Source organism: Phocoena sinus, chromosome 11, assembly GCF_008692025.1.
Source record: "Phocoena sinus isolate mPhoSin1 chromosome 11, mPhoSin1.pri, whole genome shotgun sequence".
Lineage (NCBI taxonomy): Eukaryota > Metazoa > Chordata > Mammalia > Artiodactyla > Phocoenidae > Phocoena > Phocoena sinus.
In genome coordinates this window covers 70281093-70420136 of record NC_045773.1, presented here as the reverse complement: position 1 = coordinate 70420136, position 139044 = coordinate 70281093, and the positions used below count along the sequence as shown (strand labels likewise).

Here is a 139044-nt window from a genome sequence, read left to right as displayed (position 1 = left end):
GATAATCACCTTAAATGTGAATGGATTAAATGCTCCAACCAAAAGACACAGGCTCTCTGAATGGATACAAAAACAAGACCCATATATATGCTGTCTACAAGAGACCCACTTCAGACCTAGGGACACATACAGACTGAAAGTGAGGGGATGGAAAAAGATATTCCATGCCAATGGAAATTTTCAAAAGAAAGCTGGAGTAGCAATATTCATATCAGATAAAATAGGCTTTAAAATAAAGAGTGTTACAAGAGACAAGAAAGGACACTACATAATGATCAAGGGATCAATCCAAGAAGAAGATATAAAAATTATAAATATATATGCACCCAACATAGGAGCACCTCAATACATAAGGCAACTGCTAATAGCTATAAAAGAGGAAATCAACAGTAACACAATAATAGTGGGGGACTTTAATATCTCACACCAATGGACAGATCATCCAGACAGAAAATTAATAAGGAAACACAAGCTTTAAATGACACAACAGACCAGATAGATTTAATTGATATTTATAGGACATTCCATCCAAAACCAGCAGATTACACTTTCTTCTCAAGTGCACATCGAATATTCTCCAGGATAGATCACATCTTGGGTCACAAATCAAGCCTCGGTAACTTTAAGAAAACTGAAAGCATATCAAGCATCTTTTCTGACCACAACGCTATGAAATTAGAAATCAATTACAGGGAAAAAAAGGTAAAAAACACAAACACATGGAGGCTAAACAATATGTTACTAAATAACCAAGAGATCACTGAAGAAATCAAAGAGGAAATCAAAAAAATACTTAGAGACAAATGACAATGAAAACACAACGATCCAAAACCTATGGGATGCAGCAAGAGCTGTTCTAAGAGGGAAGTTTATAGGAATATAAGCCTACCTAAGAAATAAGAAAAATCTCAAATAAACAATCTAAACTTACACCTAAAGGAACTAGACAAAGAAGAACAAACAAACCCAAAGTTAGTAAAAGGAAAGAAATCATAAAGATCAGAGCAGAAATAAATCAAATAGAAACAAAGAAAACAATAGCAAAGATCAATAAAACTAAAAGCTGGTTCTTTGAGAAGATAAACAAAATTGATAAACTTTTAGCCAGATGCATCAAGAAAAAGAGGGAGAGGACTCAAATCAATAAAATTAGAAATGAAAAAGGAGAAATTACAACAGACACGGCAGAAATACAAAGCATCCTAAGAGACTACTACAAGGAACTCTATGCCCATAAAATGGACAACGTGGATGAAATGGACAAATTCTTAGAAAGGTATAACCCTCCAAGACTGAACAAGGAAGAAACAGAAAATATGAACAGACCAATCACAAATAATGAAATTGAAACTGTGATTAAAAATCTTCCAACAAACAAAAGTCCAGGACCAGATGGCTTCACAGGTTAATTCTATCAAACATTTAGAGAAGAGCTAACACCCATCCTTCTCAAACTCTTCCAAAAAATTGCAGAGGAAGGAACACTCCCAAACTCATTCTATGAGGCCACCATCACCCTGATACCAAAACCAGACAAAGATACTACAAAAAAAGAAAATTACAGGCCAATATCACTGATGAATATAGATGCAAAACTCCTCAACAAAATACTAGCAAACAGAAATCCAACAACACATTAAAAGGATCATACACCATGATCAAATGGGATTTATCCCAGGGATGCAAGGATTCTTTAATATACGCAAATCAATCAATGTGATACACCATACTAACAAATTGAAGAAGAAAAACCATATGATTATCTCAATAGATACAGAAAAAGCTTTTGACAAAATTCAACACCCATTTTTGATGAAAAACTCTCCAGAAAGTTGGCATAGAGGGAACCTACCTCAACATAATAAAGGCCATATACGACAAACCCACAGCAAACATCATTCTCAATGGTGAAAAACTGAAAGCATTTCCTCTAAGATCAGGAACAAGACAAGGGTGTCCACTCTTGCCACTATTATTCAACATAGTTCTGGAATTTTTAGCCACAGCAATCAGAGAAGAAAAAGAAATAAAAGGAATACAAATTGGAAAAGAAGAAATAAAACTGTCACTGTTTGCAGATGACATGATCCTATACATAGAGAAACCTAAAGATGCCACCAGAAAACTACTAGAGCTAATCAATGAATCTGGTAAAGTTGCAGGATACAAAATTAATGCACAGATATTTCTTGCATGCCTATACACTAATGATGAAAAATCTGAAAGAGAAATTAAGGAAACACTCCCATTTACCATGGCAACAAAAAGAATAAAATACCTAGGAATAAACCTACCTAGGGAGACAAAAGACCTGTATGCAGAAAATTATAAGACACTGATGAAAGAAATTAAAGATGATACCAACAGATGGAGAGATATACCATGTTCTTGGATTGAGAGAATCAATATTGTGAAAATGACTATACTACCCAAAGCAATCTATAGATTCATTGCAATCCCTATCAAACTACCAATGGCATTTTTTACAGAACTCGAACAAAAAGTCTTAAAATTTGTATGGAGACACAAAAGATCCCGAATAGCCAAAGCAGTCTTGAGGGAAAAAAACGGAGCTGTAGGAATCAGACTATACTGATTCAGACTATACTACAGAACTACAGTAAGAACTACAGTAAGAACTACAGTAATCAGACTATACCCTGACTTCAGACTATACTACAGAACTACAGTAATAAGACAGCATGGTACTGGCACAAAAACAGAAACATAGATCAATGGAACAGGATGGAAAATCCAGAGATAAACCCATGCACCTATGGTCAACTAATCTATGACAAAGGAGGCAAGGATATACAATGGAGAAAAGACAGTCTCTTCAATAAGTGGTGCTGGGAAAACTGGACAGCTTCATGTAAAAGAATGAAATCAGAACACGCCCTAATATCATACACAAAAATAAACTCCAAGTGGATTAGAGAACTAAATGTAAGACCGGACACTATAAAACTCTTAGAGGAAAACATAGGAAGAACATTCTTTGACATAAATCACAGCAAGATCTTTTTTGATCCACTTCCTAGAGTAATGGAAATAAAAACAAAAATAAACGAATGGGACCTAATAAAACTTAAAAGCTTTTGCACAGCAAAGGAAACCATAAACAAGACAAAAAGACAACCCTCAGAACGGGAGAAAATATTTGCAAATGAAGCAATGGACCAAGGATTAATCTCCAAAATATACAAGCAGTTCATGGAGCTCAATATCAAAAAACAAACAACCCAGTCAAAAAATGGGCAGAAGACCTAAATAGACATTTCTCCAAAGAAGACATACAGGTGGCCAAAAAGCACATGAAAAGCTGCTCAACATCACTAATTATTAGAGAAATGCAAATCAAAACTACAATGAGGTGTCACCTCACAGCAGTTAGAATGGGCATCATCAGAAAATCTACAAACAGTAAATGCTGGAGAGAGTGTGGAGAAAAGGGAATTCTCTTGCACTGTAGGTAGGAATGTAAATTGATACAGCCACTATGGAGAACAGTATGGAGGTTCCTTAAAAAACTAAAAATAGAATTACCATATGACTCAGCAATCCCACTACTGGGCATATACCCAGAGAAAACCATAATTCAAAAAGACACATGCACCTCAGTGTTCATTGCAGCACTATTTACAATAGCCAGGTCATGGAAGCCACCTAAATGCCCATCGACAGACGAATGGATAAAGAAGATGTGGTACATATATACAATGGAATATTACTCAGCCATAAGAAGGAACGAAACTGGGTCATTTGTGGAGACATGGATGGATCCAGAGACTGTCATACAGAGTGAAGTAAGTCAGAAAGAGAAAAACAAATTCCCTATATGCGGAAACTAGAAAAATGGTACGGATGAACTGGTTTGCAGGGCAGAAACAGAGACATAGATGTAGAGAACAATCGTATGGACACTAATGGGGGGAAGCGGCGGGGCGTGGTGGTGGGATGAACTGGGAGATTGGGATTGACATGTATACACTGATGTGTATAAAGTGGATGACTAATAAGAACCTACTGTATAAAAATAAATAAAATTAAATTTTAAAAAATGAAATACAAGATAATAAAAGAACACCAATTGAAGGGGCAGCAGAGACAAACGAGGGGTTTTCAGGACAGGTGAGACTGTGCCCATGTGAACATGGAGGAAAAAATGGCTCTGGGGGTGGGAGGGCGGTAGAACTTAAAGATACTGGAAGAGAGAGGACATAGGTGAGAAAGCAAGTTCCTGGGGATTGTCAAAGGCAGGGAGGGGGGGAGAGAGAGACAGAAAGAGAGAGAGAGAGAGAGAGAGAGAGAGAGAGAGAGAGCAGTCATCTTGGAAAAGGAAAATGGAAATCTGGGATGGACATAGACAGGAGGAAGAAAGAAAGAATTTAGAGAAAAATATATTGAAGAGGGAGAAAAATAATGCCAGCTACTTTTTTTGAGCACTTGACAATGTGCCATACACACTTACATACCCAGATAGTGAAGCCAACTGGAGAGTTAGGAAACCTGCCCAATAGCTGGTAAATAACAGAGCTGGGCTTACTCACCATAAGAAGCAGAGCCTGTGTGCTTAACCCCTACTCTGTAATTTCAATTTCTGTCCCACTCAGCCTACCAATCCTACACTCTGCCCCATGCTCAGGCTAGACATCTTCCCCTGCCCCTGCCAGATCTGGATCACTCCTGATCCAATCAAGTGGCAGGTGAGATTCCCTACACCTATGATGCCTTTCACCAGGTTCAGTGCCTGGGTCCCTTCTTCTAAGCTCTGGTGTTCTCAACCAGATCTTCCCTTTGGCTGGACATCCTGCCTCACTATGGCCCCTGGACAGGGGTTGAGATCTTTAGCTTAGAAAATATATCTTAATAATGGGAGAATGGCCTCAGCTGGAAGTGGCGGAGAGTGACAATGCAAATACAAAGAGACAGGTGGGAGCACGTCAAGTCTGTGAGGGATCAGAAGTGAGAGAGAGTTTGGGGGTGGAAGGCAGGGGTTTGGATCCAGGAAGATGAGATAGAGCAAAAGCAGGACGGGACCAAAGAGGGAAGTGGGAAAAGGAAATCTTAAGTGGCTGCTTAGCAGCAGATGATGTTTGTAGGCTCTAATGTCTGTGGTTGGTGGTGCCAGCTAGGGGTGGAGTGGGTACCAAAAGTCACTCTCTCAAGCCCACTTCTCAGGCAGGGCTGGGCAAGGGATTTCCCAGGTTGGGCTGATGGTGTGCCTGGATAGAGTTTGAGTTGTTTCAGTTTCAAGAAGCTTATCTCCCTGCCAGTTGTTGGCAGCCACACCCTTTCCCATCCCAGGGCCTGTCTGGGTGCTGGCCATGGTCCTGACCGGACTCTTGTACTTCTCTGGCCGCCCAGGTGGGCGAGAGTGGGGATAGGAGGATAACAGAATCTGAAAGAGGGTGAGGATGATCACATATGTTGATTTATTTCTAGGGAAGGAGGGGGAGTAGAGCTGTGTATTTGAGGATAGTGACGATTTGGAAGAGCTGCTATAGGCAGTTTACTAGGAAACTTCCAGACATTCTGAAAGGGATTACGCAGCAGCTGTGAAGTCTTAGCCAAAGTTAGACATCAGGAGTATGTCATGTTTCCAGTCATGCCTCTGGTTCTAGGGCTCCCCTCAGCAATGGTCACCACCGTATCCAGGAACACTGAGGCTCCAAGAGACCTGAGTTCTCCAGCACATACATGGTAGTTGAATAAATGCATGCATACGTGAATGATGGCATTCAGCTGGAATGATGTAATAGAGGGGAAAAGATCTTTGTGCCCAAGTGTGAAGTGGCAGGTATCTTTGGACTCACATTTAGCAAAAGGAAAGGAAGGACCCTGTGCTTCGGAGTGGGGTGGTGCAGAAATGTTCCTATGCTCAGACATGAGAATTAGGGGATTGAACTATAGATTAGCACAAGCTAAGGGAAGAGAGAGTTTGATGTGCACATGCTGTGAATTCATACGCGTGAATTGGCAAAGATTTCTTGGTGCCTACCCTTTGCTATGAGGCTTAGAGGAATAAAAAATATGCTTTTCTCAGGTAGGAAGGATGTGAGAAGAAGAGGTCAGAATGGAGCATAAGTGGGACAGAAAGTAAGATAAAGATTCATGGGATTTCTGAGTTCTGCTTCTGCCTAAGATACAGAAAGCTAGAAACATTTAAAATAGCACCAAAATCATGAACTACTTAGATAGAAATTTAACAAAATATGTGCAAGATTTGTATGCCGAAAACTATAAAACATTGGTGAGAGAAACCATAGAAGAAATATGTCCACAGATTGGAAGACTCAATAGTGTTAAGATGTCTAGTTCCCTCCAAATCGAGCTACAGATTCAGTGTAATCCCATCAAAAGCCTAGCAGGCTTTGGGGAGAGTGTAGGGGGGAGAAATTGACATACAGTGTCTAAAATTTACATAACAAAATTACTAGAACAGCTAAAACCATTTTGGAAAGGAACAATGTAGTTGGATTACTCACATCACCTGATTTCAAGACTTGTTATAAAGCTACAGAGAGTAGTCAAGATGGGGTGATATTGGTAAAAGGATAGACACATAGATCAATGGAACAGAGTAGACAGTCAAGAAGTAGACCTACATGTCAAGGGATTTTCAATAAAGATACTAAGGCAATTGAATGGAGAAAGGGTAGTCTTCTAAACCATGAGAAGGCTGGTACAGGCAGGACAGTGGGCTGTCCTCTTGGAGGTCTGGGATCCTCAGCACCGCGCTGCTGGGCTGCAGTGGTGGCTCCTCCTCTCCTCCCCTCCCCCACCCCACTCCCCCTCCTTGAATCATAAAGCCAGATCCCAGTTCTGATGATTACTCAACCTCCAGGAGCTGGTTCCTGTGGGCAGCGCCTGACGAGCCTGACCCTCTCCTTTCTGCAGTTCAAGGGAAAGACGAGATCTTGCACAAGGCACCCTACGTCTGTCCTCCACAAGGGAAGGGTGACATGGAGCCTCTTGGGCTGCTCATCTTGCTCTTTGTCACAGGTAGGATTCCCTCCCTCCGCTGCCTTCTTTCCCTCTCCTTCCTTGAGTATATGGCAAGTGGGTGGGTGGGTAGGGAGCACTGAGCCAAAGTGTGAAGATGGCTGAAATTCTCGGCATGTCCTGCACCCCCTCTTCTCACTGTGCCCCATATTCTTCATCATCTCCCTCTCTCCCCAGCATCAGATTCTTCATGTACGTGGAAGTGTCAGAGGCTGGTGGATTCGGACATCTAGAAAGGGAAGGAGTTCTGATGGTGGCATCTCAGGCACTAGCTAGTAGTTGGGGGAAGTTTTGGGGGGCACTGGTAAGAGCCCCTAAAATGATGAACCACTTAACTAGCCCCAGAAGAGTAGCAGCGTGGGAGGGAGAAAAGAACCTGGTACTGGCAATATGCATCTTTGGGGTGCCCCTCCTGTGCTCTGAAGGTCCTCTTGTCCTCAGCCCTGGATGGGAGGTGAAGGGGCTGAAGATTTTGTGATTGAGCTGGGGAGACTGGCATCCCAGATTCTTGCACATGACGGCCTTTTCTCGTTGGGGAAGGGTGCCTCTTGCTCCCCCAGAGCAATAGGCATACCTGGGTGAGAGGAGAGACTGTTCCAATGGAGCTGGAGCTTCTTGGCTGGAGGTGGAGTAAGGGAAGGGGGATGCATTGGCCTGCCCAAAGGCAGAGGGATGGACTGGGTAGTATGGAGGGGGCACTGCTCACCAGGTCTTTCTGGTTCCAAAAGACAGGCCACCAGCTCCCCAATCCTTTTTACAAGTTTCTGTCACCATGTGGTTGAAGATGTGGTTGAAGAGAGGGGAGGCTGAGGCAGAGGGCGCTGGGTGGTTCTCTTATAGCCCCTGCCCTGGCAATAGACTGGCACTCTAAGCCCACCCCAAGGAGGGTCCCTAAAATAGCAGCCTCATGTCTCTCCCAAAATAGTTCTGAGACGCATCCCTCCTGAAAGGGGAACAAAGGCACAGAAATAGGGAAGCTGGAAGCTAAAGGTCAGAAAGAGGAGAATGCAGTGCTGGTATGAGCGTGGGCAGCTGCAAAGGAAGCAAGGATGGAGGGCGTGGGGAGGGGGTGCCCAGCCCCACGTGGGACCAGCCCAAGGCCTGAGAGGGCCACTGGCCCTGCTCTCTTGAGATGGAGTGGGAGAGGGGAGGGCTTGATTTCATGTGACAGGAAGAACATGAGTGTACTAGGACTGGAGGGAACTTCAAGACCAAATGTCTCTGGAAATAGGCCCAGAGAGGGTCAGTTATTTCTCTAAAGATGTCCAGCAAGTCCAATGGTGATAAAGCCAGATCCAGGACCCGGGTTTCCTGGTTTCCAGCTTCCTATAAACACATACCTGGGTTATACCACCTTCTCCCAACCTGTGTAAAGGCCTGAGTTCCTTAAGTGTGGGATTGCTGTCTCTTCTGTTCATTGAACATAGTAGGTGTTCAATAAACACTCGGTAAGTGAATGAATGTCTCCTCCCCAGAGCTATCCCGAGCCCACAACACCACGGTGTTCCAGGGCATGGCAGGCCGGTCCCTGAGGGTCTCCTGCCCCTACAACTCCTTGAAGCACTGGGGGAGACGCAAAGCCTGGTGCCGCCAGCTGGGTGAAGAGGGCCTGTGCCAGCAGGTGGTCAGCACTCACCCCTCGTGGCTGCTGTCCTTCCTGAAGAGGCACAATGGGAGCACGGCCATCATGGATGATGCCCTGGGTGGCACACTCACCATTACTCTGCGGAATCTTCAAGCCCACGACGCTGGCCTCTATCAGTGCCAGAGTCTCCATGGTAGCGAGGCCGACACCCTCAGGAAGGTCCTGGTGGAGGTGCTGGCTGGTGAGTGGGCAGCTGACTGCACCCTGGCCTGCCCTTGGGCCTGGGGTCGTCTTTAGTATCTGAGCACAAGACCACCCTCAGGGCTTTTGGGGACCCTGGGAGATCCCACAGTGTGGATCTTGTCCCTCCCCACCCCACAACTCAGGGTCAACTCAGGGTCACTGTGGATAGTTGTGCAGGTTGCTAACTGCACAAGGGGGTCACAATCCAGCCCTGCTGTCTCTCTCCAGGCTGTGCTCCCTGGTGGAGGACTGCATCACTTGCAGGAAGGGTACAGTTCTCTAATTTGCCCAAGGCACCTTATGAGCTAGCTGTGGTCCTGCTTCCCCCAAACAGCTTTATCCATTTGGCATCTGGTTAGGATGTGAGCACTGAGGTGGTCTTTAAGGAGTAGGAGGACATTCATCTATTCCTTCACCCAACCACCCAACGGACCTACCAACATAGATTAAGCACCAACCTGGTACAGAGAAACAACCCTAGAAAGGAACACTGCTGTGACCCTGGGCAACGTGCTTCTCCTCTCTGGGCCTCCATTTCCCCATCTTGAAATGGAGGTCGTGGTGCCTGTGCTGCTGACCCCACAGGGCTCCCATGAGACACAAATGACATGACAGAGTTAAAATTGCTTGGGGCTCAGTGACAGTCGTTGCCCCAGCCTCCTGCTACTAACTGCTCAGGATCCTCATTTCAGGCTTGACTAGGTGAGATGCGCCATGGTGGGGTCCTTCTCATCCCTGAGCTTGCACAGGGGATGCCCTTCGGGAAAGCTTTCTGTCTGTGTCTCCGGAACGTGATTGTGTCCCAAAGGAGAATAAATCTGAGGTTACGTATCCCTTTTCTGACTCTCCCCTTGTCCAACTCCTCTCTCCAACATGGCCCCTTATCATGGAAATGAAGGTTGAAAGTAACATTTGTCTAAGGTGGGGAGGGTAGGGGACACCGCCTGCCTTAGACCCCAAACCCTACCCCCATGAGAGTAGGGGGCGAGGACACACAGATTTTCAGCCCTATCAGGGTCTAAGGCTCAGCTGACTCCCAAGAGAACAGCAGGAAAAGAATAACAACAACAACAGTAACAGTAAGCCATAGCTGGTACAGGCAGCTTGACTGTTCACACAGGACTTTCAAAAACACCCATGATTTCGTCTGATCTTCCTAAAGACCCTGTGTGATGGGAGGGTGGGAGTTGCAGTTACTGAGCTCCTGTGAGGGGATGGGCACTACACAGGATGCTTTCCCTGTATCCTGCAACACTATTATTAAGAAGGTGTTCCTAATTGCCCCACTTTACAGGTGAGGAAACTGAGGCTCAGAGAGGTTAACAACTTGATCCACCCAGGGCCATGTCCCAGAGAGCCTCACCCCACCCAGAGAGGTTCTCCCCACTGTGGCATCAAGGAGGGGGGCTAGAAGCTCACAGGCTCTGTCTCCCACAGACCCCCTTGATTACCAGGACCCTGGAGATCTCTGGATCCCTGAGGAGTCCGAGCGCTTTGAGGATGCCCAGGTGGAGCACAGCATCTCCAGGTATAGTGACAAGTCTTTCCTAAAATCCCTGGGCAGACCTCCACCCTGCAGAGCCAAGGCATGGGATGGCAGCTGGGGGGTGGCACGTGCCAGAAGTACAAATTCCAAGGCAATGAGACACTAAAGTGTCTGCATGTGATCTTGTCTAAACACCCCTGCAACCAGCCAGTGTGTGTTGGTATGACTGTGCCAGTTGTTAAAATATTGCAAAACTTCCCTAACAGTTTGTAAGTAGCTGCTGCTCCAAGACTGCTGAGTGGTCGGCCTCCCACCCCCTCCCCTGGCAGCCCTCAGACATCTCCACAATTCAGCAACAATGAAACTTTGAGTATTTTAGTACAAAACTGGTACCCTCAGACCCCTGCTTCCCTGATGGGACCAGAATCAGTTCCGACTGGTTCTTGATTGGTGTTTAAACACTGTGAGTATAACCATGAAGTGCACATGTACATGCAGACACACACACACCATACCACACCATCATGCAGAAAACTGCTCAGCAAGGGAGGTAATTGTTTAAAAGCAGTCAGCAGGCAGATCCATGCCTGGAACTCAGGTCTCCTGACTACAGGTTCCCCCAAGCCCCGCAAAGCCTCATCCAGGGATGGTGCTGGATGGGGAGATATCCTCAGCCCCCGGAGCTCCTCGTGTCTCCCCATTCCTTCTTTGAGGGCAGATTCCAGTCTGTGGGTCCCCTCATGGCCTCCCACATGTCCTCTTTTTTTCTCCAAGGAACCTTTCTGAAGAGGAGAGCCCCTTCCCACCCATTTCCATCCTTTTCCTCCTGGCCTGCATCTTTCTCAGCAAGCTTCTGGCAGCCAGCGCTCTCTGGGCTGCAGCCTGGCATGGGCAGAAACGGAGGACACCCCATGCCAGTGGGCTGGACTGTGGCCATGACCCAGGTTACCAGCTCCAAACCTTGACAGGTGAGCTTGGAGAGCACGGTGGCCGCTGGGGGCTGGTGAGGTGGTGCTGAGAGGGGCCAAGTGAGTACTCTGGCTGTTGCAGAGCTGAGAGACACGTGAGAGGAGGACCCACGGTGGAGGAGAGGCCCAGGAGAGGTCTGCACGGACCACCCCAGCCTGCTGCACACCTGCCCCTTGGCCACCAAGTCTCTTGGTTCTGCTTTCGCAAAAGGCCACTCTGCCTGTACCCTGCTTCTCTTGGCCCCTGGAAGCAGGGATTTGTGCGTGTGTGCATGTGTGTGCGTGTGCACGTGTGTGTGTGTGCATGTGTGTGTGTGTGTGTGTACATGGGAGGTGGGAAGGACATCTACCAACTTCTGGACATTGGACATTAAACACTCTCACAAATAAATCCAAGACTTCATGCTTAACTGATGGTTTAGGGCGTCATGAAGGTCTCTTTTGCTACAGGGCTAGGAGAGTGAATTCAGATGAGGAAAAGATAAAAGGTCTGACTCCTTGGGGCCTAGGGTTTTAGGATATCATGTCCCTCCATTCCCACAGGCTCCAAACTGGCCAATCTTTTTATTCTTCTCTCTCCCTCCCAGAGATCTGATTACCAAGCCCTGCCTCCTCCTGTGGAATTTCTCTAGCATCCTCTCCTCTCTTCCTCCTGCCTCCTGTCCATCAGTTTCCTAGGATTACTGCTGGGCCCCCTGCCCCAGGCCCCCTTCCTCCCTCCACCCTCCTTAAGTCCATCCAATTCCCAGCTGACTCAAACCTCTAGCAAACCTAGAGGTTTGCTTTTATCATGTTACTCCGCCTCCGGAGAAATGGCAAGGGATTGGGTTGCAGAGTGCAGTGAACCAGAGCTGGGGACTACTGGTGCAAGCCCCTTATCCTGTGGAAGGGAAACTGCGGCTCAAAAGGGAAAGGATTTACCCAAAGTCCCTCGTAGAGCCTGGAAATCCTACTTTCACTTGGCGTTCAAGGTGTCCTTCGCTCTAGCTCAATCCTGCTCATTTATTTGTATATTTATTCAATAAATATTTTCTGGGCCAGGTACTAGTCTAGGCATTGGGGACATATCAGTGAACAAAACAAGCAAAGATTTCTGCCCACACAGAGCCATGTTCTAGTGGGAAGAGAGCAGACAAACAGAGTAAGTCAGTCAGTCAGATGGTTAGGAGTACGGGGAGTGCAGAAGGCGTGGGGGATGATGCAATTCTGAAGAGCAGTCAGAAGGAACCGTTTGAGAAACGCTTTGAGGAAGCAAGTGGGGAAGAGTGCCAGGCAGCTCAGGGAACCTTCTCTCTCTCTTCAACACACACACGCCAGGTGGAGTGAGGAGAATGGGATGGACACTACCCTGAGGGTGGGTTGCCCCGAAGAGGAGGAAGCAAGTTGGCCACATCCTCAGGTTCTCTGTCCTGGGCCTCAGGGAGGTGGAAGCCCAGGAGCCCCTCTGGCCATGGCCACACGGGGCTGCATTGCCTCCTAAGCTGGGTGTGGGTACCTGGGGTTTTGAATCACTGGGAAGGAGCCCCTGATGCAGTCCTGTGTTCCAGCCTCATGTCAACACATCACTCCCCTAATTGCAGTCCTGCCCCAGCCCTGCCTCACCCACTCCCTGCTTAGGCTGCTCCGCTGTCTCTGTCCCCAGCTCCAGGACTCTGGTCCAGTCTGTGTTTCCCTGGTGTCTCTGACTCAGCGGCACATGAAACTTCCCCATCGGGTCCTGGGGCAGTCGTCTCCTTCCTGCAGACACAGGCACAGTCTAGGAGCCAAGGCTGACCAGAGCCCAAACTGAGCCCCCTGCACCTCCCTCGCTCCCGCCCCGTCTGGGCACCAAGAGTGATGAGATGGAAGGGGAGGCTCCAGGATGTGCCTGGTGATGGAGTGCCGCTGGAACTTTCCTCCCCTTGGGAACTCAGCCTTTTCTCCTGCCTGCTCCGCCATGTCAGAGACATCTACCCTGGGATTCAGATTGCCATCGGGGTCCCCTGCCTTGGACTCTCTGGAGTGCACACTGAACAGAAGGGGTTTTCCAATTTCAAGTTTGCCTCCTACTAAGAAAACTTAAGCAAATTCCTTAACTCCTCTGAGCCTCAGGGTCCTCGCATGTAAAAACAAACAAAAAACCCAACAGCAAACCAAAACAAAACAACTCTACTTTGGTGGGTTTTTATGCAATTGAAAGGAATAACATTAAAGTCCTGGCCAGATGTCTGGCACATAGTAGGTCCTGGATAAGCGCTGGCTTCCTTCCTCTTCTCTAATGCCAAGTGATAGGACACCTCCCTGGATCCTGGCCACCTCTGTCCTAGACACCCAGCACCTACCATATCTGTTTTAGGCACTCAGTAAATATTGAAGAGAGGTCTCCTCCTCACACAACGCTCCCACATGGCTTGTTAGTGTGAAAATAATTTTCTTGTAAGGAAATCAAAGAAAGCCTGATACATGCTGGCAGGACAGATATACGTACTTCCATATCACTCACTGGGGAGACCCATCTGTCCAGTTAGCCGGAGACTCTGCCAGTGTTAGCACTGAAGGTCCTGTCTCCTGGAAAGACCCCCAGTGTCAGGTAAACAGGGACAGCTGGTCACCCCATCACTATGTCCATGAGGCTCAGCTTAACGCAGAAGCCGGCTTTCTCGGGCTCCTGCTCCCAGTTTCCCATTCTCAACTCCCTTGCTCCTGGAGAAAGGAGAGAGGAAGAGAGAGGGGAGGAGGAGAGAAAAGAGGACAGAGGAGGGAGGGAGCGTGGCTTTTTCATGCCCCTTTCCAGGTGTGACCATCTAGGTCAGAGCAGTGTGTCGTCCCAGCCATCCCCACCTTGACTGCTCCTGTCTCTCTGAGCACTGGTGCTCCCCCGGTGTCAGCAGGTTTATTACTCACATTCCATGCAGGATCCCCAAACCCCAGTTCTGCACAAGGTGACGTGAATGAGGGCCAGATGTTCCCTGTGCAGGGAGTGGGTTTGTGTCATAGGACAGGAACCCCAAATTATGAGACTTGGAACTTATATAGAACATCTGGCACGTTGGCCCTTCTTCCTCTCTGGAGAGAGAGAGAGAGAGACAGAGACAGAGAGAGAGACAGAGAGGTCTTCACTCTGGAACTTGAAATAACCTTCTCCAGGGAGGGAGGGGAAGGATGGAAGCAAATCTCTCTGGAGCTGACACACTGTCTCTAACTCCCAAGGCATGTTTGCTCTTCAATCGCCCTGGAACAAAGCTTGGTGAGTGCCCTTTCCTGGGAAGGCCCGAAAATGTCCATAGAGAACTGTCTCCTAACAAAGAGGATAATGCATTCATGAAACAAAAATAATATGCTGTAAATAAGAAATGCTTGGAGAATAAAAAGTCTTGCAAATTAAAAGCACTAAGGGATAAAAATCTGAAGGACAAGGAGAGAAGGGATGGAAGAAAAAGATGAGGATATCTTCTAGGAATCAGAACAAAAAGATGGAAACTGAGAGAGAAAAGCTATGAAGATGAGATGAATACATGAGGTTCAATATCCAACTAATTATCAAAGCAATAACGCAAATCCTAGAACTGAAGCACGTGGTCCACACTCAAAGTGTCTAGGGAGCGTGCATCTGAGGGAATGAAGACAGGCCAGCCCAGGGCGCACCATCAAGGTGGGGCTCCCTGGACGATCTCCTGAGAGCTTGGGTGGGGCACTCACACAGAATTTAAAATCAAGATGGCCTCGGGCCATGAGAAGGACACTATACTTCCCTCCTTCACAGCTCTGCCTCATCCGATTCTATATTTGGAATACCCTGAGGACCATCTTCCCCCTTTCTCTAACGCTCTCTGGTTGTCACAATCCTCCTCCCCCTCTTCATTCCTTAGGGGTGGGCAGGCTCCCAGCCTTCTGTTTTTCCTTGGGCCTTCTCACCCTACCTTGCCCATTCTTACCCTCAGGGATTGTTCCTGAGCACTGAACCAACCAGGGCTTGGAAGAGCTCCTTCTCCCCACCCATGGAGGGGCCCACCAGTGCCTGCTTCCCAGCCCATGGTCACTGAGAACCCCACGTGACTGTCTGAGGCAAAAGTTTCCTGCCCCCGGGGGAATGCTGTGTCAGTGCCCAGGCAAGCCCCAGAGCTGACATCTCCCTGCCCAGCCATGGGCCCCAACCTGCTCCTGCTGCTGTTCCTGGGACTAGCAGGTAAGGTTCAGAAGGAGCTGCACTCTGGGTCCCCACATACCCCGCTCCACGCCCAAGAATAACTGGCATTACCATGGCAACAATAACATGGAGGCCCACAAGGTGGACCTCTAGATCCCTGTGCCCCTATGCAGTGGGTGGGCCAGGAGGTGCCCTGTCCAACATCCCTGCAACGTTCCTTCCCTAGGCCAGGGCTCGGCTGGCAGCCTCCCTGAGGTGCTGCAGGCGCCTGTGGGGAGCTCCATCCTGGTGCAGTGCCACTACCGACTCCAGGATGTCAAGGCTCGAAAGGTGTGGTGCCGGTTCCTGCCAGAGGGATGCCAGCCCTTGGTGTCGTCAGCTGTGGATCGCAGGGCCCCAGCCAGCAGCCGTATATTTCTCACTGACCTGGGGGGCGGCCTGCTCCAGGTGGAGATGGTTACCCTGCAGGAGGAGGATGCCGGAGAGTACGGCTGCGTGGTAGAGGGAATCTCAGGGCCCCAGACTGTGCACAGAATCAGTCTGGATGTGCTCCCTGCAGGTGAGTTATCCCAGCCTGGCCACCACCGCTCTAACCTGCCTTCCTGCCCCACCAGCTGCTCTTGGGTCCTTGGTGGGTAGGGGCCCTTGTGGGGGAGGAATTGGGAGCAGATATCCTTTTGACAGCTCTGCAGGGAACGGAAACCAAACTGGGTGAGAAGTCTGAGATAAACCAGCCACATAGCAGTCCCCTTTCCCCTCCCGCACAAGTGGGTCTCCCCACAGGAAGGCAAATTCTCTTTCCCCACTCAGGGCCTTGGCCTCCTTGTCCAGCATTTTCAACATACTTGATGCTATTATTTTGCTTAGAAATGTTTTAAACAAAGTTTTAATTCAGACCTATCAACTGGAATTAAGTTTTTTACATCTTCCAGGTTTTTATTGCTGTAATAACAAGTCTGATAGCTTAAAAACTATTGAATTTATATCTTATTTAATTTTATAGGTCTTCACTGAGCATCTAGTATGTGCCTCACCTACAGGCAGGGTACATTCAATGCCTGAATTCCTTCAACTCATTCAGTTTTACAAACAGAAAATAGTGTCAGCAATAGTTAATATTATAGGGTTGAGAACAGTTAATATTCTCAACCCTATTTTCAGTATAGAAACTACGTTCACAGGTTTCATTTTCACAGCCTATAACTTTCTCATGTCTAAATATTTATTGAAAGTACATTTTAAAGTATTAAATATTTTCCATAAAAATAGGATATTGTAAAAAAAAAGTGCTCTGTCGGGAACACGGTCAGCTACCTGAGGAAGCAGAAACTGTCCTACCTTGCACTTTTGGATGCTGACATTGTTTTCATTTTCAGGTCTTCCTTTTTCAAGTAATTTGTGCCAAATGCCCAAAATAATGAAATTAAGAAAGGCATTTTTCCTTCTCTCAGTTTTTTCTCCATCTTTTAATTATGAGGATGGACTAAGCTCTCATTAGAATCCCTTGAGTCCACAATTATTATTTATATTATAAATATACTTCTGTTAACTCTAGTCATCCTTTGTTCTCCTTCTTCCTTGACACTAAGGTTTAGTAACTCAAGATTACAACTCCCTAAATGGCAAGCTGTGACAAGACAATGCACTGGGAACAGGTGGCAGGGAGACAGGTGCCTGCAGTGGGGCAGGTGCTGAGGACCCCAACAGCTGTAGAGAATGGATGTTCAGGCAGGCAGGTAGAGCACAGTATCCAGGGAGGATGTGGGTGATTTAAAAAACTCCAGGAGATCAGGACATATGCAGCAAGACTGGGGCCATAGCGTCTCCAGTTCCTGGATTGGAATGGGTTGGGTAGTGGGAATGGTGAATCTCTGAGAACATGGCAAGACTCTCCTCTCAGAGGGTCTAGAAGGACTGCCCGGGTTCCCAAGGCAGATCCTCAGGCCCAGAGAAACCAACCCTGGGTCCCACAGACAGAAGTTAAGCATGTCGCTGGGATGACAGAAATCTTGTCACAAAACTCAGTCTCAGGGTCCAAGCAAGGCTCTCAGCAAGGATCAGCTGGCATTGTGTCACAACAGGGCTGACCCTAAGTTCCTTAGCTCCTGAGCACAGAGCTTGGGGTGGGGCTCAGCCAGCCTGCAGGGGCGGTCACAGGGTTGCAGGTATGTGGAGAGGTCTAGCAGGCTGGGCTGAGGCCCCTTTGGAGAACAAGTGATGAGAGCCAGGAGCAAGGTCTCCAATGAGATGAGTGAGGTTGGGTAGGGAGGTGGGCACAGATTACCCATTAGGGTTTCTGTATAGTCTGAGCAGCCTGGGTACAGGGGGAGCAGGTGGAGAAGAAATGCAGGGGGGGAGGGTTGGGAGCTGGTGGTAAAGGGGAAAGTGAGCATATTCACAACCAGATAAAGACATAAAGAGGCCATTCCCTGACCTCCAGAATGAGAGGCCCCTAAGGAATATCCCAAGCACCGCTTCTTTGTGTTCCTTACTTGGGACTTCTCCTTCCTCAGCTCTACTCCCCCAGTCCCTCAGATCTCAATAGGCCCTTGAACCCTGCCCACAATGGGTATGTTTTCATTAAGTATTTCCTTCTGACTCAGCTCCCGGCCTGAAAGAGGAGGACGAGGAGACCCATCAGGTCAGGAGTCTGGCTGACATCTCCTCTTCAGATCCTGTAGGCAGTGCCAGCCCTTTGGATCCCAGCCGAGATAAGAAGAGGTACTGACAAAAACTGTTATTTGGGTAGCTGGGAAAGGGGTGGTGGTGAAGATACGGCTTGTTTAGAGCCCCAGACTAAACTGAAAAGAAACTTTATGATTCTTCCCACTCCTGGGGAATTTCTGACCAGGCAGACAGACAGACATACTTCCCTATCCCAGTTCAGCACTGACCCCTTCATCCCAGATCTCCAGCCAGGATACCCTGATAGTGTCTCTCTCTGCCCTGCCTAAGTCTGTCCTCCTCATTCCATTCCAAAAATCTTTCTCCAACCATGGCTCACCAAGAACTGCACCTCTGTGCCACTTCTCTAGGATTCCTGGCAAGCAGCTCCGTGCCAGGTTCAGGGCTAAGCTCACCTACTCCTTTGTGTCTCTCAGCGGACCCTTGATTTGGGGTGCTGTGCTCCTGCTGGGCCTGCTGGTGCTGGCGGTGGTGCTGTTTGCTGTGATGGCCAAAAGGAAAGGTAGGTAACTGTCTACCTGCCTATCTCAGAATGGCCCCCTGGTCCTGTATCAGCCAGTCTTGAATTCAAGGCTGAGAATCTAGGTCTGCTCCCCCTACAGATGGGCTTCAGTAAGGGTCCCCAGACCCTAGAATTCCCATGGCTGAGGGGTAGAGGAGAGCAAAGAGATTCAGTGGGAGGCGGCCTGGGGAGAAACAGGAATTGGAGAGGGTGAGACAGTGGGATTGGGGACAGGTGACTGGAGGAGGTGGGGGATTTCAGGAGATGGATTGAGTGTTGAGGCAGGTTGAGGGGAGCTGTGGAAGCAGTAAGTGGGTGGGGGGAGAGTTAGGGCTGGCTGAGGGTGGGGGCTGGGGAGATGGAAGGGGAAAACTTTGCTGGTGGGAGTGGGGAAGGTGGAGGCTAGGACAGAGGTTTCCAAAGTTTCTGAAGGGCGTGAGGCGGGCACTGAGTCAGCACAAGAAGCAGACTGTGCTTCTGTCCTCTGTCCTGCCAGGGAACAGGCTTTCTGCCTGTGGACGATTTCAGAGCAGTGGAGTCTCAGGCTCGGTAAGAGATCTCCGCAGGCCCTCAGCCAAATTCCCCAGACCCTCCCTCTGCCACAATGACTGAGAAGTCCCAGGATGATGAGGTGGAGAAAAGACTGGGACCCAGTAGAGGTCCAAACCCTCTTCCTAAATGCTGTAAACTTGGCAACAATGGTCTCCTACCTTCCCACCTTGCTATCCACCTTCCCAGATTTGTAGAGAAACTCGGGGCTTGAAAATCTTCAAAGTGAAGCCTTCTTGCCCACTGACATACTCAGGATTGAAGAGACAGATCCAGTCTGGTCCTAGGCTTCCCATCTAAGGGAACTGGGGCAGAGGGAGGCATTTTATCTTTGCCTGATTTGCCTGCTTTTGTTACAGGCCCCCTCCTCAGTGGTCCACCACATCAGTGACTCTGGACTGGCTGCTGACTTGCCATCGGATGTACCATATGTTAGGCTCGACTCGCCACCTTCCTTTGACAATAACACCTACACCAACCTTCCTCTTGATTCCCTGTCAGGGAAATACCCACCCCCAGCCCCATCCTGTTTGCCCCCTCTGCCTCCTAAGGCTGAGATCTGCTCCAAGCCTGTGACATACGCCACAGTCATCTTCCCTGGAGGGGACAAGAGTGGAGGAGCCTCCTTTGAGCCAGCCCAGGATCCACCTAATAGTGAGATTCCACCCAGCTAAGCTGTTCACCATCCTGTAAACTCACAGAGATCATCCCCAGGGTTCTGTGTAGCCATCCACGCAGTCTGTGCCCTAGATCCTTAGGATATCAGAGCAACTAGGGTCTTTAGGACCTGATCTAATATCTTGACTTTTCTCACCTGGTAAGTGATACTTGGAACGATTGAGGTGTCTGGGGAAGCCCCCCCCATGCTAGTTCCTCTGCCATTACATCACAGGGCTAAATAAACTCTAAATGATAATATATGAGCTCTTGATGCTTGAGGGGGAAGGAAAGGGCCCAAGTTTGACTTCACATGGCCCAAGAACTGAAAACACTGGTCCAGAGTTTGTGTTGTATGATCTCCTGCCTGTTTTGCTAGCGGGGAAGTGGTTTCCCTCCCTGGTCAGAATACTGCACACAGTTTGAATTAAGGGGCATCAAGAAGACTTCTTCAAAAGTATTTCCTGCCTTTATCAGGATACCTGAAAGTACAGTCATTTGCTCGAGTCTAGAAATCTCTTCTGCTTTCTGCTCTATACCTTGTAAACAAGTGACATCTTATGATGTAACAACATATGGTGGGAGAAGGGGGATAATAATTAGTTAAAGGAGATTCAGGAAAGATGGGGTATGAGAGATGGAGTTGAAAAGAAACAGGAGTAAGATCAGAAACTGAAATAGATACCAAGCTTAATCCTTGGCAGGACAAAGGATTTTCAAGCACCAGGAAATGAAAGAACTTTGCAGACATCAGTTTTACCAGAGCTGGCTCTTTCTCAACTGGGTGATCATCTGGTAGTTCTGTTCCCTTTGGCCTGAACTCTGAGCCTGGGATGAGTCCAGTGGAAAAAGGGCATGGGGGTGAGGGGAGGAGGAATAAATGGTAAGGGTATGGCCATGGTTAAGTGTAAATGAAAGCTAGTCCAGCCTGGGGATAGGAGGCCCTTTAAGGTTTCTGCCATGATTTCTTCTCAACTGTTCAGTTTGAAAATATTTGCCCATACTGAGATGAGAGACTTAAATGGAGAAGATGAGGTGCTCAGGAACCCAGTCTTTTATAATCACGGAGAACTAAGCAAAAAGAGATTTTGGCCATCTGGACCATCTGGAAGGGTCCTAAGCTTGGTCTAGATATCTGCGGAGAAGGAACAGGCAGGGACTGTGTAAGTCTAGTGATGCTGTTTTCAGGAAGCTCTGGCAGGATGTTTTGAGCTTCCTCTGATAGTCTCAGCCTGTGACAGAACCTAAATTTACTCTGTCCCTTAGGGAGGCAGGAGCTGCCCACCAATCAACCAAGCCCTCATTTCCCCTGGCTAAGATGACTGGGGACTTGCCTGGTGGGAAGGCAAGGTTGCGGGTGGGGGGGGGGGGGAAGGGCAGGAGAATGTGGGGGAAGGGCAGACTAGGTCTAAAAAGCACCCCTCTGGGAGAAACTTAACCTGGTCTGAATGTAGTTTGAACTTTTTAGAACGTGACAGAAGTAAAGGTATATTTAACAATACAAAAGAAAATACTAAGATAATCAATTGGCTAGAAGAGAAGAGGGAAGGAGAAATATATTAATTCTATCATTGCTTTGGTTGGTATTCATAGACTTCCAACCAGAGTCATAGGTATAAAAGTAACTGCTAAGATGAAAATACTAAACTAAATTTCATTGTAAGAAACACAAAAACAAAGCAAAGAAAATGCAGGTGACATGGTGAGGTGACTGCTTCATATCAGAACCTTTGGAATTCAGTTAAAGAAGTTGTCAGAGGAAAATTCACACCCTTAACAAGAATTAAGCATCTAACTCAAATAGCTAGTTAATTTTAAAGGAGAAAAATGACATAACTAATACATAAATAAAAGAGCTTATTCTTTGAAGTAAAATGAAATAAAGTGTTAGCTAACTTTACTCAAGAAGATGGATGAAATAAATGACAAGGGGGAAATCATCACAGATATAAACACAAGGAAAAAAAATAACAAGAGTATTTTGCGCTGCTGGTGGTGGTAGAGTGGGAATGACTCTAAAGGGGCCTGAAAGAACTTTTGGGTGTGATTAAATGTTCTCTATCATGTTTGTGGTAGTGGTTACATGGGAGTATACATTTGTCAAAACTCATCATTTAAATAGGTGTACTTTACTGCATGTAAATTATATTTTGATAAAATTTATTTTAAAAAATACTTGAAAGGTCATTGGGGAATAGTTAAAATAATCTTAGAGGAAAAAAATCTTTAAAGTATTACACAAAACCTAGCAGCCATAAAAGAATTCATAGATACATTAAAACTGACACATTAGGATAAATTAAGACAAGACTGATACTTTTCCCTTTATGACCAAAACACCATAAACAAAAGTCAAAACACAAAATGAAGAAAAATTTTGCAGCTCATACAAAGGCAGATGGCTCATTTCCCTAACCCCTACAAATCAACTAGAAAACAAATACTTAATAGAATACAGTCACAGAATACATACCTATAGCCCACACAAAAAGAAATATAAACATAGTAAAGATGTTTAACTTCATCTAAGGGAAATACAAGTTAAAAGTACATTGAGAGTGATTTTAAAAGAAAGTGGTTAGAGAACTCTGAAAATTCTCTCCTCCATAAAAGAAACAAGAAAACTGGCAAAAATAGAATCAACTTTTTCAGAACTCTGAAAATTAACCAATGGCTTGATTCAATCCAAGGAGTATTTACTCAAGAAAAATGGCTTTCCCCTCCCCTATTTGATTTAGAAGACAACTTCATTAAGCAATAATTATATGCCTGTGTTGACGGGTACACCATTTATTAAGATGTAACTTTTATGACAATAACAATATGAAGAAGGCGGGAGGGAATGGGGCTATATAGAATCAGTTTTTGTATATTATTGAAATTAAGTTGGTATTAATCTGAACTATATTGTTTTAAACTAAAATGCTAACTGTAATCCCTACAGCAAGAAAATAACACAAATTATATAGTAAAAGAGATGACAAGGGAATTAAACTTAACTCGTTTAATATAACAAAAGACAGTGAAGGAATAGAGGAGAAAAAAAGACATAAGACAAGTAGAAGACAAATAACAAGATGGAAGACATAAATCTTACCTTACCAGTAATTATACTGAATGTAAACAGATTAAACATTCCAATTAAAAGGCAGAGATTGGCAGAATGATTAAAAAACACATGATCCAACTATATGCTGTCTCTAGGAGACAAACTTTGGATTGAAAAACACAAGTTGGCTGAAAGTAAAAGAATGGGAAAACATAAATCATGCAAACTGGCTATAAAGCACTGGAGTAGCTACACTAATATCAGACAAAATAGACTTTAGGACAAAAATTGTTACTAGTGATAAAGAAAGGACATTCTATAATGATAAAAGACTCAACCCATTAAGAAGATATAACGATGATAAACATATGGGTATCTAACAACGGAGTTTCAAAACACAGCAAAAACTGATAGAACTGAAGGGGAAATAAACAAAGAGTAATGGTTGTAGACTTCAATATTCCACTTTCAAAAATGATAGGACAAGTAGGTGGAAGATTAGCAAGGAAAGAGTAGACAGGAACAACACTATAAACCAACTAGACCTCACAGATACCTATAGAACACTCCACCCAACAACAGCAGAATACACATTCTTCTCAAGTATACATGTAACAGTCTCCAGGACAGACCATATATTTGACCATAATCAAGTCTAAATAAATTTAAAAGGATTGAAATCATACAAAGTATGTTTTCTGACCATAATAGTATGAAATTAGAAGTCAATAACAGAAGTAAACTTTGGAAACTCACAAATATGTGGAAATTAAACAACTCACTCCTAAATAACAAACAGGAAAAAGAAATCTCAAGAGAAATTAGAAATACTTTGAAATGAATGAATATAATTACACAACATACCAAAACTTAGGTGATTCAGCAAAGTCAGTGCTTAGAGGGAAATTTATAGCAGTAAATACCTATATTTTAAAAAAAAAAGAAGAAAGATCGATCTCAAATTAACAACCTAACTTTCCACCTGAAGAAACTGGAAACAGAAGAGCAAACTAAACTCAAAGCAAGTAGAAGGAAGGAAATAATAAAAATTAGAGCAGAAATAAATGAAATAGAGAAAAGAAAAACAATAGAAAAAAAATCAGCAAAACCAAGAGTTGTTCTTTGACCAGATCAACAAAATTTACAAACCTTAGCTAGACTGGACAAGAAACGAAGAGAAGACGACTCAAGTTACTAAATCAGGAATAATGAAAGTGGAAGGAGAACTACTGACCTTATGAAATAAAAAGGATTATAAGAAATATTATGAACAACTGTACACCAACAAATTAGATAACTCAGATGAAATGGACAAATTCCTAGAAAGACACAAACTACTGACACTGACTTAGGAAGAAATAGAAAATCTGAACAGACGTATACCAAGTAAAGAGGTTTAATTCGTAATCAAAAAACTTCCCAAAAGAGAAGCCCATGCCCAGATGGCTTCACTGGTGAGTTCTACCAAATGCTGAAAAAATTTTAAAACCAATCCTTCACAAACTCTTCCAAAAAACAGAAGAGGAAGGAATACTTCCCAACTCATTCTATGAGGCCAGTTTTACTTTGATACAAAAACCAGACAAAGAGATCACAAGAAAACTACAGATCAACATTCCTTATGAATGTAGATGCAAAAATCTTCAACAAAACACTAGCAAATAGAACCTAGGAACAAACAGAAAGGATTATACACCATGACAAAGCGCGATTTATTCTAGGAATGCAAGGTTGGTTCTACATTTGAAAATCAATATGATACACCATATTAATAGAAAAAACCCCCCAAACCACATGATCACTTCAACAGGTGACAGAAAAAGCATTTGACAAAACCCAACACTCTATCATGATAAAAACACTCAACAAACTAGGAATAGTACGGGATTTCGTCAACCTGATAAAGAGCATCTATAAAAAATTCACAGCTAACATCATACTTAAAGGTAAAAAACTAAAAACTTTTCCCCTACAGTTGAGAACAAGACAAGCATGTCCACTCTTGTCACTTTTATTCAACATTGTACTGTAGGATCTAGCAAGAGCAATTAGGCAAGAAAAAGAAATAAAAGGCATCCAGATTGGAAAGGAAGAAGTAAAATTACCTCTATTCGCAGATAACATGATCTTGTATATAGAAAATACTAAGGAGTGCACCCAAACCAAAAAAACTTAGAGCTAACAAATGAATTCAGCAAAGTTTCAGGATACAAAACCAATATGCAAAAATCAGTTTTATTTCTATACCCTAGCAATGAACAACCCAAAATGAAATTAAGAAAACAATTCCATTTATAATAGTACCAAGAATAATAAAATTATTTAGGTATAAACTTAACAAAAGAGGTGTAGGACTTGTGCATTAAAAACTACAAACATCACTGAAAGAAATTAAAGAAGACCTACATATACGGAAAAGATATGCCACTTTCATGGATCAGAAAACTTAATATTGCTAAGACAGCAATTCTCTGCAAATTGATTTATAGATTCAACATAATCTCTCTCAAAATTACAGCTCTCCTTTTTGTGGAAACTGTGGAAACTGACAAGCTGATCTAAAAGTCATATGGAAATGCAAGGGACCCAGAATAGCCAAAACAATCTTGAAAATGAATAATAAAGTTGGAAGACTCACACCTCCTCATTTTAAAACTTACTACAAAGCTGCAATAATCAGGACTGTGTGTATTGGCATAAGGATAGATATATAGGCCAACGGAATAAAACTGAGAGTTCAGAAATAAACCCATACATCTCATTAAACCATAAATCAACAAGAGTGTTCAGTCATTTAAATGGGGGAAAGAATAGTCTTTTCAATAAGTGGTGCTGAGAAAGTGTATATCCACATGCAAAAGAATGAATTTGGAAACTTACCATTCACTATATGCAAAAATTAACTCAAAATAATCCAAGACCTAAATAAAAGCTAAAACTATAAAATGCTTAGAAGAGAACAGAGAAAAAACATCTTTGTGGCCTAAGATTGGCAATGGTTTCTAAGATATGATACCAAAGCACAAGCCACCAAAAAACAAAAACAAAACAGATAAACTGGACTTCATCAAAACAAAACACTTTTGTGCTGCAAAACAGTACCATCATGAATGTGAAAAGACAATTTATAGAATGAGAGAAAATATTTGTAAATCAAATCTGATAAGGGTCTAGTATCCAGAATATATAAGAAACGCTTCAAGCTCAACAAAAATGCAAATATTCCAACAACAAATGGACAGAGGATTTGAATAGACATTTCTCCAAGAAGATATACAAGTGGCCAATAAGCTCATAAAAAAATGATCAACATCATTAGTCATTAAGGAAATGCAAATCAACACCACAATGAGATACCACTTCACAATCACTAGAATGGCTATAATCAAAAAAACCAAATAATAACAATTGTTTGTGAAGATGTGAAAAACTGGAATGCTTACACATTGCTGGTGGGAATGTAAATGGTACAGCAACTTTGGAGAACAATTTGACAGTTCCTTAAAGAGCTAAACAGAGAGTTTCTGTATAACCCATTGTCATACAGAAATGGATATACCATTCCTAGGTATATACTGAAGAGAACTGAAAACATATGTTCATACAAAAACCTGTACACAAATGTTTATCATAGCATTATTCATAATAACCAAAAAGTGGAAACAACCCAAATATCCATTAGCTCATAAATGGATAAAGAAACTGTGGCATATACATAAAAAGGAGTGTTATTCAGCCACAAAAAGGAATTCTACAACATGGAAGAACCTTGAAAAGATTATGTTAATGGATCTTACCTTATTATATAAGATGGAATCAGTTCATCTCAAAGCCTCCCTGGCCTCCGGTCTAGCTCTGATTCTAATTTCTGCCATAGTTGCATTAACGACTGTTAAGAGTTAAGAAAGATCTAAATTTCATGCTTTAGAAACACAGGCTTTTATTTTGACAAAGATATAGATAAAGGCTAGCATATTTAATATGTATACTATGCAGTATCTTAAAAAGGAGACTTGGGGGCATATCTTTGTATTACATGTAATGAAAGAATCATGGTCCCTTCAGATGATTTTTGTTTGTTTGTTTTAACATATACATTCTTGAATTTCTTCATCTTTATTCTCCTTGACATCAGCCACTCTGACAAATCCTGAAAATAGGAACATAAAGAGTAATACAAACACAAAGAATTTCCTCAGCAATTACAAATTTAACTCATGGCCTGGAGGAGGAGATTTGCTGGGCCCTAAAGCAAGAAACTATATTCTTTCCTCTCTTTTACTTGCCCATATCTTATCATTTACCTTCACAGACATTACATTGTGGTTTCTAAGGCCTTCTTTCTCCCTTAGTGACTATGCAGCTACTTCAAGGGAACAATCTATTTGTTTAAGCTGGGACCAAGGAGGAACTTCCTATGCCTAAGGGTTATAGATGCTGAAACAAAGGGCCAAGAGTGGCTCTTACCCTGTTGAACAATATAAGGGGTCTCTGTCTAGGGAGAGAAGGACAATTACCTCTGGAGCAAGGACTAACCCTAATTATCTGCATGTCCCTTCTTACTTGGAGGTACAGTCTTTGACTGCTTGTGAGTAAGAATCTGAGACTGTTCTTTATGTCTCTGACAAGTGTTCCAGGAAGGAATGCTTACTCTGCAAATTTCCTTCAAAGGAGTTATTTTCCTCCAGGAATTCTCCCTCTATCCAAATCCTGGTCAAGCAGGTGTCAAAAGGTCTGATGACGTTAGTCAAGGACATGGACTCTCTCTTTCCATATCTCATTACAGAGGCTTTAAGCTCAGAGACCCACTGGTGATAGACAGGGCAGGTCACACATCGAGAGAAGAACTCCTTAAAGTACTGAAAGGAAGCGAAGGTCCGTTAGCTCAGGGATTAGTACCTTCTTTCCTCCACTCCACTCCATCAGAACTTACAGCAGTCCCCACTCAGCATACTCACTCAGGGCTGGGGTAACAGAAAGGAGTAAAGTAGGCCCAGATGGTAGAGTAGGCCCAGAAAGTCTGTTTTGAGATACAGAGGGACTGGAACGTTTTAGACTCAGAAGGCAGGGATGCAGGGAGATGTGTCAGACTCAGAAGGCAGGGATGCAGGGAGATGTGTCAAACTCAGAAGGCAGGGATGCAGGGAGGACAGTATAGACTGATCCAGAGTGGTCCACTGAGAAGGGCTAAGTGTTAACATTTTAATGGTATTGGGTAGTAGCTGTGCAAATCCAGAAGGTTAAGGAATCCAGTCCTGACCATGCAAGAATATCTGGGAGGATACATGAGGTAGGTGGAAAGACTTTCTAGGTGGAGTAAAAAAAGGGTTCAAGGGGGAAAAAGAGACAGAGGCGGCAAGGAGAAGAGTAAGGGAGAGATGCAGGTGGCAGAAAGAGTACCATAACTTAGGTGTTAGTTGAGGGGTAATGGAGACAGGTACCTTGAGGGTTTGGCGGGGAGTCTCTGAGGCAGTATGTGCGAAGACACCCTCTGGCATCTTCTGTAACATTAGCACATGGCACTCTAGGAATCGGACAAAGCCATGTGAACCAAACAGTGAGGCATTGGTTCTTTTCACCAACTGGTGAGCCTTGGAGTAGTGGTGCTCAAATAGCTTCCACTGTGAGTCCTGGGCAAACCTGAAAGGGAAGAATCACAGCTCTCAGCTCTCTCCCCTGCTTACCAACCATGGCTCTTCAATAGAACTGTCACTTTTTTAAGGCTCTAAGATCTCCTGGACAGTCAGAATTGCGATTCTGGTAAGTGGCCAAGGCTACTAACTCACATGTAAGGAGACTTAAAAGGAAACCAATGATATTCAGCCTTGCAATGGGTTATCTTGCACTTAAATGTAACTCTAAACCAAACCCTTAATCTATAAGCCCAAACCTGTTAAGGGACAAGAAGAACCCTACAAATAAGATGGGGGGTAAATGGGAGGTGGTCTTTAGAAGTGGGTTGGATGAGAGAAGCCGCCGCAATGAGAAGCCCACACACTGCAATGAAGAGTAGCCCTGCTCGCTGCAACTAGAGAAAGCCCGTGCGCAGCAACGAAGACCCAACACAGCCAAAAACAAATAAATAAAATAAATAAATTTATTAAAAAAAAACAAAAACAAAGAAGTGGGTTGGAGATGTGGAACAGTCCTGCCTGGAAGGGCAAAGGCAATAGTTTCAATGAGCTCATGGTGTCTTCAAGTTTCTACCCTTTCCCACAGCCCTGAGTAACATGCTGGTACCCCACATTACCACATGGCCAGAGAGGAGTGGACCCCCAGCATGACATTGCTCTGAGAATTTAGAATGCAGCTGTGCTCATAATGTTGAATGAAATGCAGACATTCCCCAAAGGGCCGACACAGCCATCCTGTGGACAGAGAAAGTAACCAGGTTAGTATAAGCTGTCCATGTAGGAAGTGGTATAGAAGGTGTGTGGTACAGGGGAGGAGACAGCACCTGAAAGGCAGACATCCCTGAATCACAACGTGGTTCCTAGACCTTAAGGAACCAGAGGCCAGGAGCAGAGGCCATGCCTAAGGGACAGGCTCATGACTGCCTATGCTCCAAACCCAGGGCCCCACCTGAGGTCTGAATCCCTCAGGAGTACAGCAGAGCCCGGCACAAGTTTACCTTTTCCATAGAGCAGCAGATCTAAGCAAGCAGAATAGAAGCAGGCCAGGCCAAGGACATCATGACCCTCGGAAATGAGCGCCCACTGACTCTCCAGCACATGGACACACAGATCAAATCTGCCGAGAGACAGAGCCACTGGGACCAGCTAGAGAATGGGGAGGACGGTATAGGAGAGGAGGGGATCTTACACCTTCAAAGCAGCCTAATATCCCCTAAATCTCCTCTCCATAACTCTATTTATATAGAGAGCATCTGTGCCTGGGATCAGACCTGTCTCTAAGGCAAAGAAAGTGGGAAAATGACTCTGAGACAATTTCCAGGGTCTTGATCAATTACCTACCTCCCTGCAGAAAAATGGGGGAAAAAAGGAATATTTGGTAGCTCAGACTCTGCATTTCTACTCCTGACCCCTCAAACTTAAGACAACGCTTCCTGGAGTCACTAGAGAAGAGACAGTCCTGGCTGTGGAGAGGGAACAGTTTCTCCCTGTCCACTCTAAGCTTCTCTGGAAGATCATACCCTCCCTTCTAAGGCAACAAATACAAAGGACAGAAAATGATCTTAATACTTTTTCTTCAGAAATGCAGATCTGAAGAGAACTGAGAGAACCAAATTCTCCAGAGCTGGTTTCTTGAGGTGTCTGCATATCTCACGAGCTTGAAAACCTAAGGAGGTTAAAGAGCATCATGTGAGGTCTAGAGGTGAACCTGGCCTCTCTAAAAGCCCCAGGCCCACCAGCGTCAGGCCCCATTACCCAGCCTGATGGAGGAGTCAAGATGGCCGAGGCAGAGCTTGGTGTAGGCCAAGGCCTGCATGAGCTGGGCTGTGGCCAACAATCCCTCCCTGGAGAACCAACATAGGCTGTTTTTCTGAATGGCCATCTGCTCACAGTGCAGCCACTTCTCCTTGTCACCCATGTTCTGGGAGAACTGGGAGAGGGCCACGTAGGTAGAGACAACCTGCAGGGCAACAAACATGGGGTAAATATTCTGACTGTGCTGTCAGGCTGCATCTCCATCTCGTCCTTTTCCTGCATAAGAGCCCCCTGCACGCTTTGCTGCTCACTGAGTCAGCACTCCCGAGGGCCCCACCACTCACCTCAACTCCAGCTATGAAAACACACTCCTTCTCACCCCTACACTTCTAATTTGGTCATTCTCACTGCCTGTTCTTGAAACAAACCACTTTCTCCATCTGCGCCTCTTGTTTCTCCCCAATCCGAGACTTTCCCCTTCAAAACGCTGGCCAAACTGCACCTCTTCTATGTTTTCTCTGATTCTTGCCCCTTAGAACTCTTCAGAACTGCTGCCTAGATCTCTGTTATCAGTTGCGTGCACATCTGACATCATTGATGACACTCTTGAAACACCGTGTTCATTAGGTTTCCAATAGAATAATCTTATTAAAATATAAGCAGACTCGGTTACTCCACTTCTAAGAAGCCACTAACAGCTTCCCACCTTCTTTAGGGTAAAAGTCAAAACCACTACAGTGGCCTACAAGGCCGGCACCATCTCCCATCCCCCTCCCTAGATTCTCTGACTCATCTCCTGGCTCTTCCACCTCTCCTCCCTCCCCTCTAGTCACAGTGTTCCTCAAACACAGAGGGCATGCATTGTGCATTCGCTATGCCCTCTTCCTCTCCACTCTTCTCCCAGATAGCCATGTGGCTTACTTTCTCATCTCCTTCAGATAGTTGCCCACAAGCCAACTGCTCAGTAAGGCTTTCCCTACCATCTTATTAAAATTGCATCCCCCCCCGCCCCGCCCCGCCCCCAGTTCCCAGAACTCCATGTCCTCTGGTCTTCATGTAATTTTTCTTCATTGTATTTATTATCACCTAACATACGACATATTTCACTTATCTGTTTCCCTGGAACCAAGATCAGTGCCTGGCACAGAATAGGTGTTCGTCGAATATTTGTTGAACAGATGGATAAAAGAGAGATATAGACAGATGGACACTAAAATTAGGAAGCCTTTCTTCTTTTTTCCTAAGTCAGCAATTCTGATCCTTTTTTTAGACCACTGGCTTTGAGAATCTGATGAAAGCTATGATCCCTTCCCTACTTCCTATCACTCCCCAAATGCTCCTTTGAACATACACACAAAAGTCAACATTCAGTTCAGAGAGTTCACAGATAGCTTCGTACCTGGAAGCCCATCTATAAACTGCAAATTGAGAACCCTGCTCAAACACAAGATCAGTGGTGTCCCGTTAAGACTGGGTTACCGTGGAACCACACTTAACCAGGGACTTGGCAGGGTCTCTCCCCCTAGCATTTTAAGTTTCTGAGTGAGGACAGAAGTAAACCAAGGGCTGACTTACCTGGGCTTCACTGGCAGACTCCTTGGCTGAATTCTCCTGCATAAGAGTGGCCAGGCGGGCAAACCTGCGGCTGCTGGCTGTGGCCTCCAGGTTGTAGAGCTGCCAGAGCAGGGAGAGGCATTGCACCTGCTGCTGCAGGACTGCCAGCTTCTTCTTACTGGTGTGAAGCAAAGGGTGGTTAGCATGCCCTTATTCTTCACCAGTGTCCGCTATCCTTCCCCACAAGAAATCTGAGTCTACTCACCCAGACTTTCAGACTCGGAAAGGTTCCTGGGATCCCACTACTTCTAACCCAATATGCCTTTTAAATTCATCCCTCTCGGGCTTCCCTGGTGGCGCAGTGGTTGAGAGTCTGCCTGCCGATGCAGGGGACGCGGGTTCGTGCCCCGGTCCGGGAGGATCCCACATGCCGCGGAGCGGCTGGGCACGTGAGCCATGGCCGCTGGGCCTGCGCGTCCGGAGCCTGTACTCCGCGACGGGAGAGGCCACAACAGTGAGAGGCCCGTGTACCGCAAAAAAAAAAAAAAAAATTCATCCCTCTCAACCAGAAAAAAAAGTTTTCAGAGACGTTTTTTAAAAAAGGTTTCATTCTTTGAATTGCTCTTTTGGTTGAATACATTTCTTATAAATTATTATAGCTCAATAACCAGGTAGCAACTTAGTATTATGTGTATATATATCAGAGAAATAATATTGATATTAAATTGCCACATATGTGTATGTGTACACACAATACACATATATGTATCTTTATTTGAAAGAGACAGGATAATACCATACTCCAAAAACTAAAGAAGTCCTCATTCAGCTACACTGAATTGGCTGTAAAAAGAGCAGTCTTTATAGTCAAATAGGCAAAACTCCAGGCGGGGTCCTAGTTTACTTCTCTGTGGCCCTAAATTGAAACAGGACAAGTTGGCTAGGCTTCTCACTTCTCACTAGGATTGTCTGGGGGTTGGCTCAGGGAACAGGAACGCCAGCATTTCTCTAGGAATGTTTGGAAAATGACACCAAACCAGGTCCAAGGGAAATTCCTTTTCAGCAGACGAAGGGCTTGCCTAGCCAATTTTTTGGCCAAGGTGATCTGTCCCATGTTGAAACAGACCTGGAGACGGTAAAATGAGAAACAGTAATGTAAATGTGGGAAGATTATTAAGGATAAGGTTCTGGATATAACACACTGGCTTTTATTTTGGAATGTGTACTTGGGGCCCTTGAGGTACCAGAGCGAGCTGAGTTGGAGCAGAGCCTGGCCATGCTACCAGGCACCAGTAGGGCCACGAGCCAAGTAAAGGAGTGAGAAAACAGAATTACGGAGAAAGCACTCTCCTTTCTCATCTCCCACACATTTGCCAGTGAGTAGTAGAGGAAGGCTGTGATTTAGAAAGTGATGCTGCTAGACTCAGATGGGATTATCATTTGGGCAGAAACCGAGATGCTTCAGATGCCACGGAAAGCATCTGAGATATCACCAAATCCCGTATCCCTCTTCATAAACAAGTTGTACCACCATAGTGCATTTGAGGGTAGGATCTGAGGAACTACCTTGAGGTTATCATATACCTGCATGTTCTATGGCTAAATCCTCCAAGAAAATGATCAAGTCTATGGTAATTTCTGAACAAGGTTAGGAAGACTGCACAGTAATTCTTTCTTTTAAAGGGGAAGAAATAATTATTTAACTTTGCTCCAAAGACCTTTTGGTTGAAACACAAATAATGCAATACCTTGGACAACTCTAATATTCCCTTTGGTGTTCAAAGGCATTTATACACATTAGGTTTACTCTCCTAACCAAGGTATCTTAAGGTTCACACTGAAACTAGTTTTTATTTATGTATTTTATTTGAAAGCTCGGCTCTCTAACAAAACATCCCCCATGGTTTTATGAAGTCATCATTTATAACTTGATAAATAATCATCCCAACATATTTTGTTCTGTTGGATTTAACAGTAATGAGGCTGGGAGAAGTTGCTGTTATGAGTTATTCATCCAGAATAAGTAAGTTTACCCCTATTTGTCCTTTGAAAATGGAATGTCTCAAGGCATGCTTTCCCCAGAGTTTCTATTTGATATACAGATCTCATTCCCTGGGGAAATTTGTTATAAATGATATAGAATGATCTACAAGGTATATTTATTTATTTTACAACAAGATGTGGAATGGAGTATAGAGAGCTCCTATTTGTATATAACAAAGGAAGGGGAAAGATTATATACATTTATGTATGCTGAGCCCCTCTGGTAGAATACATAAAGAGAGGACACAGTGGCTCAGTGGTGGGATTGCGGGGACAGACTTTGAAATGTATGTTCTTTTCTTCCTTCTAGCTTTATTGAGATATATTTGACATATAACATTGTGTAACTTTAAGGTGTACAATGGGATGATTTTTTTAATTGAGGGATAACTGACATACAACATTGTATTAGTTTTAGGTGTATAACATAATGATTCAATATATGTATATACTGGAAAATGATCACTACAGTAAGTCGGATTAACATCCGTCACCACATATAGTTACAATTTTTTTTCTTGTGACGAGAACTTTTAAGGTCTACTCTCTTAGTAAATTTCAAATATACAATACAGTATTGTTAACTACCGTCCCATGCTGTGCATCACATCCTCAGAACTTATACTTTTTTTACTACCTTCACCCATTTTGTTCACCCCTGCATCCCCCTGAATTAGTTTATATACACTCTAGTAGGCAAAGGACATGAGAGGCAATTCACAGAAATAAATGACCAATAAACATTTAAAGAAGACTTATAATATCTGATGTTGGTAAGGATGTGAAGAAGTGAGAAAAACTCAAATTCATATAATACCGTAGTGGACAATTTGGCATTATATTTATGAATTGTAAAATCATTCATATTGTCTGCCTTAGCATTTCCACCTCTGAAAATTTCTCTTACAGTATCACTCTCACAAGGGAGTAAAGAGATATTTACAAAAATATTCACTGTAGAAATGTTTATAATAACCCCAAATTAGAGACAACCTAAATGTACATGAAGAAGGAAATGGCTAAGTAAATTTGATATATGGATATAACGTAGTACTTGGCACCTGTAACTATGGATGTATGCCAATATGCAAATATGTTCAATCTGTATTTTTAAGAATAAAAACCAGATGCAGAAAAAAGACAATGTAGAATTATGATTCTATTTAAAAAATAATGGAAAACAATAATGATATGACTATGTGTGTATAGCTGGTGGAATTCACACCAATTGTTAACTATGCTGGGGGTGACATGGGATTAGTAAGCGCTCTTTCACCTTCTACATGTATTTCTGTTTTGAATTTGAATCACATTTATAATTGCACACAAAAAAAGAGATTTTAAAGGAAATAACAGGATATTCCTCAAGGAGAAACAACCCAAACTTCAAGGTTACCCCCTGCCCTCACCTCTGACCGAAGACAGCAGAAAGTGGCCTCCTCAAACTGACAGATCTTCACCTTGTGCTTTTTATAAAACGAGAATGCTGAGGGTTGGCCCAGAAGGCTGCTTGCCTTCCTCAAATAAAGGAAGGCCTCCAAACAAGACAAGGGATGGAGAAACTGGATTAGGATTTGGATGTTGCTAAGCGTGTGACTGGGGCGAGGGCTAGATCAAGGTTATGATGAATTTGAACTGGGGCAGGATTTAGTTAGAAATGGGGAGCTGGACTGTGTGTGCAGGAGTTGGGGCAGGGCTGGCAGCACGTGGTGCCCCTTCACTCTCACTTCATATTTTCTCCTAGACCCCTTACAGCTCCTCTCTCTCTCCCACTTTCCTCCACTTTTCATCGCAAGTTACCTGATGGTAAGAAATCCCTATAAAATTCCCCTAGTCATAGGGCTCAGCTCAGGGGCAGAGAGCAGAGCTTGCTCACCATGTAATTATCTGACAGGTCCAAGGAGGCAGCGGCAGCCTCCAGCAGGTAATAAAACGCACAAGTGGTTTCTCCAATGACCAGGCAGTGCTGGGTGAGAGGTGACAGCACTAACTTCAGGACTTCCTTACAGTGGCAGGGCTTCGTGGTTAACATGTCTTTCTCAGGGCTGGTCTGAGCCAGTTTCCTGTTCACTTGATCCAGGAACTCTTCCTCTGTTCTTTGTGGAGAGAAGATGAAGAGCTGAGAGTGGCCACCCAGTAGCCACTCTTGATGAGGCATTACCAGGTCTCAAAGCCACTTTGTCCAGGAAGCTTTCCTTTATAATTCATTAATTCTATGTCTATCTTTCTCCTCCATTGCTCCATAGGTTTTGAAAGTCAGGGACCTGGTCTATAATGGCAAAGCCCTATTAGGGAGTTTTAAAAACCTAAAGCCAAAGTACCTCACAAACTAAAGGAAACGACCACACCTGAAGAGTAAACTAACACTGTTACATGAAAACATAAAAATGATACCAAGCAGTAAGTAATAATACCTTTATCTATTAGCACATTTGAACTCCATCATGGCATATTTGAATATTATTTTATACAATACCACCACCTTATCCTACAATAACCCTGCCATTCAGGTAGGCAAAAATTACCTCCCTCTTACAGATGAGGAAACTGAAGCTCAGAGAGGTTAAGTGACTTATGTATGACCTCACAGCTACTGAGTAGAACCAGAACTAGAGTTCACCTTTCTGACTACTAGTCCAATGCACTTTCTACAGGCACCACGAGTTCAAAAGAGGTCTGATCTCTCTGAGATAGAATGATTGAAAAAAGTGGGAACTGAGGAGGGCTTTGAACGATGGTGACCATTCTGTTAACTGGAAGGATGTGGATGCCACTGAGTATGTTTAAAAGGGAGAAATGTGTGAGCAGAGACACAATAAGTATGGGGGTGATTCATGTAGAATATAGATTTTTGTTTGAAAACTGAAGGAAATCAGGTTGGATAAGTATAATAGGAAACTCGAGAGTGGCTGATGAATTCAAGGTATGAACATGTAAAATTGTTAAGACAGGCATTAGAAAGCCAGGAGGTACATAGTTATGAAATGTAAAATCATTTTAGTATCATCTGGGCTCAAAAGTAATTGAGAAGGCAAATTTATAGCTGAAAACAATCTGCTACATGTACAATACATTTGAGAGCTATTAAATAAAGTTTTTCTTAATCACTAAAAAATAATTTCCCTACAAACAATCAAAAATTGCCTTTCTGGGGCTTCCCTGGTGGCGCAGTGGTTGGGAGTCCGCCTGCCGATGCAGGGGACAGGGGTTCGTGTCCCGATTCGGGAGGATCCCACATGCCGCGGAGCGGCTGCGCCCGTGAGCCATGGCCGCTGAGCCTGCTGCTCCGCAGCGGGAGAGGCCACAGCAGCGGGAGGCCCGCGTACCGCAAAAAAAAAAAAAAAAAAAAAAAAATTGCCTTTCTGATTCTCTGTTAACTTGAATTTTGGGCTGAGTACAAGAGTCACTGCTCCTGGGTGGTCAGATGCCTTCCTTGTCTGCAGGTAAGGTGACTGCCCTAGTTTAATGGTTATCTGTGTCTCACTTCCTGGCCTCCTCCATTTCCACTCTCAGCATCTCCACCTACCTGCAGTGTTCCCTTGTGAAGGCCTCCTGACTTCTGGGTGATTCTGTCTGGAACTGAGAACTGTCTGTAGGGAGAAAGAGATGATTATCTTCAATTGCCCGTATTTGTATTAACTGAGAATACTGAAAATTCCTGACTCCTTTCCACTGCAGCTTAGTTCATGACCTAATTGCCTCCCCCATTATAAAAATGATAGGTTTAGGTTTAAAATTAGCCTTACACACAAGATTAGGGTGCTAATTTTTTCCTTAAATGCAACTATTTGTGATTCAAATAGTAACTCCTTTCATTCTCAAACTTCCCAAACCAATTCCTAATTCTGTTTGCAAAAGAAATGAATAAAGAATGTGTCCATCTGGTTTGATGACTAATTCTAATAGTAGCAATCCAAGAATATATCTAGATCAGATTTATGACTAGATGGGAGCGAACCACAGATCCTAAGACCTAGTGAAGAAAATCACGAGGGCACAAGATGCCACATCCCACCAGAGTCACAACGACCAGCAGAGATTTTCAGCTTTACCTAGCTGGCCTTAAATAACCTTTATCCTCTAGATTTGCCTTTTTCTCTGCAGCTGTCTTCTGACCAAAAAGAAAAGACTGGGAAGGATGTGGGGATGTTACCTATTTGGGCTCAGGAGCACAGGTGGTGGGATTGAAAAGAAGTCTAAGAGAATATTTATAGGGAGGACTTGTGTTAAGTAAAACACAAGTTTATTATTGTGTTTGTTAAGTAAACACAAGTTTATTATTGATTATTTAATTATGTCACCTAAGGTAAGGTAAAGCAAGGCTAAGGTAACTAAGGAAACTGGAATTTGGCAGCACTACTGCAACGCACAATTCTCAGGGCATCATCATATCACAGCCCGTGTGAATAACACCTTCTGTTCTACACGGTCACGCACAACGGCCCTGGGTCTGAGAAGCCTACTCAGGGTTTGGATGTGCTGGAAAGGTCTTGGGCTTCTCTCACAGCTAGACTGACCAGGCTGTCGAATCTACAGCTGACAGTGACCTCTCAAAAACAAAAGGCCATATAGGAAATATGAATGATAGTGTGATTTCTTCATAATACCAACCAGGACATTCACTACTACTTTCCTCTTTCCCCTCAGAAAGTACAAAAGTGCAAATGACTGTAGAGCTCATCAGCCAGTGACCAATTTCTCCAAGTCACTGGTCCACCTTCATAGAGTCATAAGAATGTTCTGGCCAGAAGAGGTAGGATCATAGATCAACATCTTCACTTTAGTCTTTTACCACCACCGATTCACCATCTCTCCCATATCCCTCTCCCCTGCCTACACCAACACCAACTTCTCTTTTATCAAAGTAGAAAAAGAGAAGATCTGCCTGGGTCTTGACAGCTGTCTTCAAATATGAAAGAAGGCACAACTCTGAAAAATGAGTGAAAAAGTTGCAGGAAGGTAGAGTTCACCTTGATGGAAGAAGCTTTCTAAGAGCTACTGAGAATGAAATGGGATGTCCTACAAGGTAAGCTAACTGAAAATCTTAAAACAAAGAGGGTGAACTCTTGGCCCTCAGCAGTGAAATCATGGAGTCCTAACCACTGGACCACAGGGAATTCCCGAGGGTGAACTCTTTACCTGGGATGTGGTAGAGGGCTATAGGCTTTGGGGAACATCTATCCACTAATCCGAACTTCTTTAAGTAGCTAGCTCCTACTTATCCCTCAAATCTCACTCAAGGGAGAGTCTTATCTTACTCCTTTCTCAGGCTGGGCTAATGGCCCCTTCTCTAGGTACCCCAACTCCTATGTAGTCCGTTTTCATCACCTTTATCATGCCATATTGGAATTCTCTATTTATATGTCTGTATCACCCCCCCAAAACGGATAATTTCATTTTGTATTATTAACACCTAACTGCAGCATCTGATACACATAAGGGCTCCATATATGTGTACTGAGCTGAATAATTATAATAATAAAAACAATAACTAAAACGTATTGAGCACTAACCACGGGCCTGGCACTATTCAAAGCACATTATATATTTTAACTCATTTAATCCTCACAACAACCTATGAAGTGTGTATTGTTATTTTCCTCAATTAACTGAGGTTATGTAACTTGCCCAAGATTGCCAACCAAACCAAGAATAATCTCTAAAGTTCCTTTTAACTCTGAGATCACACTTTTCTTATTTCTGGTACTTCAGTGAGAAATGGCTCTCTCCACCTATTTTTCTCTTTTAATCTGATTTCACCTTTTGAATAAAGAGCTCCAAGTACACGAATAAAAAGAAGTGCTGCCCACGTGTCTTCTTTCTGCCCCCTGGATCTACCTTGGGGAGAAGGCAGCTGCAATTTGTCTGGGATCACTTGTGTTAGTATCGAGCCAGTATCTTTGTAGCTACAGAATCGGGAGGTCCCACTGGAGCTCTTAGTAGAACAGATGGCAAAACGGTGGAAGGGGACAAAGTCCCCCCCATGACAGCTCCCACAGCGGCAGGCCAAATCTCGAAGAAACCGGGCACATTCAAGGTGTAGGGCTGTCTGTTGTGCCTTGGGCCACAGCTCCCAAGCCGCTTCCTGCAATAGAGGCACTCCAAATTCTAGCACCTCGGTTTGAGGTAGGGATAGTTTCTCTTGTAGCCTGAGAGGAGAGCCAGCATCTGAAATATAGGAAAATCTAAATGGGAGTCTCCCTTAAAGTCCTTTTACGCTACCAGGTAGCAAACTCCCAAGCACATGCTGCTGGTGTATAAGAAAATTTTATTTGTAATTCCTATTTGGTATTATGGCTTCCTTTGTATAAAGAATTTGATACCAATCTGAGAGTGATATTGACTGTATCTAGTATAAAGTACAACAGGGAAGAAATGACTAGTGGTAGAGAACTACACTGGATAGATTTCTTAGTTTTTCCTCCTAAATTGAGCTTTTTTACTGCAAATTATTATAAACATCAAATAACAGAAAGGCTCTGCTCAAATATAAGGTCCAAACATATTTCAAAGTCAAATTATTTGTGGATTATATATGCTTTGGGTAGCCTATGTCACAATTTTATTCTTTTTTGTGGAGAATATGAGATTGCAGCTATTTAATTTATATCTTGCTTTGTTCATATGTTTCAATATCATGTGTGTTTAACGTCCTTGTGAATTTCTAAAATTAGAAACAGTTTATCCTATTTTCTTATTATTTATCCTAGGAAGCCAGTAAAAGACTATGGTAATATTTTCTGAACCAAAAATCAAAATACAAATACTCAACACATGGGGTTAACGTGGAGCTAGAATTCTTGAAATTCAGACAATTCTGAAAAATACAGGCTATTCATTCACTATAACCATGGGTCTTCCATGGTTACGATAATTAATTTCCCCCATCTCTTAGACATAAGCTTTAAGAGACTGAGGCCCATGATATATGATATTGATACTCTTTCTGAACACAGATACCCTCACCCAAAGCTCTCTATTCCGTCCTGAGAACAAGGGAGCAGCTCTGCCTCACCTGACTTTCTCTCCTCTTTGGTTTGTTCAATAATCTCGATAGAGGAAGGCATTAATACTGGCTCAGCAGGAAGCTCTTGGCTCTTGTTGCACCAGCGGAGCACATGTACATCCACAAGAGCCCTCAGTACCTGAAGTAGCTTATTTTGACCCCAGCCAGGCAGGAGGTGCTGCAGCAGATCTACGTGGAAGGAGTGACCAATGACTGCAGCACACTTAACCAGCAACTGTTCCTCTGGGCTCAGTTGATCCAGTTGGTTCACTGCTATTTCTGAAGAAAAAAAAAATCTGCAATGAACAGGCTTTCTACTAACATAGAATACACTGTGTTAACAATCCGTTCATTCAAAAAAAAAAAAGGGTTTGCTTTTTTGTCCATCTGCTCTCCACTCAGCCAAATGTCTTGAAAGAGCCTTATCTCCATGTCCTCTTTTGTCCCCATTCCCCATTCATTACTCAGCCAACAATCAGGTTTTCAGCACAACACTGAAACTGTTCCTCATGGTCACCAAAACCTTTTGCTGGTAGATCCATTTTCTTCTTACTTTCAACTAAACATGGAGGCTGGGCTTCCTGGTCCCAGAACTCTAATTAGTATAAAGATCTTAACTCCAAGCATTTTAGTAAATCTCTCCATATTCTGACCCATATATTAAAGCAGTTGGTATTGAACCAGTAAGTCACCAAGCCCAAAATCTAGGAATAATTCTAAACTTTTCCCTCTCCCTCACAACCAACTTGTCACCCACTCATTCTCTTTCTAAATGTTCTTGAATATATTTCCTCCTAAACAATTTTAGTATAAGTAGTCATTTTCACCTGGATCACTATGCTACCCTGTTCTGAACATCTCCCATTTCCTCTCACTCTTATCTCAGTAACACGGTAACTAGTGGTAGAAGTGTACACCTAAAGTACAAATACAGTCATGTCAGCGCCCTTCTTAAATACTTGTATAACTTACATGACCTTTTACCATGTAGCTTTGGCCTTTCATTTAGACCAGGGCCTTGCTGACTGGACTGTTCATTTTAGCTTATGAGTTAAATCCTTTTTCCTTCCCTGTGGACAATACTGATCTTGGGTTAACTTTCTAGCTGTTTCCTAGGATCCTTATAAAATTAGAATGTCAGCTGAGTTACCAGGCAACACTGCTTATGCAAAGAGTGATCCCTGATTGGAAACTGAATTTGGACTAGGAAAACTGTGAATAAGCTACAAATACCTGGTGGTAAGCCACAGCTTTGGGGTTCCTTGAGTGTAGTAATTCTTGTAACAGGTCACAGTGCCTAGAAACTATGCCTTCAGGACTATTATAAGAGATACCAGTTCCTTGTTGGGAAATGGGGCATCTAAGCACCCATCCATCATGGTCTCACCCCATCACATGTAAGCTATTCCTCGAGGCTCCAGAGAACAGCAGTGGGAACTGCCGTGAGGACCCCCACTGAAGAAAACCACTTGCTCCTGTCCTGCTACAGTGCTGTGTTTCCTGACCTGTATGCTTCTAAGTTAGTAAAGCCAATGCCAAGTGTGGCCTATCACAGTTGTAGGAATATGAACTGTCCAGGTGGATCTAAAACCACCAGAGTGAACAGCTTATAATAGCTAACAGTCATTGACTATTAATTATATACCATGATTTATTTCATTTAATCTTCAACTACCCCCATGAGGTAGGGGCTATCATTATCCTCATCTGAGTATGAGAAGACTAAGGCTTAGATAAGTTTATCTAACGTTTCACAGCTACTAAGTGGAGGAAGCAATGGTACCCAGATTCTTCTGATGCCAGAGCCCTGGCTCTTAATTACCAATGTGTTCTGTACTGCTGTTTCACATGCGTGTCTTATATTCTCAGTAAGACCATGCTTGACTTGAAGGCATGCTTATCCATCGTAACATTCCTCAAGATAATAAAGTACCCTGGCCACCAAACATTTGAACAGAACATTAAAAAAACCATCCTCATCTCTAAAAAGAACACCGCCTGTCTAATTATGCCTACCCAATTCTGATGACTTTATTCTCTATCTCATCAGTCATTATAAGCTGACTTTGCACTCTTTTTATTAAACCCCTGGTATGTCCCTAATACTGTCTCTTCACCAGCACCATGGATTTTCCTAAATCTCAGCAGCATTATCTCCCTTGCTTCCTGTCTCCTCCAGCACAGGGATATGCACAAAGGGAAACTCAGGTCACAGTTTTTATTAAACAACTAGAAAACTTTCCCAGGTTATCAGTCAGCCTCAAAGAGAACAGTGGGCTCACTTACATAAAACATTACTCAAGTAGCATTACAAGTCTTTAAGAACTCTTCGGGCAGTGCCAGAATTTATTTCTGGAAGGCAGATTTCTTTTTTGAAGAAATGAAGCTAGCATGATAATGAGGGGTCTATACTCAGTCATCCACCAAATTACTAAGTGCGATGACACCTGTAATTGATTCACTTGAGGTCTTCAAGGAACCTGCCTTTTAGTAACGGTGGAAGAAGCAGTGTATCCAGGTTCACGTCATCTCTGACTGTGCAGACATAAAACTCCTGGACTTCAGAGCTGGCAGGAGAGATACTATATGTTGTGGATTTCACGGCATTGGCTGTAGAGAAAGAAGACTATGACTGAGGAAAACACCATGCTCAGTGACTGTAGTTTTAAAGGCACAAAAACACACTTAGTCAAGAAACTGAAAGGATTAAGATAAATGGAGCATACACATTTAAAGTGGTTTACCCCACCCATCCTGCCTGTCCTCTCATTTTCTCTTAGGAACGAACATTTCCTGTACCACACGGTACCTAACATTCTCACTCTTCCTGTTTACCTTTCAATAGCCCTCTCTTCTATTACATCACAGCTCTAGGATGCCTTTCTGGATTTACACATACTTCTATCTCTTTCTTCCTCCCTTCTCCCCTCCCCCATTCAAACCCTCAAGTCATCTCTCTCATCAGTAGTGTGCAATTCTCTAGACTGTCATGTTTATCAATCCCCTCTGATGTTTATAAATCCTATTTTCCTATCCCCGCCTCCTAGGCTGCTCAAAAAGGAACTAAAGTAGATTGACTCAATTACTTTATCTGAGGCAGGTATTTAGTGTTTTCAACACAGTTGCATATTATTTGTACAGTACACTTAGCCAGGAAGGCCGAGTCTTGCTTATGATGGCAGCAGGGAAGAGGCACATGCCTAATTAGGACCAGGTGATGCCATGTTCAAGAATGAACTCCAGCAGTGGGATCAGGGTAGAACCCTGAGAAGCTCAGCTTACCTGACAGGGTCTCCCACTTGCTGTTCTCCTCCTCCTCCTTTTGGAGGTCATGAAAGAGCAATATGTTCTTAGAGAGAAGGTCCTGGCATAAGACCTCACAGTAAAGGGGGTTTCCAAAGCACCTGCGGAGAAGGTAGCTGTAGAGAGGTAAGCAGGGGATTGCTGACTAAAGATGCCCACTTGAAGAGAGCCAAGCATAAAGGTATTTCATACTGAGGAATATTTCTTCTTTTGTTAAAGTCAGTTCTTGATGATATACACTAACAGAGGGAAGCAGCAGCACAGAAATGTAAAAAAAAGTTTCTGATTGGTTTTGGCAGTAACTTTTCTCTCAACTATTTTGCTTCTGTTGATGTTAAAAGGAACTAGCATCCCCTTGCTAAAGGGTCCGGCAGAAGTTGGCCTGACCGCACATAATGGACCTATTAAGAAAGCCATCCAAGTCCTAACTGTCCTGTGAAAACCTGGGTGAAGAGCCCAGGGGAGACAGCCCTTTACTGGGTTACTAGGAGACTGTCTACTCTTAAATCCTAGTTTTGGGCCTCATCATGGTTTCTAATGCCATACTCTCCCCCAACTCCGGTGTGAGACCTGAGCCTTCTCTTATACTATGGCACTGGCTCCTCCCTTAATGAGGTGCCCAGCTAGTCCTCGCCACTCACATCTGCAGCTCCTGGGGGATGCTCACCACCCCCAGTTCCCAACATGCCATTCTCAACAGTGAGGTCACTGCCAACTTCGAAATGGGCACAAAGGTAGCCTGAGGGCTCTGCAGGAAGTGCTGGGCCCAGCCACAAAGGGTGAAGGTAGGGGTCAATGTCATCACCATGATGATGGGCACACTGGAGAGCAAAGTTCCCAAAAACTCCCAGGAGTCTGCATCCATATACTGGGCCTCATCAATGAGGAAAACCAGTGGTGTTTCCCTCATTGCCTGGAAATAACAGTAAAGAAACAATGACAAGCTCTGATTAGAAATGAAGTCATCTGATTTTCAAATCTACCATGAATTTCCCATCAACAATTTAAATAAAATGTCAACAAAGGCTGGGATTTTCAGAGTAAAATGTATTCTTAGTCCAGGTAATATTTTACTTTATAAATATAAAACACAGCTTATATATCTAATTCCTAAAGAAATGTACTGAGTTTCTTTGAACAAGAAAATACTCTAACTGAAATATGAAATAAGCATCAAAATATTCTCCAAATCAAACTTGAAGCTTGCACATATTTCACTTTAGCAAAAGATTCAAACTGTGTGGGAATTCACAGTATTTTTAAACCAGTAATTTCCAAACCAGGCTGTACATCAGAAATACCTGGGAGTGCTATAGCTAAAGCTACCAGTTATAATGCCTGCTCATGTAGACTTGAAAAAAAATGTATTCTCTTTTATCCACATTCCCTACTCCCATTCCATTCCTCACTGCCACAGGTAACCATGCCAATGTGTTTATCATATTACCTTCTGCCTGTATTATGTTCTTGTAAAATGTGCATTGTTGTTTTGTCATGTAAATTGTTTTATGTAAATGGTACTGTATAACAGGTCTCATTATTTCTCTTTTTACTCAGGATTTAAAAAATTGGTTTATAACATTATATACTTTTTATGTGTACAACATTATATTTCAACTTCTGTATACATTACATTATACCACAAAAGGTATAGTTTCTATCCATCACCATACAGTTGACCCCCTTTACCCATTTTGCCCTCCCCCCACCCCCCCATCCCCTCTGGTAACCAATACTTAGTTCTCTGTAACTATGTGTTTGTTTTTGTTTGGTTTGTTTGAAATTTTTTTTTTTGATGTGGACTATTTTTTTCTTTAAGTCTTTATTGAATTTGTTACAATAATACTTGTTTTATGCTTTTGTTTTTTGGCCATGAGGCATGTGGGATCTTAGCTCCCTGACCAGGGAAACCTGCACCCCCTGCATTGGAAGGCGAAGTCTTAACTACTGGACCACCAGGGAAGTCCCTGTTTGATTATTTATTTACTAATATTCCACATATGAGTGAAATTATATGGTATTTGTCTTTCTCCATCTGATTTATTTCACTTAGCATGGTACCCTCAAGGTCCATCCATGTTGTCACAAATGGCAAGATTTCATCTTTTTTTTATCCAGCTATTCCACTACTGGATATTCATTGGAAGAATATAAAAACCCTAATTCAGAAAGATATATGCACCCTTGTGTTCATTGCAGCGTTACTTAGGAGAGCCAAGATACGGAAACAACCTAAGTGCCAGTTGATGGATGAATGGATAAAGAAGATGTGGTGTATATATATACACAACGGAATATTACTGAGCCATAAGAAAAGATAAAATATTCAGGATTGTTTTTAGATTACTCCATGTTGCTATGTTTTCATCTACTGCCTTACTTCTAACTTCTGCACTATAAACACTCCATAGTGTTCATCTATGAATTCATGCCAACACCTCCCTAACCTCCAAAAACAAACGCTGCAATGAACAGACTCCCTGGAATATATATCTAGGAGTGGAAGTACTAGGTATAGAGGATGAATGTTATTAAAATTTGACTAGTTACTTCAAGATAGCTTTCCCGAATGGCTACATCAGCATCTCCTCGTACAGATTATTGACTCTGTAATCCTAGGGTGGGGCCTGAGTATCTGTATTTTTAATAAATAGGAGGTAAAGTAGCTATCAACCTGCATCCAGAAGCTACTGTTCTAAGTTACTAAAATTTCATTAAGAAACAGGATCAGGAAAGAGCAAAGACCTTTCCTTGTACGCTGTGCTGTAGGATGGATTCAAGGTTAAAGGTAGATAGAAACAATGAAGATATCAATAAATAGGCAGGCCGAGAAATGCCCAAGTGAAGGTAAGATGTGGATAGATTGAAACGAGCATAAACCATCTCCACATATTAAGAGTTAATGGTATGTAGCAAAAGTACCCACCTTCTGCAGCACTTGAAAAAAACATGCTTTAACCTTCTTTTGTCTGGTCAGGTCATCCATGTGCGAAACTTTGAAGGATGAGGGAAACTGACCGGGAAAATTATTCATATATTATCATTCAAAATGACAATCTAATAAAAATATACAGGTTCTCAAAAGGGAACAGAAAATTATTCTATTTTGAGTGAGAATGGATTTCTACAGGATTAGGCATAGGGTTACAAATACCAATCCAACGTCAATATACAGTTCAGAGGGTGAGACTGAAAGTCCACTGGTGGTTAGAGAGATAGCTCCTTTCCATACTGGACTCTGGCAAACTCTTAAAGGATCATGACTAAGGAATAAAGTGACAGGTCAGAGTTAGCAATGTCACTTTGGACAACTCCAGTACCCCAGTTATTCCAAGTATACCAGAATGAATGTGTGCATGAGACTTGTGAGAAAGAACTGCAATGGACATCTGCAACACTGTGCTAGGCTAAGGCACGTGAGCTACGATGGACCTGAGAGCCAAAGTGAGGCTACTCCCTGACCACTTTGTCCAGGGCCCCAGGTAAGGCCTGTCTTAAGACAGGGCTATGCTGAGGGACTGGACAGATTTTTGTTTTCTCTATTTTTCATTAGATACAATGCCCTGCATGCTGGGTAGATTAGGAGAAGTGATGGAGGATGGACAAATGGAGCTGTGGGCCAGGGAATTCTTAGCCTACTCGCTGTTGGGTACCACATAAATCCTAGACCACTGGAAGCGTCTGAGATTCAGATGCTGGTTCAAGTGACATACTCCATGACACAGGAATGGAAAGGTAAGGTTAAAGAACAAAATGCTGCAACCAACTCAAGAACACATGCATATAATTGCTGGATATGCACATCCGGTCAATATCACAGTGACAGATTTTTAGTACTTTCACATTTACGATGCAGTCTCTTATATACTACATCCTCTAAAATCCATGCAAAACCCATATAAAGTACTACTACTGTCATTTCACAGGTGAAAAAAATTGAGGCTCAGAGAGGCCAAGTGATTTGTACCAAGATATACAACTAGCAAGTTTCAGAGTCAGTCCTAGAATCCACTCTCCTCAAAAAGGAGAAAGCCTGGGGTCTGGTGTCAAAGACTTTTCAAATCTCAATCCTGCCACTGCTGACCGTGTGTTCTTAGGCCATATATGTAAACGTATATGTATATGTATATGTATATGTGTGTGTGTGTTTTAGATTCGAAGACAATCCTGGGTCCAACTAGCCACCAAAAATATCAGTAATCCAGTTCAGAAAGCCACTGCCTTTGTTACCTTCACAAAGAAGAGGTCATTAAACAGGCAGTGAAGCGATTCCTCCACCATCCCATGGAGCTGTTTGTGGAGGTGCTCTTGACGGTAATAGGCTGGGCACATATCAATCTCAAAGAAGATGGCCATGAGGGTCTGGATGGCATAGAAGCACTGCTTGGAATCTGCTTCCTTCAGCTTCAATGGCAACACCCTGGTAAATGTTACTATGGTCACTGGGAGTCCCCTGATCCAGAGAGGTTACTCAGTCCGCCAGCCCAAGGATGCTGAATCTAACGATACAAGAGTCTCACCAACAAGGAAAAGGAGCCCCAAGAGAAAGAGACGCTAAGTCAGAAAGCAGGAGTCTTTACCTGTACCCTTCTTTCTGGGCCAGGAAGTTTATTTCAGCCAACAGCTGGCTTTTTCCACAGCCTTTTCCACCTTCATACAGAACTGCCTGGCCCTTCTTTTGTTGCAAACTTCCCTGCTGTGCCATTCGGAAGGCTTCCAGTTCTTTCTCCCGGTCTGTAAAGAGACAAGGAGAACCTAACACTCCTGTGCTTTTTAGCAGACACTTATTTATTTGAATTAATTTGTAAAGGTAATTCTCAGAACGGCTTTTTCCCCAGAATCCTTGACAGAATTCCATTATTTGATAAGCCTTCACATCTTTTTCCAGAAAATCAACTCCGGACTATAAAGAAATGTATGCTGGGCTTGGGGGCTTGCTCCAGAGCCTACGTAATAACATTTAGAACAACTAGGCACCACATGGACATGGGGGCTACGACATCTTCTTAGCTTTTTGTAAAAATCTCCATTATAACAATTTAGTGTTCAAAGTCTGTCACTGCTATGTGAAAATAATGGACTAATGGATCTAGATAAAACAAATATAAAGATAGGGAATATACAGTGTGGGTGGAACAGTCTCGGTGCTACTGTCACTATCTCAGGATGAGGAATTTCCCTCTAAAGATTTCTCTCTAAAGATGAGAATCCTTACAAAGCTTCTTACTAAATGCTGGAACCTGAAATTTAAACATTCAACATGGAAAAGAAATGGCAAGTCCTCTTCAAAATTAACACACATTCACTAAGAAGGTTGCTCTCTGTTTTTTAATACAAGCTTAGAAGCATTTAGTCTCAAATTTTGCTTTTTTTTTTTTTTTTTTTTTTTTTATGCGTTACGCGGGCCTCTCACTGCTGTGGCCTCTCCCGCTGCGGAGGACAGGCTCCGGACGCGCAGGCTCAGCGGCCATGGCTCACGGGCCCAGCCGCTCCGCGGCACGCGGGATCCTCCCAGACCGGGGCACGAACCCGCGTCCCCTGCATCGGCAGGCGGACTCCCAACCACTGCGCCACCAGGGAAGCCCTCAAATTTTGCTTTTTAAATCACATTTAACCATCTACAGCTGAAAACAATATGATTTAAGGTAAAAAAGAAAACTTACCTAGCAAAGAGTGATTTTTATTTCTCTCTCTGGCCAGATGTCTCTTCCCAAACATTCTGGGAAAAAGGACAAAGGGAAATGTGTTAATTCAAAATAGATTGGGATAGACAGATAATATGTTTTTAAATAGATAGAGGATTTGTCCTTATAAATAAGTACTTTCAGACAACTAAAGAGGTCCAGAGTTCTGTATCAAAGAGTTTTAAAAAAACTAAAAAATTTTGGAAGGGGAGACAAACTATTTATTGTTCCAGGCTCAGGGAAGTAAATAAATTGTGAAGTACACATAGAAAAAATAACATCTAGACTAGTGACCTATTGCTATCCTCTTCCTGTAGGACAGAAGTTGTTCCCTGAGGAACTAGCTAAGAGCTAAACATAAAAGCTAAAGATCTCAGATATGAAACCCTCCTCTTATGTCTCTTATTCCATCAGGCCAGTACTAGAAGCATCTTTCTTTCTAATTTCATATAATCAAGCATTGATTATTCCTATGCCCTGATTCTATAAAAGAGATGGGACTGAACTATCACATAATGACACTCACATACATCTTCTATGGCCAAGGTATTCATACATCTTCCCTGGGTTGGAGATGTTTTTCATCATTTTCTCTGGGAGTTTCTTAAAGTTGTAAGCAGGTAGCATAGATCTTAGATATGTTACCTCATCACAGGACACCAAACCTGGATAAGCAGTTATCATTCTTGCCACAAGGCTTACTTTTGGGCCAATAACTGTATCAGGGAGACAGAAAAGAAAAGGATGGAGAATTTTTAGATCACCTCCTTTACCTTCACCCCCTAAGTCACAGAGCGAACAGTCCAATGTCCTATTCTACCTGTATATTCGTGTCTTGCTACTGCCCCAACCATGCCACAGAATACTGGTCCACTGGTGATACTGATGGAAACAAGCCTGGGGATCAGAAAAGCAACAGTGGGTAAATACGCACTCAGAAGCCACCAAGTCCAGCACTAGATCTGCCACTCCCTAGATCCAGAAGTCTAGTTTTAGAGCTCAGAATGCAAAAGGCCAGAGGCTGCTGTCAGTTTGCATCACATGGTGGGTACAAAGTACTGAATATTAGGGAAATAGTCAAAAGGAACAAAATGGTCCCCCTACTCTAGGAATTTTAGTTGAGGAGTTATTATTAGTAAAAACACTAAAAACACCTTATATCTGTCAGATACTCTTTATGTGCTTTTTGAAGTATTTTCAAATTCATTACCTCATCTGATTCTTTGAGGGATAATTAACAACAAACATGTGAGGTATGTAGGGCAAATATTTAAAACCCGTTTGACAAAAGAAAAAAAAAACTGAAGGAGTTAATTAACTTTCCCAGAGTTATACAAGAGTTAATATTAGTGCCAGAATGAGAATCCAGGCCTCCTGACTCCCAGACCAATGTTATTTCCACCACACCATGCTGCTTCACATGAAACCCCAAAATGAAAAGTAGATCAACAGATCTATACAGGGTTAATGGATCAAATAATGCCAGAGTGTGAGAGTAAAGGAATACTCAGAATGTCAGGCTGCTGATAGAAGGCTTGCTGAAGCAAATTAGTCTTTGAAATAAAGTTTTTTAAAGCAGTAATATTTTTTCATTCATCCATTCACACATGCATACATTCACTCACTTAATAAGCTCTGAGAAGCATGTACAGTACCAAGTACTGGGCTAGATGTTTATAATACCCTGTCCTGGAGAAGTTCAGTCTGGGCTGGTGGTGGAGATTGAGGGAGGAGAAGAGATATATTCATAAGTTAGCAAGAAAATACTACATATTAGAGATCAATACAGCAATCAACAGAGCAAACAAAGAGATGCATTAACTGATACTGGAGATTAGAAATAAAGTATTCATAAAGGAGAGGACATATGATCAGACCTTGAAACCTGGAGTACTGCCAAACTGAGGCAACAGCATTTTGTCCAGTGGGAAAAGGCACAGGCTTCAGCAATCCTGGTGTATTTGTGCAAAACTAAGTAGTCCAAGATGGCTAGAACACAGAAGGTGTCTGAAATAGGAAGAGGTGGAAGGAAAAGTGGTCCTACCTAGGCCATGGATGGAAAAGCACTAGGAATATAAATTATTTTTAAAAAGGGCATATACTATTCCAGGTGAGGCAAAGGCTCAAAGGTGGCAAGGAACAATTCATGCATAACAGAATAAGCAGATTTACTTGACTGACGTGAAAATTTCATGTGACAGGTAACAAGATATACATCTGGAGAAGGAAGGTGCAATGAAGCATAATTAAGTTCAAGTTAAATTTACAAAGAACAACTTTCGGTTGTTCACGGAGAGCACAAAAAGTGGCAACAATCCTAACACTGATGTCTCCCAGACCATCCAAATTTTCCTGTCTTCCTCTAAGGACAGGATTGAGGACTCTTATATTCACTCACTGGGCCCACTGCCCAGGGTGAATCAGAGACACTCAAGACAAGAACTAGGCAGTTGGTCCTGCTACCACCCCAAGAATGACTGAAAATCTGCTAATGTTTCACAATGCTTCCTTGTCTAAAATACTCTTCCCCGCTTTCTCCACCTGCTGAATGCCTTTCCTTCACAACTGGCTCAAAAATCATCTCTATAGTCAAGACTTCTCTAGTACCTCTGGGGAGAACTATTTCTTCCCATAGCACTTTTTTTTTTTTTTTTTTTTTTGCGGTACGCGGGCCTCTCACTGTTGCGGAGCACAGACTCCGGACGCGCAGGATCAGCCACTCCGCGGCATGTGGGATCTTCCCAGACCGGGGCACGAACCCGTGTCCCCTGCATCGGCAGGCGGACTCTCAACCACTGCGCCACCAGTGAAGCCCCCATAGCACTTTTTTGTAGCTCCTATGGCGTTTTATTCCTACATTTAAGTTTCACTGTATTAAAATTAGTTGTTTACAGAGCTGAGGAGGTAGTGTCTTATTTCTCTTTATGTCCACCACACCTAGCACAGTGCCTGGCTTGAGGCTTATTCAATGAATGCTTGTTGAATGAATGCATTTATGCATGCCAGAAACTCAGCTGTTAGCAAGACTATGATAATGAAACAAGTAATACTTTTTTCCACTTGGTTATTTCTTATTTCTTTCTGTTGTACTTTATAATTCCCCCTTGCTCTTCCTGGTGGTCCACGTTCTATCCTTTCCAAAAACTATTTTAAAAAGTGTTCTTCATTGAAGAATTCTATATTATTTACTCATATATGTAAAGTATTTCTGGTGCTGCAAAACTGTTATGATGAGATATGGAGACTGCACTCCCTGGGTCTCAAAAATATCCTGGAGAAACAGTCACAAACCAGAAAAGCCTGATCAATCACTGGACACAGGGAATCATCTTTCTTCTGTAAATGAACTGAAAACTGAAGGTTATTTCCTAGACTAGAAAGAGGAACTTAGAAGATGACCCAAGGTGAACAGGGTCATTGAGAAGGGAGACACGGATGCGGTTTTGGGTCTGGGTGAGGCTGATGCAACAGTACCTGCTGCCGACGCCACACAGGCCCCTCTGAGATTCTGTCTCTAAACTTGAATTACAGGTGAAGAAGGCAAGCTTCAGCATCTGGTTAGTGCAGCATTTCCCAAAATGTGCTCCTTAGAACATTCATTCTTCTGGGTGTTTACAGGTCTTGGTGTTTGGTGATCAAGTAAATTTGGGAAATGTTGAATAAAACAAAATATAACAAATTTCTTTACTGTAAGACTGCTCAGAAACTTTGATGTTAATGTATATTGTGAATCTTTAAGAAGGAAATATAGTTGCATCAATTCCCAAACATATTTGGCCATGAAAATATTTTTTTCAGGATTTTTTAAGGGACTAATGTTCTACCAAACACACTTCGGGAAATTACTAAATTAGTCATTATCTTCAAGGAAAAAAACACTGACCTGGAAACTAGCTTTTAGGATCTAACACTGTCAAACTATCTGGCTTTCCAACGTAACCTCTGGATCTTACTTCCTTAAGTTAAGGAGGCCAAATGAGATGAACTCTTAAGATCCTATCTAGCGCCTAACATCTACTATACTCTCAACTAAAAAAGACCAAGTTATGGTCTAAGAGTCATAGAAGGCATCCTTAAAGGCACTGTAAGATAGCCTCTAATGACCAAGAAATGACTATCTTACTCAGGAGTAAGGGCTAACAGCAGGACTCTTGAAGACCAGAGGTCAAGGCAAAATTTGAAAACAGAATAGACCAGCACTGAAAGGAATGGCTTAGCCACACTCACACTGGAGATACGACTGGAAAGTAGGCTGTAGGAGTATCTGCAGTTCTCACCGAGCCTGAAAGAAGTGCCACCACGTATCTGCTTTGGACTAAGAGTTTGAGTATCTATGAAACAACTGTAGCATCTTTATTATCTATAAAATAAGGAGTTGGATCAGATAATCTCTAAGTTCCTTTTCAGTACTAATGTCCTATGAGTATGCCTCTACAATGGTATCACAACAGTAATATATGCTATCCCTTTTGGGGAATATTTGTATTTTAAAAGAAGCAGCTGTGAGGTAATGAAAATAACACAAGATTTGAGGACAGAAGTTCTGGGTTTCATTACCAGCTTTGCTACATGCTACTAACTACTCTTCTGTGGTCTTGGTTTCCTCATGTGTAACAGATACAAATAACTGTTCCCACTGGTAGCATATACTAGAGTATTCTAAAAGTGTTAAAGCATTATGTAAATATGTGATATAATTTGTATTCATCTTGAATAAGTATGGCAAGCAAACAAATCTTTGACTCTGTTGACGTGAGGAATAAGCATTTTTCAAATCTAGTCATGTACATGCTTTCCTCATAGCTTTCTAGTGAAAAAAGAAAAAAGGTCATTTGAAAAACTCCAACCAAATCATGTCATAGTTGCACTACAGAAAATGGAATTTTCTATAACTTCATTAGGGCTAGGCTTTTGTAGGTGGGAGGGTGGGGTGAATATGAAGGCAGGAGATCAGTTCAGTGTGAATTCCAAAAAAATCAACCGGACTGGGAAAGACCAAGAGTGAAAGCCAAGGAGAGCATTAACCAGCTGTGGTCCCTTCCTATCTAGGCAACTGTGCCATAACATCTCTTCCCACGCCTCCCCTCCCCATAGACAGGCAGCCTTCTCTTCACATACAGATGTATTATGTGCATATTAATTTATATGTTTGCTTGTTGCTTGAATCTTGCTATGTGTATTCTATACTTCCCCCTCTCCCACCCCACTGGACAGAAACTTATATCCATTTCCCCTGGGTATCTAGTACATAGTTCTGTACCTAGTAATTTCTTAATATATCTTGTTTTCTGACTTCCCTCAGCATGTTCCCACCCCTATAGGCAGACTCTGGATGCCCTCAACCCCTGCTACTTGTTACTGCCTCCTACCCTGCCTGAAGAGCCCCCTGGGCCTGAGAAGCTCCTCTCTGCCCCACCTTCCTCCTCACTTGGTCTCAGCAAGATTCTCCCAGCAGAAGCCGAATATGCTGAAGGAGCTCTCCAGGGCATGTGCGCACTCATCTGGCTTCTTATCCCCAGGAAGGCCGAAAACACAGAAGAACATGCAGCCCTGAGATAGGTGACAAAGAAAGAAAAGGGAAATTGACCTGGGGAAGAAATATGGCTCGCCTCAACGGAACCAACTTCCCTAAATGAAGCCAGACCCCTTCCTGGCTGGTTTTCTGTTAGGAATGTAGGATTCTATAAGATTCATGAAATGGACGTTCTAGGCCACATCAACATGGACATTTTAAAAAAAAAGAAAAAAAATCTTGATTTAACTATTTAAAGAACTGAAATCTAAAACATAAGAAAAATCGATGTTAAGAACTTTTCAAAAATTCAATTTCTAGTGTCTACCTTCAGCTAAGTCCATCTGCCTATATTTTGTTTACCTATAATGTCAAGTATGATACTGTTCTTTTTCAAGCTCCTAAATTACCTCAGAAGGATCTGATTATACTTACTTTACTAATAGAGCCAGAAAAACATTCTTCATGCTTTCATAAGGATTTTTCAACAAGAAGAGAATAAAAAAGATATGGAGGATAACACTCAGTTACCCTGAAAATTAAACTACCTAGAACATCTCGTTCCTTAAATATTATTACTTGAAGTTTTAATGTAACATAGCTTATTACAAAATAAGAACCGCGGAGAGTCTGACTTATGCCTGTGTTATGTGAGAGATAACATAAGATGTTATAATAATAACATAAGACTAGTATAATTGTCTTAAGACTATTATTCCTCACTCACCTTTAATGTTGATATGTCAAGTTCCCTTGTACTTACTGTCTCAGACATAAAGATCCGGCTCAGCTGGCCACCCCCTTTCTCTATCACTGTGGAGATGTATAAGGCAGCCTCCTGGATAAGATGACACAAATGCAACATCCATGCTGTCTTGTGGAATTCTAGGCTGACCAAAACCATAGTCACAGTACGGAATTCGGATATATACTCCATAGGTTGGCCTTCATCAATCTACAAAGACACAGTGAGTTACCTTGACTGTAACTTCAACTTTTAGTATCATGTTTAGGCATTTAAATTCTATATTGCATGGTAAACATGAGAAAATGACTTATAGATGCCAGACAAAAAACTTAAAATTCAGCTTCAAGAGGTATAGAAGATATACAACCAGTGCACTTGGAGTTAAAATCGTTTGACTTTAAACCTAATTCACTGATGAAATTTGCCAAGCTTTTATATTTCCTCTCTAAGACACAGTTTGATATGTCCAGTTCTATTAGTCATTATATCACTTACTAAGGGATTCACATATAAACAATCAATCAACACTTAATTACCAAGCACATACTCTATACCCTGTTTACAGTGTACTAGTTTCTAGAGGGACAAACAAACAAAAACCAAATATGGTTTCTATTTTCTAGGACTGAGAAATCTAAACTTATAGGATGCAGATGGGAAAGTCTGCTGGTATTACAATGGGAAGCGGGAGATGAACTGGATCAATCAAATGGTTGTCACATTTGTACATGTACACTTGTTTACACAAACACACACACAGTCTTCACACAATGACTCAAGAGCTAGGAAATAACCTTCTTCAAAAGGTTTTTCATTATGTGCTTCCGCAGGGTTTGCTCAAGTGCAGAGTCTGGATCCAACTCCAGGGCAGTTCTTAGAATGTCTGAGAGAAGGAAAGCAAACAAAATGTCTCCAGCCATGTGGAAAATTAATCTTTGAAATTTTGGGCATGGGTATAATAAAGGACAAAATAACTTACCAGCACTTGTCCGGTAATGTGGCAGGTAATCGAGGCACTTGTAAAAATGCTCATCAAAATCAAATGGGTCAATGATCCGCATATCTCTTAACTATAGAAAGGAAACTGCTCAATTCTGTGCCCACCCACCAACTGGATTACCTTTGGTTCCTTAATAGAGGGGCTAAGGATGCCATCTCCCTTGTTTATCACTTATCTTTTCAGCCTTACTATTCTGCCTCGTCTGTCCTCCTGGGAGAATACCCTTCACCTCCCTCCAAAATAAAGTTCCAGTGGTTGGTCTGGTCTGGTGTTGAGCACCACCAGAGCACTGCCCTATGCAGTAGGAAGGCCTTTTCAGGACGTTCAATGGATGTGACCAACCTCCTACCTTTACAGCTTCGTCCTCCCTCATGATTTCCACTTCAAACATGTACTGCTCACAGAGCTTCCAGCAGTTCCAGGACAAGACAATCTCATTTGCCTGAGCCAACCGCTGAGCTAACTGGACACCATCTACATCACGCCCAATCACCAAGAGGTACTGTCGCTGCTCGTCTCCAACAATAACCTGGGAAATCCGACCTGCAGACAGACCTATCCAGAGAAAAGGAGACAAGTGGCGAATAGACAAACTCAGCTGGAAAACTACTCAAAGGTTGGGGTCTGGAATCCTCACATTGCTTTATGCATCACACTGTATCTTGTTATTACCCACAGTTGCAGAAATATTAGGTGAGCTCCCCCTCAAAAAGAATACCTTGCCCCAGATTTCCTTCTGTCTTAAACACACCTAGAGACAGACATTCAGACACGCCTGCGTTGTATGAGGGAAGAAACTCCTGGATCCTAGACATCCAAGAGTCTTGTCTCTAAATTGCTCTTCTAATGGACAGCTAGGTCCTGATGGCAGAGACCAAATGATTATGCTCAGAAGCTGCTGCCACCATGACCACACCAGCTCTCCTCATATGTAACCAGGGCTCAGTGAGTAGACAATCAGTACTTTACCACACATGGGCTTCACCATACTCTTTATTTCTGCCTCCTGTTTTTCTTGTCCTGGGGGATTTCTTACTGCTAATAACAGCTGAAAAATGGGTTTGCTTGCCAGGGAAGAAATTACTATAACCAGGAGAAGTATGCCCTTAGGTAAGTCACCCAATCCACACTAAAAACAAGGGAAAAAGCAGTTTTAAAAGAATGGCAGAGACATATACTTTTGGCCAATGTGCAGCAACAGGCAGTGAATTTACTCTAATGCCTGGAACAACCAAGGAACTGGAAAAATACACAAAACAACAGAAACAATAGTTTTCAAGATACTGGACATTAAGGACAGTATGCTTGAGAGATGAGAAACAAGGCAAACCCTCTGATACCCCAGCTCACTGCCTAGAGAGAGTTTCCAGTACACATCTCAGGGAGGGTGGGCCCAGGTGCAGCCCGGAGGACTCCCTGAGTTGAGGGACAGAGGTAGGAGTCTGAGGGCCAAGCTAGCTAGAGCTCACAGGGCACTGTGAGTGCTGGAGAGGAGAGTGTGTAGAGAGAAAACACCACAGAACTCCAGAGAACTGAGTCCCCCTCAGGTCTTGTAAGTGCATCAGTGTGAGGAAACAACCTGAGGCTAGGGAAAGAGCCCCCGGAAAAGATTAGCGGGAACAATCTTAGTATCACACAGGGCTGGGAATAGTTCCCATTTCCACTAGCCAGAGTATTAACCTTCATACTTCACAGGACATTAGGTACAGTACTCGGAAGTGGTCTGCCTCAACAGTGGGGCAAAACTAGCTCTGGACTAAACACTGCTCTGGTCCTATCCAACAAAATTTGAAAGCAAAACTAACTCTGGACTAAACACTGCTCTGGTCCTATCCAACAAAATTTGAAAGCAAAACCTATTAAGCTAACCACATCTCAGAACTAAGTTCAAGAATATTTACAGAAATATTTAAAAATCCAGCACTCAACAAGGTTAAATTCACACCTGGCACCTGCCAGAAATTACCAGGTATGCCAAGAAAAAGGAAAATATGACCCACAATGAGAAGAAAAATCAATCAATCAAGCCCAATGTAGAATAACATAGATGAAAGAATTAGCAGACAGGACATTGAAAGTTATAACTATATTCCATATATTCAAGAACTAGAGAGATACTAAACAAGTAGGGACATGGAGGATATGGTATCTTCATATGGATGAAAACCACAAGGCCTGAGATGAAAAATACACTAAAAAATACACAAGAAAATATATTAGATCAAAGGCAAATTAGACTTTTCAAAATAAAAGATCTGTAATCTTTAAAACATAGCAATAGAAACCATCCAAAATGAAACACAGGGAGAAAAAAGATAGAAAAACAATGAACACAGCATCAGTGAGTCGTGGGACAATTTCAAGCAGCTTAATATGTGTGTAACTACACAGAGGAGGAGGAAGAGAGAAAAAATTATTTGAAGAAATAATGGCAGAACATTTTCTAAATTTTATAAAAACTAGAAACCTAGAGATCCAAGAATCTCAATGAGTCCCAAGTATAAGAAAAATGAAGATAACTGTACCAAGGTACATCACAATCCGATTACCTAAAACCAGTGATAAAGAAAAAATCAAAAAGCAGCTGGGGTGGAAGGGGAGGGACATTATATACAAAGAAACAAAAATATAGATGAAAGCAGATTTCCTGTTGGACATCCTGCAGGCTAGAAGACAGCAGAACAACAGCTTTCATGTAAGAGGAAAAAATTCCTGTCAATCTAGAATTCTATACCCAGGGAAAATACCTTCCAAAAACAGAGGTGAAATAAAGGTTTTTTTCAGACACACAAAAGCTAAACTAACCCATCTCCTGCAAACCCACACTATGAGAAACGTCAAAGGAAGTTCTACAAACAGACAATAATAAATGTTGACTAGGACGTGGAGAAAGTGGGACCTTTACACACTGCTGGTGGAAATGTAAAATGGTACAAACACTTTGGAAAAAAGATAAGCAATTTCTCAAAAAGTTAAACATGCATCTACCGTTATGACTCAGCCCTTTCACTCCTAGGTATTTAACCAAGAGAAATAAATGCATAAGTCTACACAAAGACTTGTATACAGATGTTCATAGCAGCCTTATTTGTAATAGCCAAAAACTGACAATAATCCTATTGTAGGTCAAAAAGTGTATAAATAACCCTAGGCAGAGAACTAAGATCCCACAAGCTGGCCAAAAAAAAAAAAAAGCAATGATAGAAAGATCTGTGGTTGCTTGGGGATGGGGAGGGGAGTAGTGGGATGGAGAGTTTATAAAGAGGCACAGGAAACTTCAGTGAGTGTTGAATATGTTCATTATCTTGATTGTGGTGATGGTTTCAAAAGTATATAAATATGTCTATGTACAGTATCAATTATGAATTGCCTATCAATAAAACAAAAACCAGAAGAACAAAAAAAAGATGGTAGGATAGGAGAGATGCCATACAACTCACAATATGATTCTTCACTTCTGTTCCTCAAAATACAAATGAGTAGCTAGAGCCAACTTTTGCCCTAACTTCAGAAACCCCTTGAGGTTTCTGGACTCCTGTGAAGCAGTTTTTCGTATAGAGCTTCGCCTTCAATCCTGACTCTGTTGAAACTATGGCCTCTGTGTACAGCTTTTAAATTTCTATGGCATTATATTTTTGATAATGTAATACAGTAACATAATTAAAAAACCAAACTATATAAAGGATATACATTGAAAAGTCTTGATTCCACCTATATACCCATCTACACTATTTTCCCCCAATAGGTAACTTTTATTAGTTTCTTACATATCTTTCCAGTGTTTCTTTATACAAATATAAACAAATAAGAAAAATTCTTATTTTTCCTCCTTACTCAAAAGGTAGCATACTAAACACAGTGCTCTGCATCTTGCTTTTTCTCATCTATATTTTGGAGATATTGCTATATCAAAACAACTTTTTGTAAAGTGGCAGAGAATCTCATTGGGTAGACCTATTATTGTTTATTTAACCAGTCTCCTACAGATAATTTTCAACCTTTTATCACAATCTATATTGCAATCAATAATCTTACACATATGATATTTTATAAATACTCAGGTACACCCACAGGATAAACGTTGGGGTTGAAGGATAAATGTTAGGATTGCTGGGTTGAAGAATAAATGCATTTGTAATCTTGGTAGAGATTACTGAATCACCCTCCAGGGAAGCTGTACCACTGTTGACTCCCACCAGCACTGTGTGAGAAGGCTTATTCCTCACAACCTTATCAACAGTGTGTTCAGCATCTGAATTTTTCCATATCTATAGGTAAGAAATGATCTCAATTGGTACTTTCAATTGGCATTTTTCTTATTATGAAGTTGACCAGTTTTTCCCAAGTTACAAGGGATGATTTCTTTGTTTATGTGCTATTTATTCATGTTCTTTGCTCACTTTTCTGTTAGAATGTTAGTCTTTTCTTGATTTCTAGGTGTTTTTTCTATGTTAGGAAAATTCACCTGTTGTCTACGTGATATAAGTTGCAAATATTTTTTTCCAGGTTGTCATTTATCTTTTGAATTGTTTATACTGTTTTTTTTTTTTTTTCCCCAACTGATCACTCTTTTAGTAGCTAATACCTATCTTTAGCTGCAGGTCCTGGCCTTCTCTGGTATGGTAGATCCCAAATTTCTCCTGTATCTCCAGACTGCATTTTGCTACCAGGGTAATGATGTCACTCAGTTGATCCTGTTCCACTGTCCAGAGTGCCAGGAGCACATTCCCTGTAGAGACACAAAGATAGGCTGACAGAGATCAAACATCTGGATTCACTTGCCAGAGCAAAGCCCCCAATAATGCAGAAGATATCATGCAAGGTGTCAGACAAGGTTTCTTGGCCCTATACATCATACTAGGTTAAAATACGGCCTTAGATCCTTAAAACTATCCAGCATATAAAAACATGACTAAGTAGAAGCTGAAATGTTCCTAAAACCTAGGGCTATTTTTGGTACTCTTCTCTCCATCAGTATACTAACAGATCTAAGAGGTTCACAAAGTGTAGGTTTACATTCAAGTTGAATTTTAAGATTTTAAGTGGTTTGTTTAAGTTTAAATGAAAAGATAGGCCAACTCTATGGCATATAGCTGTTAATAATCCTAAGAGTTTTCCAGATAGGAGACAAGCTAGACTTCTTCCCTACTTAGCTTCTGCTATTAATGACCAAGTTTCTCATTAGTTTTCTCATGAATGCTTTATAGGCACTTATTTTCCTGTCATTCAATGTGAACAAAATGTAAAGTACTTGGGAGCTTAATATGGACAAGGCTTTTCCATTAGATTGGGAGATCACGTGAGACAGAGACTGTGTCTTCCTCATCTTTGTTTCCCCAGGGCCCAGCACATACTAAATAATCAAACAATGCTGAATAAACAAACATGCCAAATTCTACCTACAGTCTTCCTTGCTTACAGTGCTTTAAATATTCAGGAAAAAAAGAAAAATACCTGTGATATTTAGGATATCCCCTCCAAAACAGAGCACATCTGAAATCAAGTAAGGGAGAGAGAGGAAAATGAGTCGAAATCAGAGACGTGCCAGATCATGGCAGAATAATATAGGATGAAAAGAATGGCCTACAGAGTTTTTCCTCATATCTTTTCTGGTCAATTTATTCACTCCAAGGCTTAGACTCCTTCTTCCTTTCCCCTAGCTTCTCCTCAAATCTGTCTGTTCCCATATCCATCTTCTCTAAAATGGAAGAAAAGTCCTCCTGTTATCTTCAAAGCCATCCCCCTATTCGTGCTCTGCATCTTAGTCCCTCTCACCCTCCCAAGAACTCCTTTCCTTATCTTCTCTCTACTCCATCATTCCCATTAATATCTTTTTTTTTTTAAAAGAAAACAAAACACATCAAAATTAACCCACCTAGTCTTGACTCTGCCTTCTTCTCTAGTTACTAGCTCAATTTTTGTTACATTCCCAGCAAAACAATTCTCAAAAGAGCTGGCGATATACAAGTTTCTCCTCCTATCAAATTCATGCTTAATTTTTTTCCTCTACCATTCTCTTCTTAGTTTATTCCAATCTGACTTCCATTTCCACCACTTCAGTAAAATGATCAAAATCATCACAGCATTCATTTTGCTAAATTCAGTATTTTTTCAGACATCACTATATTTGACACTTTTCATTTTCAACCCAGCTGGAATGGCCCTCTTCTTCTAGAGACACTATCTCCCCTTTGGCTTCAGGAATACCACAGAATCCTGACTGGCTGCTTTATAGTCTCTTTTGTAGGTTCTTTCTTCCTAATCATAATCCCCCCCTGGAGTTCCTCAGTCTTAGGTTCTTTTTCTTCATTTACACTCTCTCCACGTGGACTCAATCAGTTCTTTAAGTAACCTCTTTATGCCATCAATTCACTTTTCATCTCTAACAGATCCATTCTCTGAACTCCAGGCTCAATCATACCTACTAATTTCATTTCTCCAGTTGACTGACTTATTAACATCTTAAACTCAATATACTTAAAACAGAACCCTTGATTTTCTCTCAAAGGCATCTTTCCCATCTTGATAAGTGACATCACCATAAATTCAGTTATGAAAGGCAAAAAACTTGAGGGTCCCTTTCCTCACCACTTCCCACTGAAATCCAACACATTAGAAAATCCTGTCTGCTGAACTGCAAAATATATTTCAAATCAATTCATCTCTATACAGCTCCCTTCATTGCATGTATCTAGACCAATGGTTTCAACTTTTACTGCACACTGAAATCACCTATGAAGCTTTAAACATCCTTATTCCTGGGGCAAACCCAAGACATTCTGATTTAACTGGGGTGAAGCCTAGACCTCAGGATTTTTAAAAGCTTCCTAAGTGGTTATCTAATGTGCTGCCAAGGTTGAGAATCACTAACCTAGATGAAATTTCCATCATCTCTCCACAGCTGCTCCAAATGCCTCTTCCAGCTTTCATTCTTACCACCTACCCTCCATCAGATCACAATAATACAATCTCCATGAGGGCAGACACTGTGTCTTTCTTATTTTTCCATGTATTTCTAGTACCCAGCAACTCCTGGTGTTATCATACACATGATTATGTATCATACACACATGATACATAATTTCTATTTCTTTCATCTAAACTTGATGAGATCAATTGAAAGACTTTTTATTTTTAAATTAAACAAAAAGTTTTGGCAGTGCCATTTGGCTTACAGGATCTTAGTTTGAACCCTGGCCCAGGGATTAAACCCCGGCCCCGGCATTGGAAGCGCAGAGTCCTAACCACAGGAACGTCAGGGAATTCCCAAAGTATTTTTTATACTTGTTCCTCAGGGGTAAGGGGTGAGTCACATAGCCACTTTATGTGGCTAAAGAAGATGCCACAAAGTAATCATTCTGGTGAATCTCAGAATGATGGACATAACAGGATACTGTCAGTACATGAAGGGAATGTTATATTAGTACTAAAGGGTATAGGGCCAGAGTAATTTCTGTTCGGTAGACCTAACTAGACTGAAAACTCCTCGAAGAATAGGTTTTTGCACTCCCTGCACCTATTACACTGTTATGTCACAGAGTAGGTACTCAAAACATGTTTACTGTACAAATGAAAAGTTTTTTTTTTTTTCCCCCTCAGATTAGGCAAATATCCACAAGCTTAGTATTGATACATGGCAGAAAATAAAACACTCAGTCCTACTTCACAGGATCAAAATGCAGTAATACAATGGGAAGGTGTTCTGTAAATTATATCTGATATACACACAAGGCACATTATATTACTGTTAGAAGACACAACCTGAGGAATACTTTATTTTGAAATAAAACACAAACATACAAAGTAAAAATCAGCATTTTTCCCCCCTTTCTGAACACCGAGTCAACAGGATGTGCGACTGCGTAGAATGGCAGATACAGGCAAAGATCTAGCTCGTCAGAGGCAACCTGAAGAAATAAAGGATGAGTGACACTAAAGGGATGTCACTTTAGTATGTTTTGAAGTGCCCCCGAGCCCCCTTCTTTTACAAACCCTCAAGAGCCCATCACCACACCTCCTTGCTCCCCTACAACGGTCACTCACGCTCCACGATGTCACTAATGTAATAACTGAAGATGTGGGCCAGTGTGTCCATGTCATGTTCCGGCTTGCAGCTCAGGCTGAACCTGTCCATTAATGCTGTAAACCCTGACCAACAAAGAAAAAATTACTATGTTAGCTGCAAATCCTAAACTTTTAGGCTCTATTCCCTCCACACATCAGGCCAGTGGAACAGAAGCAGATCTTTTCAAGATGAGTAATTTCATTATCCTTTAACATGGTGTTACTTAGCAAGTACTCAGGGCCAGGCTGGCTGCTGCTGCCTCTGGGAGTCCAGAGGGCTACCCTCCCCATGTTTCTAGAAGCGGCAGATTCACCCACAAGTGCCCTTTTCATTGGAATCCAGCTACTACTGCTTTCCCATCATACTCTCTTAAGGCTCCCTGGCCAAGGGAACCTGTAGGATTCCCCTCTCCCCACCCACGTGAGGGATAGAGAAACCACTGACAAGGAGAATGGATGAAAGCTTTGTAGAGAACTCATATGGTGAGCTCCTCCGAGGACAGGCACCCGAATCACTCATCTTCATATCCGTGACACATAAACTCCACAAATACCTGTTAAAGGAACGGCTCTCATAGTAGCTGCTAGGTCTCAACTCCTAGAACAATGGCGGGCACGTACTTATGGGCCCAAAGAAGGAAATAACTAAACAAAGTCATTGGATGAAGCAGAATGCTTATTGGAAAATGCTCGGGACTGGGGAAAAACTTGGGTCCAAAGCCTGCCATATGGCCCCGAAAAAGCCCTTTCCCCTTTCTGAGTCTCAATTTCATCATCGCTGAAGTGAACTCCAGGGCTACGACAGGTCGTCCGAAGAGGCGTCCTCCTGCTCGGAAAATGACCCTCAGGTTCCGGCGGCGGCGGCGAAAGCGCAATGAAACCGTGCCTTTAGCTAGCCCCGGGGCCAGGCCCATAACCGCCGCGGCCTCTACCAGCTGTGGCTCAACGGCCGCCCCTCTGGCGGGTCGGGAGAGCGACGCACCTGCCCTCGCCCTCACCCGTCACGTGGACGCCAAGGAGGACGCCCTGGGCCGTGGCAAGCTCGTGTTCCGATTCCCGGGGCTTTCTGAAGACCAGCAGGTCTGGAAGCAGCGCCGCCAGCCGGGCCTCTACTGGCCACAGAGGCGGCGTCGCCACCCCCTTGCCCGTCGCCATAGCGGCCACGGCAGCGGCGAAATTTTTCGCCGAACGACCTGTAACAGCGTTTCCCCGCGTAGTAGCCAATCCGCAACGACGGCCCTGACGGGTCCCTCCCGCCAACCAATCAGTGCGGGCTTCCTTGGGGCCCCGCCCACCTGTTTTCAAAGCTTTTGCGCTCGCTCTGGATTCCGGGGGTGGCGGGGCGGAAGGAGGGCAGGGCGGCGCGTTCGAAGGAGCGAAGCCTGACGTTTTAAAATCTCTTTCAAACGTGAAGCTGCTTTTACGATGAAACTGATTACCTGGGATAAGTATCAATAGGGTGGTCTTTTCCTCGTATTAGTTTCTAAGGACAAGTTCCATTGGCATCTGACTAAAGCAAACTCAGGATGGTTTTTAAATTTAACACCGTTAGACTAAGGCCGTTTAACACAGGAAGTCTTTTTCCTTGTTAGGCAACTTATTCCACTTCTGTTGTCTGCCAGGACAGGTCATTTGGTCTCATGGGAGTACTCCCCCTGAGCCCTTTTTCTCACACTTCCGTGTGGTAATGGCCCATTTGAGGCTGCCGGTCTGTGGCTCAGGTTGGTGAACACAAAGCAATAAAAGGACGAGCGTGTTGTGGATTTTTAACAATCAGAAATGCATCTATGTTTTTCTGCATAAATAAATCTAAAAATTACATCTTTACTGTTCTTAGTTCTACAATATATCATATAACAATGCTGTTTTGTTGGTAACTGAAGGGCTAATTTTACTCATGGAATTAATTCATCGTGTTTTCATGAACACTTACAGTGGGAAGACCAAATGTATGATCAGTCCACAGGCGACAGAAAATATTTCCTCAGTAGGGTGGGAGGGCCAAAAGGGAAGGAAAAGAGATCAAGGGGAGACACAGCTGAAAGGCTGGACACTCTCAAGTTTGACACACTGTCCACAGAGCTTACATGTGTGTTTACAGAGTTCACAATATCAGCATTATAAACACAACCCAGAACCCAGGGGATGTAGACTCCTCAAAATTCAAGACACTTTTAAAGCATTTTATAAATTTATTTTAAAAAATAACAATTGAAATGACATCAATGATCAATCACCTGTGCTCCCCCTACAGCTGAGGGAAAACACCTTCTGTATAGTTGAGTCCCAAAGGAAAATCAAGACATTATTATCAGGCACCCATTAGCCAGAAAAATGCTGTTGGTCCAGTGGTATAGACACGGACATGTTCAACGTACCAGTGCAACTAAAATATATATTTACAATTATCCTGCGAAAAAAAGCACTCAAGAAGTGAACTATGCATTAAACCAGTTATTCACTCATCCATTCACTCTTCTTGCATCTATGAAGCCATCACTAGTCACAAGGACAAATGAATAAAAGAGCTTCTAGTAACAAAAAAATCCAAACCTCACCCCCACTTTGTGGGTTATTATGTGCTAAAATGACCACAATAAAAGGGCCATGAGCTACCTGAAATGGCAATGACAAAATGACAACTGAAGCATTTCAAATAAAACCAAACTCAAACTCGTGAAAAAAAAAATCCGCAACAATATGAGTTTGGTATTACTATGTACAAACTTATAGACACAAATAAATAGCATCTTAGAACTGTTGTTGGCTTAAGTACTAGAAATTAGGTCTGAGGAATTTCTGAACTCTGCATCTTGAAGGTTCCTAAACAAACCAAAGGATATAAACTCTTCATTGTTTTTAGTAATCTATCATCTGAAGAACTTGGGGCTTACTGAATAAAGTTAACACCTGAAACTCACATAAAGAGCCAGAAGTTTCTAGTGAGCCCACAGGTCAACCCTGCCTAACATCTGCAAGCCAGGACAGATGACTAGATTCAAGGGACTAGGGAGATACTTCACTTCCTGCTTTCTTTGCATAGCTCTGTACCTCTATTTTGTACCACTACAGTGATTTCCCTTTGTGATGTTTTCTTTAGAGGGTTTAATTTCTTTTCCTTCTTAATACAGCTAGAGTGAAATCAAAGAAAGAGCCAATCTCTACTCTTGGTATTTAAATCAAACCCAAATGTTCTTCAAAAGGATTGTTTTCCTTCTTTGTTTCCAAGAAAACAGCAACTCTTCTGAAATATCATCTTAGTTCTCCCAGGGTTCCACGTTTAGAAAAGAAACAGATTACTGAGGCACAACCCACTCTGGGAGTTGTGGTCCTGTTCCTGACCCTGCAGGAATCTCTATTTCCAGTCCGCAGTTTATCCCCAGAACATGGATGCACTGTGAAAACCTTTCCGCACAATGCCTACGGAGAAAAGGGGAAACAAACGGAAACTGGCACCAAAGAATCAGCTGCCATGGGAAGAATGAGAATATTCGCTCTCCAGGGCCAGCACAAAGCGCAGGAGTGAAGCCAACATACATCTCAAGCTCTAGTAGGCAAACCTGGACTATGTCCAGGATAGCTTGATTGAACAGTGCTTTCCAGAAATTGTCAAGGACCAAATCTCAGACTTTTCCCTTTCCGTGCTTGTTAAAAGGTTATAGTATAAATGTAAATTATTCTCTTCATCTTAATGATCCATCCCAGGCATCCATCCACTGGTGAATCGTGCTATGACAACATGAGAGTATACATACTACCCTTTGTCCTTCTAGACTGAAACAAACATGAACCTTTCTATTCCCCAAATGTTGTCACAAAGCCTGTGATTGAAAATCTCTAGTTCTGCTCTGTTTAGGAGTTACTACAAATGTCCTCAGCACTTCGGCACAGAAGTTCTATAATTTTGTTCTCTACTTAGGAAAGGCAGTGTCAAGGCCCAGCACACTCTAAATTGTCTTAAAAGTAACCACAGCAAGAACTACAGTCCATATGACCTGTCGACAGACAAGCAGACCACAACTTGTCAAAGCTAAGAGATTCAGCTATATTTTTAGTGCTTGAGTCTTTTATCAGTCTATCCCCAGAGTTAGCTTCTTCTTGGCTGGAGTCCAAAAATACCAACCTATCATCTGGGTAGAAGGGATTCTTATTATTACCACAGATTAGATGAATGTATCTCAGAGAATTTATTGTTTCCATATCATGAGATGAAGCTTCCTTGCCTGGAAACCATCTCTGAATACAAAGTGTCCATTAGTCAGCCTGAGATCCCCCATCAGAGGGATGGGTGCTGTTTGGAATCCATGGGAAGGAGTGGGCTGCAGCTTCCCTGACTGCAGTTTAGGTTGAGAAGGTCGTTCTCCTCTGCTGAGATGGCTGGCTGACATTACCAGTCAACATTAAGTGCTAGGTGTGGTACTGCTGGGCTGGTATGGGTCCCCTGCATCACCCCAATCCATGAAATGTCAATGTCACCAACAGTCTGAAATAAGTCCTGACTGAAAGGGTGAGTCAAAGGCTTGCAACTTCAATTTGCCAGACATCCTTGCAATTATAATACTAAGCCACTTATTAAAAACTAAGTGGTTTCTGTCCTGTAGAAAAGGGCAGAATGTAATCGTCAGTGTCCCATTGGAAGAGGTGATCAGTTTCCTTGGAACAGTGGGAAACAGTGCAGGAACATGACCTTGATCAGTTCCATCGCATGGCCTGGGGTTAGGACACTCGGATGATCTGTGTCATAGCCTCTTCATCTGCTTGATTTGGATCCTACAAAGAAAGCATAACAATTAAAGTCCTTTGCAAAAGAACTGGGAACTCATGGCTCTCACTACTTATCACCAAGGGAAATACACAAACTAAGTAAACCAAAGGCTTGTGATGTATCTAAGTCTGCACACACGGATTGAAACGCAGCTCCATTAGCAAAGAAGAGACAATACACCTTATTCTTAAAAAGATTCCAAGTCTGGCCTGGCATTCCATTAATAAACACTCCAGAGTTGAGAGTATCTCTCTTTTCTAAGCACCTGTACTGTGCTCTATGCTTAAGGAGTAAGGGTCCTTAGGCGGCTAAGAAAAAGACCCAGAGAAACCAAGTCATGTTGTATATTTTCTGATCATCATATTTAAATACTGAGCACTTAGCAGGGCTGGAAAGGACGCTGGAATTTATTTACTTTAATGCACTCATTTTGTAGATAAACCTGAAGCCTGGCTGGGTGAAGTGATTTGTCTGGACTAGAGTCAAAAAGTTAGTGAGGAGCCCAGCAAGAACTAACTCCCAAATCTCTTGGCTCCGATTTAATCTTCTTTCCATTAAACTCTGCCTACTGCCTGCCTTTTACAAAAAACCTGCAGTGTTCAGACAAGGAACAGTTCTTGGGAGTTCCCTGGTGGTCCAGTGGCTAGGATCTGGCGCTTTCACTGCCATGGCCTGGGTTCAATCCCTGGTCGGGGAACTAAGATCCTGTAAGCCGTGCAGTGTGGCAAAAAAAGTGGGGAGGGGATCAGTCCTTGGAAGCTTTTTGCAACACTCCACAATAACCACCTTCAGTTCCTCCATACCAACACTCTGAAGCCTCAACTGGTGTGATCCAAGGAAAAGCTGAAACATTTCTGGAGGTGGTAGGACCAGAGGCTGGGTCTTGATCAGTGAGCATGAACAATACCCAGCCTCTACTGAGCTCTCACCACGCGCTAAGCACTGTGCTAAACAGGTGCCTAATGCGACTTACTGCATGAAACCCCAACATTCCTATAAAGTATCAACAGCATCCCACTTTGCTGGTGAAGAAAGTGAGGCTGAGTAACTTACAGAAATAGTTTGAGATCTGCTGCAGAAAGCAGTGAGCAACTAGCACGCATCCTTAAGCACGGGACTGACATGATTAAGAAAGCACCATCTTATAAAGCCAGATTTGACAGTAGTGCAGGTGGGATGTGATGGGTATACAGAATAAAGCATCAGTAAACGGGAGGAACCCATTAATTCGACAAACATTTACTGAGTGGTTGCTCTTAAATGGGCATCATGCTAAGTACAATCGAGAACAACAATCCTTGACTTTCCACACAGCTTACAGTCTAGTGAAGGAGACAACTACTGCACGATCACACAAATAAAACAATATGATTATTATCAATATTGCACTCAAAAGAAAAGGAAGATGTGAGAAAATAATGGGGTAGAAGAGACCTCTGGATATGGCCTCTCAGATTTAAACCAAGACCTAAAAGAAGGAGATAGCCAAGCAAAAGGATGGCGTGAAAAGCTTTTACAGACCAGCTACTATTTTGAAGACAAAGGTTCCTGAACACTATAGCAAGAGCATAAAGACCAAGCAGCAGGAGGAAACAAAGCCAGAAGTGGGCAGGAGCGAGATCATGCAGGGCCTTGCTGGCCATGGTGAGAACTCTGTATTTTAGTCTAAGTGCAAATGGAAAAGGGTGGGAGTAGAAGGGATTTGAGCAGGATGGTGATGTGATATGATACACGTTTAGAAAGATCACACTAAGATGTGGAGAGTGAACTAGAGGGGCACAAGAGGGGAAGAAGGGAGACTAGGCAGCTGCTGTAACTGAAGCAAAGAAGAGCAGGTTAGACCAGGCTGACAGCAGTTACGAGGGAAAAAAGTAAGCTGATTCAGAGTATATTTTAGAGTTAAAACCAAGAGGACTTCAAGAATTGGACAATTGTAGCTTTAATAACTGGGTGAATGGACGTGTCACTTGTTGAGATGAGTGTTTGGTTTAGTCATAAAAAAATAAAATAAAAACCAACAGTTCTATTTTGGACACATTGACTAGAAATGCCAATAAGATACAATCAGTGAAATTAGATGTAAGAACCAGTATGGTTACGGACTAAGTTCTGGAATTACACTGCCTAGGTATGAATTTCACTTGCACCACTTTATTAAATATTTTACCTTAGGCAAATGACTTAACCCTTCTAAACCTCAGATTCAAATGTAAAATGGAAACTATAATTCTTACCTCATGGGGCTTGAGCTTGTTGTAAAGATTCAATGCTTACAAAAGAAAAGCGCTTAACGTAATGGCTGGCACATAGCAGTTAAGTGTTAGCTGCTACTGCTACACTAAGAAACAAACCTGTTCTTTGAAAATCAAGAAAAGTGAGAATTTCAGGAAGGAATTAATAGTAATAACTGGCAAAGACTGGAAGGAAAAAAGGCCACTGATTAAAGACCTTAGTTCTTTTAAGGTGAGAAGGGCTCCAAGACACACAATGTCGCATCTAGTTTAGAGACTGATGAGCCCCTAGTTTGAAAATATCAGGAGGACAATGTGAAGGCTTCCACCCAAGAAAATACAAGGCAGTAAAGAGAAGAATAAAAGGTATAGATCTTCTTACCTGCATATGGGGGCTATCTTTTTCCTTTGGAGAGAAAAATCGTCCACCTTCACCACGCTTCCGTGCCATGGCATGACGGTGCCGAGACTCATGCAGGTATTTCTAAAATAAGAAAAATAAAACTACTAGCTGAAACTAGCATAGCTGTCTAATGCTCAAAAGTTTAGGACAGCTGTGATCAAAGCCACCGGGGGCAATTATGACCCTGTATTATGGAGAAATCTTTGGAGAAAACATAAACAGCAGCTAACCATATCTAACTATCATAAGAATGTAAATGCCTAATGAGTAATAACTAAATAAAGATTCCCCAAAGATATAAGAGAGATCACTACCTACCTCCCAATATATATCCTCTCTTTCACTTTAATAACAAACCAAATTTTAGTTGGCTGCTCAGTAAAAAGACTGCATTTCCTATACTTATTTGCAGTTAAGTGTGGCCATGTAATTAAATTTTGGCTAGTGAGATGTATGGAACTTCTTGAATGTTTCCTTGAAAGAATGCCTTTCTTACTCCCTTTGCTCCGAGGCTAGAGCCCAGACAGTCATCTTGGACTATGGACAGCAAACTAAGAATATCAGGACAGTAAGAAAGGAGGAGAATGGGTCTTGAGGACTGGAAATGTGCTACCACAGCCCAAGACAATTTATCTCTGGACTTCTTTTATGTAAGATAAAAAAAACACCCTATTTATGTCATATTTTTTAAATATTGCAGTTGCAGCTCCATATAGCAATAATAAATGCTTTTACAAAAGGTTAACAGCTATCTAACTTCAATGTTTGGAAGGTATTCAAGGAAACAAACTACATAAAAGGTAATTTCAAAAGTAGAACCCTGCCGTTCTCATCCTGTATCCTTCCCAGTGCTATACATACCCTTCTTTCCTTTGGAATTTTCCCTTCTGCCTCTAATTTAGCCCGGGCTTGCCTCCTCTTAAGTATACGGTGGTACTGTTTGGCATTCACATAGAGAGGCTCTTCTTCAAGCATCTCTGCCCCAGGGAGAGGGATTCTCTGGATAGCAGGCACAGAGCCAGCACCAGGTACCATCTGTGTGAAAAGAAAATCAGAGCTTATTAAATAGTGACATGAAGTATGGACATGGGAGACAGTTTATTGGCCCCTGTTAGTTTTCTTCTGAATGCTACAAAAAGCAGCTTTTATAGGACACTTAGTTAAATGCAGATTCTTGGAGAACATTTTCACCAAAGGCCTGCATTTTATTTTTTTTTAACATCTTTATTGGAGTAAAATTGCTTTATAATGGTGTTAGTTTCTGCTTTATAACAAAGTGAATCAGCTATACATATACATATATCCCCATCTCTCTTCCCTTTTGCGTCTCCCTCCCACCCTCCCTATCCCACCCCTCTAGGTGGTCACAAAGCACCGGGCTGATCTCCCTGTGCTATGCAGCTGCTTCCCACTGGCTATCGGTTTACATTTGGTAGTGTATGTATGTACATGCCACTCTCTCACTTCGTCTCAGCTTACCCTTCCCCCTCCCCACGTCTGCAAGTCCATTCTCTAGTAGGTCTGCATCTTTATTCCCGTCCTTCCCCTAGGTTCATGACCTTTTTTTTTTAGATTCCATATATATGTGTTAACATATGGTATTGTTTTTTAACATCTTTATTGGAGTATAATTGCTTTACAATGGTGTGTTAGTTTCTGCTTTATAATAAAGTGAATCAGTTATACATATACATGTTCCCCTATCTCTTCCCTCTTGCGTCTCCCTCCCTCCCACCCGTCTAGGTGGTCACAAACCACCTAGCTGATCTCCCTGTGCTATGCGGCTACTTCCCACTAGCTATCTATTTTACGTTTGGTAGTGTATATATGTCCGTGCCACTCTCTCACTTTGTCACAGCTTACCCTTCCCCCTCCCCACATCCTCAAGTCCGTGCTCTAGTAGGTCTGTGTCTTTATTCCCGTCTTACCCCTAGGTTCTTCATGACCTTTTTTTTCTCTCTTAGATTCCATATATATATGTGTTAGCATACGGTATTTGTTTTTCTCTTTCTGACTTACTTCGCTCTGTATGACAGACTCCAGGTCCGTCCACCTCACTACAAATACTCAATTTCGTTTCCTTTTATGGCTGAGTAATATTCCATTGTATATATGTGCCACATCTTCTTTATCCATTCATCTGTTGATGGACAGTTAGGTTGCTTCCATGTCCTAGCTATTATAAATAGAGCTGCAATCAACATTGTGGTACATGACTCTTTTTTGAATTATGGTTTTCTCAGGGTATATGCCCAGTAGTGGGACTGCTGGGTGGTATGGTAGTTCTATTTTTCGTTTTTTGAGGAACCTCCACACTATTCTCCATAGTGGCTGTACCAATTTACATTCCCACCAATAGTGCAAGAGGGTTCCCTTTTCTCCACACCCCATCCAGCATTTATTGTTTGTAGATTTTTTGATGATGAAGGCCTACATTTTCAACAAACATTCCAGATGATTCTGTAATAGGGGCCAAGGAGCCATACTGAGAAATGACACAACCATGTCCAAATTTTTGTCCACACAACTGCTCCATTTTCTAGGAATGTCTGCTGCCATCTAATGGTCATGAACGGTAATCGTAAGGCAATAAAAGAGCACAAGGAAAACACAAAGAAACATAGGTTCAGATTGACCAAGTGCTACTAAATGCTTTTAGTTATATAAATAATTTAATTAAATTGTCAACTTACTATATAATTCAACCCATATTTTCCTAAACAAACAAAAACAGAACACTGTACTAAATGTGTGAGGAAACAAGTAATGGGCTCCCGTGCCCCACTACCTTCCCAACTATAACAACCTTGAATGGTTGTATTGTTTTCTCGGGAAGTTCCTCTACTTCTGTGCAGGTTTCTACTCTCATTCTTAATTTGTCCATTTTAGGTACTGTATACTGACACCCTATTTTGACATATATGAGGATTTAGCTTTCACTCACACCACCCAACTCTCCTTCCCTATCTTCCCAATATATTTACATCACAGTTTTTGGTCTCTCTATTGATTACAATCTTTCTAATTTTGAACTTACTTCTTGTTTTACCCACTCTGGGCAATATACTTTCCACTTCCCGAAGATCAGTAGTTTGTATCTCCCTTCATTATTTGAATTATGAATACGATTAGAGAAAAGCAAATACATCTGTTTATCTTCTGCTATATCTCTAGCACCTAGAATAGTCTCTGGCACATAGTAGGTGCCCAGAATGAATTATGGTTTGTTGTAATGTTTATTGTAAAAGTAGATCTCTGTAAGTATCTTAAGGGATTAATTGCAATCCCAAGAGGTCAGTCAGCATTATAAGCAAGCTTTATGAGAGATATCAAATTGCAAGTTGAAGAAATTTTCAAAGACAAAGATACATGGAAAAACAAATTACAGGTGAGAACAGTGAAATGAAAAATCAATTTTCTTACCATGACCATCCCTCCTGAATTGACCACATTGCCTGCCACTGGTAGTGTCACAGTGACAGTCCCTTGCCCACTGCTGGTTGTGTTGGTATTGGCTCCGGTCTGAACAATCTGTGCTCCTGCCAAACTGGCTGCAGGGATGGTGATCATGCCTGAAACAGGGACTGTAACTTTAAGAAAAGAAAACATAAAACAAACAAAAAACAGGTACACAGAAAGGAGGGAACACAGTTAGTCCCTCTTCTATGTGGCACACACTTATTCACCCTGGAAAAACATACTCCATAGCACAAGGGGAAAAAAAGCTCTCCTCCAGTCTCTCCCTGGTTTGCTGTATATAATCCAAGTAATCACAATCTTAGAAATTCTATTAACTATCTGGGTTCCAGTTGTGAATAAAACTACCCTTGAAATGGGTAATTCACTGGGTATTCCAATAATAGTTTTCAATGGGTGACCAAAAAGTTTGGAGGCTTCCCTTTCTATGGGTCAGTATGACCAGCTATATCAACTGTTCTTATATATATGAAGAACCTGCTTCAGGATGAAGATTTTTATCAACTTTTAATTTGTCTACCCTAAATTGACAATGAGTCAAACAGCTGCAGGACTAAAACTTCCAATTAAACCAGGTACTCCAAGCCCCCAAGCTATCAACAGCAGCACTTGAGAATTTGTTCATCATTCTCTGAGCTCCTGCCAGTTTAGGCCCGAGTCATGGGAGAGCACGCTTACTGCACTCACTGGATCTTGTATACTGCCAAATTTTAATCACAGGTCAAACCTTTAGTCATAGAATACATACCTCTAATAAGGGCTATGCACTGTGTTTATTTGGTCACATGCATGTCTCACTTACTAGACTAGAGGGTCTTTGAGAAGAAAACTACTTTAGTAATGTGCTACATATACACAGTGGGCATATAAGTCTTCTTGGAATAAATTAATAATGAAGAGTGGCCCAGAAAAAAAAGGAAACAGCAAGAGCAATAAATGCCAACTTGACTTATGATGTATGTCTCTACCACTAAAGAAACTCCGTATTTCTAATCTTCTATTTAGAAAACATTTCTCCCCAGAAAGAATAAAAAGCTTATATAATCCGTAGGGTCCTAGTGGTTGTCTTTAACAACCACTGTAGTTCTACAAATGGAATCAACATTGGTCGCATATTGATGACAAGGAACTAACAATCAATGGAGACTTAGAGGAAATTTTGTTGTTTTTCAAAAATAGGTCGTATAGAGGTCACCACAAAATGTCAAAAGCAGTCATTTGCTCAGGATAAACAGGATGCCCCCAAAGTGCCGCAGAAATGACGGGCACACGTACCTTGCTGGAGAATGGTGCCATCTGCGTTAACTGGCTGATAGACGATGGTCTGCCCCTCGGCAGTCTGTGCCACTTGCTGCCCCTGGACAGCAATCTGCTGTTGCGTCTGTAGGAAATAAATAATGCCACAATTGAACGGATTCCAAAGACACCACAAAGAAAAGGACTATGTAGTCCTTTTTAAGAAAAAGAAATTTTTTGGATGGTTTTCTTCCCCATTTCTACTACATGTGAAATATCTGACTCAGCTGTCTAACCCTCCCAAAGCAGCTGTGCTCCTGTGTTGACACAGTGGACAGTGGAATTACCTGCGTCTGGCCAGCAGTGACGGCTGTCTGGGGCTGCTGGATGATGATCTGCTGGGTCTGGCCCTGCTGGCCCTGTACCTGCACAGCCTGCCCACCCTGGATCTGGATCTGTCCAGGTGGGACCAACTGTATCTGCGGAACAGAACATAAAAGATTAGTATCCTGCTGACACTGGCCTCCTATGGTTCTGGAGTGTTAGTTACCCAAATTCCTTTAGAAGGCAGGGAATGCCCTAAAGAGGAAAAAAAAGAAGTCCTGTTTTGCTCTATTATGAATTAGAGATAACTTGTTTTCCATTTATGAAACAATGGGGGAATTTTGAACACTGTCTAGATATTGGATGATATTAAGGAATCAATGTCAGTTTTTAAAACGATGATAGGCTGGCATGTGTATATATTTTTAAAGGCATGTTCATTTAAAAATATAACCTAAATATACCTAATATACCATATTTTTAATAGATGAAATGGTACTACATATATTCAAAATAACCCTTGAGTAGGGGAATACAGATGAAAATGGATTTACTTAAACATAATACTAGTTTGTGTGTTAAAATGGGTGATGAGGATTCACCATACCATTCTCTTTGTTTTTGTCTGTTTGAAGTTTTTTATAATAACATATTGAAAAAAAATTAAATAATTCCTAATTTTTCCAACTGGGATTCTATAAATATGCATATACAAAATCCTTAAAAGATTTTGTACAGAAAGGTTGAGACTATCATATCAGACATCCCTGCAGTCAAAACTGAGATTTAACAAATTAAATTAGAAAGTGTTGGTAAATAAACAAAGAAATGTATCTGGTTATCTGGATCTTTTTCTACCTGTTTTGGATAGCAAGGAATATGTGCTACTGGTCAATAGGGTTTCCTCTTCTATCTATTCATATTCTTTGCCCAATTTTCTACTGGATTGTTATTTTCATATTAATACATAAAATTTTTTTTTAATGTATTCTGGATACGAACCCAGTTAAGTGTTAAAAATACCTTCTCCAAATTTTGTCTTCCACCTTTGTTTTATGATATATTTTGATGTATACAAGTTTTTATTTTAAAGTAGTCAAATCAATTTTTTTTTGTCTTGAAGAAATCCTTCTCTACCCCACAGCATAAAGAAAATATTCCTGTAAAGAGAATATAAATGTTTCCAAGTATGCTTTTTTCCATTTAGATTTGTAATCTATCTAGCAAGTAGTTTTGATATAGCGTGAGGTAGAGAATAATTTTCTTTTTTGATATCATTCTTAAACCATTTCTTCACTGATACTTTATACTATTTTTGTTATATACCAATTTCCAATATTCTTGCATCTATTTTTTGGCTCTCTACTTTAGTTCCATTGTCTATATCAAGCCAGGGATATTAATCTGAGAGCACAGATTTCACTGGAATCCTAAAACAGAAGATGCAATCCAAAAAAAAGGTTAAGTACACTTCTAAAAAACACGGTTATTCAAAAAACACTTAAAGCAACCTCTAATAAAAATGGATCGAAATTTTAAGCATTCTAAGGGAGGCTATGGGATCTTACCTAGAGCCATATTATATAACATTAACAGAAAATAAATTTTCCAAGATGGTTTGATTAGTTACAGTCCTGCTTGGAGGGAGGGGAATAAAATAACCATTTCAATGTCTCTTAAAGGCCAAAAAAAAAATCCCAAAATTTAGAGCTGAAAAATCACAGAATTTAGAGCTGAAATGAACCCTAGTAATCACCTGATATAAACTGCATTTTCAAATGAGAAAACTGACACTCAAATGACTTGGCCAAGATCAGAAAGTTTGTTTAATGGCAGACCTGTGAATGAAGTCAGGTCATCGCACTCGTGGTACAACGTTCCTAGCACTGAATCACACCATTTCTATTCAACAGAGAAGAGGGAGTGGCAAGGGGGGGCGTTGGAGACGAGACAATGACAGCAAGGACAGAAATGAAACAGCAGTGTGAAACTGAGGCAAGTACACACACTAAAATATATTTAAAGGCTCACACATTTATGCATGGAGAAACATGGAAACTATTTTTAATCCTAACTAAAACTCTATCTTGGCAAACATATGCCAATAGCCTTAAAAATGATCTTACCCTTTGCCCAACCAATTCTTCCAATCCAAAGAAATTACCATAAGATTAAATTCAACTGAAAAAATAAAGCTATAAAATTCAAATACATTTATAGTAATCTTACCTATAAAAGCAAAAAAAGAAAAATAAAACAAAAATCCCTAAATACACTTTGTAAATTAGAAATTCTGATTCATCAAATTGACCATTATGAAGGAATTAAAAATGATAAGAAAATCATGTGGGGGATAAAAAAAAGCAAAGTAAAACAAACAAAAACACCAAACACACAACAATGAAAACTATATGCATGTGTATAACTGTGTCTGAAAGGTGTATGCAAGACTACAAGGGAATATGCAAAACTTAAAAGTTTGATTTATCAAGCATAGCCAAATTTTTTCAACTTATATTACATTCCTCCAGAAAAATGAAGACATTAATGAAATAATTGTAACTGTTAAAACAAATTAAAGATATAAACAGCTTTAGAAAATTTTAGTAAAAAGTTCATAAACATATATACTCATTGGGATTTAGCTATTAATTACAAAGGTGAGATGACTTAAGTATATACTTCTCTGAAAATTATTTCTCACTAACAATACTTCAATATTAACCCCTCACCCAAAGTCAACAGTTCATCCTTTTTAACAAGGACATAACACTCCATATGAATATAGTATGATGTATTCAACCGTTTCTTTATCCTTATTAACAGACACTCAGGCTACAATTTTTAATTTATTTTTTTGCTAGTAGAATGCTGCATGTACAAATGTCTTTGTACATTTTTCCCTACATATTGATGATTTTGTTCCTATAGAATAGATTCTCAGAAGCAGGACAGGTAGATCAAAAGGCTTATGTATTTAAGAGCGAGATACCTTTCCAAAATGACTTTAGAATTTGAAAATTACCAAAAATAATGAGTGTTTCATTTTCTTCACACCCATTCTAGCACTGGATATAATTACTGTTTAAAATTTTTGCCAACAAGATAAAAATCCCTCTAAAAATTTTATGCCACAGAGTTGTGTGTCCTGTTTACTTTTGTTTTCTGTTTCCGAATCAGTCTTTCCAGTGGATTTACCTAACTATATGTCTGTTTATGGAATCAGCTTTTATTTACTTTTCTACATTTGCTGGTTTTCTACTTCATTAATTTTAACCAATCTTTTGCTCATTTTGTTCTTTTCCTAACTTTCTAAGAGAAATACCATTGTTTATTTGCAGTTCTTTTAAAATATTTAAGTTTATAAATTTTGCTCTAAGTACAGCTTGAGGTGTGTGCGACAGGTCTGAACTGAAATATTTCCATCACTTCCTAGATAACTCAAGTTATAAATTACATGGAAGGAAATGAAGACTATAAAATTCCCTCCCCCAGTGCCCAGAAGTGCCAACTGAGATCACACCAATGAATTATTTTATTAAACTAGATTCTTTTTATATTCTTTACATTGATTTGAGATCACGTCCAATATCTTAGTCCTTACCAGAGCTGTCCAATTTCTGTATAGCCCTGCTTTATATCACTGACACTACAAAGGTGGGAAATCGACTAAATGCGAACAGAAGGTAAGAAACAATTAAGTGCAATATCAATTTTCAGTTTGCAACAACCTATTTCTTAAAACCTGTATCCTATTATTCTGTCTAAACATTTTTAAAAATACCACTCACCTGCTGCAAACCCTGTGTCCCAGATACAGGTACTTGCATGATGGTTTGACCTTGTCCACCAGGAACAGCCTGGACCATGATGGGTTGGCCAGTTGATGTGATTAACTGGCCTCCACTGACTTGTACCATTAATGGCTGCCCCTGGACCTAAAATAAAGTAAAATAAGAACAATGAAATAACATAAGACACAAAATGTTTTTTACCAAAAGACAATCACTGCATCTACTCTGCTGCCTTGCTAGAGGAGGAGAAGGTAGGAGAGACACTAAGAAAATAAGTCTCAAGTCCTCATCCTCAAGTAGTCTTCTTTGAAAATACAGTATCTGACTAAATGCCAAGCTGAATACTTTAGGGTCAGATATAATGGAGAATAAGCAGAGTCTTTGGGAAGTCTCAATAGATACAAGGCATTTATCATCAAATACAGGCTAAACCCATGAGAAGTATTTAATCAAATCATCAAGGCTATTATTTTTGTTTTTAGACCAATATCCAGGAATACTCTCTAGTGAAGGCTGGAGAGGAGGCAATGAGAGGGAGGGCTGATGGTGGGGATGGTGGTTGACTGCAAATAAATTCTAAGTAACTTGTAAGGAGTAAATCAAACTGAACCTAGCAACCACTGCAGGTTAGGTAGTGAGCAGCTCTGGGAGCTTTTATAGAATGCCTTTCCTCCCTACAGTTTCTCAAGCATAAATGAAACATGTATCTTTTACCCTCTCCACCGCACTGAGAATTCTAATCCTGTGGTTGTTCAAGGAGCCCACTAGCAAAAATGCCTAGAAATATATTGCTGGTCAGTTTGCAATCTCTGTGGTGGAACTTCTCACACTGGACCCTGCAATACCTGCATAGCTATTTTAGCTTTAACAAATATGAAAATTATACAAAGCACTCAAGTGCACCAAAAACTCCCAACTTTCAAGCTCCAATGAGTAAATGGATTACTCTAGAAGCCGGGGCATTGTAAGTGCTCTGTGACATCTTGAGTCTCAATATAAAAATATCTAGCCAACTGCATTCTGAAAGCCAAAAAATAAGCCACTTTAGTTCAATAGAATAGCTAAAAGTCCAAACTTTCTATCTTTGTTTCGAGGAATTATTTGTAACAGATCAAATGAAAATCCGTATATCTGAAATAATCATTCTTAATGCTAGTGAAAGTATGTTCAAATAAGAGGAATTAGTTAAAAGACCATTCTGTCCTAGATTAGTAGATTAGATATTAAGCCTCCCCCGACCCCCAAGCATATCATAATCTTCAGGAACATTTAAATCCTGTATTTTGTCAAACTGTGCATTGAGAAATTCCACTTTACTTTTTAAAGACTTGCATATGCTCTATGAGGAAAGACTTTCCAGAATATTTATTGCATGACTAACTGAAAGAAGTATTTAAAATTCTCCAAAATAGTGAGAGCGCGAGAGGAAAGGTTTCCATTATTTTCATAAAGTACCTCCCTTTCTTCAAATAAAATCTGCCTAAGTAGGAAACACAAGTTTTAAGGCACAGCTATTAGTAATTTTCTGGCTATCCATCATCTTAACTTTTCCCTTCGTTGACACACTTTTCCCTATATATGCACATGATGAACTATTTGAGACTCCAAGGAACCCACTGTTTTTACAACATGTGAATGAATACAAGCATGCATGCATCAGACAAGAAGCCATACAGTTAAGAGCATGTTACATTCCCATTCCACAAGTGGTTAATGACAGTACTGTTTTATATTTCAATAAGATGAAGCAAGCATGAGAAACATGAATAACAAACTGCTGAACTGAGATTTGAATATAGTTTGGGAGTACCTATGAGCTCAGCTTATTTCAGCTTAATTTATGTGCGGAATTGGCTGTACATCATCATCAAACACTATGAGTGGCAGGTTTGGGAGTGGGGCTGAAAGGGTAAAGTGAAATGATTACAATAAGGGGTAGTTCACTGCAGGATACTTGCTAAGCAGCACTAATAATAAAGCGAGATGCCAGTTTTACATTCTAGGTCCTACTCTGAATCATTTCCATTCAAAGGAGGGAAAAAGGCAGGGTACTCCAATCTTGTCAATTTCTCAAAAATATGGTCATCTTAGTTAAAGTAACCTATAAACTCAGAAAAGACTTATGCTTCTTCACTTATCTTTATATAGGAACCGGCCAAAATATAACCCCAATTTACATATTTAACTTGGTCATACATAATGTTAGGAACCTGCATCATTTAAGTAGGAATTCTTATGGTGGCTATAATACTTCAAGACTTACAGAAAGCATATCCCACCTCTGTCCAAGAGCTATGGGGCAATCTCTGCAGATCTAACAATAAGACAAGTCATTATTTCCCCAAGAAAGGTAATGAAAAGATAGCAGTTAAGAGATTAACAAGATTCAGAGATTAGATCAATCTTGTCAAGTGCAATCATTATTGCAGGACAGGACAGCCAAGTTGTCCTTTTAATAAAAATAAAGCACAATCTACCCTAGTAAAATGTATATATTTTCTTCTCCACTATCATAATACAAACTCAAGAAAAGTTACCATGCAATCTTATTACAGTTTGATCTCTAAATAGGTTCTAAAGCCACTTGTAAGAATTTCTTCCTGTCCCTTATACTGATTCTTTCCCAGACATTCCCAAAGAAACATTAGCCAAACGGCACTTTTCAGAAAATTGATACTGGGGTCACTACATGATTTAGCATGAAACATTAGGAAACTGGCATCTTCTAAGCCTCAAAGACAAGTTAGCAGCATCAAAGACATGCAACTGACTTTGCCATTTCTCCATGAGATCCTACCACAAACAGCACCAAACATGAGGAGAGGAGAAGTTCATGCAGTGCTTACAGAGAATCAGAGAGGGCACCACTACCTGGAGGGTCTGGACTTGCTGGCCTGAGGCGGATGCCACCTGGGCCTCAGTCTGCAACTGGACAGCAGTAACACCACCCTGCTGCTGAGAACAGGAACAGGAAGAGCTTGAAATGTGTCAGGAAGGAAATGTATAGTTCAAGACATGAGGTCACCTTACCTCTTATGGGAGAGGGAGGGTCTTCTTTCAATAGCCCCACCCTACACAGGACTTTCAAACTGTAGACTCCCTATACTGAAGCTGTTTTGTTGAAGTAACAGATTACAGATATTAGCCCTTTGTCCCCAGAGTGGAACTCAAAACACACTTCCATGACTCAAAAAACCCAATATAGCTGACATCATTAACAAAAACATTTTTAACACAGTCTTTCCCTCCAAAAATGGGTATTTGATCCTTCTTCGTGAAGTTATTTTAAAGCTCTTTTTATTTCCTCAAGTGAATTCCCAAGAACAAAAAAGTTAATCAGGTTTTAGCAGCTTTGAAGCTACAATGAAGAATTTCTGGAACTGAAATGCAATTCCCAGAAAGGAAGAATGAAGGTAATCACTAGAGCCAAAATCATCTTCAAGAGGTTACTGCTCGTGTCCCCAAACTAGGATTACTCCTACTCAGCTGGACTACCTTAGAAGCAATGTTTTCACAGATTCAACCTAATTTTTATTACTCCTAATAGTAAGTTCTGACAGAACAAGAATTCACCCACCAGGGCATTGGTATGAATGGAGGGTCCTCTGTGGAATCCCCTTTTCTACCAAGGCAGTTGAAGGAAGCTGCAGTTACGTGGAAGCCAAAGCCAGCAAAGGAATTTCGATAATTAATCTCTTTTAATCAAGAGCAGCTCCTTTCTTTGATCATTAGATGGAACAACTCACCATCAAAACATCCTCTGCCCTCCCTACTAACTACTTTTCTATATTATCTAAGTTCCATTTTGGAAATAAAACATTCCCAATCTTGGCCTAAGGTTAAATCAATGCATAATAAATTTCTTTTCTTCCAGGGAGAAAAAACCAGTGAAGTTTTCCTAAAATAAAGCCAGGTATAAATCATCAGAAAATGTAATCTGTCTATAAATTCAAGAAGGCAACCTATATTAATTAGGATAAACCAGCAGCAGGGAATTCCTTTCTAATATGTGCTTATCCGTAAGTGTGGCTATCTAAATATTATCCTCATGTTAAACTAGAGCTTTTCAAAATAAGCACTGTGATGGATCAAATCAAAGGACAGTAGATTTCTTAGAAGCTATCTTGGTTTGTTTATTGTGGCCAAAGCCTTACTAGACCACAAGGTAGCTTAATCAATAAGAGAAACAACCAAATTGAATCCAGGAAGAACAAAAAAAACCCCTCCATAATTCCATCTGAAAACAGACTAGGTGTTTGATTTCTAATACGAGAAAAGGGGGCAATTTACTATTAAACCAGGCTCCCATGAAATCAAATTCTAAGTGGTTATGGACTGGATATAGACTTCTGAACAGAGAAAATGAGAGAAACTGAAAAAAATCCAATCTTTGAAAAGCACTTCAGCACAAGTCACCAGACCCACTCTTGTAAGATCTGAGACCTCTCCTACTGAGCAGTGCTATTATCAGCTCTTTTGCTGTGATGTTTAAAGCAGTTTTACTTCCATACCTGCTGCTGAATCTGTCCAGCCTGTACAACAATCTGTTCTGTTGAACTATTGCTGTTTGCTGTATACTGTTCCATGGTCCCTCCAAGTTAGAGTCTTGACCACAGTGATTTTCACTCTGGAGATCCTAGAAGACTTCAGGATGCACTCCTATTAGAAAGGTAGGAAAAGTAAAGTGAGATTGTTAATAAAGGCTTCACCAGATGCTTAACCTTGATAACGCTATTTAACATATGTAAAAAATGCTTTGTCATTTCTCATCAGCAAACTTTCCTTTCAATACTACTAGAGCAACACTTAAGAAATTCTCATTAAGCTACAACATCACTTTGTTACAAGGCCTATTTAACACTGATTTTCAGGTCTGCACATGTACTTTAGAGAACAGTTTCTTTAATTTGTAACACGTTTGCACTACATATGGCAAGCAATTTAAAATTTCAGGGTTTATTATTTAGTAAGTAATTACCCAGACCTGAAGTCAAACACGTTGCTTATCAAAATCTCCATTAAGTAGTGTTAAGTAAGAAAGACCGAGCAAAGGTTTAGGAGTTTGTGTTTTAATCTAGAGCAAGGAATAAAAAGGAATTACAGAAACAGCAGGCTATGATTTTCTCTGAAAAGAGTTTAAGTTTTCCTCAGTCATGAATCTGAATGCCTAGTAATATCCCACCCTTTATTGTATAATTTTAACTTTTACTATGATAATTTTCAAAAATGTATCAAAATAGTGAGAACATTATAATGAACCCCTACGGCCATTACCCAACTTCAACAATTTTCAACCCATGGTCAATCTTATTCCACATATATCTTATCCACTTTCCACCCATCCCTGCATTATTCTGAAGCAAATCCCAGAGACTTTATTATTCCAAACTCCAAAAATATGTCAGCATCTATCTCCAAAGAGTAGATTCTTTTCTTTATCGTTTTATCACAATGACATTGTGCCTCTACAATTACTTCAAAACATTAAAAAATTTGTAAGCTCTTAATATCAAATATGCAGTCAATGCCCAAATTTACTATTCTCATACACTTTAACAGCTGAAAGCTCCTTTTTGAAATAAGCACACAATTAGATAAACTGAAGTGATATTTGAGAACCTTGAATAAAGACCTGATTCAAAAATTTTAAATTATATAAATTATCAAAGGGTAATTCACCTTGGAAACATGGGGGAGGTACGCTGTATATAAGGAAAATGTAGATAAATCTTTCCCCAAACTTTTCTCCAGGGCTTCATGAATTCTAAAATTTGAATGACAAAGTTATGTGAGTTACATGATCTGCACATCACAGCAGCAAAGCAGTGCACCACTCTCCACAAATCCACACTTGGTGGATGATATGAATCACCCACCATGATTGTAAGGTGTCTCAATGTGATGTGAAGAAATCAAAATATATTCAAGTGCGTGCCCAAATATTAGGAAGAAGTATATTGATGGATGAATAGATGGAGAGATAGATATATATAGGTATCTCTCTGAAAAGGCAAGTATAGTACATTAACAGTAGACTCTAGACGAAGGGTATACAGGTGTTTATTGTAAAACACTTTCAACTTTACTGTATGTCTGAAAATTTTTATACTAAAATGTTGGGAGGAAAATCTAATAAAAATCGATTGAGCCTATTACTCATAACCAAATTGGTATGTAGTATAAGAGTGTAAGAGTTATAAACAAGTGACAGGATGACTACATCATCACAGCATGATGGTGTGTGGCGATGTGGTTCTTCACCTCACTACCCTTGCTCTAATGGAATACTCACCAAGCACACATCTAGCTATAATTTGGATTTACATATACAGTAGCCGACAGGGAGCAGATATGATCAGAAACACAAGTAAACTTGATAGTTATTTCTCATTGCATACTGAAAAACTGGCTTTCTGATTTTTATGTCTCTTCTGAATTGGGTGACTCAGTTGGCTCCTGAGAGATTCTGGGAACAGTACAGAAAATCAGATTTGCAACCAGACGAAGTGGCTCTTCCAGGGAAGCGAATGGTCTTCCCTGAACTCTATCTTGTCTCTAACTGCAATATACACATTGCATTTATATTTCTAAACTAATAAAATTAAAAATTAAGGGTCATGATACAAAACAGTGGTGTGATTGCATTTATATGAAACCCTGAATAGGTAACAGTAATCTAGAGAGAGAGAGCAGATCAGTGGTTTCCTGGAAATGGAAAAGGGGAAGAGGGGAAGGTGGGAAGTTGACTGGAATAGAGCATTTGGAACTTTTCTGGGGCGATAAAATGTTTTATATTTTCACTGTGCTGGTGGTTGCATAGGTGTGTAAATTTGTCAAAATTCATCAAAATGTACACTTAAAATGATTATCCTTTATGTCTAAACTATATCTCAAAAGAGTTGATTAAAAAAAATAAGGATCAGGAAGGAATGTCCTCTATATTTTAACAACCCACCCCACCCCAAATCCCCTTCCTGTATAAGATTTTTTCCTTGACCGCTAATTTCCAGAAGTTTACACAGCACTGGAAGTGCAGGGAAATGACTAATAAAACGTCATGCAGATTTTCTTCTTAACTAGTTTATCCTGGTAATACAAATGCTGCAATTTAAAAACACTGAAGTCCACTATACTTTGAAGGGTCAAAAGGAAGCAGCTTCAAGTCTAACAGCAATTCTCTGTCATATTAACGAGGGAGCGATTCAGCGTGGAGCATGATATTGAGACTGCTAATGGTGAAGGCTGGACGCAACTGGCTTCTATGAAGCCACGTGTTCCCCTTACTGTGAGCTTCAATTAGCAGAACTGCAAACATCGTCGTCTTTCCTCAAGTGCCTTTCGGCCACATTCTGACAGAATTAAGCCAGCCAGCTTTAGTCTGTCTAGCTCTCACTCCTAACTCAAAGTTTGAATGTTTTTTCCTCAAAGAGAGAAAGTGAGTATGTTTATTCCGGTTAGCAAGAAAATTTCCCTTCCTCTTCACTTCAAGCTGCAGAACCTGAAATGCAGCTAACTACTTAGGAATCCATTCATTGTGGAACCACACACATTTTTATTTTAAAGCTAAAACTTCCAGAAACTCAACTATAAGCAAGTGAAAAACCCCATAGAATTATCATATTTGACAATCACTGCCAGGTAAAAACTAGAACGGCAGCTTTCAAACTTTGTTGACAACTCACAGTAAGAAAAACATTTCACATCACAAATGCACATGCAACATATTAAAAAAGTAACTAAAACAAAAGTTTCATGAATATTTACCTTCATAACATGAGATGAACTGTGATAGTTTCTATTCTATTGTAAAATTACCAGCATTGGCCCACTAAATTGACTTCACAACTCAACAAACAGGTTCTGATCTGTGTTTGATAAAAGACTAGAGAACAAAGGACTGTCCAGCTTCCCCATCATCCAAAAGGTTCTGGATTGCAGTTCCTAATTTGCTTCTTAATCTCCACTAATGATGTACCACCTGTCAGACACCGTCCTGAAGGTTTTAGAAATAAAAGTAAAACTGTGACTAAGATTTTAACTTCAAAGAGTCTTTAAATTTAGTAAAGGAGTAAAAATCTGTACTGAACCCCTAAGAGAAAAACAAAGTAGTATGGGAGTATGGAGGACACAGAGTTCTTCCAATTGGGGATCGATAAGAAGGCTTTAGAAAAATGTGGCATCTGACCTGGTCTTAAGCATGAGCAGGATTTGTATATGTAATGAAGTGGGAGGGAATGGAGTGCTCCAAATGAGGATAGAGCATAAAAACAAGGAGAGAAAAATTTCCACATATGAACAGTATATACAAGGCCACATGTCAAGAGAAAGCTAAGGCCAGATTACTGTATCTCAACATTCCAGGCTAAATTTTTCTGCAGATAGGTGGAGTCTCTAGAAGGGTTTAGCAAAAAAGTGACCAGACTATAACTGTCGTTTAGAAAGAAGTCTAGCAAAAATGTTTGCTGGTGTTTTAGTGACTAGATATAACCATTTTTAAGTACCAAGGTATTCATCCAGTCCAAAGGCAAATGTAAACATTCTAAAAAATATCTAAACCACAGTGCTCCATCTGTTAGATATTTTAAGAATTAAATAAAATTTAAAAATGACTTAAACAATGAAAAACTCATTACAAAAAGTGAAAACAAAAACTGTTCCCAAATTTTTAGTAGTGGAAAGAGCACTACTCCTCAGGAGTAGTTTTCTGCAACCTACCAGTTGTATGACCTTAGTAACTGTGATTATACTAAAGGCCTACTCTATGCGGCAAGGACTGCTGCACTCGGTGCTTCACATGAGTAAAAACTTTTAAAGTCCTAGGAGAAAAATCTTCCTTTTCCCCCCAAAGTCAGCTGCTATTGTGGAGCAGAACCCCATAAGCCAGAAACTTATTTTTCCAACCTTGAAAAAAGTGTGTTTCTAGATTTCTCCTATCCGAATTTCTACAAAATAACTGCTTCCGAAAAATGCCTTAGCAAGATATACAAGTGTTTTTACCAACTGGGCTTTCCAGCCTAAACTCTCACGGCAACTGCCCACTGCCCTATACTTTCTTCCCCCTTGAACACACAGCAAAGCTTGGTGCCTCTGCACTTGCTTTTCTCTTTGTGAGCAACGCTCTTCCATTCTTTCTTGTCCGAAGAAATCCCATTATCCTTCAAGGCCAATCAAAAGTGTGGCAATGCTGGCCTTCCACCGGGGCTGTTGGTAGCTCACACATCAGTGCACCACAGAACTGAACTTGGTCCCGTTACAGCACTAACCGTGAGATATTAATTACTTGTTCACCTGTCAATCTCCACCAGGCTGGGAAGGTTCTTATCGACCTCTAACCACTCCCTCCCCAGTACACAGATGGACGCCTGGTACATACTAACTGTTCGATACTTGGTTGTCAACGGAGATTTCCTTTCACCCTAACCAAAACCCCACAAGACTGTTACGTTTCTATAAATACCTGCTGAGAAAACATCAACATACTGGAAAAAAACAAACCAAGAGATGGCTGTGGACTGAGCTAATGCGTGAAACCTGACACGTTCAAAGTGACACAGAAAGGTTAAAAGAAAATAATTGTGCATTCCCAAGGGAGCGAGAGTTCACAAGATGAAAAACAACAGATAAGACTAATGAAAGCAAATTGTGCAGCCTCCGGGAAAAGGAATGCACAGGGCTCGCCACCTTCTATAGTGAGGTTCCAGGCACCGAATGGACAGGCCTTACAGCCCGGGCAAGGACGGGTGACCGCCAGGTTGCGCTCCAAGACGGAGGTGTGCAGTTGTGCCCGGCGATCGGGGCGGGGAAGAGAGGAAATGACGAGCCAAAAGGGGGTGGTAACGACGCCGGGCCGGAGACCCGGGACGAGCGTGCTGGGAGGTGGGGCGCAGCGGGGCCGGGGAGTGGGTGCACTAATGGATCCCCTCCACCGATCAAGGGGACAGCGGGGACGGCGGGGTGGGCGGGGCCCCCCTTTCGGCCCACCCCCTCTCCGCGCTGCACACAGGGCCGGATGGCTGCGGCGCGCGTCTTCCCCGGGCCTGCCTCCCGACCCAGAAGGGCCGCAGACAGACAAACCCGCTCACGGAGGGGTGGGGTGCGCGGGCCCCGCGGGGGGAGACTTCCCGTCCCGAGGGCCAGAGCGTGTTGAGTGCAAGGGCGGGCTTAACTGTGAGGCCGGAAGGACCAGGAGGAAACCGCCAAGGCCCCGGGCGCACGTGTGTGTGTATACCTGAGCTTAGGGGCCTTGGTGGCAGACAAACCCAACACCCCCCGGCCTGGGGCCTGAGAAGCTGTGCCTAAGGGTCGGGGGGACGGGGACACATCGCATCAACTGGCTCTGGCACCCTGCGAGGCTCTGGACCCCGAGATGCCTGCTCCCGAGGGCGCCATCCCCGCGCGGGGCGGCCCCCTGCAGGCCTCGGCCGGGAGTGCCCTAGGGCGCTCGCAGGCTCCAGCCTGGGCCGTCGGGAGCCCAGCTCGGCTAGGCTCAGCTTGACTCCCCGGGCTCGACGGGCGCCTGGGCCTCTCCTGAGTGGTCAGCGAGACCCGCCAATCGGGGCGCTGGGGCCGGCTCTGGGCCGCTGGATATTGGCTCCTCACACTCACCGTGCCTCGCTCCCCCGGTTCGCTGCCCGCGCTGATTGGCTCCAGTACCGGACCCCGAAACCCAATCAGAGGCTCCAGCCGCCGCTGCCGCCGCCACTGCCGCTGCCTAGCAAAATGGCGAAGCCGAACAAAGGGGAATCGGGCCTCCCTCCAACTGCCTCCGCGCAGGCGCCTCTGAGATCACGCCCCCTAACCCGAGCTCGGGCTCGCCCCACCCCCAGTTGAAGGAGCACTGCTCAGGCGTCCCCTGAAGCCACGCCCACTTCCCTGATTGGATCACACCCCCCGGCCGAAGGAATACGCAGGCGCCTTCTAGACACGCCAGACCCTTCAACCCTTCAACCTTCAAACACCGCCCTGAGCATAGTACCACGCAGGCGCTAAGTAACTCCTTTGCCAACTGCCCTCCCCCGTCTATGCGGCCCCTGGAGACACGCTCCTGGGGCTAATGCGCAAGCGCTGTTCTACCCAACTCGCTGTCTCGTTACGCATGCCCGGGCGGCGGCGGGGTACTCTATGGAATTTACCAACGGAAGTTCGGCGGCCATCACCAAAGAGTGCAGGTTCGGCTAGCTAGCTAGAGGGGCTCGTTTCCGCCCCGCTCCCAGGTGGTGGGCGGCCATCTTAAGTGCGTGCAATTAAGAGCTTTGGCGGGATTGGCTCCACATCTGGGCTCTTCTCCTGCTCCCCACCTACCAGAGCCTTTCCCCGCGGGGCGGGACCTCCTAACGCCGACTCCTTTCCAGGTGAAGGGTAACCCCGGTACGTTGGGGCTTTGCACGAGCCTCCCCGCTCCCTACCACGGGACCCCGGGACAGGCCCCACGCCCTTGCTGATCCGCCCTAGGGTAGGAAACAGAGAATGGGAGGCCTCTCTAGACTTCTTCCCGCAGCTCCCCCCAAAAGATGGGGGTGAGCCTTCCTTGAGAGGCCGCCTTCCCTCTTCACCTGCCCACGCCTCGGCAGTACACTCCCCCAGGCCTGTATACTCCCTAGATGCGGCTTAACGGGACTGTGGCCAAGTCCCACTTTTTTGCTTCTGGGCCAAATCCAATGGGGAAATACTTTTGCATCTTGCAGGGAAAAGGAGACTGTCTTGAATCAGCCTTACTTGGCGCGGGCGCGGGGAAAGTAGGAGGCGGGTCCTAGCACCGCCTTTCTTCCGCTCCAGGAAAGCGCGAAATGCGAGCGGGGCCCGTCCGCCTACGAAACCAGGCATTCTTTCTTTTTCTTGCCCCAAAAGAGTTTTGCATTACTTCCTAGAGGCGAACGTAACTTTCAGCGATAAACGGTGGGGGGGAAATGCTTGTACGTGGGTGGTCAGGGCAGTCTGAACGTAATATATTCAGGTTGCCTAAGTATTTTTACTTCCTTTCCCCTTTTTATAGTGGAAGAAACACTTAAATTCTGGAAATAGCGACTCAGTATCATGGCTGGCAGCCCTAATGAAGATTCAGAAGGAAGCAGAGTGCGTAACAACTATTAATTTACTGGTGAACTGAAATTCAGAATAATTGAGGTCAAAAGCATAAACACTTTTTAATTAAACCAGTAATTGAATTGTCTTTCTCTCTCCTGATTTACTTTAGAAAGGCTGATACAGTCCTAGGCAGAGACCACCCATCACTTTCTTATGCACATGCTTTAATTCGCTTTAGATAACCCCTTAAATTGAAGTCTGAGGATTTGTCTTTAAATGAAGGAGGGACGGAGAAGTGGCGGTGGGCACAGTAAAGGAAAAGAAGTAGCTTAGTATTTTTCTGTCACTAATGAAACTTTTCTTTCCCTTTGCACATTTTAGATTACTTATGTGAAAGGAGACCTTTTTGCATGCCCCAAAACAGACTCCTTAGCCCACTGTATCAGTGAGGACTGTCGAATGGGCGCTGGGATAGCTGTCCACTTCAAGAAGAAATTTGGAGGGGTGCAGGAACTGTTAAATCAACGTGAGTTTTGAAAACAGCTGAACTTATCTGCCCTGGCTAGAGCATCTTTTGATGCTCTTGTTATACTTAATGATTAAACAAGATATACATGCACAGATGGGGTTCCTAACTACTGAGTCCTTTTAACTCTGCAGATTAAGTTTTTCCTCTACAAAAATGGCCTCTAGTTTGGGTCCTTGTCACAAGAAACCTGAATTCCTGTAAATGTTTTAAATTTCTTCCCCCTCTTTTATAAATCTTTCTTGATAATATTACTCCATTTCTCTGAAACCTTTAATAACTCTGAAGTGCTTAGAAAAGTCCACAGATTTTAGCTTGACATTCAAGATCCTCTGTTTACCCATATTGTGCTATGCTTCAAAGAGTTTAGAACCTTTTCCTTACAGACTCCTCCCATCACTTTCTACCAGTGATTTTAAACCAGAGATGTGTATCAGAATCACACGTGGGCTTCTGAAACAGTTGCTCAGACCACAGTCCAGGCTTACTGAATCAAAGTTTCCACTGGTGATTCTAATCCCAGCCTTTAAGAAAGCAACTTCTTACTGCTTTGTATTATACTTATTTCTAAACATGACATGTTTTCCTGATTGAAATCTCTTTAATAATTAAGAACTTTTTAATACATCAATGTTCCCCTTAATGCTTAACGCATTAGCTGTTTTTGTATGTAAAAGGATTATTATTAAACACACATTTGGCAAGTAAAAAGTGCTGTGCATTCTAAAACATTTCACGGCAATAGACATTAAAGTTTTTTAAGTGAACAAGTAAGGGTATATTTGAAAATGCAGCAGGACCGAAGATGGGGTGTGAGGAAAACATGATTCAGAAAACATTAATAAGAAAGCTGGAAGTTAAGGAATACAGCATTTAGGAAGGCTGATAAGGATCAAAGTGTTCTTCAGGGTTGAAAATTAATTCTAGTTCTGAAGTAGACTCAAATTTATAAAGATTTTTTAAAAATCTAAGAATGGAGATCAGTGTTTCGGTTTTCTTTTTCTTTTTCTTTTTTACTATTAAATAACTGTTTTTCTTAGAAAAAAAGTCTGGAGAAGTGGCTGTTCTGAAGAGAGATGGGCGATATATATATTACCTGGTAAGATGGGGCCAATTCTCAGTAAGTTCTAAGGATTGGTAAACCAATGGGCTGTACTGCATTTATGTTGATCACAGTGTTTCATTCCAGACAACCAGAGATGTCAAAAAGCTGACCTCATGCCAACTCAGATCCGGAAGTGGTGGCCATTTGGTGCCCTGGATTAGAAAAGAACATGAGCTGCATCCCAGCTCCATGGAAAAGAGTAGTGATACTCACCAAAGACCTGTGCTGTGAGACTTGGAAAAGTTAGGGATGCCTCCCATAGTTTAATTCCTTCCTAATCATAGTAAGATAGAGACAATAAAGTCTCAAGAGATAGATTGCCCAAAGGAGTTTTTCTCTCAGTCTTCCCAATCAAATGCAGTGCCAAGTAATACTCATATCCTTTCCTGCCTGCTTCTCAGTGTGGGATTCTTCCACTATCCAAAGGGTCTTTGGCCTCAGAAAGAGTGCAGCTTTTTGGCGATGGTGCTGGATGACTTATAGCCAAGTCACTACAAGCCTGATTTGGACAGCACACTGAGTGGGGACATGTCCTAGCCTCTTTGAATGTCCTTAATGCTACTGTGACCTCCAGTCTTATTTGGAATGCTACCAGTTTGTCTCTGTTCTTTTATAGGGAAATAAAAGGCAAGCACAATTTTTAAATAAATAAACCTAACAGGAAATTTTTAGGTGTTATGGATTCTTCCTGTTACAGATATGCAGCTTATCTCTTGGAAGTGGCACAGAAACTTTCACCTACTTTGCTTAAAAACAGTAGACAATAGGCATACCTGCTAATCTGGTTTTCTTGGGAAAAGGAAAGATTATTATATGGCAGTGTCTGGGTTTCTCAGGCTCTATGTAGTGGATTTCTGAGGAGCTCCCGTAACTGGAAGGGACAGTATGACATTTGTCATTTAGACTATTCTATAAAAATATACTTATTATTTTAATTATCAGGATGTTGGGAGAATATGATGACTTTTCTTTGGCTCTCATTTTGGACTAATGGAAATTTGAATTCGTTCTTTGTACTTAGATTACAAAGAAAAGGGCTTCACACAAGCCAACTTATGAAAACTTACAGAAGAGTTTAGAGGCCATGAAGTCCCATTGTCTGAAGAATGGAGTCACCGACCTCTCCATGCCAAGGCAAGGAAATCCAGGGCCCTAAATGAAGACTTGATTAGTGGGGTTTACTGTCTTACCCAAAGACAAGTGACTTAAAAGCTTAATGTAACCTAAAATACAGACTTAAAGGTGGAAAAATTTCAAAACATTTAAAAATCATCAGTAAACAAGTTGTCAGATCTTAGCCTAAGGTGTGCCCATCTTTTAGCCTGGGCTAAATGAATCAGGATGATTAAACCACAGACCTGCCTCAGCCTACTTAGTAGGGAGGAACCATTGTTCACAGACATTTGCTGAATTCTGGGCATCCTCTACCTGAAGCTTGGCCTCTATTTCTGAAGCAATACAGCTAAAGAACAAAGACTGAGCAATTGTGATTTCTCTCTGGGCCACTTCAGGTGTCCCAAGCCTGTTAATTCTGTGTGAAGAAAGTTGTAAGTTACCACTGCTTTTTAAACTGCATGCTTGTTTGTGTTCAGTGTGGACAATAGCCAGAGGATAGGTCCCTTATGTAATGTCTTAGACCCTAGATATTGGGAACTTAAGGGACTGACGTTAGGGGTTCAATATCCCCAAAATAGGCTTGGGGTCCCTTCTTCTCTTCTTGTCAGACTAGTTTTGTCAGTGCTGAGCATGCATGCAGGTTTATTCCAAGGTCCAAGTTACTTACGAGCGTGGCTACATGGTCCCTTATCTTACGCTGGTCTTTAATATGTTCATCGCTTATGTACCAGAAACTTTTTTTTAATCACAATTTTTTCAGGTACTTAACCACATTTATAGAAAATTATCAATTTTAAGCATCTCTTTTCCCTAGGGATATTGAGGATCAGTTAAGTAACATCTTGGAAGAAAGGTGCCAGGTAGTAAGAGTTTTGTGGGCCGATTGGGGTTTCTCACCAGAGTGCTGCAAAGTTCCGAATTACAATCAGCTTGGCATTTCCCAACATTCCCTCTTGACTTCCTATGTGCAGAGATCCTGTCCTTTGTCATTCTCCTTTTTGTCTTCCTAACATTTCATTATCATAAGTGTATTTTAAAAATACCAACCTTTTGCCATTCACCCACAGCTAGTTTTCATCAGTAGAAATAGAAGGATAGTAAGTTCTTCCATCTCACGGCAGTTATACATTTCTAAACGTAGCCTGAAGCAACCGGGAAGTGGTACTTTATTAGGCAAAAGAGAAGTGACAGCTGTTGGATGTTAGGGCGCTCTAGGAAACAGCCTTAGGTGACTCACAATAGGAGTTAACTTCCCAGCTCCCACCAGGGATGCCTATAGGTGTGAGACCAGATGATACCTTAGGATTTGGGTGGATGCAGCCTAGAGGAAGAAGGAAGGAGTGTTTTCCCAGATACCTTCATCACAACCAGTGGGGATGTTTTGTCTTTTTCAGGATTGGATGTGGTCTTGATCGTCTGCAATGGGAAAATGTATCTGCGATGATTGAGGAGATCTTTGAGGCAACAGACATCAGAATTACTGTGTACACACTCTGATCAGATGAGCATTTTGGATACGTCTACCTTCTGTGTCATCTGGGCCTTAGGACTGAGCAAACTGACCTTAAAATGGTCAGAGGAAAGTTTCATGTGAAGTAGTCTGTTTCACAGGCCAGACTTTGGTTGCTGTATTCTCACGATTGGACTGGGAATCTGGAGGAGGGATTGCTTGGGAAGTGTTGCTGGGAATTTTTTTTTTTTCCAGGAAGGTAAGGCCTAGATGGCCTGATACTAGGTGGGGAAGCCAAATGTTGGGCCTATGACCCCTGTTTTGCTAGGGATGCTACTTGATTTGTTTGGGTTGCCACTAGGTGTCAGCATTGCTTCTACTTCTGCTGTTTAAGAGAAATTTCAGGAAGGATGAACATTTCAGTTAATTTTGCATCTTTTGTCATTTGTGCACTTACCTGGTATTATCCTTATGTCATAATATTCATCCTAGGAGAGAATTATGGGTTCAGTTTAAATTACAAGAAAGAGTTTTATGTTGTTAACAAGGAATTTGTGGTGACAGGAATGGAAAAATAAATTCTTGGGGGGGGGGGGCGGGCGGTGAGGTTCTGTGCACATGTCTGTGTTGTTCTGGACTTGGGTAATGGAAGATTCACCTGTAACTTAATCCGGAGGAGTCAGATAGAGGGTCCAGTACGAAGAGCAGCAAGGTGAGAAATAAGACATCAGAAACAGCAAGAACTGTGGGTCAGCACACGGGAAAGGCAGGCTTTTAGAATCTCCCCGTGGCGAACTCCTGCTCTCTTCTGTCCACCACATAGGTTCTGTGATTGAACCTGTTTGAATTCAGTCATGAAACAAATAAAATACTCTGTGAAATATGTGGCAAAGTTCCTAGTGTGGCGTAATGAGTCAATAAATCAGTAGTTCTCAACAAAACCCTTATGAATCTCCTTAAAAAAAAATAAAGGTCCACTTCCTCCAAAAAGAATTCTAATTTGGTAGTGGGGGCGGGGGAGAGTGGCCGGGTTTCTTTGTATTTTTAAGCTCCAGAGGATTCTGATGTGTAGCCACCTGGGATGGAAAACAGTAAATATTAGTCCCCTTTTCTTCTAAGCTAAGAGAGCAGTGCTTTGTCCACTCTTGATTTCGATGGTGGAAGAATAAGGTTCACGGATTTAGCCAGTGGTTCAGTATCAGAGGTGTGGGGAAAACTAGTAGAGTATTTCAACCCTCCACCCCCTTACTGTGGTGTTGAGTTCAAAGAGACAGACCTACTATTGATTTTCTCCCTAGAGTGAATTCTGGGTCTGTCATAGGACTTGCTGCTTTCCCAAGTGTAAAAGAACTGGATTTTAGAAGGGACTTGTTAAAACACCAGGAAAGCACTGGTTAAATATAATCTTTGTACCTTAGACTTGTGTTTTTATTGCATCTCAGCCTGAACGAGGCAGCAGTTTCAAAAAGTGTTTCACTTCTTTTGTATCTATGTGTAACAGTCAAGTTCTCCATGTTGTTGGGGGTAGGGGCAGTGCCGGGGGCAAGTTCATTGTCAAACCTTTAGACTAAGACTTTTTTGGAGCTTTGTTTCTGTCCACATACACACAGTAAAATTGAAGGGGAAAAAAAAGGGAGAGAATGTCTATACAAAACAAAATGAGAGTGGAGTGGTAAGAGGAAAGTTAGAATTAAAGTATTTTGCCTAACTATGCAAATAAATCTTAACACTGGGTCAAAACATTGATTTTCTAGGCTGCTTCTACATTTTAAGGGATTAGGGTTAATTTTTTTCATGGAGTATGAGCCTCTTTCATATTTCTTTAACAAAACCTAGTCTTGTGGAGGTCTGGCTGTGAGTGGAATTCAGCAGGGATGTGATAAAGTGCTTTGTCATTTGCAGATAGTCTTGGGGTCAAATTCCAATGACTTATCACACTTGAAGCCTGGGGAAAGGAGGCATGGCCTGATACTCAGAATGGACACATTATTCCTGGAAACCTAGTTAGAGTTTGGGAAACACCCAGAAATTCACATGTGAAATTTTGCTTCTACATAGGACTCAAGCCTTTTAAGAAATGAGACTTTTGACACCATCCTGCCGTTGCCATCAAGTACCACATACTGACTATTCTTACATTATGTGTATCTGAACATTGAAATCCTACTTCTTGCCCTTTCCTCTTTACTCAAGGTGCTAATTGCCTATGAATTGGCACTTGGGATGTTTATATACCTTAGAAACAGATTTCTTGTGCCTCTTGTTTCATCCTCTGCCATATTCCTTGTCTTCAGAGGAGGGAAAAGATACTCATTTACAGCTAATCTCAGAAGAAAATATTTCATGAAGGTCAAGACCGAGGTGTGAAGTCTGCATGGGAGAGTTAGTACATCCTGTGTTGCCTAGGCAAGTTCTGGTTTAAGCCTTCCTCCCACTTTATATATTGTCATGGCTTGCTTCATAGCCTGGGACATCCCTATTCCTGGGACTTGCTTACTGTCCATAATAACTTCTAAATGTCCAAGTTCCTTAAAAAACTTGGTCACAGAAAGACCACACCACCTCTTTTATTAATGTTGCTGTTTTTCTTAAAAAAAGAACCCAACTTAAGATGCATTTCTGGACATATTTCAAAGATCTGTGCAGACTTTGGGTCTGAGGCTCTTCGACCTAAGCAGCCCAGTTGAGGGAAATGCGGACCTTCAGCCCCGTGGATGCCTGGTGCCCGTATATGGTTGCCGTTTCTCTCTTCGCAGCTCATTTTCCTCTTTCCCAAGAGCAGCCTTAGAGAGAGAGGCACAGCTTAAATGATTTACAGCATAAGTGTATTTTGAGTCCTCGGAGGGCGTTGTGCAGTAGGATTGGTTCGTGTCAAATGTTGTCCAGCTCCAAGTGGTATTGGGAAGTCAGGCATGTCCCAGATGGCCACATGTGTCATTGCTGTCTCTTGGTGGCAGCAGACAGACCTTAGTGAGAAAACAGAAAGCATGTTACTGAGAGCCTTGCTGGCCCTAAACAGTGAAGGGTTTTCCTTTTGAGTTAGGGTTTCTTTGTGCCCCTGCCAGCAAGTGCCTGAATTTCTCCATAGTCTCCTGTGATTTCCGGTTTACTCAGGACTGGATTTGTTTCATTCATGTTTTGGTGTGGTTCGCACAGAGAAAGCCCCAGAAGAGATCTGCTTTAAATATGTTATCTTGAGTTAAATATATGGTTAAATCCTATTCTGTCATTTTTCAAAAAGACGGAATAAGAAATACGAGACAAATTTTCTTTAACAAATGCTCATTTCTTGAGAGTATTTTAATTAAGCGGAGTTCTTTGCTTTTAGATGACAGCTTGATTTCATGCCAAGTTTTTTTTTTAACTTGGTACATTTTAACCTTTCCCTTCAGGAATATGAGCAACTAAAATAGAGTACAGGGAAGCATGTTAATGGGTCCAGGTAATACGGTTATGTACACTAACGGAAGGAGGTTTATAATGTGGAACATGTCCAATAATATTTTATTTAAAAATAATTTGACTTAGAAATGGACTTTTCCCTCAAACTGATTTATCTATTTTACTTGTTTATTTAGATTAGCAAAAGATATAACTCTCAGTTATCCAAAATTAAAGGCTCTTTTTAATCCTCCTTGAAATGCTTAATTTTTATAGCAGGTTTAGCTATTTAATTATTATTATTATTTTTTTTTTTGCGGCACGCGGGCCTCTCACTGTTGTGGCCTCTCCTGTCGCGGAGCACAGGCTCTGGACGCGCAGGCTCAGTGGCCGTGGCTCATGGGCCCGGCTGCTCCGCGGCATGTGGGATCCTCCCGGACTGGGGCACGAACCCGTGTCCCCTGCATCGGCAGGTGGGCTCTCAACCACTGCGCCATCAGGAAAGCCCTAGCTATTTAATTATTTGACTTAATGGACAACATACACACGCGCGCGCACACACACACACACACACACACACACACACACACACACACATCCATCTCTGACGTCTGGTTAGTTGGGCAGCTGGGAGAAGTGGCCTGTGACTCTGAAAGATGCTTAAGAGGAAAGTACACGAGTTAAAATTAGGCTACCAGTCATCATTCTACATAATCTATGTAGGGTTTATAATTACGAGTGACAGTCCCTATACTAATAAAATCTTCAAGGAATTTAGGTTAATTTTGTATTTTCAGAGGCCATCCTTAGAAATCTGTTTGTATTACTACTCACCACCACTCAGAGTGGTCTTATTTTGTGTGAGCAAAGTACCATGTGGCATTACCTGACCATAGTCTCACTGAATTCAGTGAATGGGTCCTGCTTTTTGTAAGAAATGGCCAAAAACTGTGTCTTCATGGATTGGTGAACGCTCAGCTGGAGAATGATCAGGTACCCTGTCTGCATGTCTAATAGCAAACACCTGCCAACATCAAGCCCTGGAACACTTACGTTTCCAAAAGGTGTCCATGAAGCAACATCTCTTTAGACTATTATGAGTGAGAGACACCAAAAATAAGTTTAATATCTTCATGGAAGCATGCTGCTTTCATGTTTTATTAATAAGTGAGGTGTTCCAGAATTAAAGTTGGATAAGAGGGTGGTGAAGACCCTTTCTCTCTTATGGGAAAATTTTGATCGGTAACTCAGGTCTTGTAAAGAGACTTAGTCATTGCACTTCTATGGGAGCAAACTAGATCAGATGAAATTCAAAAGGAGGTAGTAAAGGATCCTTTACCCTCTTTCCTGAGAGCAATCGGCCTGTTTCTCTAACCGTCTAATTTACCCTCAGCAAGAGGCCAAATTTGCCTTAATGGTATCCTAATTATTTGCTTAAATAGCTAATCTTTACTTCCAGTTCTCCTATCACATCTTGATATCTGTAGGAGGCTACTTCTGAGCTGCTGCCTAATTTACAAACATCTTTTAACCCTTTAAACATTGCTGTATAGCAGAACTTGTTGCTATATTATCTTCATTCCCCGCAGTCATCATTTTTCTGCGAGTTCTGATGAGGTCTTCTCAACATTAGGGAAATGTTCTTGCATTGTACATTCAAACAGCAATTATTGGTCTCCCTCAAAGCAGAACCATTTGAATGAAAACATGAAAGCTTCTCTGGCTTCCAAAAAGTTGAATACAGATCCATTCGGGGACTTTCAAAAGTACCAAAAATGAAAAAAAAAAATGCCCCTGTAGGAATGTAGAACCTACATTAGAGAAAAATGGAATGGTAAGATTGCAAATGGGGTGGTGGCAGGGCGTCTAGAAGGTGTCCAGAGTTAGTAAGTCTGAACAGGTGGACATGAGGACATGCTTAGGGGGCTGAAATATCTTTGCTGTTCAGTAACAGGTCCGTGCACCATCTAAATCTTACTATGAAAGTCATTCTGTCTCATCAAAGCTTCTGGATTCCTGTCACCCTTGAGCACTCCAAGTTATGGGGAAAATCAGTTTGATATAAAAGAGTAGGAGAGAAAAGGATTTAGGGAGAGGAATTGAGAAGAAAGAGAAAACAAGGAGGGATCTTCTAAGAATGTTTTTACAACCAACCAAAAACAGAGATGAAATCCTATCAAAGGAAAATCAAAGAGACCACTCGTTCCACCTGACCTTCTACCCAAGTTAACAGTGAAAAGACTCACGTGAGGCTGAGCCCACTCGCCTACTTCAGGATGTCGGCCAACTTCTCCTCATAGTACAGGAAGTTCTCCTGAATGTCCTCCCAGGGCTCAAAGGCCTTGGATTCACCCTCTTCTTGCTCCACGAAATTCTGCCAGACGTACTCGAAGTCTTGGGGCTTCATGACGCGCAGTTTGCAGCCAGCCTCCTTCAGCTTCCTGAGAGCCGCCTGGATCTCAGGCTCCTCCCACATGAAGAGCCGCCCCACCAGGAGGAGCAGGCGCAGGTTCTTGGTCTTGTTGAGGGTCCTGACGATGCGGTCAGCGCAAGCTGCGCAGGGGCTGGAGGACACGTACCAGGTGACCAGGTAGCGCAGGGCCGGGTCGAAGGCTGGCATGATGGTGTTGAAGAAGGCTTCCTCCGCGTGGGCGGCGACGTGCTCGTCCTCTAGGTATCCCCGCGAGGCCTGCACTTGGCCTCCCTTGCTCTGCGCTTCAACCACATAGCAGAGGAAGGTCTTGTTCCGCCCGGAGCTGTACTCCACATTCCGGAACTGAAACTTAAAGAAGTTGGCAGGCAGCCGCTCCCTGTGGGTCAAGGAGGCAAAGGCACAGGGAAGGAGAGAGAATGATGAGTTCTTGTTCTAGGACTAGCATGGAGTGGATGGCTCTCCAAGATAAGTACCTCTGAGACGCATTCACTCTCAATACCGAAACAGAACTTGCCTACGCTGACAGCAGTGACAAAAAGACACGAAGGAATTCAAATGTTTATCTAAAGGAGAGGAGAGAATTTGGAGTGAGGTGTGCATCCTGGACACCTCATTAGCACAGGTCTCCAAACACTCCACCTTCACTCCCAGCACGCAGCACACGCTCACATTTCTAATTCAGTGACTCTTTAACCTGGCTGTACGTTAGAATCCACTTGAGGAGCTACAAATGTCCACGCCCAGGCCCCACGCCAAGCCAATTAAATGAGAACATTTGGAGGAGGCCCAGGCATCAGCATTTTTTAAGAAGTGCTCCAGGGCTTCCCTGGTGGCGCAGTGGTTGGGAGCCTACCTGCCGATGCAGGGGACATGGGTTCGTGCCCCGGTTCGGGAAGATCCCACATGCTGTGAAGTGGCTGGGCCCGTGAGCCATGGCCGCTGAGCCTGCGCGTCCGGGGCCTGTGCTCCGCAATGGGAGAGGCCACAGTGGTGAGAGGCCCGCGTACCGCAAAAAAAAAAAAAAAAAAAAAAAAAAGTGCTCCAGATGATTCTATGTGGCCAGGTTTGAAAAGCAGTGTTCAAATAGTAATTTTACAAAGTAGCAAGCCTGTAAAATATCTCATGACAGAGCAATAACATTTCATGCTTTCATATCTCTCCTTGTCAGTCACGGATATTACATCTTAGGTACAGGATGGCCTAAAACTTGCAGTCCCAGGCTCTCCCAAGGACTGTTTTTCTCAAGTCTGTCTTTTCCCTCAGGTGAAAGAAGGGTTGTCATATAAGTGTCCAAGAATGTTTATCTTTGAGGCCAGACTACCCTAAGGGTACCTTGATATGAATTAACTTGTATAGTATTGACACATTTCAAAACCATAAAAGACTTGGCCCCTGCCTTCCAGATGCTTGTAATCTAGCAGCTAGATTATAGCTGGAAAGAAAAGATGTAAAGAAGACAGCTGAGAACAGTAGAGGACTACTAAAAATGAAGAGGTAGAGTGGAGGACATGTGATGAAGGTTCTTGAGAGGTTAGCCTTGACTCAGTAGCCAATAGAGAATTGTTACAGGTTCCTGAGGAAAGAAAGGTATAATGAAAGTGAGGTCCATGGAGGAGTACCGGGGTGGCATTAGGCAGAGAGAGGGAAGCTGGGGGAAAAGCCTGAAATTTAGAAAGCCCACTTGGTGTCTTAGAGCACCAGACTTGGTAATGAATATGTCCAAGGGGAGATGGATGATTAGGAAATGAAAGCAGCATAAAAAGGCCAGGTGTTTTGAAAAGTTTAGTAGTAATAAGGGGAGAATAAAGGAGAGGGCCTAAAGAAAGCATCAGAGGTGAAGATTGTTTTCATCTTTACGTGTATGTGCATGTTTTTCGAAAATAGGGAAGATTTGTGCAGGTTTGAAGTCCAAGGAGAATGAAGAGGCTGCAACAGGAGAGACTGAAAAGGTCAGAAGGAGCGGAGTGGATGAGGACCAGCTGGAGAGGCTGAATGTTTTCTTTTAAAAAATGTAATCTCTGTGGTTGCCCTAGAAGATACCCCATGGCAACCATTAACTCTGCTCTTGCTTCTCTACACCCCTTCCCTTCCCCCAGAGAGGTCACCCAACTCCCTGGGCTGCAGAGGGATCCCTGGTATCCCAGGGTCTTGGCTTCTTAGGGGTAAGTGGCAGGTGCCAAAGAGCTGAGGAAACTTGAGCTATTTTCCTGCAGTCCTTCCGTCCCCCATCACCACATTTTCTCCAGCCAGCTTTCCATGTCCCCTGCTGTCAGGTTAATTTTCCATTGTGGAGATGGATGTGTTTGGGGACCCAGCCCTGGGATTCCTTCGGGTACTATCTTTAGCTCCCTAAGTCCCTCTGTCCCCGGTTGAATGTGTTTATATTTACTTAACATTTGGGGAGGATGGACGGCCAGATGATTCCCCTGTCCTCTTTCAATCCCTGCTGGGAATTCACTTACACTGGGCTTTCCCCCATTAAACCCACCCCACCAGACCACTCCTGAACTCAGCCAGTTGCTAAATGATCCCTTCACTTCCTAGAGTGGCTTTTTTTTTCTCCCGAGAAGCACAGAGCTTACCTTTCTTGCTGAAACTGTTTTTGTTTGTTTGTTTTTTAATTGGAGTATAGTTGCTTTACAATGTTGTGTTAGTTTCTGCTGTACAGCGAAGTGAATTAGCTATATGTATACATATATCCCCTCTTTTTTGGATTTCCTTTCTTCAAGGCCTTTTGCCAGACCACTTCCCCAAGTCCAGTCCAGAGCTACCTGTACGATGGATTCTCAGGTAAAACTTTTGGAACGATTCATGGCTGCTTGGTTGGCTTGGGGGCTTCCACAATAGCTGCCTGTTGGTCCCTCAGGTTTCCTTCTGGAAACCCCAAAGTATTGCTCCAACTTTGCCAAGTACAGCCCAGCCGAGAGGACATGTGTGGCCCAGTGTGCAGTTGCAGGTTGGCTGGATGGTCTACAACTGATGCTTCTCTCAGCCCATCCTCCTCTTCTTTAGGCAAGAGGAGAGGACCCAGAGAAACCGGAAACCCAAGGGAGAGGAAGAATGTTCACCTCTCTGTAAATATCAGTTTCCACTGCTGTGGGCCAACAGCCCCATGGTCTACCCTGTCCCTCAGCAGGGCCTTCTGGACTAGGGACCTCAGGAACGGAAGGCATCCAAGGGGCAAAAGGGAAAGTCACGGAAGATCCTGGCTCCCCGTCTTTCCTTGGGCTTTGCTCAGAGACCGAGCGTGCTTGGCTTCCCAGTGGGATTCTTGGTCTTCTAGAAGGAGCATAAAGGTTGAATGAGGTTCATTGGGCTTCCCACAGACTGAAACAGCTCGGCCCTGGAGGGCTACCAGGAGAACAGAGGCAGTAGAGGTCTGAAATTTCTCCAGAGAGCTAGCCAACACAGCCATCTTGGGTTACATTACAGAATCACATCACGCTATTATGCCCACTAGTGGAAGGAAGGAAGTAGTGACAGGGATCTCGTAGATAATCACAAACATCTTTTATTTTCTAGTAGCATGATATGCCCAAGTACCACACTTACTTATAGCCCGTTGCTGTCAACCCCAGCAGATATTTTACGCTAAAGTGTGTGTGTGTGTGTGTGTGTGTGTGTGTTGGAGTGGTGGTCAGGAGAGAGATGCTGATGGTAGATTCCTTCACCTGGACTCAGTCCCTTCTTCAAGCACAGAAACCAACAGCGTGATTCCTGCCCCCTCCCGCCAACTTCAGCACCTCTTTAGGCACCACTTCCTCATACTTTCTGCAGACAAGGCCATTCAAACTTCATCTGCTTAGACCCCGGTTTCTGGGCAATTCTCTAGGCAGGAAGTGGAGGATCCTTATATCTAGAAAAAAGTGGGACAAAGGTCTGCTTGATGGAGGGAGAAGAGATGTGATATATATATATATATATATATATATATATTCTCACCTTCACATTAAAAAACATTTGCATTTCCTAAGCATAAATCTAGACAGTGAAAGGAAGCAACCTGGAGGGCAGTGGAAGCTAGTCCAAGTTTAAACATTTGCCCCCAAATAATCCATGGAGTGGAAAATCTACTCACAGGTAATTGAGTGTTGACTCGTTTCCGCTTTGCTCACGAGACCTTTCGTGACCTACTTGAAAGAGGCAGAATTGCCAGTTTCAGTTTCCTTTTCCCTTTTCCAGACCACTTTTCAAAGATGCCAGGAGTGGGCATCGTCAGAGGAGGAGTGTAGGGAAGCAGAGAGTCCTAACAGCCCCACTTCCTAGAGCTAAGAAGGGGTTTGAGGAACTGCCGGCTCCTGACTGACAGTTCTGGATGGGATTCCCAAAGCCCTGGGCCCGTCCTGTTTCCCGGGGAAACACCATCTCTGCACGTGAGCTTCCACCTTCCCCCAACCCTCAGTGGAGGCCAGGGTGGCCAGAGTCAGTGGCCGTCTTCTGTTCTTTATAGAACAAACTTTCCCAGCCTGCTCCAGACTCCAGGTGAGGGGTGAGGGGCCATGGCATTAACAGTGGTGTCGAAGGCCCCTCACTCTTTGCCTGGCCCTTCTCTGAACTCTGCTTCTCCTCCCCATTCCTCACATGGGTGGAGTAAACTACTGGGGGCTAGAGAAGTGGTTGGAAGGAGACTCGTTGCCTGTGCCATTTATCTCTATTCTAGAATAATCCCTTTGATAGCAGGTTCAGCTTATGTAAAATCATACACAACGTAACTAGAGATAAAGACAAACACACAGCAAGGGGAGCTGCCAGGCAGAGCTGCAGCTGGGGTGGAGACATGGGGAGCCAACCCGTTCCGGTGCCCCAGAGCTTCCCTCAAGCATGCCGAATTCAGAGGCAGGCATGATCCAGTGGAATTCTCTTGTGAGCCTAGCGCTGCTGGATCTTCATATATATATCCTGAACTTCTCTCCTCAAGAAGCCGTCTCCGCAATTAATTCCCTACCCGAATGTCTGGCAGAGAGCCTACCACACAATAGGTGCTCGATCATGAGTTCACTCACTTATTCGGCAAATGTTTATTGAGTACCAGTTAGGAGCTGGGTACCATTCTTGGTGCTAGGGAGAAAGCACCTAAAAGGCAGAGTCCCCGTCCTCATGGAGGTTAAATATTTCTGGGGGAAACCGGCAGTAAACAAATGTCTCCTATTCAGAAAATATTTGTTGAATATAAAAGACTCTTCTTTATGGCCTTTTTAGATGTACTTGCATCACTGATGCGAATCAGAGAGTCTTGGGGTTCACACCCTACTCCATCCACTAGCTTTGGGCAAATTATTTCTCCCTCTGAGGATTGGTTTCCTCATCTGAAAGATAGGTTGAGTAATCCAACCTCTCAGATTTGGGACAGCAGTGGACACTCGAGAAATTAAACCTGGTGCCGACGGATGGTACGTTCTCCGGGCCTCACATCTTACCCCTTAGGCACATCCCTCCTCTGCTCTCCTCCTGTTCAGAGGGTTCTCTCTTTCAGTGCTGTGCTGGTTTAACAGCTCTCTGAAAGAAATGTGTTTTAAAAGCCCTGATTTCTAACATTTGCTGATTCCTGTAAACACACCCATTATGGAGATTTCAGGAAACCAACAGGATTTAGTGAACACAGACTTGGTAAGAGATGCACCCGATTGACTCTCAGCTGAGAGGCATGAGCGGGCCTGGGCACACTGCCACAGTTACAGACCTTTCTCTAGCACTTTCTACCACATTATTTGTGTGTGTGTGTGTGTGTGTGTGTGTGTGTGTGTGTGTGTTTTGCGGTATGCGGGCCTCTCCCCGCTGTGGCCTCTCCCGTTGCGGAGCACAGGCTCCGGACGCGCAGGCTCAGCGGCCATGGCTCACGGGCCCAGCTGCTCCGTGGCATGTGGGATCTTCCCGGACCGGGGCACGAACCCGTGTCCCCTGCATCGGCAGGCGGACTCTCAACCACTGCGCCACCAGGGAAGCCCTACCACATTATTTTTAATGTTCTTAGGTCTGCTTTCTAATTTTTTTTTTTTTTTTTGGCCATGCCACGAGGCTTGTGAGATCTTAGTTCCCCGACTAGGGTTTGAACCTGGGCCCTTGGCAGTGAAAGCTCCAAGTCCTAACCACTAGACCACCAGGGATCTTAGATCTGCTTTCTATCCCGAGTGCCCTATTCAAACCAGAATCACGATAAGTGGGCATGTCTCTCCTTATTCCTACCCGGTACTCCCTCCTCCCCTCAGACTGTTTCCTGAAAAGCCATCTGCGGTTCTAGTCTGGGGCCCTGTTTTAAGGGTCAGTGTGGCTAGACCTCTCCCCCGTGGGAGTCCAGGCTCTGCTGGTCCTTTGATGCCAGGGCGCCTGGAGAGCGAAAGAGAGGAGAGCTGTTCCCTCTTCCTGTCCCGGCACAGACACAGCCACACCTCTAGGCTATTTTAAGCTGTCTGTTTACTTGGAGGGGCCCAGGAGACAGATCTCCACAGCTGTTCCTTGTGGCTGGGAAACACGAAGGGCTCCACCTCCCCCCTGAACTGCTCTCAGAGCGCCCAGAAAGCTGCCCTACTGTGCCTTTTTTTCTGAGCCTTGGGTCAGGGAAGCCTCTGAGCCTCACCATCTCGAGGATGGAGAGAGCTGGAGCTCTGTATGGGAGACCAGTGGAAAGGATGCTAGGGTGGAGTCAGAAAACTTGCCACTTACTGGTTCTGTGGTCTTGGAGCAGTGACTGGATCTCCCCTACTCTCAGCTTCCCCATCTGTAGAGTGGCAATGATATAGCTCCTCTCCTGGCCTTGTGCCGAGGCTTGAAGGCACTCAGGCCTATGGAAGTGTGCCGAGATTATAAAGCTCCAGACACATGCAAGTGACATCAGAGGATTTAACCTTTCAAAACCAACCACCCTGAGACCTCAAAGCATGTTCAACTCAACAAACGTACTCTAATTCTGTTCTGAAGCAACCCTGCCCTGTGCCGGGGAGATCACAAGATCACAGCAGTGTGCAGAGTGGGTGTGCACGTGCCCGTGTGTGTGTGTATGTGACCAAGGCCAGCATGGACCAGCATGTTTAGGTATTAGAAAAAGGATCTCCTTCCGCAGAGAGCCACTGGAATCGAGGATTCTCCTGTCCTGGTGGCCCTAGGCTCTCCCTGTGAATGTATTAATCTGTGCCCCATTGCTCCTTTAATCCTGGGTTGAAGGGGACATTACTTGGTTGGCCATGGGTGAGTGCAAGTTCCGGGGCTCTTTCCTGAAGGCTTGCCTCAGGAACTAGGATGCATTTCCCTCAGGTTCTGTTAGAAATCGGAGAATCGCTGAGTTGGAAGGGACCTTGGGAATCAACTAGTATAACTTCCTCATGTTACGAATGAAAAACCTGCAGCCAGGACTGGAAAAGCACTTGCCCGGCTTCAAACAGCAAGTCCAAATTGCCTCCCAGGGCCCCTTCTGCCCCTTGAAGGCATCAGGCCTCCGTTCTTCCTGAAGTTTCTCTTCCTGTGGCCCTTCGTCTGCTGTGGGCATTGTTGGAGACTCCTGTGAAGGAATCCTAGTGGCCCCACATACTCCCTTCTTATTCTTTGATTAGGAACTTAGCAGAATCTTCTGCCAAAGGGACAGAGAGCGAAGAGGAGGAAGACAGCTTGGTTTCATTCCTGGAAGTGACATAATCTGGAGAAGACAGGGGGACCCTGTGTGCAGCCCCCTCTTTGGAGCCTCAACACTCTTTGCTCTAGATCCTGCTTCCTGCAGGCTGTGGCTGAGGGTGTTGGAACCCCTCCTCTGCCCAGAAGCTCTGGGCCTGGCCTGTAACTTCTCTGTTTCCCTGGGGGGCAGATGTAGGCAGCCCCTGGGGAGACTCAGAAATGATTCAGCAAGTAAAAAAAAAACGCTTCTCACTCTAGCTTGGGAAAGGATGGATCTGTCTTTCCTGTCTTACGATCTACTCCAGAGAGAAGCTCTAAAGAAAGAGTGAGAGACATACAGGTAGAGGAGAGGCCCACTCAGAAGCAGAGAGAGATGTTGAGGGGGGGGCTACTCTGGGACCATATTGAAATGTACCGGTGGCATCCCATGTTTTTACCAAATTCCCTGGGACTAAACAACCTCTACCCAGAGAGGCAAGTGATGCCTCCGGGGTAGTTTCCTCCTCTGGGCCCTGGCCTCCACGGAGTTTCCCCACCTGACTGGAGGTGTCTGAGAAGCCAAGAGAGATTTGCTGCTGCGTCCCCTGCAGCCCCTGCTGTGCACACGTGTGCACTCTCATGGCTGCAGCATGGTGACCCCAATCCCTACTCTTACCATCCTAAGTCCCCCCAGCCTGTCCCCAGCCGGTGCTCTTCTAGGGAGGAGGAACCCAGTGCACACCCAGCTCTCACCCTGTGACGATCTCAAAGGGCGGCAGCTCCGCCAGTTCCTTCAGCTTCTTGGGGTCCTCCGGGTTCTCCAGATCCTCGCCATCCTGTGAGGTAGGCGCCGTGGCCACGGCGGTCTCTTCTTTCTGGGCCATGGAGGGGCTGAGGCTTGAGAGTCTCTGAGAGAGAGGAGAGGCGGCGGGTCTGGGCCAAGGCCTGGAGGCAGAGTCCCAAGCAGCTGTCAGCAGCTAAATCTGCCTGGGGGTGACAGGAAAAGGATCTGGCCGTCCGGGAGTGTGCTCACCCGCTGGCCCACAGGCTTTATAACCAGAGGCCCCTCCCCCAGGCTCTCTCGCTCTGTCTTTTTTTAATTGAGTGACGGCGGGTGCCGGGATGGGGGGAATGGAAAATCTGGCCATCGGTATCCCCTATTTATCAGCAGCAGACAGGAAGCTGGCAGGTGGGGATGGCTTGGCCTGCTCTCCCTCCCCACACCAGGTCACACATGTATTCATATTCTCTTTGTTCTCACCCTCCCTCACCATGTATCCCTCACCTTTCTTTCCCACCCAGCTCGCCTGGGAAGATCGTGGAAGGGACCTAGGGTGGGTGAGTTTTCGGAGGGAAGCTCTCTCAGAGGTTTAAGCAGGACAAGGCTTGTGTTGAAAGGGGCATTTGCAAAGAGACCCAGGCCAGCTTGGCTGGGGAGACTTGGGTTCAGGGAAAGAGGGTCCTGAGACAGGGGGCGATGAGTAGTGCAAATTGGGAAAGAAACTGTGAGTTGTTACTGAAAGGGAGTGGATGCTGATTTACCTGTTATGATGTATAAGCAATGTCACATCGACTGGGCGCCTCCAGAAGTTACACTATTGCCATTTACTAAGCTTAGTTTTGGAAAGAGGCCAGGCAGTGAGTTTAGTGTTTTATATGTGAAATTGGACTTAATGCTCTCAATAGTCCTGGGAGGCAGTGTGGATCATCCCATGTTACACATGAGGAAACTAAGATGCACAGAAGGGTTAAGGGCCTTTTTTACGGTCATAAGCCCCAAAATGGCAGGGCCAGGATTAAAACCAGGCCTTTTCACTCCTGAGGCCAAATGTCCAACTGCCATGTATGTTCCCTCTCAGTTGGTCCTTTATTCATTTAACAAATATTTATTGAGCATCTGCTATATGCTAGGGGCTGTTTCAGGTACTGGGGTATGGCAAAGAACAAAACAAATGACAATCCTTGCCCTCACGGAGCTTGAGGGGGTTGAATAATATACAGGATAAGTAATATATATGGTCTATTTGGTGGTGCTAAGGAGAAAAGGCAGGGAAGGGGGACAGAGTGACATGTTTTTATAGGGTGGCCAGAGAAGAACTTTGAAGAAGGAAATAATTGAGAAAAGATCTGAAGAGGGTGAAGGAAATAGTCATAGGGTTATCTAAGGGGAAAGTGTTCCAAGGGAGGGGAAAAGCAGGTGCAAAGGTCCTGAGGTGGGAGCTTTCCTGGTGTGTTTGAGGAACAAGTAAGGACATACACATTGCTGGAGAGTCCTAGGAGATGAGGTCAGAGAGATAAACAAAGGATAAGTAGGCTGGGGCCTTAAGGGCTGTTATAAGGACCTTGGCTTTTTCTCTGAGTGAGATAGGAAGCCATTATCTTTGAAAAGATGGGACACATGGTCTGACATATTTCTGTAGGATCACCCAGGCTGCTTTGCTGAGAACAGAGCAAAGGTGAGAAAGAGCAGAAGCAGAAGAACTGGTTTTAAGACTATTGAAACTAATGAGAGATGACTGGGGCCCCTGGAATAATCCCTGAGCTGGAACAGCATCAGGAGGGGCTGGATGATTTTTGCAGTTGACACGGTGGGTGCTTAGCCGGGGCCATGGGTTTTTGTGTCTGGGGCAGTGCAAACATTCTAGGACATTCTCAGGGCAGCAGAAGTGTGGGTCAGAGTCACCTAGATGTTGAAAGTGAGGAACCTAAGAACGCTGGGGACCTGATCTGAACGCAGCTCCCAGTGCAGGTGGGTGGTGGGAATGAGAAGGTAGGGGACCCCTTCCATGGTCGGGGTAGAGAATAGGAGTTAGGATGATTTGGAGGATTTGGGGCTCTCCCCTCCAGAGAGTTCTGAGCCACATTGTGTCCTATGAGTAAGATGTCCAAGCATTTTGGTTTGCCCAGGATAATCATAGTTTATATCTGTTGTCCAGGCATAATTACTACTGCCTTCCCTTTCACTCCCAAAGTGCCCCAGTATAGGTGAACTATATGGTCACCCTACCTATTAGGCTTATTACTAAAAGCATTCTTAACCAGAAGTTATTTTTTTTTATTCAGTCATTTTTCCAGGGATGTAAAGCACAGGGTAGCCGTAGTAGTGCCTGTGTCCACAAAGAAAGGCAGTGATAACTGATAAATAGCAAACACACATTATTATTATCATCACACAAACATACAGCATTTAAATGCAAAGAGTTTCCTTCGTTCTTTTATTTTATCAACATTTATCTAGGGCTCCTACATGCCAGGCACTACTGCAGTAAACACCAGGAATCCAGAGAGGAATAGGTGCTGCCTCACCAGGAGCAGCTCCCAGCTTTTATAGCATTTGGGGTCATTCAGGCACTCAGGCTCTCATTATCGCCTTTGGTCCTCATGCCAGTCTCACGTGGGTGTGTATTATCGTGTTCATTTTGCAGGTCAGGGCCCTGCAGCTCAGAAAGGTGATTTGTGTAAGATCACACAAAGATTTAAGTCCAGGTCTTCTGAGCCTACATTCTTATTTCCAGGGCTGCACCCAGCTAGTTCTGATGAATACATCTTTAAAGCGTTCCGGTCACAGCTACATTGATGTGCTTGGATCGACTGAGGAAGAGTAAAATGTCTTGCAGGGAGGAAAGTGGGGAGAAGGGATCCTTTCAGCTCACTGTTCCCTTGTGGGGAAGACTTCCTCCCTGAGGATAGGTTCTTATATTTTGGCTGTAGTGTATACCCTAGATTGGGAGTAAAAAAAAAAAAAAAAAAAAAAAAAAAATCCATGTTCATATCCACATCTCAATCCTTGATTCACTGTGTGATCTTGGCCAAATCACTTAGCATCTCTGGGTGGGCCTCAGTGTTCCCACCTGCGATGCAGGCTGAGTTATTGCTCTCTATTCCAGGATGGTAAAGGGATGAAAATGAGGAAGCAGGGCTGGCTCCTGAAGACCTGCAGGGTGGAGATGAACAGTGTGGAAATTTTCTGACTCTGAGTGATGTTGGGAGATGGTCCCCAAGCTGATCCTCTCTGAAGATGTGACCCCTTACTCCTACCACATCCATACACTTTTACCTTTGACATTTGGGAGAGTGCCCTGGACGCTCCCTGGACTGATGACTGACAGTTTCCTTTTCCACTGCTCCTTTCCAACCCTCCTTCCCTGGAGGCCCTCTGACTCCCTCTGGTTATTTATGGCACCTCTTGGGGGCACAAATTCCTGCCTGGTCCGTGGCTCTCCTTTCCAAGTCAGTCCAGTCTCCCCTGCTGGGCCCAGAGCGCAGTAGCTAATCTGGGGGATCAGGTGCCAGGAGCCAGATTCCTGCTCCTGCAGCTGCCACTATACTCTTTTTAGTGCAGGCATTCCCCACCCCACCGTGTTAACACTGCTGGGTCCGTTTCTATCAATACACCCCTTTTGCAGAAGAGGAAACTGGGAAATAAGGTATCTATTTATTTCAGTGGGGTCAGTGGAGTGCTGGGATTTGAACCCAAGTCTGTCAGCCTCCGAGTTCCATGCTTTTCCCACTGGGTTACGCTGGCTGGAATTCAGTAACATGAGAGCTGACACGGGCCCAACCCGCCCTGGGGCTTGACACGGCTCTAAGCAGGTCACGCAAAGGAACTCATTTACTCCTCATAAGGGTGTTGGAGTAGGTACTATTATTATCCTCATTTTATTGGTGAAGAGATTGAGATCAGAGAGGTTAAGTGACTTGCCCCCAAAGTCACATAGCTAGTGAGAGCAGAGCTTTGTGGTTCCAGAGTCTTAACTCCTTTACCATTGAGTCCCTACTGCTACCAGGACCCCTGAGGCCAGGCTCTGAGGGAGGAGGGACAAGAAGGGGACTAGGGGCAGAAGGAGTTCTTGCAGGGAGATTGGGCTCTGGAAGCAATTAGTATATGAGGGGTGTGTGTGTGTGTGTGTGTGTGTGTGTGTGTGTGTGTGTGTGTGTGTGTGTGTGTAGGGGGTATAGGTATAGAGACACCAGACAGCGGGTGAGTGGGGATGGAAACCCAAAAGGGAATTCTCCCAATCTGTCTCCGTAGGCCCCAGGCCCCTCTCTGTGTCTGGGAGGAGCTGGGTTAGGCCCAGGTAGGCTGCAGCCTGCCTCTCCCTGCCCCATTTCCCACGGTCATTTCAGAAAATATTCCAAGGTTCTAGGAGGTGGCTGAGAGGAGGAGACAGGGTCAGGCACGGCTATTCCTTGGGTCTCGGCAGGCTGCCGAGCTGCCGTCACTGGGAAGGGAGTAGAGAGGCCGGGGTGGGGTGGCGGGCTGGAGGAAAATAGCAGCCTCACCAGGAGAAGGTCTACATTCTCACTCTGCGAAGGAAGATACCTCGCGAGCCCGTTGACAGAGTGGGTGCTTTATGTGCAGGGACAGCTGGGACCCCAACAATGCGTTGCCCCAGAGACCCAGCCCTGGCGTGCCCGCCCCTCAGTCACTACCAAGACGAGGTACACAAACAATGGGCCACGGGCACCAGGCACAGCCCTGGCGGGCAGGAGCCTGACCCCGCTAGCAACCGCTCTGTTGACATAAACACAGGAGTGTCCAAGAGCCTTGGCAGGGTGTGGGATGGGGGCCAAGGGCCTCCAGAGTCTGAGGCCAGGAAGGGAGGAGGCTCTAGAGTCACAGGGCAGGTGGGAGTTTCCAATCCCCTCCTGTGCAGGACATCACGGTTGGCTGGCCATGCAGGACACACAGCCCTGGGGAAAATGGTGACACCTGGGACTTTATTCCTGGTCCCCGCGTGGTCTTCCATTCCAGTGGCCTCTCCTGGCACCGCCCGGCTCCCGTGGCTGGTGCTTTGAGTCTTCGAGGAGAGCGATCTGATAAGAACCATGCCCATTAAGGTGACTAATAGTGTTCCCCTTTGAAAGGGTGTTTGAAGAACCTACTGGGAGAAAGCAATAAACTTAACAATCAACTTTTGAGAGAGACTTTCAGCCCTTAGAAATGTGTTGGAGTCGGTGAAGGTGGAGGGGGGAGGGGCTTTTTCAGGTGCTCCTCTGAACAGATCATTTCTGGGCAGGCTGGGGGACCTCAGAGGTATAGACACTAGAGGGACAAATGGGGTTGATTAGATACCACTGAGGCTCCTGGCGTGACAAAGAGGGCTTCTCTTAACTCCCGTGCCAGAAGAGGGGACCTCTGTTATGAAGGGTCCTTGAAATCTAGGTAGGGGGGAAGGGCCTCGGTGGACTCTGCTTGAGGATGGAAGTGGCAGGGGTGCCAGATCTGAGTGGATCCCCCCAAAGTCAGGCTTTGTTTGGATGGGTAACTAGTTCGTCACTGACGAGGATCAGCAATAAATCTTTAAAACAAAAGGGTCTTGTGCTTGTTTTCTGGAACAACGGGAAAAGGGACCTCTGGGAAGACTCTGAAACTGGGCTTGGAGTGCAGGGAAACCCCAGGAAATAGACTGGATGGTGGCCACCACAAGGGAAGCAAGACTTTGGAGCCCTGGCCCGGGCCTGACAGTTACGCCTCCACTAGGGCATCACCTCTACCTGCCCGTAGGTAGGAGGGACCAGAGATGCACAGAGAAAACACTTCCTGCACTCTGCCCGCCTCCCAGCCCAGCCGACCGACGTTTATCCACTGGACATACACCTACCGTTCTGCCCACTTCACCTGCCCCTATGTATCCCCATTCTGCAGACATTGGCAAAAGGAAGAAGAATGAAGGGATCAGGGGAGAAGAGAGGGAACTAGGATACAGTAGAATGAGACATCACACTGCCTCCTGGGGTTGTTTTTTCACCTGGAGCTGCTCCCCACCTCTCCAGACACTGGTGAAGGCCTTGCCTCTCCCCTACCCACCGAGTGAATCATATTCAGACACCAGGTGCCCACTCAGAGGCAAATGGAGAAACACTGCCCAAGGACACAGAAGCACACACACGTGATTTGGATGGTGGAATCCCGGGACACATCTGGCAAAGAGAGAAGGCAGCTCCGATTCGATTTGAGCACAACTCTAGGTAACAAGAGAGGAGGGGCCGAGGGCAGTGTGTGCTCCAGACCGGGCTCAGGACTGGGAGGCGGGGTAGAGGAAGGGCAAGAGGCCAGGCAGGTGGGGAGGCTGGAGGATTAGAGGCTCCCACTCAGGAACCAAGGAGCTGGTGCTGAGGGGGATTTTAAGGATGACTTTGGGGTCAGAGGTTACGAGTTTGGGGTTGGAGATCCTGCCCTTTTCCAGCTGTTTTTGCACAAAGCCAGGAAGCTGTGCCGGGCAGTCATGCTATTCCAGGGCTTGGGACACTGCCCAAATCAAGCTTCCTTCTAGGGCCAATATCCAAAACTAGAGGCATCTGGACCCCTGGACTTGTGGTATCAGCTTGCCCTGCAGAAGTCACAGTCACGTGACAGGCATGGTGCATCCTCTCGGAGGGGCCAGTTTCATTTCTAGAATTAGTTGGCAACACGAATAAAAGGTGGTAGCAAGTATCTGCAATGCCTACATGAGATGGTGATGGTAATGCCAATGACAAATACTTCTGGGGGTGTAGACTTGTTTAAGTGGAACTAGGATAGAATCCATGCAGTGTGGCTCCTGAGCCTGTCCTCAATCAGTATTTATAGATTACATTTATAAATTTAAAACAGTTACCTGGATCAATGGAGTTATCAATTTAACTGAAAGCTTTAAAAAATCTGATTGAGGGAAGTCAAAATCCACGTGAATGTGTAAGAAAAAGAGCCCATCATTTTGTGTGGTGTAACGTTGGTCAAGCTGGCCCACAGACCTGCGGGGAAGGTCACTTACTCTCCCGGCCCTTAGGAAGTCTGGGAAGTACTTCCGGGGTCTCAGAGCAGGGTGGGTCCCCATTGCAGTGTGAATCAGAACCATGGGTGCTCATTAAACAGGTGGCCTCCCGGGGTCCCCTCCTAGGACAGCTAACATTTATTGAGCACCTCCTCCGTGCCAGACACATTTACTCTTACCCCAAATTCTCTGAGGTCCCCGTTTTACAGATGAGGAAAAATGAAGCACAGTAAAGTAAGTCGTACTGGTTACCAGTTAATGATAGGGTCAATATCCAAGCCCAAGTCGGTCTGTCTCCAAGGCTGGAACTGCAGACCACCGTACCTTATGGCCTGCATTCCTCAAGTTGATCTGACTCCCTGAGTCTGGAACCAGTCTGGAGTCCAGGCCATCAACAAGGGCCGCAGGAGGTCACTGGGCCGCACTTTGAGAAGCAACGCCCCACGGCAGCTGTTCTCAATCTGCCCGCACATTAGAACCACCTGAGAAATTTCAACAACTATTAATGCCTTTCCCTCCCCCAAGGCTTTTTCAATTGGTCCAGAGTGGGGTGTAGGTGTTGGTGGGGTGCTGGTCAGCATTGTCTTTTAAATGGGATCATGTGTTCATTTATTCAATTCAACCAATCAACAAAGATGTATGAACACCTTCTTTGTGCTCTGTGCTGCTCTGGGGCTGGGGACACAGAGGTGGGTGGGACACTGTGCGTGCCCTCCAGGAACGCTGGTGACCGATGTGCCCAGTTGGGCAGAACACGCCCTTAGTGGAGGCGGGGAGATTGCAAATTCCTTCTCGCTTGTCCTCACTCTCCAGGAACAGCCAATCTCCTTCTCAAATGATGATGTCCTCTGTCTGTTCCCGCTGTGTGGTCCTTGGTTCCAGACCCAGAACTCAGCTCGCAGAACCAAAGGTTGTCAAAGCAAAAAGGCCCTGAAAGACCATCCATGCCTGGAGCTCTCAGATTTCAGCGAGCAGCTGACTGAAGTGCTGGGAGCTTGTTAAATCTAAAGATGCCTGGAGCCCACCTCAAAGTCTGATTCCTAGGTCTTGGGTGAGGTCCGAGGAATACGCATTTTAATAAGCTCCCAGATGGCTCTGGGACACCCTCAGCAGTGTTTCTCAAGTGGGTTGCACATGAGGGGTTCCTGGCAGTTTTAAAGACACTGATGCCCAAGCCCCTCCCTAGAGAGTCTGGTTGGTATTTTTAAAAGCTCCTTCCGCAAGGCGCCTGGGTCTTCCAGCTGGCCTTATTTAAGATTTGGGGAGCCAGCCCCGGGGCAGTCACTTCTTGCCACCATCAGGGCTTTCAGACAAGAGGAGAGGAAAACAAGAGGAGGGAAACGAGGAAAATAAAAAAAAGCCAATAAGAAAGTTTAGAAAGAGAAGTAAGAGAGAAGGCCGGACATGAAACTCCTTCTGAATCCACTCGCCAGCACCGAGGCTTACATCTCTCCTTTTTCAACATTTTTTCTTATTACGATAATAATTAATTGATGTAAAAAACTAATAGTATGAGTATATGAAAACAAAAATAGAAAAGATCTATAATCTTATCAGCGATAATGACAGGTCTTACTACGACAAGTATAATGTATAATATATCATAGAACCATAATATATACTATGATACTGTTATTAGTGAAATTAATATAGTAATTAAAATAAATTAATTAAATAAAATTAATATACTGTAGACTATATAATATTTTATATGTGATACATAATATATATTTATATTTATGATACATAATACAAAATATATAATCAATATAATATATAGCTTGACAAGTATGATTGGTATCTTCTTTACTTTATCTACTTTTTGGTTTTGATTTTCTGTAACTTTTCAAAAACGCTTTTCAGGTAATTAAAAATTTAAGTCCTGGGAATTCCCTGGCGGTCTAGTGGTTAGGACTTGCCACTTTCTGTGCCAGGGGCCTAGGGTTCCATCCCGGGTTGGGGAACTAAGATCCCACAAGCCTTGCAGTGTGACCAAAAATAAAAATCTGTTAAAAAAAAATCCGAGTCCTAAATTTTGGGGTCAGGTTTGTGAGGGCATGTGAGCGGAAATGGTGTGCCCACTCTTCCCACACGTGCGCTCACACCTTCATTCACGTGTGTACATGCACACAGATGTACAGACACGTCTATTCCCACCCTGCAGCCCTGGACCTCATACACTCAAGTATACATTTCACATCATACCCTCAAAGATAGTTAGGATTTTATTTATTGATACTATTAAATTAATTCTTATTAATACAGAATTTATTATTTTAAGTGTGAAATAAGTTTCCCTCCTTTCCCATGTCTCTGAATCCTAATGGAAAGTGGCACCAGGGGACCCAGGACAGTGGCCACACTGGAGCGAGTCACCTTCAGGGACTCATCAAGCCCTGCCACCTCCCCACCTCCCTCCCCCGTCCCCACCCTAGCTCCACAGCCCTGCCTGAGGTCTCCTCTATCCCCACCCTGACCCTCTCTCCTCTCCCCTGCCCCCTGCCTCAGTCACTCTTCTCCCATGTGGGCTGGGGCTGGTGTTCTGGACAAAGGCTGTCCCTCCACAGGCGATAGGTGATGGAAGAAACCACGGTGAGCCAGGCCAGGTAGGGCAGCAGGAGCAGGGCAGCCAGCTTGTTGATGGGGTGCCAGATCAGTGCCGTGCTCACCACCAGCCCGAAGAGCAGCAGCACGTGCAGCAGGGCCTGGGCAGGGGCAGGGCGGTCAGGCAGGCTGCCCTGGGAACCGGCCCTCGACCTTTCTGCAGCACCCTGGACCTAGCGAGCCAAGTTCCCAGCGCTCTGTGCGTGCCGCGGAAGCTCAGAGAAGTCTGCCCAACCGTTACCTGCCCACACCTGATTGACCTGCTGTGCTATCAACGTCTGGGGCCTGGTGGCCTCATCTTCCCCCACCCTATTCCACTGCTGAGCACTGGCGCCTTACCAGACCGGGGGTGTGGGCTGTGAACAAGAGAATCAGGACAGTCCAGCTGATGGCGAGCTGCACAGCATAGAGGCCGAGGGGCAGGGCCAGGGGTCGCCCAAAGCCCCCTCCCAGGTCCTTCCACACAAGGTAGGAGGCATATCTGTGGAGAGGTGGTGGCAGAAACGCTCAGAGGAGGGTGTTCTGTGGTAAAAGGAGAAAGCCCTCTGGCTTAGGGCCTTTTGGTTACCAAGAGGGAATCCTTATGGGCTGAAATCGGGGTAAGTGGGTCTGGGCATCATTTGAGGGCCGGGGGTGGAGAGGTGGGGGAAGGGATGGGGATGCTGGGAGAGGGTAGAGGAAGAGGGAGGGGTTGGAGCCCGAGGCAGGCACAGAGGGGACACCCCAGAAGAGGCAAGATGAGGTACCCTCCCTTTAGAGGTCAGTGTACGGCAGCCATTCAGGGATAGGAGACTTGTTCCCACCCCAGGGCATGAGAAACAGACACTCACCCCGCGATAGAGTAGATGGCTGTCCACACCAGCAACAAGACTCTGTGGGATGGGCACCAGGGCAGCTTTCTCAGGCTGTCACACCAACCAGACATCCAGTGATGGGTGAGCAGCCAGACCAGGGTGGGCCCCAGGAGGGGCAGGGCCACAAAGGCGGCCCCCTGAGGCCACATTCTTCTCGAGGAGGTACAGCCTGGGGAGAGAGGACACACTGACGGTGGCCTTCTCCTAGTCCTTTCCCCGTGTCTGCCCGTCTGTCTCCTCCTACCTGCCACTCTTCCCTGGCCTGGGCCCCTCATAGGCCTGGCCTGGGCCTCCTCCCTGTGATTGACAGGATTAGAAGGAAAAAAAAAAGTGGTTATTCTCAGTGTCCGGAGTGACTGCCTACACCTTCCTTTCCTGTCAAGTGTCCATGAACATGTCCCGGAGGTGCTGGAGACAGGGTTGACCAGCCCGTCTGCCTGTGCGTCTTTCTATTTATGTTTCATAGAAGCCCCACTGGGTGAGCAAACACCCTCCTCCTCTGAGCCCACACTGCCTTCCCCCTTTTCCACCCTCCATGGACTTCCTTTCTCCACACTGCTTATTTGGCACTGGGAGTGTACTGTCTAGTATTGATAACTGCTTCTCAGTGAAGGACTCCTCTCCCCCAGCGTGTGTCTGGCTCCTGGATCTCAGGTCCAGATAGGCCCGTCTTTTCTGCCTCTCTCAGTGGGTGGCACTTGGCCAGGTACATAGCAGTCCCTCGATGTGGACAGTGTCTCAGACAGAACTCAACCAAGCTGACATAACCAACCTGGAAGAACCACATTCGGAAGGCAGGAGCCAGAGATCCTCGGGGGTCTTTTCTAGTCCAGAACTGGCCTGCCCAACTGTCCCGGGCTTATCTCGCTATACCAGACCAGCAAACCCCAGGGGCCCACCCTGCCCGAGCTCCCGCCCAAATGCAAACTCAGCCGAGTGACACTGTAGATTCCTTTCTCCAAAGTTCTCATCTTCCCCTAAGGAGCTGGGGTAGGTTCCCCCTCCACCCCTCTGCTTCCAGAGGGTCGGGGCCACAAACACAACCACCCAGATTTTTTTGTGGCCTGACTTCTCGAGGAAACCACCGCTTGGTCTTTGATTAAAACACTGCCATACTCATCTGCACGTAGCTTTGCATGTCCTTTGCACGTGGGATGATGCACAGACCCTCCTCCAACCGAGGCCCCCACCCAATACCATGCTTCTCATTCGCCCGTGATATTTCATCCTCCACCCATGATTGACAGGATTAGAAGGAAAAAAAATGTGGTTATTCTCAGTGTCCGGAGTGACTGCCTACTCCATCCTTTCCTGTCAAGGGTCCATGAACATGTCCTGGAGGTTCTGGAGACAGGGAGAACCACCCTGTCTGCCTGTACGTCTTTCTATTTCTCTTTCTCTGCTTTTCACCGTCCATTTCTTCACCTTCTGCCTTCCTGTGTCTCTATGTCTGTGTTTTCTACCTTTCTATCCAGTGTTGGAGGTCCCCCCGACCCCCCTTCCCTTTTTCCTGTCCTCCCCACTCCTGGCGCCCCTTTATTTATTCCCAGGCCTGTGTTCTCCTTACCTCAGGCAGCATACCTCGCAGACTGAGTGCCGGGGATATAAGATGTGTGGAGGGCAGAGGAGGCTTGGGGATGGGAGGAGGGTGGAGGGGGCTCCTAACTGCCCTGCCCTTCTCCAGTGACAAGGGTGGTGACACTGACTGGGGAGTCCAGGCTGCTGCCTGCATGGCCCGGAAGCGTTCGTCTCAGCAGGGCACGCCCTGGTCTGCTAGACCCGGCCTCTGGAGAAGTCCCCTCGATGGAACTGTTGAGGTGTTGGTGCTGTGAGACCCGGACCTCTTGAGACGGCTGAGCCCCAGGCTGCCAGGCTACTCATGCCTGTAGTCACTGCATCCCATGAACCAGCTTTGTGTCCGTGGCGGTGGTGGGGACCCTCAGATTTCCCCGGAACTGGGGCTGTAACTGGGGCTGTCCCCAGTGAGGCAGGCACCAGCTTCAGAAATGATCTTATGAGACATGGACACAGCCCCTGGTTATTGCCTGCTGGTTGGCTTGGAGTTGAGCTTGAGAGTTGTTTCACAAACCCCTAGAACCTCATGACTCAGAGGAAAAGGCAGCCAGCCTCCTGTGTGACTCAGACAGAGCTTTGTCCAGCAAAGTCCAACACGTCTGCTCTTCATTCCTATGAAAGTTCTGAGCACCTCTTCCTTGCTTGTCCTTTAGACATGAGGTCCTCTCCCCAGGCTGGCTGCTCTCCACCATTCCTTTGCCCCATCTTTCCACGTTGGGGACCTGGGCACCCCTGGGAGGTGTTTATCCCCTCCTCCCGGGGAAGGCAGCCCAGGGGAAGGGGGTGCAGTCCGGGACAAGAGGCTAGAGAATCATTAACTAAGACGAAAGCAGCAGCACTTACTTATTTTCCATGGTAAACGATCACTTCGGGCCTGGGGGAGTGACCTCCGCTGCAGGAGGCCAGACCACAGTGACAAGTTACCACTTACTGAGTAACCATTTCGTGGTGTGCACTTTATATTTATTAGCTCAATAATGACCATCATTATCCCTCGCAAAGTAAATATTATTATGTGCATTTGATAGACGAGGGGAGTGAGGCTCAGAAGGGTTGAGAAACTAACCTATGATTACACAGCCAGCAGGTGGGTCACTGGTTTCAGTGTTGGCAGTCTGGATTCAAAATGCCTCCCCTTTTCTCTCAGCTGGCCCATTCATTCATTCGAGTCTTTATTGAACACCTACTTTGGATCGGGCTGTACTGAGAGCTAAGGATACAGAGCAAATGGCTGAAGAAACATCCCTCTGCACAGGGAGCTTTCATTCCAGTGGCAGAGTGTCAAAGGAAGGACCAGGCTGGCAAACGGCCTGAAGTTCAACTCTCCCCCAAGGGACAGCATCCCTGTGGGCCGTGGAAAGAGCACTGGGTAGGGAGCAGATATGGCTGTGCCCCAATGCCGCCAGCAGCTGTGGGTCATTAACTCGGTGCCTCCACCATCATATCTGTGCAGGAAGGGTGTAGAACTAGGTATTGTCTAAGCCCCCTGGACAGGCTGCAATGGCATCACCTGGGGGCTTCTAAGATGTAGAACCTTAGGCCCCACCCCAGACCAACGGGATCAGAACCTGCCTCCTAACAAGGTCGCTCAGGTGGTTCGTGCACATTATAGTTTGAGGAGCCCTGGTTAGGGTTCCTCTTACCTTGTTCCGTTTTAATAGTCTCTGGTGGGGGACAGCCACTGACCAGCAGAGGGCACTCTAGAGAGGTCTCGCCTGTACCCAGGTTGTCTCCCTCTGTCCCCTCCCTTCCAGACCTAGACTACAAGTCCTAGACCTAGTCCTAGACCTAGTCCACTGACTCCTGCGATCCTCCCTCACCTTGGCTGGACTTTGCCAATAGACAGGGACAGACTCCCCACCCCTCCTTAGGGCAGCTGAGAGGCAGGACTTTGCCGGGAAAAGGAAGTGCCAGGTCACTCCTGCCTGGATTCCCCGCCCACCTCCACTTGTCTGCTGGCTTGGCGACGGGGTTTGGCTGACCTCTCTGTTTCTCAGAGAAGGAACTACTGTTCCTGGACAAGCCGGCAGCCTCTGGGAGCACCTACACGGTAATGTGAACACCCTCTGGGGCAGCTGGGGGTGGGGTGAGCGTTGCGATGGGGCCACCTGGGGCTCAGGGGAGGAGCCGGGCTCAGGGGAGGATCCAGGCCCAGCGGAGCTGTGGAGACCCTGTGCTGGAGGAGAGGCGGAAGGCGCTTGGGAGAGGGCCGCTGCCCAGTGGGTGTGAGGACCAAGGGGAGGCACTATGGAAATATAAACTATGCTCATGAATGCTGCCCATGACTTAGGTTTGGACTCATGCATCCTGGTACCTTTTATGTACTTCAGTAACTGGAGGTCTTTCAAGGAGTAGACACAATAAGAACCAGTGACGTGGGAGAAGGGTTGAGAGTTTCCTTAAAGGATATGAGCAGAGCTTTGCAGCAGGAGCCTGGATCCTTGTGCTGGAGGAGGCAACTCCCCAGGGACAAGTGATGGCAGCATCCTAAAAGACCCTCATCTTGGGGAAGTGCTACCCAGCATGATCAAGGGTCTGGGGCAAGGCAAACCAGAGGCCTGGGTAATAAAGGGTCAGCCATGGGGTTGGGAGGCTTCCGTCTGCATTTACCTAGTTGCTGTGCTAATAGATTTGAGACCCTTCCCCTTCCTGGGGCAAAGGGGAGAATGGAGTGAGGGCCAACGCAGGCTGGAGAGCTGTCAGCCTGGGAGAAGGGGGCTGAGCTGGGGGAGGAGTTAACCTGCTTCTGGCCAGGTAATGAATGGGCCCCTGTGAGAGGCCCTCCAGATTGGAAGGTTGGGCAAGGGAACTCTTCTGGGCCACCCAATGGGGTGGAGGGGATTTGGACTCTGGTCTTTGGAACCCCTGGAAAGGTTGTTGCTATAGAAATAGGGCAAGCCCCTCCTTTCTTTCCCAATAGGTAGCCCATCCCCTGCTGCTGGTGGCTTGGTGGGCAGGGGGTGGGGGGAAGCATCACTCGTTGTCACACCAAGGATGTGCCTTTAGTTCCTTATGTTTATTTTTCCTTGTATTTATTTTTGTTTCTTTCTCTTCTAACTTCATTTCCTCTAGAAGTGGAAACGAAGAGACCCTGGGGGAAAAGAAGGGGCACGGAGAGAAAGGGAGTGTTTCTGGAAGCTCTTGTCATCTTCGCTCATCCTTCCCTTCCGCTTTCGGTTGTAGCTTAATAATCTACCCTCTGTCCTCCCTGGGGGAGAAAACTTGGTTTCCTTATCTGGGAAATGGAGATAAAAATAAAAGCTAGCTCATAAAGCTGCTGTGAGGATCAAATGAGCTAGGCCACGCAGAGCGCTTTAACACACTGGCTCAGCAAATCTCCGTGAATGTTAGCTATTATTACTACAGTTATAATTCCAATTGTTTTTACTATGGAAGGACCGAAAGGATTGGATGGGACGTGAAGGGAAGTCTGTGGCTCCGACCCCCATCCCCACCAGATTCAGGCTTCACCGGCTTACTTACTTCACTTGTGTCCCCAGCCAGGGGCACAGTCAGCAGGGTTGCATGCTAAGGCCAAGGGAGCAATGCCATGCCTTCCCTTCTTGTCTACATTTTCAATGAGGACACGGGAGAAACAGATCCCGCCTCAGTGCTCCATCCTGACGATACAGAGGAGCTGTGACCCCTGTTGGGGATTGGCGGGGGAGATGGGAAGGGGGCTCAGGTTTCATGGGTCCTGAGAAGGAAGGAAGAAGTTGGGCAAGGAAGGACCAAGGGGTGTGGGGCAAAGCCTCAGCTCCTGGTGGGTGGCATAAGTGAAGGGATGATTCACTAGTGCAGATCCTAGTGAATCAACCATGGGGACCCTGGGGACTTTGAAGGAGGATATGGTGTCTCACAGAACTCAGCCTCGGAGTAAAGGAACCCCATGCCCTCAGAAGCTCCGTGAGAGCCGAATAAGACATCATTGTTGGCAGGACTGAACTTCCCACAGTTCCTGGTCCATAGCTGGTGCTCAGAAATTGTTCATTTGAGTGGGAAAGCCACACGTGACAGCATATGGTCAAGAGTTACTTAGGGGCTTCCCTGGTGGTGCAGTGGTTGAGAGTCTGCCTGCCGATGCAGGGGACATGGGTTCGTGCCCCGGTCCGGGAAGATCCCACATGCCGCGGAGCGGCTGGGCCTGTGAGCCATGGCCGCTGAGCCTGCGCGTCCGGAGCCTGTGCTCCGCAACGGGAGAGGCCACAACAGTGAGAGGCCTGCGTACCGCAAAAAAAAAAAAAAAAAAAAAAAAGTTACTTAGTATGGTGGGAGGCAGCAGTGAGAGATTTCAGAGGGTGAGACTGTCAAGGGCTGGTGAATGGGGGCCGGGACGGTGGGTGGCAGTTACTCCTGAGCAGGAGGTGTCCAGGCAGGTAGATGAGGCAGGTGAGGAGAGCATGAAACAGAGAACAGCAGGACCAGAGGCTAGAATTAATGAGCTGTGAGGAGCCTGGTCTTGCCCGAGGGTGGGGATGTTGGAAATTAAGGGAGGAAGAGGGAAAGTAGGAGGGGGAGGCAGTGGATTCCAGAGGGCCTGGGGAAGAGCTGACATCCTCACGGGAAAGTTGCTGGAAGGCCCCAGTCTGGGAACCGGGTGAGCCTCACCGGAGGCCCCCACCTTTGGTTTTCTTTCTCTTTTTGCTTCCACTTTTAACTTTTGTTACTTTTGTATTTTACATATCCCTGTGAACTACGCTCCAACCTTTCTGGCAGAAGGAGGGGCATAAATAAACAAACATATTTGGACAGGGTTTTATCATCTACAGAATGATTTCCACATGATCTCATGCCATCTTCACCATCACTCTGAGAGGCTGGTTTTTTTTTTTTTTTTCACTTTTATTCGTTTTTAAAAAGAATTACAAAGTTAATATACAGACATGCTTGGTGGGGTGATTCAAAGAGTACAGAAAAAAGAGTTTAAGAAAATAGAATGTCTTCTTTCACACCTTCCAGTCCCCTAATTTTTCATCTTTCAGTAATGACCAATGGGAATAGTTTGGGGTGTGTCCTCCCAGACCTGCACGTCCAAGGCAGGAATCACTAGTACACGTGGCTACTGAGTCCTTGAAGTAAAGAGAATCCCAATTGCGATGTGCTGTGAGTGTAAAATACACATGGATTTCAAAGACTTAGTAAGAAAAAAGAATGTGAAATATTCCAGTAATTTTATATTGATTACCTGTTGACATGATAATATTTTGAATATATTGGGTAACATAAAATATATTATCAAAATGAATTTCTCCTGTTTCTTTTTACTTTTTTTTTTTTTTTTTTTTTTTTTTTTTGCTGTACGCGGGCCTCTCACTGTTGCGGCCTCTCCCGCGGAGCACAGGCTCCGGACGCGCAGGCTCAGCGGCCATGGCTCACAGGCCCAGCCGCTCCGCGGCATGTGGGATCTTCCCAGACCAGGGCACGAACCCATGTCCCCTGCACCGGCAGGTGGACTCTCAATCACTGCACCACCAGGGAAGCTCCTCTTTTTACTTTTTTAATGTGGCCCCTAGAAAGTTTAAAAAGAAAGCCACATCTGTGGCTCATGTTATATTTTTATTACAGAGCACTGTTCCAGACCTTTCTCTATCATTTACATCTATACACCCATAAATATGTAGCTACAGTTGTATATAGTCTTGTTGTTTACATTAATGAGATCAGAGGATTTCTAGCTCTTTGTGACTTGCTTTTCTACTTTAAGATTTTCCTATGTCAGCCCATGTAGATCAAGGGAGCTATTTTGACAGATGAGGAAACTGAAGCACATTAAACAATAGGACAAGCTCACTCAGGCAGTGACCAAGGTGACATTTGAACTCACATTCTCTAACTCCAAACCCAAGCTCTTTCTGTCTCATGAGAGAGAAATTTGATGTACTAGGTCATGGGGAGCCATGGCAGTTTCTTAAGGAAGAGAGAGAGGGAGAGAGGGAGAGAAATTAATAAAGAAATTAATTTCTTTAATTTCTGTTAAAGAAATTGATCTGACCGAGGTGCATGGGTGCACTGGGATGAAGACAGTTTGATCCCTCATTGCAGCCGCTTAGAAGTCAAGTCTTAGCCTCCACGACCTTGAAAAGGCTTACCTGACACTGACCTTCTTTTCCCCCAGGCCCTTGGCCTCGGCTGGCACAGGGTTGCAGGGGAACTGGTAGCATCAAGTGACCAGGCGGATGTGCTCCTATGAGGGTTCCTTCCAACTCGCCCAGTTCCTACTGCTGGTGGGGGTTCCAGTGGCAAGTGCTGTCCTTCTGGCCCAGTGCCTTCAATGGCGCTGTCCTCGCCGGCTGCTGGGCACCTGCTGGAAGCTGGAAAGCCAAGAGGAGCCAGCGTCCCATCCCACTTCCCTACCTGAAAGTGAGTCCTCTGGGGAGGCACCCCCAGCCTCGCTGCAGGAGATGGCTGCCTTCTACCAGGAACTGCACACGCCCACCCAAGGCCAGACTGTCATCCGACAGCTGATGCACAAACTATTGGTGTTTTCGGCTCGAGAGGTGGACCACCGCGGTGGCTGCCTGATGCTCCAGGATACGGGCATCTCCCTGCTCATCCCGCCAGGTAACAGCACCCGGCTTCCTTCTTAGTGTACGGTTGTTCACGCTGCACACTGGACAAGGGCACCAACTCCAAGGGAGCACCATTCAGAGACATCTTCGTAATTTTGAAAATTGCTTCTATGTTTAGTATGACGTTTGTGACTCCAAAGATGGATATATTACATATTTTTTATGACAGTTTTGTGGCAGGTGGAGGTAAAGGGCCCTGTTTTAGTGAACAGTGTGTTATGACGATTCTCCCATAAAGGGAAGTAGAATGTCTGGAGGAAGAGCACCTTTTGCAACTTCACACAAGGCCCTGAGTGAGCTGGCAGCAGCCCTTGGAGGAGGGGGCGACCTGCTCAGGGTCACGTCCCAAGTCAGTCACAGTCACCTTGTTCTCCTTCCGCACTGCCTCTCCACGTGCCCTGCTGCACGCCCGCTCCTGGGCTCCCGCCCCACCTCCCCTCTCACTCTGGCCTGGCCTCCTCTGCCGCAGGGCTGTGCCTGCCTGCTGGGCCCATCTCAGCTCTCCCCCTCCCCAGGTGCTGTGTCTGTGGGCCGCCAGGAGCGGGTGGCACTGATCCTGGTGTGGGATCTGTCAGATGCCCCGTCGCTGTCCCGAGCCCAGGGGCTGGTGAGCCCCGTGGTGGCGTGTGGCCCCCATGGGGCCTCCTTCCTGAAGCCCTGCACCCTCACCTTCAAGCACTGTGCCCAGCAGCCCAGTCAGGCCCGTACCTACAGCAGCAACACGACCCTGCTGGATGCCAAGGCCTGGAAGCCGCTGGGGCGGCCGGGAGACCGCATCTTCCGGGATGAATGTCGCATCCACCTCTCCCACTTCAGGTAGGCACCAGCCCGTCAGCCTGTACTTCCTGCCCCCTTTCTCTGTCTGCCTGACCCTCACCTCTCTGTAGGGGACTGCCCCTTTATCTGTCCAAGAAGGCCTGCAAACCCCGTATCCCCCTGTCCTTCCCCAGTCCCTCTGTCCTGGTGCCTATGGCAGCTTATCTTGTTCCAACCCCATCCAGGACCGTGTGTCCCACCGTGGTCCCTCTGCCTGTCTAGAAGGGTCTGGCCCAACCCTGGTCCTGCGTCTAGATGGGGCCTGTCCCATCTCCACCTCTGTCTCTAAAATTGTCTGTCTCTTCCCTGTGCCCCAGTTCAGGACTGTCCCCAGGCTGTCTAGGGCACTTTGCCCCTCCAGTTCTCTGAGACTCTAGCCCATGGCACGCCTGTCCTTAGCTATGTCTCCCTAGGGTCTTAGGTCCCTCTGCCTACCGGTCTCCTTGCCACCCACTGACCAGAGCAGGGCGATGCATGGTGGCCCTGAGCCCAGTGTCCTTCTTGCCCACGCTGGCTCTTCTCCGGACCCAGTGACAGTCGCTGTGCCATGACTCACGTTCCTTCCCCCTAGCTGACCCCTCCACCCCAGTTCTTCCTTACATGCCCTGGAATGTTCTCCTCACCTGGGAGCCCACACAGAGGCCCCTGGTGCGGTGGGAGCCCAGGGGAAGGTGGGCTGGTCTCCCAGCCTCCCTTGCCCCACTGTGCACCGTCCCTGCCACCGTCTCTGCCCGCAGCCTCTACACCTGTGTGCTGGAGGCAGCTGTGCGCAGGGAAGCCCGGAAGTGGCTGCAGCTGGCCGTGTTCTGCTCGCCGCTGGCCGCCGGCCAGTCTCACCTGCAGCTGCGCGTCTACTTCCTCAACAACACGCCCTGTGCCCTGCGGTGGGCTGTGACCAATGAGCAGCCGCACGGCGGGCGTCTGCATGGGCCCTGCCAGCTCTTCGACTTCACTGGGGCCCGAGGGGACCAGTGCCTGAAACTCAAATACATCTCCGAGGGTGAGGGGGACAGGGCCAGGCACGGCGCGTCGGGGAGCCCGTTGGAGGGAAGGGTCTGTGCCTCCCCTGCGGTGGGAACCTGGGGCGTTGAGTCTCTTTTTGAGACTCCTGGGCAGGCAGCAGCTTCAAGGGGGCCCTCTGGCTCTTGCTGCGGCCTCTTGGGGACCCCGGCTTTCCCACTTCCTCCCTCTGCTGCCCACGGAGTCCCGGTCCTTCCGTGGGAGGCCAGCCGAGTCAGGTGGGTGGTGAGAGGAGAGGCGTTGCACCAGCAGGGGCAGGGAGAGAGCGAGAGGCTTCTCTTGTCCCACCTGGACGGAGCCGGTGTCGGAGGGGGAGGCCCAGTCTTCTCTTCCCTCGTTCCTTTGTGGGTCGGCTGCGGGAATTGACAGTGGGGCTAAGGGTGTTTGTGGGGTGTCGAACAGGGGCGCATGCGTGGCTGCATCTGGGCTAGTGGATGGGAGGGAGGGGGGTGAAGGGGAGAGTGGAGAGGTGGGGGGAGGAGTCTGTGTGCCGGTAGAAGTAGGACCGCTCCCAGGGTCCCCACCCAGGCTCTGGGGCCTCCCATCCACTTGAATCACCCTCCTGCCTTTGCTCCCTCCCCATCCCTCCCCTCAGCGCCCTGCACAGTGCCTGCCACAGGGTGACCTCCTTAAGCCCTTGTGGAAGTCTCCCCTCTTGAGGCCCTCTGTCTCTCTGCCCCCTCCCCAGGTTGGGAGAACGTGGACGACAGCGGGTGCCAGCTGGTTCCCCATCTGCACATCTGGCATGGAAAGTGCCCCTTCCGCTCCTTCTGCTTCCGGAGAAAAGCAGGTAGCCCAGGAGCCCGGTGTCTACCTCCTGCCCTCTCCTCTCCCCTCCTGGTCACCCTGGAGCCCTACAGCTCCTCATTCGGCCATGCCTGCAGACCCTCTCTTAAAGGTTAGGGGCCGCAGCAGATCTCTGCAGAGAGAAAGATGGGGGGCTACGCAGCTGCTTCAGATTTCCAAAGCCTTACATTGGAGTCCCTTTTGCTCTCCTGCTGTCTTCTCCTGGGCCTTTTCCTCTCTCACCTGCTACGTCTCCTCTTTGTAGCCAATGAGAACAAGGACTGCTCAGCACTGACCAATGAGATCATTGTCACCATGCACACCTTCCAGGATGTGAGTTGGAGCCGAGGGGCAGAGGAAGGGCAGGCCCTGGGGGAGTCCTGGGCAAAGTGGGCGAGGGTCTGGTGCCTAGGAAGTATGGCTCTAACCACAGAGCCAAGCAGGCGAGGAGGGCATTCTTCCAGGGGCAGGGACTGCCTGGCCTCCAAGGTACCCTCCGTCTTTGACTCTCCTGTCTATCCCTGGATGAATCTAGCAGGAGGGTGAAAGAACCAAACCCTGCATGAACCCTTTCTTCCAACCTGGAGGAACTTGGGCATCAAAGAGAAGTGGTTTCTTTCTGGACAGATTGTCTACGTCTGAGAGATGGTGCTGTGTATCTTCAGGTGGAGGGTGACTCAGGAAGGCGGTCTTGAGTAGGTGGGATGGGAGTTAGAGCTCCCACTCTCCCGAGGGAAGACATGAAGAAATCAGGATTGGAGAGTCTTTGGGGAACCCTGTGGCATCTTACTGGAGAGTAGGCAGATACCCCTCGGGGTATCACTTGGGGAGGAGGAACCAAGGAGAGGAGGAATGGAGGAAGGGGGCACGTATGCCCAAGTTCAGTGTCTCCATTATTAGATGACCTCCCCTGCCCTGGACCCCACCCAGGACCTCTCCTGGTGTCTTAGGATGTATCTTGTTTGGTCTTCATGTCCCAGGTCCAAAGAGCTCTGAGCAAAACTTAAGGCTGAAGGCTGTGAGGTTGGGGAAGCAGAGGGTAGAGGGTGTTGATTGGGGTGGGACTGTGTCTCCTGGTTAAGTGTCTCCGGTGACAGGCTGAAGGAGAGACACGAGGCATGGAGATGGGTGCCCCAGCTTCTCTGTTCAGAGGGGTGTCTCATGATCCCTAAGTGTGTTCCTGCCCCCTCTGTTGGCTCAGGGCTTGGAGACCAAGTACATGGAAATCCTCAGATTCCAGGCATCGGAGGAAGAATCCTGGACAGCGCCACCCGCTGTGACCCAGCCACCCCCATGCAACAGGTGAGGTGGTGGTTGCTTGCGCTGCTGCCCGGGGCATGTTTGGGATTCCTGCCCCTGGGCTTGCAGGGCGAGCATGGCATTGAGGTGTCTGTGGAACCAGGCTGGGTCTCTTGATCCTCCCCTCCAAGGCCACCCTTTCCCCCTGCCTCAGGCTGCCCCCAGAGCTCTTCGAGCGGCTGCAGATGTTGTTGGAGCCAAACAGCATCACTGGCAACGACTGGCGACGACTGGCCTCCCACCTGGGGCTCTGTGGTATGAAAATCCGGTAAGAGGGGTGAGGTGTGCACGGGTGGGTGGGGGAGGGTGGACTGGGATGGGTGTTCTCAGGACCCCTTGGAGACTGGACCATTCACAAAAGAGTGACTTAAAAGTCAGGGAGCGGCTACTCCCCACCCTATTTCTCAGAACAGGCTTGATTTCATTGACAATGATCTCATTGGTTTGGGCCGAGCAGTCCTCGTTCTCATGGTTACAAAGAGGAGAGGAAATGGCAGGTGAGAGAGGAAGAGGCCAGGGGAGAGGAGCAGGAGAAGTGAAAGGGACTCCACAGGAAGGCTGTGGACGTCTTTCTATTTTATCACTGTTCTTGGTACCTAGAATGATGCCTGGCTCATGGCTGGTGTTCAATACATAAATATTGGTTCAATAAATATTCAAAAATGGATAGGTTGACATGTAAGTCATTGGTACCTACTGAGTGCTTGACATGCTGTGCCCTGAGGGGCAGAACGGCAGACTATAGGATAATGTGTATAAAGCATGTAGCTGAGTGCCTGGCACTAGTGGGGACAGCGCAGCCATGGTCTCAAGAGAGATCAGTAAACCAATTCTGAGCTAAGCCTCAGCGCCCGGAGGATGACAGGTGGTCAGGGAAGACTTCGCCCAGGAGATGGGACTAGAGTTGGATCTGGAAAATAGGGTAGACTTTAAAATCACCTTCTAAGTCCTGGAAAAACTATGCTAAGCATTGGGATACAGGATGAATGAGACATGGTCCCAGAACCAAGGAGGTCACCCTCTAGTGAGGGATACAGAGAGCTTAAAAAAAAAATCAAGGCAAGTGCTCCTTTGACCTTACTGTATGTATCCCATATTGCATAGCAAGTTGAAAACAGAGACACGAAATGGCTGAAGCAAGAATAATGAAGACTTATGTCAATTACAGTTGACCCCTGAACAATGTGGGAGTTAGAGGTGTGACCCTCCATGCAGTCGAAAATCGTAGTATAACTTATAGTCGGCCCTCCATATCCACGGTTGTGCCTCCACAGATTCAACCAACCAGGGACCATGTAGCAGTATAGTATTTACTGTTGAAAAACTCTACATATAAGTGGACCCACATAGTTCAAAGTGGTGCTGTTCAAGGGTCAACTATATATCTCAATTAAATAAAAAAGAATAATAAAGACTTGTGGGAGCTATGACCGGAAATCTGAACTGAGGGATGCAGAATGGTCTCCTCCACCTGGGAGGTGGGAATGAGTGCTTCAGAAACAGGTGTTGGGGAAGTAGGGGATCCACCTTCCTGTTTTGGGGGAGGAGCAGAGGAGGTGGTGGGTCTGGTGTGTTTAAGGTGAGAAGGAAGCTTCATGATGGGAGCAGGGAGAAAAGGTCAGAAAAAACAGGGCAAGGCCAAGTGGTGGGTAAGCCAGAAAGTCAGGGGAGGGGGCTTGGTTAGTAGGTGAAAGAGGCTCTGGAAGGTTTTTGAGCAGGGGAGGGTCCTGCCTGGGAGCAACTGTTTCCTTAGTGGTGGGCAGGATGGGGCCTGGGATGGGGGGTAAGGGGAGAGTGTGTTTGGGCTGGGGGTGGGGGGTTGGGAAGGCAAATACAGAACATCAGAGCTGGAAGCGACCTTAGAGGTCCTCTCACCCAAGCCCTCGCGTAAGAAGAGCAAACTGAGGCCTAGAGGGGAGTAGGCTTTGAGCCAGGGCTATCTCCGATTTCAAGTCCTGGGCCCTCCCACCATCCCAGAGTGTCCTGGAAGGCAGTTAAGAGCAGGATGAGGACCAGAGCTGGGGGAGGGGGTGGATCTCCCTGCAGAGCCCCTCCTCCCCCTCACCTCCTCCCCGCACGCTCCGGGCCAGGTTCCTGTCCTGCCAGCGCAGCCCCGCGGCAGCCATCCTGGAGCTGTTTGAGGAGCAGAACGGCAGCCTACAGGAGCTGCACTACCTCATGACCATCATGGAGCGGCTGGACTGCGCCTCCGTCATCCAGAACTACCTGAAGGGGCCGCAAAGCGGCAGCCCACCCCGGGTCTCCTGGGTCGCCCAGGAGAACCAGGGCCTGGAGCTGGATGAGAAGCTCTGAGAGCCCCGCTATGGGGCAGGGTGGAGCTCTGTCTACCGGGATGTACCCCTACACCTAGGAAGAAAACAGCTGCAGTTCCTGGCTGTGCCCACCGACCTCATCAGGACCCTTGGACTGTGCCTGGGGCCACCGCGAGTCCAGACGCCTCCTCGGGTCAGGACCACCCTTTCGGCCCACGTCGTCCTGCGTGCAGATCCCGTCCTGGCCGGCAGGGGGCGCAGGAGCCCAGGAGATGGCCCCAGCGTGGCCAGCCTCCGGGAAGCTATTTAATAGACCAATGGACTGTTAGGCTGCCCTGTTGGCACTCCTTGGGGACTGGTTAGTCCACAAGTATTCACTGAGCACTTAGTGATACCTGGCACTGGACTGGGTATCATGGAGACTCCTGGAATATACGAGGTCGGATTTGGAGCCTCGCGGAAACCACAGTTCTCTTGTGGGAACCAAGATGCCCTAGTAGGAGCTGAGGACAAACGCTAAACCAGCAGCACGTGCCCTGTGGTTAGGGGATGTGGATGTGGTATGAATTGTACCTGCATTAGGAGTTGGGAAGGGAGGGAGCTGAGTATGGGCTGGAGCAGTGAGAAACCATCATGGAGGATGTAGGAGAAATGATTTACAAAGAGTGAGATCTTAAGGTGGGGGAAGGCGGGGATGTGACTGGACTTACAGTAGGAGCCCGGTGAGCATGGGGTGCTGAGTCATCAAGGAGCCCAGCGTGCTGGGTGTGAGGTGAGAGCAGGACAGGGGTTCAAGGCCAGATCTAAAGATGGACAGTCATAGCTGGCTGTCCACCTGTCTCCTTTGACTTCCTTTGTCTCTTTATCCTCCCATCCTTGCCTTGTCTTCCTCTCTCTGTGCCATTATCTCTGTCATAAAACATCAAAGCTGAAAAGAAACTTCAAGATTATTATTGTTGTCCAACCTTTTAATCTCTTTATCTTGAACTGTGTGAGTTTTAAGTCTCTCTGACTTCATTTTGCTGTTGCTGGCCCCTGCAGTGGCTCCATCCCTGAATCTGTCTCTCTTTTACTACTGGTCTTAGCATCTTTTCGTCTCTACCTACTTGCTGTACCTGCCCTTGTGTGTTTCCTTCTTTCTCTGAAATCCTCAGTCATTTCCCTCAGGTAAGTGTCTCTAAACCACGGTTAAGTATCAAAGGCTATTGAAAGACACCGGTCTACCCTAGGAATGGATGGGTGGGGATTTTACCCCATGAGTCAAGATCCACTTTAGGGTCAGGAAATAGAAGATAGGGATTAAAGAACATCCCATTTAGTCAACTCTTTATTCAGCACCTACTGCCTGTTAGACACTGTATAGAAAATAAATCAGTAGGCTGGGGCCTGAAAAGAGAACAAAGGATTTGACTCAATTTAAGCAATCCTTTTGTTTGCAAACAGGTGTTGTTAATTTTTTCAAGGGCAGACAAATGATCTCTCTGGCAACACTAACAATTTCTTCTGTATTTCATTAAAAATATTAAAGCTTTTTCTATGATGAACAACATTGTATAATAAATTATGAAAACTGCCTTTCTTTGTTACTAGCTGTATTTTGCTCAGACTGATGAATTTGAATGTGGGTATGAATGGTTTTATGTGGTAAAATCGTACCGATGGGGGCCGGCTGCAGAGACGCATTTTGTAGACTGTGCTTCCAGCGTGGTAAATCAGGGAGGCGCTCTTCCCTTTCTGTTAGAAGCAAGCCTTCAGGGTGGGGCCCTCTCCCCGCCCCTCTTCCCCTAACCCCATCCATTCTCTGTTAGTCCTCCCACCGCATCGGGGGCTGCCAGTCCCTCCAGGCTGGTACCTTGGCCTTCTCCCTCTTCATTTGGCTCAAGATTGAACTACTAAGAGCATCTTTCTCCCCTGGAGTCTGGTACAGTTTTCCCCTTTTCTCCTATTGTCTCTTCCTTGCTTTCCATGCCAGCGAGAGTCATCTTTATTTTGTGTTACTCCCTACCCTGGAACAAATCACTTTAAGAGTTTCAAGTCTTTTGGAATTGTAAATAAAAGCCATGAAGGAGGGACTTCCCTGGTGGCGCAGTGGTTAAGAATCTGCCTGCCCACGTAGGGGACATGAGTTCGATCCCCGGTCTGGGAAGATCCCACGCTGCCGCGGAGCAACTAGCCTGTGCGCCACAACTACTGAGCCCGCATGCCACAACTTCTGAAGCCCGTGCGCCTAGAGCCCGTGCTCTGCAACAAGAGAAGCCACTGCAGTGAGAAAACTGCGCACCGCAACGAAGAGTAGCCCCTGCTCGCTGCAACTAGAGAAAGCTCGCACGCAGCAGCGAAGACCCAACACAGCCAAAAAAAGCCATGGAGGAAGGGGGGGTTCTAGGATGGGAGGAACTACCTTCTGCCCCCCACCTTAATCCGTCAGAATGGGCTCACGGTGCAGGGAAAGGAAGTCTTGGATACCTTGAGGTAGGTGGCAAGCTC

The 139044-nt window shown here is 44.5% G+C and overlaps 9 protein-coding genes across 39 annotated transcripts; 4 read left to right on the top strand and 5 right to left on the bottom strand.

The window, feature by feature from the left end:
* Positions 1-6862: 6862 nt before the first annotated feature.
* On the top strand, positions 6863-11614 carry TREM2 (triggering receptor expressed on myeloid cells 2). The gene is made up of 5 exons (XM_032649599.1): positions 6863-7005; positions 8481-8831; positions 10271-10361; positions 11094-11287; positions 11370-11614. The coding sequence occupies exons 1-5, from the start codon at positions 6966-6968 to the stop codon at positions 11384-11386; spliced, it is 693 nt and encodes a 230-aa protein (XP_032505490.1). The 5' UTR covers positions 6863-6965; the 3' UTR covers positions 11387-11614.
* A 3741-nt stretch (positions 11615-15355) lies between these two features.
* On the top strand, positions 15356-20067 carry TREML1 (triggering receptor expressed on myeloid cells like 1). Of its 2 annotated transcripts, XM_032649071.1 has the most exons (6): positions 15356-15452; positions 15640-15972; positions 18017-18134; positions 18515-18600; positions 19097-19149; positions 19509-20067. In XM_032649071.1, exons 1-6 carry the CDS (start codon positions 15410-15412, stop codon positions 19821-19823), a joined length of 948 nt encoding a protein of 315 aa, XP_032504962.1. In that variant the 5' UTR covers positions 15356-15409; the 3' UTR covers positions 19824-20067. The 2 variants fall into 2 exon arrangements, with proteins under 2 accessions (XP_032504962.1, XP_032504963.1); XM_032649072.1 differs by lacking the exon at positions 19097-19149 and having other exon boundaries at positions 19509-19691.
* Positions 20068-26759: 6692 nt separating this feature from the next.
* LOC116762680 (adenylate cyclase type 10-like) lies at positions 26760-41035 on the bottom strand. 5 transcript variants are annotated; one of them, XM_032649970.1, is made up of 13 exons: positions 40856-41035; positions 39679-40008; positions 37367-37430; positions 35717-35936; positions 35250-35375; positions 32751-32923; positions 31819-31975; positions 30244-30448; positions 30058-30154; positions 29487-29605; positions 29106-29223; positions 28297-28495; positions 26760-27005 (listed from the first exon to the last, which is right to left on the bottom strand). In XM_032649970.1, the coding sequence occupies exons 1-13, from the start codon at positions 40905-40907 to the stop codon at positions 26856-26858; spliced, it is 2010 nt and encodes a 669-aa protein (XP_032505861.1). In that variant the 5' UTR covers positions 40908-41035; the 3' UTR covers positions 26760-26855. The 5 variants fall into 5 exon arrangements, with proteins under 5 accessions (XP_032505861.1, XP_032505862.1, XP_032505864.1 ...); XM_032649971.1 differs by lacking the exon at positions 35250-35375 and adding an exon at positions 27507-27714 and having other exon boundaries at positions 26799-27005; XM_032649973.1 differs by lacking the exon at positions 40856-41035 and adding an exon at positions 27507-27714 and having other exon boundaries at positions 26799-27005; positions 35717-35931; positions 39679-39731.
* Positions 41036-43330: 2295 nt separating this feature from the next.
* LOC116762679 (adenylate cyclase type 10-like) lies at positions 43331-66325 on the bottom strand. 8 transcript variants are annotated; one of them, XR_004352318.1, is made up of 17 exons: positions 66156-66325; positions 65137-65241; positions 62548-62586; positions 61679-61822; positions 57443-57648; positions 56888-57163; positions 56109-56300; positions 55262-55383; positions 50654-50730; positions 50360-50549; positions 49813-49868; positions 48730-48883; positions 48380-48569; positions 47076-47162; positions 44955-45062; positions 44129-44265; positions 43331-43456 (listed from the first exon to the last, which is right to left on the bottom strand). XR_004352318.1 is itself a non-coding variant. In XM_032649963.1 (16 exons), exons 1-16 carry the CDS (start codon positions 66310-66312, stop codon positions 44787-44789), a joined length of 2175 nt encoding a protein of 724 aa, XP_032505854.1. In that variant the 5' UTR covers positions 66313-66325; the 3' UTR covers positions 44130-44786. The 8 variants fall into 8 exon arrangements, 7 of the variants coding, with proteins under 7 accessions (XP_032505854.1, XP_032505853.1, XP_032505857.1 ...); XM_032649963.1 differs by lacking the exon at positions 43331-43456 and having other exon boundaries at positions 44130-45062; positions 56888-56976; positions 57073-57163; XM_032649962.1 differs by lacking the exon at positions 43331-43456 and having other exon boundaries at positions 44130-45062.
* A 1004-nt stretch (positions 66326-67329) lies between these two features.
* NFYA (nuclear transcription factor Y subunit alpha) lies at positions 67330-92205 on the bottom strand. Of its 12 annotated transcripts, none has more exons than XM_032649634.1 (11): positions 91993-92158; positions 87067-87151; positions 85899-86046; positions 84256-84339; positions 81385-81531; positions 77617-77742; positions 77309-77414; positions 75980-76146; positions 73418-73591; positions 72536-72637; positions 67330-69927 (listed from the first exon to the last, which is right to left on the bottom strand). In XM_032649634.1, exons 3-11 carry the CDS (start codon positions 85971-85973, stop codon positions 69874-69876), a joined length of 1035 nt encoding a protein of 344 aa, XP_032505525.1. In that variant the 5' UTR covers positions 85974-86046; positions 87067-87151; positions 91993-92158; the 3' UTR covers positions 67330-69873. The 12 variants fall into 12 exon arrangements, with proteins under 12 accessions (XP_032505525.1, XP_032505523.1, XP_032505524.1 ...); XM_032649629.1 differs by having other exon boundaries at positions 67333-69927; positions 77617-77748; positions 84256-84342; positions 91993-92113; XM_032649637.1 differs by having other exon boundaries at positions 67337-69927; positions 75980-76128; positions 77617-77748; positions 84256-84342; positions 91993-92148.
* A 130-nt stretch (positions 92206-92335) lies between these two features.
* Positions 92336-98491, top strand: OARD1 (O-acyl-ADP-ribose deacylase 1). 7 transcript variants are annotated; one of them, XM_032650289.1, is made up of 6 exons: positions 92336-92555; positions 93380-93459; positions 93793-93937; positions 94978-95036; positions 96064-96176; positions 97553-98491. In XM_032650289.1, the coding sequence occupies exons 2-6, from the start codon at positions 93421-93423 to the stop codon at positions 97653-97655; spliced, it is 459 nt and encodes a 152-aa protein (XP_032506180.1). In that variant the 5' UTR covers positions 92336-92555; positions 93380-93420; the 3' UTR covers positions 97656-98491. The 7 variants fall into 7 exon arrangements, with proteins under 7 accessions (XP_032506180.1, XP_032506185.1, XP_032506182.1 ...); XM_032650294.1 differs by having other exon boundaries at positions 92336-92620; XM_032650291.1 differs by lacking the exon at positions 92336-92555 and adding an exon at positions 92609-92738.
* A 1646-nt stretch (positions 98492-100137) lies between these two features.
* APOBEC2 (apolipoprotein B mRNA editing enzyme catalytic subunit 2) lies at positions 100138-112029 on the bottom strand. Its single transcript, XM_032649238.1, has 3 exons — positions 111758-112029; positions 103236-103799; positions 100138-100574 (listed from the first exon to the last, which is right to left on the bottom strand). Exons 1-2 carry the CDS (start codon positions 111886-111888, stop codon positions 103256-103258), a joined length of 675 nt encoding a protein of 224 aa, XP_032505129.1. The 5' UTR covers positions 111889-112029; the 3' UTR covers positions 100138-100574; positions 103236-103255.
* A 9168-nt stretch (positions 112030-121197) lies between these two features.
* TSPO2 (translocator protein 2) lies at positions 121198-124231 on the bottom strand. Of its 2 annotated transcripts, none has more exons than XM_032650389.1 (4): positions 123787-124231; positions 122196-122388; positions 121705-121846; positions 121198-121466 (listed from the first exon to the last, which is right to left on the bottom strand). In XM_032650389.1, exons 2-4 carry the CDS (start codon positions 122366-122368, stop codon positions 121266-121268), a joined length of 516 nt encoding a protein of 171 aa, XP_032506280.1. In that variant the 5' UTR covers positions 122369-122388; positions 123787-124231; the 3' UTR covers positions 121198-121265. The 2 variants fall into 2 exon arrangements, with proteins under 2 accessions (XP_032506280.1, XP_032506278.1); XM_032650387.1 differs by having other exon boundaries at positions 122196-122516; positions 123787-123933.
* Positions 124232-125727: 1496 nt separating this feature from the next.
* Positions 125728-138135, top strand: UNC5CL (unc-5 family C-terminal like). The gene is made up of 9 exons (XM_032650386.1): positions 125728-125844; positions 129910-130355; positions 130879-131179; positions 131917-132179; positions 132888-132989; positions 133251-133318; positions 134187-134287; positions 134439-134552; positions 136375-138135. The coding sequence occupies exons 2-9, from the start codon at positions 129971-129973 to the stop codon at positions 136595-136597; spliced, it is 1557 nt and encodes a 518-aa protein (XP_032506277.1). The 5' UTR covers positions 125728-125844; positions 129910-129970; the 3' UTR covers positions 136598-138135.
* Positions 138136-139044: the final 909 nt, after the last annotated feature.

What these genes read in the sequence shown, in the direction of transcription:
- TREM2 (XM_032649599.1), top strand. Translation starts at nt 6,966, where the DNA reads ATGGAGCCTCTTGGGCTGCTCATCTTGCTCTTTGTCACAG. An exon ending in CATCTTGCTCTTTGTCACAG is followed by an intron (nt 7,006 to 8,480) that starts GTAGGATTCCCT and finishes TCTCCTCCCCAG; the next exon opens with AGCTATCCCGAGCCCACAAC. An exon ending in CCTGGTGGAGGTGCTGGCTG is followed by an intron (nt 8,832 to 10,270) that starts GTGAGTGGGCAG and finishes TGTCTCCCACAG; the next exon opens with ACCCCCTTGATTACCAGGAC.
- TREML1 (XM_032649071.1), top strand. Translation starts at nt 15,410, where the DNA reads ATGGGCCCCAACCTGCTCCTGCTGCTGTTCCTGGGACTAGCAG. An exon ending in GCTGTTCCTGGGACTAGCAG is followed by an intron (nt 15,453 to 15,639) that starts GTAAGGTTCAGA and finishes TTCCTTCCCTAG; the next exon opens with GCCAGGGCTCGGCTGGCAGC. An exon ending in CCCAGCCGAGATAAGAAGAG is followed by an intron (nt 18,135 to 18,514) that starts GTACTGACAAAA and finishes TGTGTCTCTCAG; the next exon opens with CGGACCCTTGATTTGGGGTG.
- LOC116762680 (XM_032649969.1), bottom strand. Translation starts at nt 40,907, where the DNA reads ATGCCTTCCTCTATCGAGATTATTGAACAAACCAAAGAGGAGAGAAAG. An exon ending in TTCACAAGGGAACACTGCAG is followed by an intron (nt 35,937 to 37,366) that starts GTAGGTGGAGAT and finishes CTCTCCACAAAG; the next exon opens with AACAGAGGAAGAGTTCCTGG. An exon ending in TCTGCTGCTCTATGGAAAAG is followed by an intron (nt 29,224 to 29,486) that starts GTAAACTTGTGC and finishes CTCTGTCCACAG; the next exon opens with GATGGCTGTGTCGGCCCTTT.
- LOC116762679 (XM_032649962.1), bottom strand. Translation starts at nt 66,312, where the DNA reads ATGGCGACGGGCAAGGGGGTGGCGACGCCGCCTCTGTGGCCAGTAGAG. An exon ending in GGACCTGCAGCTAAAGATAG is followed by an intron (nt 57,649 to 61,678) that starts GTATTAGCTACT and finishes TTCTCTGGATAG; the next exon opens with GTCTGTCTGCAGGTCGGATT. An exon ending in TAAAAATCACTCTTTGCTAG is followed by an intron (nt 48,884 to 49,812) that starts GTAAGTTTTCTT and finishes GTCTCTTTACAG; the next exon opens with ACCGGGAGAAAGAACTGGAA.
- NFYA (XM_032649628.1), bottom strand. Translation starts at nt 85,973, where the DNA reads ATGGAACAGTATACAGCAAACAGCAATAGTTCAACAGAACAGATTGTT. An exon ending in AAGTCCAGACCCTCCAGGTA is followed by an intron (nt 81,532 to 84,255) that starts GTGGTGCCCTCT and finishes ACTTTATTTTAG; the next exon opens with GTCCAGGGGCAGCCATTAAT. An exon ending in TCACTGCTGGCCAGACGCAG is followed by an intron (nt 77,415 to 77,616) that starts GTAATTCCACTG and finishes TATTTCCTACAG; the next exon opens with ACGCAACAGCAGATTGCTGT.
- OARD1 (XM_032650289.1), top strand. Translation starts at nt 93,421, where the DNA reads ATGGCTGGCAGCCCTAATGAAGATTCAGAAGGAAGCAGA. An exon ending in AAGATTCAGAAGGAAGCAGA is followed by an intron (nt 93,460 to 93,792) that starts GTGCGTAACAAC and finishes TGCACATTTTAG; the next exon opens with ATTACTTATGTGAAAGGAGA. An exon ending in GCAGGAACTGTTAAATCAAC is followed by an intron (nt 93,938 to 94,977) that starts GTGAGTTTTGAA and finishes TGTTTTTCTTAG; the next exon opens with AAAAAAAGTCTGGAGAAGTG.
- APOBEC2 (XM_032649238.1), bottom strand. Translation starts at nt 111,888, where the DNA reads ATGGCCCAGAAAGAAGAGACCGCCGTGGCCACGGCGCCTACCTCACAG. An exon ending in CCCTTTGAGATCGTCACAGG is followed by an intron (nt 103,800 to 111,757) that starts GTGAGAGCTGGG and finishes CTTGACCCACAG; the next exon opens with GGAGCGGCTGCCTGCCAACT.
- TSPO2 (XM_032650387.1), bottom strand. Translation starts at nt 122,494, where the DNA reads ATGAGGGGCCCAGGCCAGGGAAGAGTGGCAGGTAGGAGGAGACAGACG. An exon ending in GCCATCTACTCTATCGCGGG is followed by an intron (nt 121,847 to 122,195) that starts GTGAGTGTCTGT and finishes ACCTCTCCACAG; the next exon opens with ATATGCCTCCTACCTTGTGT. An exon ending in CAGCCCACACCCCCGGTCTG is followed by an intron (nt 121,467 to 121,704) that starts GTAAGGCGCCAG and finishes GCCCCTGCCCAG; the next exon opens with GCCCTGCTGCACGTGCTGCT.
- UNC5CL (XM_032650386.1), top strand. Translation starts at nt 129,971, where the DNA reads ATGTGCTCCTATGAGGGTTCCTTCCAACTCGCCCAGTTCCTACTGCTG. An exon ending in CCATGCACACCTTCCAGGAT is followed by an intron (nt 133,319 to 134,186) that starts GTGAGTTGGAGC and finishes CTGTTGGCTCAG; the next exon opens with GGCTTGGAGACCAAGTACAT. An exon ending in CAGCCACCCCCATGCAACAG is followed by an intron (nt 134,288 to 134,438) that starts GTGAGGTGGTGG and finishes CCCCTGCCTCAG; the next exon opens with GCTGCCCCCAGAGCTCTTCG.